Source organism: Oncorhynchus mykiss, unplaced genomic scaffold, assembly GCF_013265735.2.
Source record: "Oncorhynchus mykiss isolate Arlee unplaced genomic scaffold, USDA_OmykA_1.1 un_scaffold_258, whole genome shotgun sequence".
Lineage (NCBI taxonomy): Eukaryota > Metazoa > Chordata > Actinopteri > Salmoniformes > Salmonidae > Oncorhynchus > Oncorhynchus mykiss.
In genome coordinates, this window is record NW_023493714.1 from 15,121 (window position 1) to 156,266 (window position 141,146).

General features: G+C 45.4%; 4 protein-coding genes, 1 non-coding gene and 2 pseudogenes across 8 annotated transcripts; 5 read left to right on the forward strand and 2 right to left on the reverse strand.

Annotated features, from left to right (window-relative positions):
- Positions 1-26,290: 26,290 nt before the first annotated feature.
- LOC118948737 lies at positions 26,291-26,341 on the forward strand (annotated as a pseudogene).
- A 2,741-nt stretch (positions 26,342-29,082) lies between these two features.
- LOC110515237 (disintegrin and metalloproteinase domain-containing protein 9-like) lies at positions 29,083-68,191 on the forward strand. 3 transcript variants are annotated; one of them, XM_036973480.1, is made up of 22 exons: positions 29,083-29,237; positions 34,685-34,794; positions 35,626-35,702; positions 36,225-36,303; positions 37,447-37,523; positions 40,691-40,883; positions 41,046-41,108; positions 41,469-41,540; positions 41,897-42,066; positions 43,900-43,990; positions 48,320-48,450; positions 50,094-50,265; positions 54,902-54,991; positions 55,227-55,422; positions 56,275-56,383; positions 58,301-58,481; positions 58,956-59,045; positions 59,368-59,473; positions 60,757-60,898; positions 63,051-63,129; positions 67,584-67,624; positions 67,743-68,191. In XM_036973480.1, the coding sequence occupies exons 1-22, from the start codon at positions 29,168-29,170 to the stop codon at positions 67,840-67,842; spliced, it is 2,439 nt and encodes an 812-aa protein (XP_036829375.1). In that variant the 5' UTR covers positions 29,083-29,167; the 3' UTR covers positions 67,843-68,191. The 3 variants fall into 3 exon arrangements, with proteins under 3 accessions (XP_036829375.1, XP_036829376.1, XP_036829374.1); XM_036973481.1 differs by lacking the exons at positions 29,083-29,237; positions 34,685-34,794 and adding an exon at positions 35,066-35,116; XM_036973479.1 differs by lacking the exons at positions 29,083-29,237; positions 34,685-34,794 and adding an exon at positions 35,430-35,521.
- A 6,774-nt stretch (positions 68,192-74,965) lies between these two features.
- LOC118948736 lies at positions 74,966-81,765 on the forward strand (annotated as a pseudogene).
- Positions 81,766-84,489: 2,724 nt separating this feature from the next.
- LOC110522806 (zinc finger protein Pegasus) lies at positions 84,490-91,078 on the reverse strand. 2 transcript variants are annotated; one of them, XM_036973477.1, is made up of 4 exons: positions 90,781-91,078; positions 89,413-89,583; positions 88,398-88,574; positions 84,490-88,183 (listed from the first exon to the last, which is right to left on the reverse strand). In XM_036973477.1, the coding sequence occupies exons 2-4, from the start codon at positions 89,540-89,542 to the stop codon at positions 87,171-87,173; spliced, it is 1,320 nt and encodes a 439-aa protein (XP_036829372.1). In that variant the 5' UTR covers positions 89,543-89,583; positions 90,781-91,078; the 3' UTR covers positions 84,490-87,170. The 2 variants fall into 2 exon arrangements, with proteins under 2 accessions (XP_036829372.1, XP_036829371.1); XM_036973476.1 differs by having other exon boundaries at positions 88,398-88,577.
- Positions 91,079-91,152: 74 nt separating this feature from the next.
- LOC110511537 (short/branched chain specific acyl-CoA dehydrogenase, mitochondrial) lies at positions 91,153-115,389 on the forward strand. Its single transcript, XM_036973478.1, has 10 exons — positions 91,153-91,307; positions 92,537-92,696; positions 94,426-94,526; positions 97,174-97,380; positions 103,109-103,279; positions 106,825-106,950; positions 107,580-107,762; positions 108,700-108,837; positions 109,493-109,592; positions 114,941-115,389. Exons 1-10 carry the CDS (start codon positions 91,275-91,277, stop codon positions 115,015-115,017), a joined length of 1,296 nt encoding a protein of 431 aa, XP_036829373.1. The 5' UTR covers positions 91,153-91,274; the 3' UTR covers positions 115,018-115,389.
- trnaa-ugc lies at positions 108,017-108,091 on the reverse strand. Its single transcript has one exon. It is a non-coding gene; the product is annotated as a tRNA-Ala (tRNA).
- A 13,164-nt stretch (positions 115,390-128,553) lies between the features above and the next one.
- On the forward strand, positions 128,554-133,452 carry LOC110514052 (homeobox protein HMX3). The gene is made up of 3 exons (XM_036973487.1): positions 128,554-129,479; positions 130,074-132,859; positions 133,230-133,452. The coding sequence occupies exons 1-2, from the start codon at positions 129,167-129,169 to the stop codon at positions 130,676-130,678; spliced, it is 918 nt and encodes a 305-aa protein (XP_036829382.1). The 5' UTR covers positions 128,554-129,166; the 3' UTR covers positions 130,679-132,859; positions 133,230-133,452.
- Positions 133,453-141,146: the final 7,694 nt, after the last annotated feature.

Here is a 141,146-nt window from a genome sequence, read left to right on the forward strand (position 1 = left end):
CAATGTGCCTCCTTTGGGGGAGGACCAGGATTGGGAAACGATTTGCCTCCTTTGGGTTCCCAAGAGGACCAGGATTGGGAAACAATGTGCCTCCTTTGGGGGAGGACCAGGATTGGGAAACAATGTGCCTCCTTTGGGTTCTCAAGAGGACCAGGATTGGGAAACGATGTGCCCCCTTTGGATCCCCAAGAGGACCAGGATTGGGAAACGATGTGCCACCTTTGGGTCCCCAAGAGGACCAGGATTGGGAAACGATGTGCCCCCTTTGGGTCCCCAAGAGGACCAGGATTGGGAAACGATGTGCCCCCTTTGGGGGAGGACCAGGATTGGGAAACGATGTGCCCCCCTTTGGGTTCCCAAGAGGACCAGGATTGGGAAACAATGTGCCTCCTTTGGGGGAGGACCAGGATTGGGAAACGATTTGCCTCCTTTGGGTTCCCAAGAGGACCAGGATTGGGAAACAATGTGCCTCCTTTGGGGGAGGACCAGGATTGGGAAACAATGTGCCTCCTTTGGGTTCTCAAGAGGACCAGGATTGGGAAACGATGTGCCACCTTTGGGTCCCCAAGAGGACCAGGATTGGGAAACTATGTGCCCCCTTTGGGTCCCCAAGAGGACCAGGATTGGGAAACGATGTGCCCCCTTTGGGTCCCCAAGAGGACCAGGATTGGGAAACAATGTGCCTCCTTTGGGGGAGGACCAGGATTGGGAAAAAATGTGCCTCCGTTTGGGTCCCCAAGAGGACCAGGATTGGGAAACAATGTTCCTCCTTTGGGTTCCCAAGAGGACCAGGGTTGTGAAACAATGTGCCCCCTTTCGGTCCCCAAGAGGACCAGGATTGGGAAACAATGTGCCTACTTTGGGGGAGGACCAGGATTGTGAAACAATGTGCCTCCTTTGGGTTCTCAAGAGGACCAGGATTGGGAAACGATGTGCCCCCTTTGTATCCCCAAGAGGACCAGGATTGGGAAACGATGTGCCACCTTTGGGTCCCCAAGAGGACCAGGATTGGGAAACGATGTGCCCCCTTTGGGTCCCCAAGAGGACCAGGATTGGGAAACGATGTGCCCCCTTTGGGTCCCCAAGAGGACCAGGATTGGGAAACAATGTGCCTCCTTTGGGGGAGGACCAGGATTGGGAAAAAATGTGCATCCGTTTGGGTCCCCAAGAGGACCAGGATTGGGAAACAATGTTCCTCCTTTGGGTTCCCAAGAGGACCAGGGTTGTGAAACAATGTGCCCCCTTTCGGTCCCCAAGAGGACCAGGATTGGGAAAAGATGTGCCCCCCCAAGAGGACCAGGATTGGGAAACAATGTGCCCCCTTTGGGTCCCCAAGAGGACCAGGATTGGGAAACAATGTGCCTCCTTTGGGTGGAGGACCAGGATTGGGAAACAATGTGCCCCCTTTGGGTCCCCAAGAGGACCAGGATTGGGAAACAATGTGCCTCCTTTGGGTCCCCAAGAGGCCCAGGATTGGGAAACAATGTGCCTCCTTTGGGGGAGGACCAGGATTGGGAAACGATGTGCCCCCTTTGGGTCCCCAAGAGGACCAGGATTGGGAAACAATGTGCCTCCTTTGGGTTCCCAAGAGGACCAGGATTGGGAAACAATGTGCCTCCTTTGGGGGAAGACCAGGATTGGGAAACGATGTGCCTCCTTTGGGTTCTCAAGAGGACCAGGATTGGGAAACGATGTGCCCCCTTTGGGTCCCCAAGAGGACCAGGATTGGGAAACGATGTGCCCCCTTTGGGTCCCCAAGAGGACCAGGATTGGGAAACAATGTGCCTCATTTGGGGGAGGACCAGGATTGGGAAACAATGTGCCTCATTTGGGGGAGGACCAGGATTGGGAAACAATGTGCCTCCTTTGGGTCCCCAAGAGGACCAGGATTGGGAAACACTTTGCCCCCTTTGGGTCCCCAAGAGGACCAGGATTGGGAAACGATGTGCCCCCCAAGAGGACCAGGATTGGGAAACAATGTGCCCCCCTTTGGGTTCCCAAGAGGACCAGGATTGGGAAACAATGTGCCTGCCTCCTTTGGGGGAGGACCAGGATTGGGAAACAATGTGCCCCCTTTGGGTCCCCAAGAGGACCAGGATTGGGAAACAATGTGCCTCCTTTGGGGGAGGACCAGGATTGGGAAACAATGTGCCTCCTTTGTTTCCCCAAGAGGACCAGGATTGGGAAACGATGTGCCCCACTTTGGGTCCCCAAGAGGACCAGGATTGGGAAACGATGTGCCCCCCAAGAGGACCAGGATTGGGAAACAAAGTGCCCCCCTTTGGGTTCCCAAGAGGACCAGGATTGGGAAACAATGTGCCTGCCTCCTTTGGGGGAGGACCAGGATTGGGAAACAATGTGCCCCCTTTGGGTCCCCAAGAGGACCAGGATTGGGAAACAATGTGCCTCCTTTGGGGGAGGACCAGGATTGGGAAACAATGTGCCTCCTTTGTTTCCCCAAGAGGACCAGGATTGGGAAACGATGTGCCCCACTTTGGGTCCCCAAGAGGACCAGGATTGGGAAACGATGTGCCTCCTTTGGGTCCCCAAGAGGACCAGGATTGGGAAACGATGTGCCTCCCTTGGGTCCCCAAGAGGACCAGGATTGGGAAACGATGTGCCTCCTTTGGGTCACCAAGAGGACCAGGATTGGGAAACGACTTGCCTCCTTTGGGTCCCCAAGAGGACCAGGATTGGGAAACGATGTGCCTCCTTTGGGTTCTCAAGAGGACCAGGATTGGGAAACGATGTGCCCCCTTTGTATCCCCAAGAGGACCAGGATTGGGAAACGATGTGCCACCTTTGGGTCCCCAAGAGGACCAGGATTGGGAAACGATGTGCCCCCTTTGGGTCCCCAAGAGGACCAGGATTGGGAAACGATGTGCCCCCTTTGGGTCCCCAAGAGGACCAGGATTGGGAAACAATGTGCCCCCTTTGGGTCCCCAAGAGGACCAGGATTGGGAAACGATGTGCCCCCCAAAAGGACCAGGATTGGGAAACAATGTGCCCCCCTTTGGGTCCCCAAGAGGACCAGGATTGGGAAACAATGTGCCTCCTTTGGGGGAGGACCAGGATTGGGAAACAATGTGCCCCCTTTGGGTCCCCAAGAGGACCAGGGTTGGGAAACAATGTGCCCCCTTTGGGTCCCCAAGAGGACCAGGATTGGGAATCAATGTGCCTCCTTTGGTTCCCCAAGAGGACCAGGATTGGGAAACGATGTGCCCCCCTTTGGGTTCCCAAGAGGAACAGGATTGGGAAACGATGTGCCCCCTTTGGGGGAGGACCAGGATTGGGAAACGATGTGCCCCCCTTTGGGTTCCCAAGAGGACCAGGATTGGGAAACAATGTGCCTCCTTTGGGGGAGGACCAGGATTGGGAAACGATTTGCCTCCTTTGGGTTCCCAAGAGGACCAGGATTGGGAAACAATGTGCCTCCTTTGGGGGAGGACCAGGATTGGGAAACAATGTGCCTCCTTTGGGTTCTCAAGAGGACCAGGATTGGGAAACGATGTGCCCCCTTTGGATCCCCAAGAGGACCAGGATTGGGAAACGATGTGCCACCTTTGGGTCCCCAAGAGGACCAGGATTGGGAAACGATGTGCCCCCTTTGGGTCCCCAAGAGGACCAGGATTGGGAAACGATGTGCCCCCTTTGGGGGAGGACCAGGATTGGGAAACGATGTGCCCCCCTTTGGGTTCCCAAGAGGACCAGGATTGGGAAACAATGTGCCTCCTTTGGGGGAGGACCAGGATTGGGAAACGATTTGCCTCCTTTGGGTTCCCAAGAGGACCAGGATTGGGAAACAATGTGCCTCCTTTGGGGGAGGACCAGGATTGGGAAACAATGTGCCTCCTTTGGGTTCTCAAGAGGACCAGGATTGGGAAACGATGTGCCACCTTTGGGTCCCCAAGAGGACCAGGATTGGGAAACTATGTGCCCCCTTTAGGTCCCCAAGAGGACCAGGATTGGGAAACGATGTGCACCCTTTGGGTCCCCAAGAGGACCAGGATTGGGAAACAATGTGCCTCCTTTGGGGGAGGACCAGGATTGGGAAAAAATGTGCCTCCGTTTGGGTCCCCAAGAGGACCAGGATTGGGAAACAATGTTCCTCCTTTGGGTTCCCAAGAGGACCAGGGTTGTGAAACAATGTGCCCCCTTTCGGTCCCCAAGAGGACCAGGATTGGGAAACAATGTGCCTCCTTTGGGGGAGGACCAGGATTGGGAAACAATGTGCCTCCTTTGGGTTCTCAAGAGGACCAGGATTGGGAAACGATGTGCCCCCTTTGTATCCCCAAGAGGACCAGGGTTGTGAAACAATGTGCCCCCTTTCGGTCCCCAAGAGGACCAGGATTGGGAAAAGATGTGCCCCCCCAAGAGGACCAGGATTGGGAAACAATGTGCCCCCTTTGGGTCCCCAAGAGGACCAGGATTGGGAAACAATGTGCCTCCTTTGGGTGGAGGACCAGGATTGGGAAACAATGTGCCCCCTTTGGGTCCCCAAGAGGACCAGGATTGGGAAACAATGTGCCTCCTTTGGGTCCCCAAGAGGCCCAGGATTGGGAAACAATGTGCCTCCTTTGGGGGAGGACCAGGATTGGGAAACGATGTGCCCCCTTTGGGTCCCCAAGAGGACCAGGATTGGGAAACAATGTGCCTCCTTTGGGTTCCCAAGAGGACCAGGATTGGGAAACAATGTGCCTCCTTTGGGGGAAGACCAGGATTGGGAAACGATGTGCCTCCTTTGGGTTCTCAAGAGGACCAGGATTGGGAAACGATGTGCCCCCTTTGGGTCCCCAAGAGGACCAGGATTGGGAAACGATGTGCCCCCTTTGGGTCCCCAAGAGGACCAGGATTGGGAAACAATGTGCCTCATTTGGGGGAGGACCAGGATTGGGAAACAATGTGCCTCATTTGGGGGAGGACCAGGATTGGGAAACAATGTGCCTCCTTTGGGTCCCCAAGAGGACCAGGATTGGGAAACACTTTCCCCCTTTGGGTCCCCAAGAGGACCAGGATTGGGAAACGATGTGCCCCCCAAGAGGACCAGGATTGGGAAACAATGTGCCCCCCTTTGGGTTCCCAAGAGGACCAGGATTGGGAAACAATGTGCCTGCCTCCTTTGGGGGAGGACCAGGATTGGGAAACAATGTGCCCCCTTTGGGTCCCCAAGAGGACCAGGATTGGGAAACAATGTGCCTCCTTTGGGGGAGGACCAGGATTGGGAAACGATGTGCCCCCTTTGGGTCCCCAAGAGGACCAGGATTGGGAAACAATGTGCCTCATTTGGGGGAGGACCAGGATTGGGAAACAATGTGCCTCATTTGGGGGAGGACCAGGATTGGGAAACAATGTGCCTCCTTTGGGTCCCCAAGAGGACCAGGATTGGGAAACACTTTCCCCCTTTGGGTCCCCAAGAGGACCAGGATTGGGAAACGATGTGCCCCCCAAGAGGACCAGGATTGGGAAACAATGTGCCCCCCTTTGGGTTCCCAAGAGGACCAGGATTGGGAAACAATGTGCCTGCCTCCTTTGGGGGAGGACCAGGATTGGGAAACGATGTGCCCCCTTTGGATCCCCAAGAGGACCAGGATTGGGAAACGATGTGCCACCTTTGGGTCCCCAAGAGGACCAGGATTGGGAAACGATGTGCCCCCTTTGGGTCCCCAAGAGGACCAGGATTGGGAAACGATGTGCCCCCTTTGGGGGAGGACCAGGATTGGGAAACGATGTGCCCCCCTTTGGGTTCCCAAGAGGACCAGGATTGGGAAACAATGTGCCTCCTTTGGGGGAGGACCAGGATTGGGAAACGATTTGCCTCCTTTGGGTTCCCAAGAGGACCAGGATTGGGAAACAATGTGCCTCCTTTGGGGGAGGACCAGGATTGGGAAACAATGTGCCTCCTTTGGGTTCTCAAGAGGACCAGGATTGGGAAACGATGTGCCACCTTTGGGTCCCCAAGAGGACCAGGATTGGGAAACTATGTGCCCCCTTTAGGTCCCCAAGAGGACCAGGATTGGGAAACGATGTGCACCCTTTGGGTCCCCAAGAGGACCAGGATTGGGAAACAATGTGCCTCCTTTGGGGGAGGACCAGGATTGGGAAAAAATGTGCCTCCGTTTGGGTCCCCAAGAGGACCAGGATTGGGAAACAATATTCCTCCTTTGGGTTCCCAAGAGGACCAGGGTTGTGAAACAATGTGCCCCCTTTCGGTCCCCAAGAGGACCAGGATTGGGAAACAATGTGCCTCCTTTGGGGGAGGACCAGGATTGGGAAACAATGTGCCTCCTTTGGGTTCTCAAGAGGACCAGGATTGGGAAACGATGTGCCCCCTTTGTATCCCCAAGAGGACCAGGGTTGTGAAACAATGTGCCCCCTTTCGGTCCCCAAGAGGACCAGGATTGGGAAAAGATGTGCCCCCCCAAGAGGACCAGGATTGGGAAACAATGTGCCCCCTTTGGGTCCCCAAGAGGACCAGGATTGGGAAACAATGTGCCTCCTTTGGGTGGAGGACCAGGATTGGGAAACAATGTGCCCCCTTTGGGTCCCCAAGAGGACCAGGATTGGGAAACAATGTGCCTCCTTTGGGTCCCCAAGAGGCCCAGGATTGGGAAACAATGTGCCTCCTTTGGGGGAGGACCAGGATTGGGAAACGATGTGCCCCCTTTGGGTCCCCAAGAGGACCAGGATTGGGAAACAATGTGCCTCCTTTGGGTTCCCAAGAGGACCAGGATTGGGAAACAATGTGCCTCCTTTGGGGGAAGACCAGGATTGGGAAACGATGTGCCTCCTTTGGGTTCTCAAGAGGACCAGGATTGGGAAACGATGTGCCCCCTTTGGGTCCCCAAGAGGACCAGGATTGGGAAACGATGTGCCCCCTTTGGGTCCCCAAGAGGACCAGGATTGGGAAACAATGTGCCTCATTTGGGGGAGGACCAGGATTGGGAAACAATGTGCCTCATTTGGGGGAGGACCAGGATTGGGAAACAATGTGCCTCCTTTGGGTCCCCAAGAGGACCAGGATTGGGAAACACTTTCCCCCTTTGGGTCCCCAAGAGGACCAGGATTGGGAAACGATGTGCCCCCCAAGAGGACCAGGATTGGGAAACAATGTGCCCCCCTTTGGGTTCCCAAGAGGACCAGGATTGGGAAACAATGTGCCTGCCTCCTTTGGGGGAGGACCAGGATTGGGAAACAATGTGCCCCCTTTGGGTCCCCAAGAGGACCAGGATTGGGAAACAATGTGCCTCCTTTGGGGGAGGACCAGGATTGGGAAACAATGTGCCTCCTTTGTTTCCCCAAGAGGACCAGGATTGGGAAACGATGTGCCCCACTTTGGGTCCCCAAGAGGACCAGGATTGGGAAACGATGTGCCCCCCAAGAGGACCAGGATTGGGAAACAAAGTGCCCCCCTTTGGGTTCCCAAGAGGACCAGGATTGGGAAACAATGTGCCTGCCTCCTTTGGGGGAGGACCAGGATTGGGAAACAATGTGCCCCCTTTGGGTCCCCAAGAGGACCAGGATTGGGAAACAATGTGCCTCCTTTGGGGGAGGACCAGGATTGGGAAACAATGTGCCTCCTTTGTTTCCCCAAGAGGACCAGGATTGGGAAACGATGTGCCCCACTTTGGGTCCCCAAGAGGACCAGGATTGGGAAACGATGTGCCTCCTTTGGGTCCCCAAGAGGACCAGGATTGGGAAACGATGTGCCTCCCTTGGGTCCCCAAGAGGACCAGGATTGGGAAACGATGTGCCTCCTTTGGGTCACCAAGAGGACCAGGATTGGGAAACGACTTGCCTCCTTTGGGTCCCCAAGAGGACCAGGATTGGGAAACGATGTGCCTCCTTTGGGTCCCCAAGAGGACCAGGATTGGGAAACGATGTGCCCCACTTTGGGTCCCCAAGAGGACCAGGATTGGGAAACGATGTGCCTCCTTTGGGTCGCCAGGAGGACCAGGATTGGGAAACACTGTGCCCCCTTTGGGTCCCCAAGAGGACCAGGATTGGGAAACGATGTGCCTCCTTTGGGTTCCCAAGAGGACCAGGATTGGGAAACAATGTGCCTGCCTCCTTTGGGGGAGGACCAGGATTGGGAAACAATGTGCCCCCTTTGGGTCCCCAAGAGGACCAGGATTGGGAAACAATGTGCGTCCTTTGGGGGAGGACCAGGATTGGGAAACAATGTGCCTCCTTTGTTTCCCCAAGAGGACCAGGATTGGGAAACGATGTGTCTCCCTTGGGTCCCCAAGAGGACCAGGATTGGGAAACGATGTGCCTCCTTTGGGTCCCCAAGAGGACCAGGATTGGGAAACGACTTGCCTCCTTTGGGTCCCCAAGAGGACCAGGATTGGGAAACGATGTGCCTCCTTTGGGTCCCCAAGAGGACCAGGATTGGGAAACGATGTGCCCCACTTTGGGTCCCCAAGAGGACCAGGATTGGGAAACGATGTGCCTCCTTTGGGTCCCCAAGAGGACCAGGATTGGGAAACGATGTGCCTCCTTTGGGTCCCCAAGAGGACCAGGATTGGGAAACGATGTGCCTCCTTTGGGTCCCCAAGAGGACCAGGATTGGGAAACGACGTGCCTCCTTTGGGTCCCCAAGAGGACCAGGATTGGGAAACGATGTGCCTCCTTTGGGTTCCCAAGAGGACCAGGATTGGGAAACGATGTGCTGCCCCCCAAGAGGACCAGGATTGGGAAACGATGTGCTGCCCCCCAAGAGGACCAGGATTGGGAAACGATGTGCTGCCCCCCAAGAGGACCAGGATTGGGAAACAATGTGCGTCCTTTGGGGGAGGACCAGGATTGGGAAACAATGTGCCTCCTTTGTTTCCCCAAGAGGACCAGGATTGGGAAACGATGTGTCTCCCTTGGGTCCCCAAGAGGACCAGGATTGGGAAACGATGTGCCTCCTTTGGGTCCCCAAGAGGACCAGGATTGGGAAACGACTTGCCTCCTTTGGGTCCCCAAGAGGACCAGGATTGGGAAACGATGTGCCTCCTTTGGGTCCCCAAGAGGACCAGGATTGGGAAACGATGTGCCCCACTTTGGGTCCCCAAGAGGACCAGGATTTGGAAACGATGTGCCTCCTTTGGGTCCCCAAGAGGACCAGGATTGGGAAACGATGTGCCTCCTTTGGGTCCCCAAGAGGACCAGGATTGGGAAACGATGTGCCTCCTTTGGGTCCCCAAGAGGACCAGGATTGGGAAACGACGTGCCTCCTTTGGGTCCCAAAGAGGACCAGGATTGGGAAACGATGTGCCTCCTTTGGGTCCCCAAGAGGACCAGGATTGGGAAACGATGTGCCTCCTTTGGGTTCCCAAGAGGACCAGGATTGGGAAACGATGTGCTGCCCCCCAAGAGGACCAGGATTGGGAAACGATGTGCTGCCCCCCAAGAGGACCAGGATTGGGAAACGATGTGCTGCCCCCCAAGAGGACCAGGATTGGGAAACGATGTGCTGCCCCCCAAGAGGACCAGGATTGGGAAACGATGTGCTGCCCCCCAAGAGGACCAGGATTGGGAAACGATGTGCTGCCCCCCAAGAGGACCAGGATTGGGAAACGATGTGCTGCCCCCCAAGAGGACCAGGATTGGGAAACGATGCTCTAGGAACTGACGCCAGAGATGGAAGAAAAAGCGACACCTTTTTTCTGGTTCATATAGAGTCAATAATCAATTATGCTGAGCTGCTGGCACCGGTCTATGTATGGCCGTGACGTGAACGGCCAAAAGCCGGCTCCTCTCCCTCAACGTAATCAAGACAAAAGGAGATGATCATGGACTACAGGAAAAGGAGGGCCGATCACGCCCCCATTCTCGAGAGCCTCAAGTTCCTTGGTGTCCACATCACCAACTAACTAACATGGTCCAAGCACACTAAGACAGTCGTGAAGAGGGCACGACAAAACCTATTCCCCCTCAGGAGACTGAAAAGATTTGGCATGGGTCCTCAGATCATCAAAAAGTTCTACAGCTGCACCATCGAGAGCATCCTGACTGGTTGCATCACTGCCTGGTGTGGCAACTGCTCGGCCAACTGCAAGGAGCTACAGAGGGTAGTGCGTACGGCCCAGTACATCACTGGGGCCAAGCTTCCTGCCATCCAGCTTCTACCCCCAAGCCAGAAGACTCCTGAACATCTAATTAAATGGCCACCCAGACTATTTGCAATGATCCCCCAACACACAATTTTTTTTTCCCGCTGCTGCTACTCTCTGTTTATTATCAATGCATAGTCACTTTACCTACATGTACATGTTACCTCAATTACTTCGACTAACCTGTACCCCCGCACGTTGACTCGGTACCGGTACCCCCCTGTATAAAGCCTCCTCATTGTTATTTTGTTGTTGCTCTATGATTTTTTTACATGAGATAATTTAGTAAATATTTTTCTTAACACTTCTTTTTCTTAAAAGTGCATTGTTGGTAAAGGGCTTGTAAGTGCGCGTGTCATGGTAACGTCTACACCTGTTGTATTTCTTCGCATGTGACAAATACATTTAGATTTGATCAGTCTGACTCACGCGTATTTCGGTTTGTTGTCAGTTTGTCCACAAGATGGCGACACAATAACAGAGAACAAATAGCCTAGGACGTAGGCTCCCTGGGTCTGACGGGTTGCCTCCCGCATTTAAAATTCCAATGTTCGCTGAAAACGAACGAGTCTAAAAATGGATCCGTACTTTGTCCTCTTGAACTTCCCAGAAAACACCGGTGGAAGTGACGTCATACTGGCGTTGAGTCAGAGCAAATGTTTCTTCACACAAAGATTCCACATGAGTTCTTAGAAAGGTTGTGACATTCGTTGACTGCTAAGAAAAAAACATTAAATTATTTAGTGCATTGAAAAATACTATAAATAATATGGATTATTATGCTGTATCAAATAATGTATTATATATAGTATATTCTACTGGAATACACTGAAATGTAATGAATTAATAGCCTAAAAAAGAAGGTAGCCTAGGCTCTAAGGTGAGGTAGCCTAGGCCCTAAGGTGAGGTAGCCTAGGCCCTAAGGTGAGGTAGCCTAGGCTCTAAGGTGAGGTAGCCTAGGCTCTAAGGTGAGGTAGCCTAGGCCCTAAGGTGAGGTAGCCTAGGCTCTAAGGTGAGGTAGCCTAGGCTCTAAGGTGAGGTAGCCTAGGCCCTAAGGTGAGGTAGCCTAGGCTCTAAGGTGAGGTAGCCTAGGCTCTAAGGTGAGGTAGCCTAGGCCCTAAGGTGAGGTAGCCTAGGTCCTAAGGTGAGGTAGCCTAGGCTCTAAGGTGAGGTAGCCTAGGCCCTAAGGTGAGATAGCCTAGGCCCTAAGGTGAGGTAGCCTAGGCCTTAGGCCCTAAGGTGAGGTAGCCTAGGCTCTAAGGTGAGGTAGCCTAGGCTCTAAGGTGAGGTAGCCTAGACCCTAAGGTGAGGTAGCCTAGGCCCTAAGGTGAGGTAGCCTAGGCTCTAAGGTGAGGTAGCCTAGGCCCTAAGGTGAGGTAGCCTAGGCTCTAAGGTGAGGTAGCCTAGGCCCTAAGGTGAGGTATCCTAGGCTCTAAGGTGAGGTATCCTAGGCTCTAAGGTGAGGTAGCCTAGGCCCTAAGGTGAGGTAGCCTAGGCCCTAAGGTGAGGTAGCCTAGGTCCTAAGGTGAGGTAGCCTAGGCCCTAAGGTGAGGTAGCCTAGGCCCTAAGGTGAGGTAGCCTAGGCTCTAAGGTGAGGTAGCCTAGGCCCTAAGGTGAGGTAGCCTAGGCCCTAAGGTGAGATAGCCTAGGCCCTAAGGTGAGGTAGCCTAGGCCCTAAGGTGAGGTAGACTAGGCCCTAAGGTGAGGTAGCCTAGGCCCTAAGGTGAGGTAGACTAGGCCCTAAGGTGAGGTAGCCTAGGCCCTAAGGTGAGGTAGCCTAGGCCCTAAGGTGAGGTAGCCTAGGCCCTAAGGTGAGGTAGCCTAGGCCCTAAGGTGAGGTAGCCTAGGCCTTAAGGTGAGGTAGCCTAGGCCCTAAGGTGAGGTAGCCTAGGCCCTAAGGTGAGGTAGACTAGGCCCTAAGGTGAGGTAGCCTAGGCCCTAAGGTGAGGTAGACTAGGCCCTAAGGTGAGGTAGCCTAGGCCCTAAGGTGAGGTAGCCTAGGCCCTAAGGTGAGGTAGACTAGGCCCTAAGGTGAGGTAGCCTAGGCCCTAAGGTGAGGTAGCCTAGGCTCTAAGGTGAGGTAGCCTAGGCCCTAAGGTGAGGTAGCCTAGGCTCTAAGGTGAGGTAGCCTAGGCCCTAAGGTGAGGTAGCCTAGGCTCTAAGGTGAGGTAGCCTAGGCCCTAAGGTGAGGTATCCTATGCTCTAAGGTGAGGTAGCCTAGGCCCTAAGGTGAGATAGCCTAGGCCCTAAGGTGAGGTAGCCTAGGCCCTAAGGTGAGGTAGCCTAGGCCCTAAGGTGAGGTAGCCTAGGCTCTAAGGTGAGGTAGCCTAGGCCCTAAGGTGAGGTAACCTAGGCTCTAAGGTGAGGTAGCCTAGGCCCTAAGGTGAGGTAGCCTAGGCCCTAAGGTGAGGTAGCCTAGGCCCTAAGGTGAGGTAGCCTAGGTCCTAAGGTGAGGTAGCCTAGGCCCTAAGGTGAGGTAGCCTAGGCCCTAAGGTGAGGTAGCCTAGACCCTAAGGTGAGGTACTCTAGGCCCTAAGGTGAGGTAGCCTAGGCCCAAAGGTGAGGTAGCCTAGGCTCTAAGGTGAGGTAGCCTAGGCCCTAAGGTGAGGTAGCCTAGGCCCTAAGGTGAGGTAGCCTAGGCCCTAAGGTGAGGTAGCCTAGGCTCTAAGGTGAGGTAGCCTAGGCCCTAAGGTGAGGTAGCCTAGGCCCTAAGGTGAGGTAGCCTAGGCCCTAAGGTGAGGTAGCCTAGGCTCTAAGGTGAGGTAGCCTAGGCCCTAAGGTGAGGTAGCCTAGGCCCTAAGGTGAGGTAGCCTAGGCCTTAGGCCCTAAGGTGAGGTAGCCTAGGCCCTAAGGTGAGGTAGCCTAGGCCCTAAGGTGAGGTAGCCTAGGCCCTAAGGTGAGATAGCCTAGGCCCTAAGGTGAGGTAGCCTAGGCCCTAAGGTGAGGTAGCCTAGGCCCTAAGGTGAGGTAGCCTAGGTCCTAAGGTGAGGTAGCCTAGGCCCTAAGGTGAGGTAGCCTAGGCCCTAAGGTGAAGGATTTCATTAAACAACCTTAATATCATTGATCAGTTTCCTTGATGATCTTACCAAAAAACATGTCAACTTCTAACTCTTTGCATCACTTTGCTCCACCTGTCGAATGACTTCAGACAACAAAGAGGTGTGACAGGCATGTCGGGAACACGGACAGAATACAAGCTTAGGATGGGTGGGTAATACCCAGGCGAGGCAGATAGGACCGTATGGAAGGGAGTTCAGCCCCACCTGTCCCTGTGAATCCACCATGGCTCCTCCCACCTCCAGGAGCTGATCTACAAGTGATGGAGAGATTACAGAAAGACAAGGGGGGGGTTCACTACACAGCAGAGCTGATAGCTGCACTGTTGGCGTTACAGTGAGTGGAGGAAGACGAGCCAAACAGATGGAGTTATATACATTACAGTGGGTGGAGGAAGACGAGCCAAACAGATGGAGTTATATACGTTACAGTGGGTGGAGGAAGACGAGCCAAACAGATGGAGTTATATACGTTACAGTGGGTGGAGGAAGACGAGCCAAACAGATGGAGTTATATACGTTACAGTGGGTGGAGGAAGACGAGCCAAACAGATGGAGTTATATACATTACAGTGGGTGGAGGAAGACGAGCCAAACAGATGGAGTTATATACGTTACAGTGGGTGGAGGAAGACGAGCCAAACAGATGGAGTTATATACATTACAGTGGGTGGAGGAAGACGAGCCAAACAGATGGAGTTATATACATTACAGTGGGTGGAGGAAGACAAGCCAAACAGATGGAGTTATATACGTTACAGTGGGTGGAGGAAGACAAGCCAAACAGATGGAGTTATATTCACTGAGTTCTCAAAACATTAGGAACACCTTCCTAATATTGAGTCGCACCCTATTTTTCCACTCAGAACAGCCTCATTTTATCGGGGAATGAACTACAAGGTGTCAAGGTCCACAGGGATGCTGGTCCATGTTGACTCCAATGCTTCCCACAGTTGTGTCAAGTTTGGCTGGATTGTCCTGAACCATTGTTGAGACACACAGGAAACTGTTGAGCGTGACAAAACGCATAAGCGTTGCAGTTCTTCACACAAACCGGTGCGCCCGGTTCTTACGACCACACCCCCATTCAAAGGGCACTTAAATCTTTTGTCTTGCTCATTCCCCCTCTGAATGGCACACGTACACAATCCATGTCTCAGTTACCCGAGGGCTTAAAAAGATCCTTCTTGAATTGAAGTGGATTTAACAGGTGTCAATCAATAAAGAGCTCATAGCTTTCACCTGGATTCACCTGGTCAGTCTGTCCTGGAAATAGTTCCTAATGTTTTGGTACGCTCAGTGTACATTACAGTGGGGGGAGGAAGTCAAGCCGAACAGAGTAGTTAGTTATATGTTCTGACTCATATGCCATGTTGAGGAGTCTGAAAACATTTAACTCACTTCATATAGAGTCAATAATCAATTATGCTGAGCTGCTGGGCACCGGTCTATGTATGGCCCGTGACGTGAACGGCCAAAAGCCGGCTCCTCTCCCTCAACGTAATCAAGACAAAAGGAGATGATCGTCGACTACAGGAAAAGGAGGGCCGATCACGCCCCCATTCTCACCGACGGGGCTGTAGTGGAACAGGTTGAGAGCTTCAAGTTCCTTGGTGTCCACATCACCAACTAACTAACATGGTCCAAGCACACCAAGACAGTCGTGAAGAGGGCACGACAAAACCTATTCCCCCTCAGGAGACTGAAAAGATTTGGCATGGGTCCTCAGATCATCAAAAAGTTCTACAGCTGCACCATCGAGAGCATCCTGACTGGTTGCATCACTGCCTGGTATGGCAACTGCTCGGCCTCCGACCGCAAGGCGCTACAGAGGGTAGTGCGTACGGCCCAGTACATCACTGGGGCCAAGCTTCCTGCCATCCAGAACCTCTACAACAGGCGGTGTCAGAGGGAGGCCCTAGAAATTGTCAAAGACCCCAGCCACCCCAGTCCTAGACTGTTCTCTCTACTACCGCATGGCAAGCGGTACCAGAGCTCCAAGTCTAGGTCCAAGAGGCTTCTAAACAGCTTCTACCCCCAAGCCAGAAGACTCCTGAACATCTAATTAAATGGCTACCCAGACTATTTGCAATGATCCCCCCCCCCCCACACACACAATTTTTTTTCCCTCTGCTGCTACTCTCTGTTTATTATCAATGCATAGTCACTTTACCTCTACCTACATGTACATGTTACCTCAATTACTTCGACTAACCTGTACCCCCGCACGTTGACTCGGTACCGGTACCCCCCTGTAAATAGCCTCGTCATTGTTATTTTGTTATTCGCATGTGACAAATACATTTAGATTTGATCAGTCTGACTCGCGCGTATTTCGGTTTGTTGTCAGTTTGTCCACAAGATGGCGACACAATAACAGAGAACAAATAGCCTAGGACGTAGGCTCCCTGGGTCTGACGGGTTGCCTCCCGCATTTAAAATTCCAATGTTCGCTGAAAACGAACGTGTCTAAAAATGGATCCGTACTTTGTCCTCTTGAACTTCCCAGAAAACACCGGTGGAAGTGACGTCATACTGGCGTTGAGTCAGAGCAAATGTTTCTTCACGCAAAGATTCCACATGAGTTCTTAGAAAGGTTGTGACATTAAAACATTCAATCATTTAGTGCATTGAAAAATACTATAAATAATATGGATTATTATGCTGTATCAAATAATGTATTATATATAGTATATTCTACTGAAATACACTGAAATGTAATGAATTAATAGCCTAAAAAATAAGGTAGCCTAGGCCATAAGGTGAGGTAGCCTAGGCCCTAGGCCCTAAGGTGAGGTAGCCTAGGCCCTAAGGTGAGGTAGCCTAGGCCCTAAGGTGAGGTAGCCTAGGCCCTAAGGTGAGGTAGCCTAGGCCCTAAGGTGAGGTAGCCTAGGCCCTAAGGTGAGGTAGCCTAGGCCCTAAGGTGAAGTAGCCTAGGCCCTAAGGTGAGGTAGCCTAGGCCCTAAGGTGAGGTAGCCTAGGCCCTAAGGTGAGGTAGCCTAGGCCCTAAGGTGAGGTAGCCTAGGCCCTAAGGTGAGGTAGCCTAGGCCCTAAGGTGAGGTAGCCTAGGCCCTAAGGTGAGGTAACCTAGGCCCTAAGGTGAGGTAGCCTAGACCCTAAGGTGAGGTAGCCTAGGCCCTAAGGTGAGGTAGCCTAGGCCCTAAGGTGAGGTAGCCTAGGCCCTAAGGTGAGGTAGCCTAGGCCCTAAGGTGAGGTAGCCTAGGCCCTAAGGTGAGGTAGCCTAGGCCCTAAGGTGAGGTAGCCTAGGTCCTAAGGTGAGGTAGCCTAGGCCCTAAGGTGAGGTAGCCTAGGCCCTAAGGTGAGGTAGCCTAGGCCCTAAGGTGAAGGATTTCATTAAACAACCTTAATATCATTGATCAGTTGCCTTGATGATCTTACAAAAAAAACATGTCAACTTCTAACTCTTTGCATCACTTTGCTCCACCTGTCGAATGACAAAGAGGTGTGACAGGCATGTCGGGAACACGGACAGAATACAAGCTTAGGATGGGTGGGTAATACCCAGGCGAGGCAGATAGGACCGTATGGAAGGGAGTTCAGCCCCACCTGTCCCTGTGAATCCATCATGGCTCCTCCCACCTCCAGGAGCTGATCTACAAGTGATGGAGAGATTACAGAAAGACAAGGGGGGGGGGGGGGGTTCACTACACAGCAGAGCTGATAGCTGCACTGTTGGCGTTACAGTGGGTGGAGGAAGACGAGCCAAACAGATGGAGTTATATACATTACAGTGGGTGGAGGAAGACAAGCCAAACAGATGTAGTTATATACATTACAGTGGGTGGAGGAAGACGAGCCAAACAGATGGAGTTATATACATTACAGTGGGTGGAGGAAGACAAGCCAAACAGATGGAGTTATATACATTACAGTGGGTGGAGGAAGACAAGCCAAACAGATGGAGTTATATACATTACAGTGGGTGGAGGAAGACAAGCCAAACAGATGGAGTTATATACATTACAGTGGGTGGAGGAAGACAAGCCAAACAGATGGAGTTATATACATTGCAGTGGGTGGAGGAAGACAAGCCAAACAGATGGAGTTATATACATTACAGTGGGTGGAGGAAGACAAGCCAAACAGATGGAGTTATATACATTACAGTGGGTGGAGGAAGACAAGCCAAACAGATGGAGTTATATACATTACAGTGGGTGGAGGAAGACAAGCCAAACAGATGGAGTTATATACATTACAGTGGGTGGAGGAAGACGAGCCAAACAGATGGAGTTATATACATTACAGTGGGTGGAGGAAGACGAGCCAAACAGATGGAGTTATATACATTACAGTGGGTGGAGGAAGACAAGCCAAACAGATGGAGTTATATACATTACAGTGGGTGGAGGAAGACGAGCCAAACAGATGGAGTTATATACGTTACAGTGGGTGGAGGAAGACAAGCCAAACAGATGGAGTTATATACATTACAGTGGGTGGAGGAAGACAAGCCAAACAGATGGAGTTATATACATTACAGTGGGTGGAGGAAGACGAGCCAAACAGATGGAGTTATATACATTACAGTGGGTGGAGGAAGACGAGCCAAACAGATGTAGTTATATACATTACAGTGGGTGGAGGAAGACAAGCCAAACAGATGTAGTTATATACATTACAGTGGGTGGAGGAAGACAAGCCAAACAGATGGAGTTATATACATTACAGTGGGTGGAGGAAGACGAGCCAAACAGATGGAGTTATATACATTACAGTGGGTGGAGGAAGACGAGCCAAACAGATGTAGTTATATACATTACAGTGGGTGGAGGAAGACGAGCCAAACAGATGGAGTTATATACATTACAGTGGGTGGAGGAAGACGAGCCAAACAGATGGAGTTATATACATTACAGTGGGTGGAGGAAGACAAGCCAAACAGATGGAGTTATATACATTACAGTGGGTGGAGGAAGACAAGCCAAACAGATGGAGTTATATACATTACAGTGGGTGGAGGAAGACAAGCCAAACAGATGGAGTTATATACATTACAGTGGGTGGAGGAAGACGAGCCAAACAGATGGAGTTATATACATTACAGTGGGTGGAGGAAGACAAGCCAAACAGATGGAGTTATATACATTACAGTGGGTGGAGGAAGACAAGCCAAACAGATGGAGTTATATACATTACAGTGGGTGGAGGAAGACAAGCCAAACAGATGGAGTTATATACATTACAGTGGGTGGAGGAAGACAAGCCAAACAGATGGAGTTATATACATTACAGTGAGTGGAGGAAGACAAGCCAAACAGATGGAGTTATATACATTACAGTGGGTGGAGGAAGACGAGCCAAACAGATGGAGTTATATACATTACAGTGGGTGGAGGAAGACGAGCCAAACAGATGGAGTTATATACATTACAGTGGGTGGAGGAAGACGAGCCAAACAGATGGAGTTATATACATTACAGTGGGTGGAGGAAGACGAGCCAAACAGATGGAGTTATATACATTACAGTGAGTGGAGGAAGACGAGCCAAACAGATGGAGTTATATACATTACAGTGGGTGGAGGAAGACGAGCCAAACAGATGGAGTTATATACATTACAGTGGGTGGAGGAAGACGAGCCAAACAGATGGAGTTATATACATTACAGTGGGTGGAGGAAGACGAGCCAAACAGATGGAGTTATATACATTACAGTGGGTGGAGGAAGACGAGCCAAACAGATGGAGTTATATACATTACAGTGGGTGGAGGAAGACAAGCCAAACAGATGTAGTTATATACATTACAGTGGGTGGAGGAAGACGAGCCAAACAGATGGAGTTATATACATTACAGTGGGTGGAGGAAGACGAGCCAAACAGATGGAGTTACATACGTTACAGTGGGTGGAGGAAGACAAGCCAAACAGATGGAGTTATATACATTACAGTGGGTGGAGGAAGACAAGCCAAACAGATGGAGTTATATACATTACAGTGGGTGGAGGAAGACGAGCCAAACAGATGGAGTTATATACATTACAGTGGGTGGAGGAAGACGAGCCAAACAGATGGAGTTATATACATTACAGTGGGTGGAGGAAGACGAGCCAAACAGATGGAGTTATATACATTACAGTGGGTGGAGGAAGACAAGCCAAACAGATGGAGTTATATACATTACAGTGGGTGGAGGAAGACGAGCCAAACAGATGGAGTTATATACATTACAGTGGGTGGAGGAAGACGAGCCAAACAGATGGAGTTATATTCACTGAGTTCTCAAAACATTAGGAACACCTTTCTAATATTGAGTCGCACCCTATTTTTCCACTCAGAACAGCCTCATTTTATCGGGGAATGAACTACAAGGTGTCAAGGTCCACAGGGATGCTGGCCCACGTTGACTCCAATGCTTCCCACAGTTGTGTCAAGTTTGGCTGGATTGTCCTGAACCATTGTTGAGACACACAGGAAACTGTTGAGCGTGACAAAATGCGTGCAGTTCTTCACACAAACCGGTGCGCCCGGTTCTTACGACCACACCCCCATTCAAAGGGCACTTACATCTTTTGTCTTGCTCATTCCCCCTCTGAATGGCACACGTACACAATCCATGTCTCAGTTACCCGAGGGCTTAAAAATATTATTTTTTAATTGAAGTGGATTTAACAGGTGACAATCAATAAAGAGCTCATAGCTTTCACCTGGATTCACCTGGTCAGTCTGTCCTGGAAATAGTTCCTAATGTTTTGGTACGCTCAGTGTACATTACAGTGGGAGGAGGAAGCCAAGCCGAACAGAGTAGTTAGTTATATGTTCTGACTCATATGTCATGTTGAGGAATCTGCAAACATTTAACTCACATAGCAGGCAAGATCTGTTATATGAGCTACTCCTAACCTACGGTGGGGTTAGACAGATGGGTATACAGGCTAGATTTACTGGGGTCACAGCTCATGTGGCCTGTTATACGGAATACTCCTAACCCATGGTCGGGTACGACAGGGGAGGTAGACATTGAGGTTTCAGCCCTTGGAGGTGGGGAGGTGGACATTGAGGTTTCAGCCCTTGGAGGTGGGGAGGTAGACATTGAGGTTTCATTCCTTGGAGGTGGGGAGGTGGACATTGAGGTTTCAGCCCTTGGAGATGGACATTGAGGTTTCAGTCCTTGGAGGTGTGTAGGTGGACATTGAGGTTTCAGCCCTTGGAGGTGTGTAGGTGGACATTGAGGTTTCAGTCCTTGGAGGTGTGTAGGTGGACATTGAGGTTTCAGCCCTTGGAGGTGGGGAGGTGGACATTGAGGTTTCAGCCCTTGGAGGTGGGGAGGTGGACATTGAGGTTTCAGCCCTTAGAGGTGGGGAGGTGGACATTGAGGTTTCAGCCCTTAGAGGTAGGGAGGTGGACATTGAAGTTTCAGCCCTTGGAGATGGACATTGAGGTTTCAGCACTTGGAGGTGGACATTGAGGTTTCAGCCCTTGGAGGTAGACATTGAGGTTTCAGCCCTTGGAGGTGGAGAGGTGGACATTGAGGTCTCAGCCCTTGGATATGGGGAGGTGGACATTGAGGTTTCTGTTCTTAGAGATGGGGAGGTGGACATTGAGGTTTCAGCCCTTGGAGGTGGGGAGGTGGACATTGAGGTTTCAGCCCTTGGAGATGGACATTGAGGTTTCAGCACTTGGAGGTGGACATTGAGGTTTCAGCCCTTAGAGGTGGGGAGGTGGACATTGAGGTTTCAGCCCTTAGAGGTGGGGAGGTGGAAATTGAGGTTTCAGCCCTTGGAGGTGTGTAGGTGGACATTGAGGTTTCAGCCCTTGGAGGTGTGGAGGTGGACATTGAGGTTTCAGCGCTTGGAGGTGTGGAGGTGGACATTGAGGTTTCAGCCATTGGAGGTGGACATTGAGGTTTCAGCCCTTGGAGGTGGACATTGAGGTTTAGCCCTTAGAGGTGGACATTGAGGTTTCTGTTCTTAGAGGTGTGGAGGTGGACATTGAGGTTTCAGCCCTTGGAGGTAGGGAGATGGACATTGAGGTTTCAGCCCTTGGAGGTGGGGAGGTGGACATTGAGGTTTCAGCCCTTGGAGGTAGGGAGGTGGACATTGAGGTTTCAGCCCTTAGAGGTGGACATTGAGGTTTCTGTTCTTAGAGGTGTGGAGGTGGACATTGAGGTTTCAGCCCTTGGAGGTAGGGAGATGGACATTGAGGTTTCAGCCCTTAGAGGTGGACATTGAGGTTTCAGCCCTTGGAGGTGTGGAAGTGGACATTGAGGTTTCAGCCCTTAGAGGTGGACATTGAGGTTTCAGCCCTTAGAGGTAGACATTGAGGTTTCAGCCCTTGGAGGTAGGGAGATGGACATTGAGGTTTCAGCCCTTGGAGGTGGGGAGGTAGACATTGAGGTTTCAGCCCTTGGAGGTGGGGAGGTGGACATTGAGGTATCAGCCCTTGGAGGTAGGGAGGTGGACATTGAGGTTTCAGCCCTTAGAGGTGGACATTGAGGTTTCAGCCCTTAGAGGTGGACATTGGGGTTTCTGTTCTTAGAGGTGTGGATGTGGACATTGAGGTTTCAGCCCTTGGAGGTGTGTAGGTGGACATTGAGGTTTCAGCCCTTGGAGGTGGACATTGAGGTTTCAGCCATTGGAGGTGGACATTGAGGTTTCAGCCCTTGGAGGTGGACATTGAGGTTTCAGCCATTGGAGGTGGACATTGAGGTTTCAGCCCTTGGAGGTGGACATTGAGGTTTCAGCCCTTGGAGGTGTGGAGGTGGACATTGAGGTTTCAGCCCTTGGAGGTAGGGAGGTGGACATTGAGGTTTCAGCCCTTAGAGGTGGACATTGAGGTTTCTCTTCTTAGAGGTGTGGAGGTGGACATTGAGGTTTCAGCCCTTGGAGGTAGGGAGGTGGACATTGAGGTTTCAGCCCTTAGAGGTGGACATTGAGGTTTCAGCCCTTAGAGGTGGAAATTGAGGTTTCTCTTCTTAGAGGTGGGGAGATGGACATTGAGGTTTCAGCCCTTGGTGGTGTGGAAGTGGACATTGAGGTTTCAGCCCTTGGAGGTAGGGAGGTGGACATTGAGGTTTCAGCCCTTAGAGGTGGACATTGAGGTTTCAGCCCTTAGAGGTGGACATTGAGGTTTCAGCCCTTGGAGGTGGGGAGGTGGACATTGAGGTTTCAGCCCTTGGAGGTAGGGAGGTGGACATTGAGGTTTCAGCCCTTAGAGGTGGACATTGAGGTTTCAGCCCTTAGAGGTGGACATTGAGGTTTCTGTTCTTAGAGGTGTGGAGGTGGACATTGAGGTTTCAGCCCTTGGAGGTAGGGAGATGGACATTGAGGTTTCAGCCCTTGGAGGTAGGGAGGTAGACATTGAGGTTTCAGCCCTTGGAGGTGGGGAGGTGGACATTGAGGTATCAGCCCTTGGAGGTAGGGAGGTGGACATTGAGGTTTCAGCCCTTAGAGGTGGACATTGAGGTTTCAGCCCTTAGAGGTGGACATAGAGGTTTCTGTTCTTAGAGGTGTGGAGGTGGACATTGAGGTTTCAGCCCTTGAAGGTTTGGAGGTGGACATTGAGGTTTCAGCCCTTGGAGGTGGGGAGGTGGACATTGAGGTTTCAGCCCTTGGAGTTGGGGAGGTAGACATTGAGGTTTCAGCCCTTGGAGGTAGGGAGGTGGACATTGAGGTTTCAGCCCTTGGAGGTAGGGAGGTGGACATTGAGGTTTCAGCCCTCGGAGGTGGACATTGAAGTTTCAGCCCTTGGAGGTGTGGAGGTAGACATTGAGGTTTCAGCCCTTGGAGGTGGGGAGGTGGACATTGAGGTTTCAGCCCTTGGAGGTGTGGAGGTGGACATTGAGGTTTCAGCCCTTAGAGGTGGACATTGAGGTTTCAGTCCTTGGAGGTGGGGAGGTAGACATTGAGGTTTCAGCCCTTGGAGGTGGGGAGGTGGACATTGAGGTTTCGGCCCTTGGAGGTAGGGAGGTGGACATTGAGGTTTCAGCCCTCGGAGGTGGACATTGAAGTTTCAGCCCTTGGAGGTGTGGAGGTAGACATTGAGGTTTCAGCCCTTGGAGGTGGGGAGGTGGACATTGAGGTTTCAGCCCTTGGAGGTGTGGAGGTGGACATTGAGGTTTCAGCCCTTAGAGGTGGACATTGAGGTTTCAGTCCTTGGAGGTGGGGAGGTAGACATTGAGGTTTCAGCCCTTGGAGGTGGGGAGGTGGACATTGAGGTTTCAGCCCTTGGAATTGGCCATTGAGGTTTCAGAGAGAGAGAGAGAGAGAGAGACAGAGGAGAGAGAGAGAGAGAGAGAGAGAGAGAGAGAGAGAGAGAGAGAGAGAGAGAGAGAGAGAGAGAGAGAGAGACAGAGAAGAGAGAGAGAGAGAGAGAGAGAGAGAGAGAGAGAGAGAGAGAGAGATGCTATCCCAGCTAACAATTCTAGGGAGTAAGAACGTTTTTGTAACGAAAACTATACTACCTACTGTAGTAAACTGTAGAATACTATACTACACCTTAGAATACTATACTACACACTGTAGAATACGATACTACAAACTGTAGAATACTATACTACACCTTAGAATACTATACTACACACTGTAGAATACTATACTACACCTTAGAATACTATACTACACACTGTAGAATACTATACTACACACTGTAGAATACTATACTACACACTGTAGAATACTATACTACACCTTAGAATACTATACTACACACTGTAGAATACTATACTACACCTTAGAATACTATACTACACACTGTAGAATACTATACTACACACTGTAGAATACTATACTACACCTTAGAATACTATACTACACACTGTAGAATACTATACTACACACTGTAGAATACTATACTACACACTGTAGAATACTATACTACACACTGTAGAATACTATACTACACACTGTAGAATACTACCTACACACTGTAGAATACTATACTACACACTGTAGAATACTATACTACACACTGTAGAATACTATACTACACACTGTAGAATACTATACTACACACTGTAGAATACTATACTACACACTGTAGAATACTATACTACACACTGTAGAATACTATACTACACACTGTAGAATACTACCTACACACTGTAGAATACTATACTACACCTTAGAATACTATACTACACACTGTAGAATACTATTCTACACACTGTAGAATACTATACTACACACTGTAGAATACTATACTACACCTTAGAATACTATACTACACACTGTAGAATACTATACTACACACTGTAGAATACTATACTACACACTGTAGAATACTATACTACACCTTAGAATACTATACTACACACTGTAGAATACTATACTACACCTTAGAATACTATACTACACACTGTAGAATACTATAATACACCTTAGAATACTATACTAAACACTGTAGAATGCTATACTACACACTGTAGAATATTATACTACACCTTAGAATACTATACTACACACTGTAGAATACTATACTAAACACTGTAGAATACTATACTACACACTGTAGAATACTATACTACACACTGTAGAATACTATAATACACCTTAGAAAACTATACTAAACACTGTAGAATACTATAATACACCTTAGAATACTATACTACACACTGTAGAATACTATACTACACACTGTAGAATACGATACTACAAACTGTAGAGTACTATACTACACCTTAGAATACTATACTACACACTGTAGAATACTATACTACACACTGTAGAATACTATACTACACACTGTAGAATACTATACTACACACTGTAGAATACTATACTACACACTGTAGAATACTATACTACACACTGTAGAATACTATACTACACACTGTAGAATACTATACTACACACTGTAGAATACTATAATACACCTTAGAAAACTATACTAAACACTGTAGAATACTATAATACACCTTAGAATACTATACTACACACTGTAGAATACTATACTACACACTGTAGAATACGATACTACAAACTGTAGAGTACTATACTACACCTTAGAATACTATACTACACACTGTAGAATACTATACTACACACTGTAGAATACTATACTACACACTGTAGAATACTATACTACACACTGTAGAATACTATACTACACACTGTAGAATACTATACTACACACTGTAGAATACGATACTACAAACTGTAGAGTACTATACTACACCTTAGAATACTATACTACACACTGTAGAATACTATACTACACACTGTAGAATACTATACTACACACTGTAGAATACTATAATACACCTTAGAATACTATACTACACACTGTAGAATACTATACTACACACTGTAGAATACTATACTACACCTTAGAATACTATACTACACACTGTAGAATACTATACTACACCTTAGAATACTATACTACACACTGTAGAATACTATAATACACCTTAGAATACTATACTAAACACTGTAGAATGCTATACTACACACTGTAGAATATTATACTACACCTTAGAATACTATACTACACACTGTAGAATACTATACTAAACACTGTAGAATACTATACTACACACTGTAGAATACTATAATACACCTTAGAAAACTATACTAAACACTGTAGAATACTATAATACACCTTAGAATACTATACTAAACACTGTAGAATACTATAATACACCTTAGAATACTATACTACACACTGTAGAATACTATACTACACACTGTAGAATACTATACTACACACTGTAGAATACTATACTACACACTGTAGAATACTATACTACACACTGTAGAATACTATACTACACACTGTAGAATACTATACTACACACTGTAGAATACTATACTACACACTGTAGAATACTATACTACACACTGTAGAATACTATACTACACCTTAGAATACTATACTACACACTGTAGTACCCCTCGATCATGTGTAGTACGTACTATAGGATGTTGTAGTATACTGTAGAATACTATAGGAAATACTACAGTAATGTCCGCAAAAACACTTTTTTAAGTATAGTAAATACTACAGTATTTAATTTGCATATACCCTGCCCATTCTCCTCCCCCTTATCCCAATTTGTGCCACCCATAAGAGAGAAAGCTACATGCCCAGTATAGATCATACATTGTGTTCCCTACAGGTGATAGTCCAGAGCTTCTGGTCTTTTCTATCTGGTCAGACCCCCCCAGTCCTACTTAGGTGTTATTTTAGTATTTCTCCAGTAGGTTTCCTCAGGGAGAAAGCCCCCCACTTCTATGTTCCTCAGGGAGAAAGCCCCCCACTTCTATGTTCCTCAGGGAAAAGCCCCTCACTTCTATGTTCCTCAGCGAGAAAGCCTGCCCACTTCTATGTTCCTCAGAGAGAAAGCCCCCCCACTTCTATGTTCCTCAGGGAGAAAGCCCCCCACTTCTATGTTCCTCAGGGAGAAAGCCCCCCCCCACTTCTATGTTCCTCAGCGAGAAAGCCCCCCACTTCTATGTTCCTCAGGGAGAAAGCCCCTCACTTCTATGTTCCTCAGGGAGAAAGCCCTCCCACTTCTATGTTCCTCAGGGAGAAAGCCCCTCACTTCTATGTTCCTCAGGGAGAAAGCCCTCCCACTTCTATGTTCCTCAGGGAGAAAGCCCTCCCACTTCTATGTTCCTCAGGGAGAAAGCCCTCCCACTTCTATGTTCCTCAGGGAGAAAGCCCTCCCACTTCTATGTTCCTCAGGGAGAAAGCCCCCCCACTTCTATGTTCCTCAGGGAGAAAGCCCTCCCACTTCTATGTTCCTCAGGGAGAAAGCCCTCCCACTTCTATGTTCCTCAGGGAGAAAGCCCCCCACTTCTATGTTCCTCAGGGAGAAAGCCCCCCCACTTCTATGTTCCTCAGGGAGAAAGCCCTCCCACTTCTATGTTCCTCAGGGAGAAAGCCCCCCACTTCTATGTTCCTCACGGAGAAAGCCCCTCACTTCTATGTTCCTCAGGGAGAAAGCCCTCCCACTTCTATGTTCCTCAGGGAGAAAGCCCCTCACTTCTATGTTCCTCAGGGAGAAAGCCCTCCCACTTCTATGTTCCTCAGGGAAAAGCCCTCCCACTTCTATGTTCCTCAGGGAGAAAGCCCCTCACTTCTATGTTCCTCAGGGAGAAAGCCCCCCCCCACTTCTATGCTCCTTCTCTGGTTCAGGCTGTTGAAGAGCTCCACATTGTTATTCAGTCACTGCAGGCCTCCCTTTATGGACTCAAAATGTTCTTGAAAATCTGGTCTTGAATGTACAAAAAACTAAATTCATGACCTTTACCAGAGCTAGAACTCTGCCAGAGACTGTTAGCATGGTCACATCTGGTGGCTTATCCATTGACAAAGTGTCATCCTACAAATACCGAGATATCTGATTGGATGACAAGTTGAAGCTTGTTCAGGCCACTTTTCTCTCAGTAATTAATTATGGTGACTTGTTGTACTGTATATACATACAGCCTCCTCTGTCTAACAGAGACTGGACTTTGTTTATCATGCAGCCTCCTCTGTCTAACAGAGACTGGACTCTGTTTATCATGCAGCCTCCTCTGTCTGACAGAGACTGGACTCTGTTTATCATGCAGCCTCTGTTTATCATGCAGCCTCCTCTGTCTAACAGAGACTGGACTCTGTTTATCATGCAGCCTCCTCTGTCTGACAGAGACTGGACTCTGTTTGTCATGCAGCCTCTGTTTATCATGCAGCCTCCTCCGTCTTACAGAGACTGGACTCTGTTTATCATGCAGCCTCCTCTGTTTATCATGCAGCCTCCTCCGTCTTACAGAGACTGGACTCTGTTTATCATGCAGCCTCCTCTGTCTGACAGAGACTGGACTCTGTTTATCATGCAGCCTCCTCTGTCTGACAGAGACTGGACTCTGTTTATCATGCAGCTTCCTATGTCTTACAGAGACTGGACTCTGTTTATCATGCAGCCTCCTCTGTCTAACAGAGACTGGACTCTGTTTATCATGCAGCCTCCTCTGTCTGACAGAGACTGGACTCTGTTTATCATGCAGCCTCCTCTGTCTGACAGAGACTGGACTCTGTTTATCATGCAGCTTCCTATGTCTTACAGAGACTGGACTCTGTTTATCATGCAGCCTCCTCTGTCTAACAGAGACTGGACTCTGTTTATCATGCAGCCTCCTCTGTCTGACAGAGACTGGACTCTGTTTATCATGCAGCCTCCTCTGTTTATCATGTAGCCTCCTCTGGAATAGTCTACAATCCATGCTTCATCTAGATGTGTTAGTGCCACTGAATGGATTTAAAATATTGATGGGAGACTCTGTTACAGAGGAGTGTTGATGCTTTATTTAGGCTGGATCATGTTGTATTGTTCTATGTTTTAATTCTGTAATGTATTGATTGTTGCTGCCTTCTTGGTCAGGTCTCCCTTGAAAAGGAGACTCTGGGTCTCAATGGGCTTTTGATGGTTAAATAAAGGTGAAATTAAAAAATAAAAAAAAATGTTTGGTGGGACATTGATGGGATATTCTCCTAATTCACAGAAAACTGGACACATGAATGAGCTTGCAAGGTTCCCATGAAACTTGTTAAGAACATGAATGTCTTAAGTTCAGAGAACATGGTAAACACGTTCTGGGTTTAGATCTATTAGAAATGAAGGGAATGACCTCCAGGAAACGTTCCTCGCACATCACGGGAACGTTCCTATGAAAATGGTAACGACCTAAGGAGTTCCTGTGAAGGGAACGTCCTCTAAAGTTGTGGGAATGTTTTTATGTTAGCTGGGATGAGAGAAAATTAAAAAGTGAATATCAGTAGATATAGTTTGCAACGTTTCGTAAAAACATAAAAAATAACCGGGGCTGACAGGTAGAATTTAGTTTCGGTCCTCTCTGGCCCACACTCCTGTACAGTAGATGGCGGTAATGCACCCTAACGTTGGATTCCAAACGCCGATAAACCCCACAGAAGAAGAGTAACTTTAGGCACACCCCCTCTGGCTCACCGGCGCACCCCCCCCCCCCCCCCCCCCCCCCCTAGCCTTCTCACCTGCCCTGTCCGCCTCCACAGCTGTCGTCAATGGACAAATGCTGTAGCAAGGATCATGGTGGGGAAAAGTCTAGTGTCTTTACTGTTTCTAATTTGTTGCATCGTTGGAACCGAGAACAATAAAGGTGGGTGAGAGATTGAGGTGTATTTTTTATTGCCTAGGTGATAACCTTCTTCGTTACGCTTGGTACCTGTTGCGATTACAAAGCCTCGGGAATTTGATTGTGAAATGTAGCCTACCTGATAACAAGGCTACTTTGTCTATCATACCGTTTAACTCTACTTATTAACCACCAATAGAGGCTATTTCACAACTCTCCGCGACACGTTGTGCTTCCGCACAAAATAATTGCCTTTTGTTAGCGCTTGTTATAAATTCTGATTCTTATTCTTTTAGTCTTATTGTTTCTGATGTGCCTGAAGGTTTGGGCTGTGATGGTAAGAGCTGATCCTAAATCACTTTGTGATGCGTGGAACCGAATATGAAACGTCGGCTCAACAAATACAACATGGAATGTAGCACTCCACAAAAATATATATATTTTGAAAAATGTCATTTCACTTGTTTAGAGACTAACATTTTTTTATATTTTCTTTAGTTTTGCTATTTTTATTTAAGGTTAACAAATATAAAGTGGGAAGTTTACTTTAGTTTCTGTATTCTGGAAGCCAAGAGAACTAGCTACAGATTGTTACATCAGAAAATGTGAAGAGGACTGGCCACCCCTCAGAGCCTGGTTCCTCTCTAGGTTTCTAATCTCAACCTGGCACAGCCAGAAGAGGACTGGCCACCCCTCAGAGCCTGGTTCCTCTCTAGGTTTCTAATCTCAACCTGGCACAGCCAGAAGAGGACTGGCCACCCCTCAGAGCCTGGTTCCTCTCTAGGTTTCTAATCTCAACCTGGCACAGCCAGAAGAGGACTGGCCACCCCTCATGGCCTGGTTCCTCTCTAGGTTTCTAATCTCCACCTGGCACAGCCAGAAGAGGACTGGCCACCCCTCAGAGCCTGGTTCCTATCTAGGTTTCTAATCTCCACCTGGCACAGCCAGAAGTGGACTGGCCACCCCTCAGAGCCTGGTTCCTATCTAGGTTTCTAATCTCCACCTGGCACAGCCAGAAGAGGACTGGCCACCCCTCAGAGCCTGGTTCCTCTCTAGGTTTCTAATCTCCACCTGGCACAGCCAGAAGTGGACTGGCCACCCCTCAGAGCCTGGTTCCTATCTAGGTTTCTAATCTCCACCTGGCACAGCCAGAAGAGGACTGGCCACCCCTCAGAGCCTGGTTCCTCTCTAGGTTTCTAATCTCAACCTGGCACAGCCAGAAGAGGACTGGCCACCCCTCAGAGCCTGGTTCCTCTCTAGGTTTCTAATCTCCACCTGGCACAGCCAGAAGAGGACTGGCCACCCCTCAGAGCCTGGTTCCTATCTGGGTTTCTAATCTCCACCTGGCACAGCCAGAAGAGGACTGGCCACCCCTCAGAGCCTGATTCCTCTCTAGGTTTCTAATCTCAACCTGGCACAGCCAGAAGAGGACTGGCCACCGTGCTTCTACACCTGCATTGCTTGCTGTTTGGGGTTTTAGGCTGGGTTTCTGTACAGCACTTTGAGATATCAGCTGATGTAAGAAGGGCTATATAAATACATTTGATTTGATTTAAACAATTATTTTTGGTATCTGTTACTGGGAGTTACAGGTTAGATACTGTTTGGCACAGAGAAGTGTTATCTACTTCCTCAATTCATGGAAACAGGAAACCTTTAAAATGTCTGTGTTCAGTTGCAGACGGTCTATTATGAATGTAGAAGATTAATATATACTTTTTTTAGGAAATGTTTCTGGCTATGTTGTTGCTACGGTGGCTCAAGAGAGGCAGTGCTTCCCACTGGGCAGCTGTAGAATGGTGTTGTTGGTGGTAGTTAATGTGGCAATTATTTCCCCCTCACAGAAGTTTATTTCAATTAAGATAGCAGCCTAAACAAGGCATATATATGCCACAATTTCAATTATTTTACTTTGTAACAGTTCATATAAGGAAATCAGTCAATTGATATAAATGTATCAAGCCCTAATCTATGGATTTCACATGACTGGGCAGGGGCTCGGCCATGGGTGGGCCTAGGAGGGCATAGGCCCACCCTCGGGGGAGCCAAGCCCAGCCAATCGGAGAGAGTTTTTCCCCTTCAAAGGGGCTTTATTACAGACAGAAATACTCCTCAGTTTCATCAGCTGTCCGGGTGGCTGATCTCAGACAATCCCGCAGGTGAAGAAGCCGGCTGGTGTGGGTCCCGGGCTGGTGTGGGTCCCGGGCTGGTGTGGGTCCCGGGCTGGTGGGGGTCCCGGGCTGGTGGGGGTCCAGGGCTGGTGGAGGTCCAGGGCTAGTGTGGTAACACGTGGTCTGCAAGGAGGCCGGTTGAACGTAATGCAAATTTCTTTAAAACAATGTTGGAGGCATTTTGTTTGGTAGAGAAATTAACATAACATTCTCAGGCAACATCTCTGGTGGACATTCCTGCAGTCAGCATGCCAATTGCATCCCTCAGAACTTGAGACATCTGTGGCATTGTGTTGTGTGACAAACCTGCACATTTTAGTGGCCTTTTATTGTCCCCAGCACAAGGTGCACCTGTGTAATGACCGTGCTCTTTAATCAGCTTCTTGATATGCCACACCTGTCAGGTGGATGAATTATCTTGGCAAAGAAGAAATGCTCACAAACAGTGATGTAAAAACAATTGAGCATAGAATTAGAGAAATATGTTTTTTTGTGATGGGATGGGAGGGGGATTGCCTCCTTATTTTCAAGCATGGTGGTGGAGGCTGCATCATGTTATGGGTATGCTTGACATCGTTAAGGACTAGGGAGTTTTTCAGAATAAAAATAAATAAGATTGAGCTAAGCACAGGCAAATCTCCTAGAGGAAAACCTGCTTCAGTTTGCTTTACACCAGAGACTGGTAGAGGGATTCACCTTTCAGCAGGACAATCTAAAACACAAGGCCAAATCCACACTGGAGTTGCTTACCATGACGTCAGTGAACGTTGGCCACTCAGGTAACAGGTTTGACTTAAATCTACTTGAATATCAGTGGCAAGACTTGAAAACTGCTGTTTTGCTGTGATTCCCAACATCTTGACAGAGTTTAAATAATAATGGCTAATATTGCACAATACAGGTGTGGTAAAGCTTTTAGAGACTTACCCAGAAAGACTCGCAGCTGGAATCGCTCTTAGAGACTTACCCAGAAAGACTCACAGCTGGAATCTCTCTTAGACTTACACAGAAAGACTCACAGCTGTAATCACTCTTAGAGACTTACCCAGAAAGACTCACAGCTGAAAGATCTCTTAGAGACTTACCCAGAAAGACTCACAGCTGGAATCACTCTCAGAGACTTACCCAGAAAGACTCACAGCTGGAATCGCTCTTAGAGACTTACCCAGAAAGACTCACAGCTGAAAGATCTCTTAGAGACTTACCCAGAAAGACTCACAGCTGGAATCGCTCTTAGAGACTTACCCAGAAAGACTCGCAGCTGGAATCGCTCTTAGAGACTTACACAGAAAGACTCACAGCTGGAATCGCTCTTAGAGACTTACCCAGAAAGACTCACAGCTCTAATCACTCTTAGAGACTTACCCAGAAAGACTCGCAGCTGGAATCGCTCTTAGAGACTTACCCAGAAAGACTCACAGCTGGAATCGCTCTTAGAGACTTACCCAGAAAGACTCACAGCTGGAATTGCTCTTAGAGACTACCCAGAAAGACTCGCAGCTGGAATCGCTCTTAGAGACTTACCCAGAAAGACTCACAGCTGGAATCACTCTTAGAGACTTACCCAGAAAGACTCGCAGCTGGAATCGCTCTTAGAGACTTACCCAGAAAGACTCACAGCTGGAATCGCTCTTAGAGACTTACCCAGAAAGACTCACAGCTGGAATCGCTCTTAGAGACTTACCCAGAAAGACTCACAGCTGGAATCGCTCTTAGAGACTTACCCAGAAAGACTCACAGCTGGAATCGCTCTAAGAGACTTACCCAGAAAGACTTGCAGCTGGAATCGCTCTTAGAGACTTACCCAGAAAGACTTGCAGCTGGAATCGCTCTTAGAGACTTACCCAGAAAGACTTGCAGCTGGAATCGCTCTTAGAGACTTACCCAGAAAGACTTGCAGCTGGAATCGCTCTTAGAGACTTACCCAGAAAGACTTGCAGCTGGAATCGCTCTTAGAGACTTACCCAGAAAGACTCACAGCTGGAATCGCTCTTAGAGACTTACCCAGAAAGACTTGCAGCTGGAATCGCTCTTACAGACTTACCCAGAAAGACTTGCAGCTGGAATCGCTCTTAGAGACTTACCCAGAAAGACTCACAGCTGGAATCGCTCTTAGAGACTTACCCAGAAAGACTCACAGCTGGAATCGCTCTTAGAGACTTACCCAGAAAGACTCACAGCTGGAATCGCTCTAAGAGACTTACCCAGAAAGACTTGCAGCTGGAATCGCTCTTAGAGACTTACCCAGAAAGACTTGCAGCTGGAATCGCTCTTAGAGACTTACCCAGAAAGACTTGCAGCTGGAATCGCTCTTAGAGACTTACCCAGAAAGACTTGCAGCTGGAATCGCTCTTAGAGACTTACCCAGAAAGACTTGCAACTGGAATCGCTCTTAGAGACTTACCCAGAAAGACTTGCATCTGGAATCGCTCTTAGAGACTTACCCAGAAAGACTTGCAGCTGGAATCGCTCTTAGAGACTTACCCAGAAAGACTTGCAGCTGGAATCGCTCTTAGAGACTTACCCAGAAAGACTTGCAGCTGGAATCGCTCTTAGAGACTTACCCAGAAAGACTCTCAGCTGGAATCGCTCTTAGAGACTTACCCAGAAAGACTCTCAGCTGGAATCACTCTTAGAGACTTACCCAGAAAGACTTACAGCTGGAATCGCTGCCAAAGGTGTTTTTTAACGTGTATTGATTCAAGGAAGTCTTATGCAAAGACTTTATTTTCTATTAATCTTTTAAAAAATGTTTACAAAATAAACTTTGACATCAGAGTATTTTGTGTAGATTGTTTATATAAAAAAAAAGACAATTAACCATTTGAATGCCACGTTGTAACACAATAAAATGTGATGAAATCCAAGGAGACTTGCGAGGCCCGGTATTTATGATGCAAGGTGACTTGTAGATCAGTCCGTCTCCATTCACCTTTCAAGTTGGCTTCAATGTCGACGGCACCTCATGAGTCACCTATACTCAATGCATCAGGTTTTCCACTCATTTGTTTAACTTGGGACCATGCCAGTATGTCATCATTGACACATTTCAGTAGATTGATTGTTTTTTATTTGATGAATTAGCTGTTTTGTTTGATTGGCCGGTTAGACTTTGGCTGCGTGTGTCATCTTGGCCATTCAGGACATTGGCCATTGGAACACGAGTTGGCCGTTGGAACACGAGTTGGCCGTTGGAACACGAGTTGGCCGTTGGAACACGAGTTGGCCGTTGGAACACGAGTTGGCCGTTGGAACACGAGTTGGCCACTAGTTCATGGCTGTTCTTTCTACCCTTTTCAGATATTTTCAATGGACAAACATCTAAACTTTCCAGCTACACGGTTGTAAAGCCTCAGCTTGTTCACAGGAGATGGACAAGAAATGCAGACAGACGTCCTGACTCGGGAAAGGTAAGGTTACCTCTACAGGTCTCCCAACTCGTGGTTAGACACATGATGGTAAATGCCGACAGACGTCCTGACTCGGGAAAGGTAAGGTTACCTCTACAGGTCTCCCAACTCGTGGTTAGACACATGATGGTAAATGCCGACAGACGTCCTGACTCGGGAAAGGTAAGGTTACCTCTACAGGTCTCCCAACTCGTGGTTAGACACATGATGGTAAATGCCGACACATCCTGACTCGGGAAAGGTAAGGTTACCTCTACAGGTCTCCCAACTCGTGGTTAGACACATGATGGTAAATGCCGACAGACTTCCTGACTCGGGAAAGGTAAGGTTACCTCTACAGGTCTCCCAACTCGTGGTTAGACACATGATGGTAAATGCCGACAGACGTCCTGACTCGGGAAAGGTAAGGTTACCTCTACAGGTCTCCCAACTCGTGGTTTGACACATGATGGTAAATGCCGACAGACGTCCTGACTCGGGAAAGGTAAGGTTACCTCTACAGGTCTCCCAACTCGTGGTTAGACACATGATGGTAAATGCCGACAGACGTCCTGACTCGGGAAAGGTAAGGTTACCTCTACAGGTCTCCCAACTCGTGGTTAGACACATGATGGTAAATGCCGACAGACGTCCTGACTCGGGAAAGGTAAGGTTACCTCTACAGGTCTCCCAACTCGTGGTTAGACACATGATGGTAAATGCCGACAGACGTCCTGACTCGGGAAAGGTAAGGTTACCTCTACAGGTCTCCCAACTCGTGGTTTGACACATGATGGTAAATGACCACTGGTGTATTTTCATGCGACTGTGTTGTGTTGGAACTCATTTCAGACTGAAGAACCCGAGGAACGTTCTTATTCATTGATCATTGACAACAAGGAACATTTCCTACATCTACAAAAGAACACGTATGTCAGTTTATTTTCTATTACGTACTAGTGATGACCTTATGACCTTACGTACTAGTAATGACCTTATGACCTTACGTACTAGTGATGACCTTATGTACTAGTGGTGACCTTACGTACTAGTGATGACCTTACGTACTAGTAATGACCTTACGTACAAGTGATGACCTTATGACCTTACGTACTAGTGATGACCTTACGAACTAGTGATGACCTTACGAACTAGTGATGACCTTACGTACTAGTGATGACCTTACGAACTAGTGATGACCTTACGTACTAGTGATGACCTTACGTACTAGTGATGACCTTACGTACTGGTGATGACCTTACGTACTAGTAATGACCTTATGACCTTACGTACTAGTGATGACCTTACGTACTGGTAATGACCTTACGTACTGGTAATAACCTTATGACCTTACGTACTAGTGATGACCTTACGTACTGGTGATGACCTTACGTACTGGTAATTCTATTCTTGTGGAGTGATCGTTGTATTTTTTCTTCTTTCGTCATCAGAGAGTTTTTATCCAAAAGCTTTGTTCAGTTTTCCCATGATGCCGCTGGGAATCTGACGCCTGCATATCCTAAACCTGATGTAAGTAGACTATGTTACAGAATGACATTGGGTGGATTGTAAAGGGGAGACTCGGGTGGGAGGTGGACTGGCGAGCTGGGTGGGGTGGGGACTGACGAGCTGGGTGGGGTGGGAGGTGGACTGACGAGCTGGGTGGGGTGGGAGGTGGACTGACGAGCTGGGTGGGGTGGGAGGGGGACTGACGAGCTGGGTGGGGTGGGAGGGGGACTGACGAGCTGGGTGGGGTGGGAGGGGGACTGACGAGCTGGGTGGGGTGGGAGGGGGGCTGACGAGCTGGGTGGGGTGGGAGGGGGACTGACGAGCTGGGTGGGGTGGGGACTGACGAGCTGGGTGGGGTGGGGGGGGGGGGGGGGGTGATTGTGAAGGCCAGGTCATCTGATGCAGCACTCCATCACTCTCCTTCTTGGTCAAATAGTCCTTACACAGCCTGGAGGTGTGTTGGGTCATTGTCCTGTTGAAAAACAAATTATAGTCCCACTAAGCGCAACCTAGATGGGATAGTAAATCGCTGCAGAATTCTGTGGTAGCCATGCTTGTTAAATGTGCCTTGAATTCTAAATAAATCTCAGACACTGTCACCAGTAAAGCATCGTCACACCACCACCTCCATGCTTCATGGTGGGAACCACACATGCAGAGATCATCCGTTCACCTACACTGCGTCTCACAAAGACACGGCGGTTGGAACCAAAAATCTCAAATTTAGACTCATCAGACCAAAGGACAGATTTCCACCGGTCGAATGTCCCATTGCTTGTGTTTCTTGGCCCAAGCACACCTGTTAATTGAAATGCATTCCAGGTGACTACCTCATAAAGCTGGTTGAGATAATTCCAAGAGTGTGCAAAGCTGTCATCAAGGAAAAGACTGGCTACTTTGAAGAATCTTAAATATATTTTGATTTGTTTTGGTTACTACATGATTCCATATGTGTTATTTCATAGTTGTGATGTCTTCACTATTATTCTACAATGTAGAAAATAGTAAAAATACAGAAAAACCCTTGAATGAGTAGGTGTCCAAACTGTTGACTGGTACTTTACATGCATACGTTATGGCTGTATATTTCCACATGGTGTTTTTAAATGACATGCCTGTTTATAGCTGTGTGTGTGTGTGTGTGTGTGTGTGTGTGTTTTGCAGGTCCATTGTTATTACCATGGAGATGTGGAGGATCATGAAGAATCTTTGGTCGCCCTCAGCACCTGCTCAGGCCTCAGGTCTGACTCTCATTCACTTATATATAATAATACTAACTCTCAGTACCTACTGACCTCAGGTCTGTCTCTCATTCACTTATATATAATATAATAATACTAACTCTCAGTACCTACTGACCTCAGGTCTGTCTCTCATTCACTTATATATAATAATACTAACCATAAACTACAGAGGACCATGTTCTACTAACTACAGAGGACCGTGTTCTACTAACTGAACTATAGAGGACCGTGTTCTACTAACTACAGAGGACCGTGTTCTACTAACTGAACTACAGAGGACCATGTTCTACTAACTGAACTACAGAGGACCGTGTTCTACTAACTGAACTACAGAGGACCGTGTTCTACTAACTGAACTACAGAGGACCATGTTCTACTAACTGAACTACAGAGGACCATGTTCTACTAACTGAACTACAGAGGACCATGTTCTACTAACTGACCTACAGAGGACCATGTTCTACTAACTGAACTACAGAGGACCATGTTCTACTAACTGAACTACAGAGGACCACGTTCTACTAACTGAACTACAGAGGACCATGTTCTACTAACTGAACTACAGAGGACCATGTTCTACTAACTGAACTACAGAGGACCATGTTCTACTAACTGAACTACAGAGGACCATGTTCTACTAACTGAACTACAGAGGACCATGTTCTACTAACTGAACTACAGAGGACCATGTTCTACTAACTGAACTACAGAGGACCATGTTCTACTAACTGAACTACAGAGGACCATGTTCTACTAACTGAACTACAGAGGACCATGTTCTACTAACTGACCTACAGAGGACCATGTTCTACTAACTGAACTACAGAGGACAACGTTCTACTAACTGAACTACAGAGGACAACGTTCTACTAACTGAACTACAGAGGACCATGTTCTACTAACTGAACTACAGAGGACCATGTTCTACTAACTGAACTACAGGGGACCATGTTCTACTAACTGACCTACAGAGGACCATGTTCTACTAACTGAACTACAGAGGACCGTGTTCTACTAACTGAACTACAGAGGACCATGTTCTACTAACTGACCTACAGAGGACCATGTTCTACTAACTGAACTACAGAGGACCATGTTCTACTAACTGAACTACAGAGGACCATGTTCTACTAACTGAACTACAGGGGACCATGTTCTACTAACTGAACTACAGAGGACAACGTTCTACTAACTGAACTACAGAGGACAACGTTCTACTAACTGAACTACAGAGGACCATGTTCTACTAACTGAACTACAGAGGACCATGTTCTACTAACTGAACTACAGGGGACCATGTTCTACTAACTGACCTACAGAGGACCATGTTCTACTAACTGAACTACAGAGGACCGTGTTCTACTAACTGAACTACAGAGGACCATGTTCTACTAACTGACCTACAGAGGACCATGTTCTACTAACTGAACTACAGAGGACCATGTTCTACTAACTGAACTACAGAGGACCGTGTTCTACTAACTGAACTACAGAGGACCGTGTTCTACTAACTGAACTACAGAGGACCATGTTCTACTAACTGAACTACAGAGGACCATGTTATACTAACTGAACTACAGAGGACCATGTTCTACTAACTGAACTACAGAGGACCATGTTCTACTAACTGAACTACAGAGGACCATGTTCTACTAACTGAACTACAGAGGACCGTGTTCTACTAACTGAACTACAGAGGACCGTGTTCTACTAACTGAACTACAGAGGACCGTGTTCTACTAACTGAACTGCAGAGGACCATGTTCTACTAACTGAACTACAGAGGACCGTGTTCTACTAACTGAACTACAGAGGACCGTGTTCTACTAACTGAACTACAGAGGACCGTGTTCTACTAACTGACCTACAGAGGACCGTGTTCTACTAACTGACCTACAGAGGACCATGTTCTACTAACTGAACTACAGAGGACCGTGTTCTACTAACTGAACTACAGAGGACCGTGTTCTACTAACTGAACTGCAGAGGACCATGTTCTACTAACTGAACTACAGAGGACCATGTTCTACTAACTGAACTACAGAGGACCATGTTCTACTAACTGAACTACAGAGGACCGTGTTCTACTAACTGAACTACAGAGGACCATGTTCTACTAACTGAACTACAGAGGACCGTGTTCTACTAACTGAACTACAGAGGACCGTGTTCTACTAACTGAACTACAGAGGGCCGTGTTCTACTAACTGAACTACAGAGGGCCGTGTTCTACTAACTGAACTACAGAGGACCGTGTTCTACTAACTGAACTACAGAGGACCACGTTCTACTAACTGAACTACGGAAGACCATGTTCTACTAACTGAACTACAGAGGACCATGTTCTACTAACTGAACTACAGAGGACCATGTTCTACTAACTGAACTACAGAGGACCATGTTCTACTAACTGAACTACAGAGGACCATGTTCTACTAACTGAACTACAGAGGACCACATGTTTTTGTATTTGTAGACCTGTATATAGGGGTTGTGTTTTATTCCACATCCAGTGTTCCAATCAGAGGGCTTGAAGTGTCTCTTAACAAGGAAGTTCTCCAGTCCTTTCTGACTTTCTCTGTCCTCTAATAGTTTACTGGTTTGTCTAACCAGTTATCCTGACTTTCCCTGTCCTCCTAATAGTTTATTGGTTTGTCTAACCAGTTATCCTGACTTTCCCAGTCCTCTAATAGTTTACTGGTTTGTCTAACCAGTTATCCTGACTTTACCAGTCCTCTAATAGTTTGCTGGTTTGTCTAACCAGTTATCCTGACTTTCCCAGTCCTCTAATAGTTTACTGGTTTGTCTAACCAGTTATCCTGACTTTACCAGTCCTCTAATAGTTTACTGGTTTGTCTAACCAGTTATCCTGACTTTCTCTGTCCTCTAATAGTTTACTGGTTTGTCTAACCAGTTATCCTGACTTTCCCAGTCCTCTAATAGTTTATTGGTTTGTCTAACCAGTTATCCTGACTTTCCCAGTCCTCTAATAGTTTACTGGTTTGTCTAACCAGTTATCCTGACTTTCCCAGTCCTCTACTACTAATCGCTGACTTCAGCTTGATTCCAGGACGTGTTGTTTAACCATTGTGGTGATCTTGTGAATGAAAAGATATTTGTCAGCATTGATTTGTGAATCCGTCTGTTATACTTCTTCTTCGTAGGGGTGTCATTCTCCTTGGCAACCAGAGTTATGGGCTGGAACCAGTCAAGCAGTCGACAAACAACGAGCACCTCCTCTACCGCCTGGAGCACAGCCAATCGGAGCCCTTTGTCTGCGGAGTGACCAATGAGACGTCGCGCACTGAGAGTCACTCGTCTTTCGACCCATCCCTCTCGATGACGGCACTGTTACGGGTTGGGATGTTTCCATTACACAGCATGGCAGAATGTATCAGATATTAAAGTGTTTTCAGGGGGAATGTCCTGGATGTCTGTCACACTAAGCATGGAGGTGAATGGATGTACCAGTCTCACCTAGGACTTCCTGTCATTTCTTCTTCTTCTTCTTCTTAACAGAGAAAACGTAATCTACCTCAGACCAGATATGTAGAGTTGGTGTTGGTTGCTGACTTTCTCAGGGTAAAATACTTACTATTTTTCTAATTTTATAGATGATGTATAACTTGTGTAGGCGAACACAGAGGTTTTCTGACCTCTCCTCTTGGACGCCCAGCCGTTCCATGTATTTTAACTATTCCCCAGCTAAGATTCAACTGGTCAACTAATCATCAAGCCCTTTTCAGTAGGTAAATCAGGTGAGATAGTTCAGGGCTACAACAAAATTGTGAAATTGTCTGAAGGTTCCTCGAGGAGAGGTTTCAGAGCCACTTGCCTCATGTATAATCATAAGTTAATGCTACTCCAATGGGTTATATTAGAATGTATTCCTACATGATGATCAGCTGACTGAGTTCTGCCTCTTTCTGACCATGACCACAGTACACCTACAAGAAGAAGAACGAGACAGCGGTGCGAGAGGAGATGGTGGAACTAGCCAATCTGCTGGATGGGGTGACAAAACATCTTTCTCGCTCTCTCTGTCTCTGTCTCTGTCTCTCTCTGTCTCTCTCTGTCTCTCTCTGTCTCTCTCTGTCTCTCTCTGTCTCTGTCTGTCTCTCTCTCTCTCAAGCAAACAACAATGTTACACTGAAATGTACTTCCTTAATTCTCTTCATCCTCATTGAGACATACGGCTACAATGAGCTCTAATAATTACAGTAGTTTTATATAGGGTGCAACAGGTCAGCTACCGGGTCCAGATTTGAATTTGAAGGTGCTAGACTATGTGGCTGTATATCTGTTGTTGTCTGTAAATAATTAGCATGACGTGATATATTTACTCTGTATTGTTCTGTATTCGTCTCCAGTACTATAAGAGGCTGAATATCCGCGTGGTGCTGGTAGGCCTGGAGATCTTTAAGGAAGCCAACCCCTTCAGTGTGGAAGGCTCTGCGGGGGAAGTGTTGGGACTGTTCGTCAAGTGGAGGAAGACCGTACTGCTACCGCGGATCAGGCATGATGACGCACAGCTAATTGTGTGAGTGGAAGAGATGTAATGGTTCTGATTGGCTCAGTTGGTAAGAGAATGATGCCTGATAGGTTCGTGGGTTCAGTTCCCATAGTGATCACTTGTACACATATTACCAATGCATACAGTCACTCCAGTATGTACGTGGCTTTGGAAAAAAACTGTCTGCTAAGTGGTATATTCTGTTGTGTTAGATATTTGCATATGTCAGTATATTTTAATTACGTTTGTCTCCTTTAAAAATAAAATGGTTCCGTTTTAAAATTTGAATACCTCTGGTGTATATAGTCTGTTTTAATATTTGAATACCTCTGGTGTATATAGTCGTTAGTCAGGTCTGTGATTAACATCTGAAGACAGGCTATCATGTGTTCGTCTATAATACTGAGCAGGTTGTCTCCAGTCGCTGCATAACAATGACTAGTTGATAGATGTTTAAATTGTGTTCCCGATACCCGATCATCTTAAACCCTACGAGGTCCGGACCACTGCTGGTTTTCTCCTCTACCTGATAGTGAATATATCACCCACCTGGTGTCCCAGGTCTAAATCAGTCCCTGATTAGAGAGGGGAATCACCCACCTGGTGTCCCAGGTCTAAATCAGGCCCTGATCATTAATATCACCCCACCTGGTGTCCCAGGTCTAAATCAGGCCCTGATTAGAGGGGAATCGCCCACCTGGTGTTCCAGGTCTAAATCAGGCCCTGATTAGAGGGGAATCACCCACCTGGTGTTCCAGGTCTAAATCAGTCCCTGATTAAAAAGGGGAATCACCCACCTGGTGTCCCAGGTCTAAATCAGGCCCTGATCATTAATATCACCCCACCTGGTGTCCCAGGTCTAAATCAGGCCCTGATTAAAGAGGGGAATCACCCACCTGCTGTCTCAGGTCTAAATCAGGCCCTGATCATTATTATCACCCCACCTGGTGTCCCAGGTCTAAATCAGGCCCTGATTTGAGAGGGGAATCACCCACCTGGTGTCCCAGGTCTAAATCAGGCCCTGATTAGAGAGGGGGATCACCCACCTGCTGTCTCAGGTCTAAATCAGGCCCTGATCGTTAATATCACCCCACCTGGTGTCCCAGGTCTAAATCAGGCCCTGATCATTAATATCACCCCACCTGGTGTCCCAGGTCTAAATCAGGCCCTGATTTGAGAGGGGAATCACCCACCTGGTGTCCCAGGTCTAAATCAGGCCCTGATTAGAGAGGGGAATCACCCACCTGCTGTCTCAGGTCTAAATCAGGCCCTGATCGTTAATATCACCCCACCTGGTGTCCCAGGTCTAAATCAGGCCCTGATCATTAATATCACCCCACCTGGTGTCCCAGGTCTAAATCAGGCCCTGATTAGATGGGAATGACCCACCTGGTGTCCCAGGTCTAAATCAGGCCCTGATTAGAGGGGAATCACCCACCTGGTGTCCCAGGTCTAAATCAGGCCCTGATTAGAGGGGAATCACCCACCTGGTGTCCCAGGTCTAAATCAGGCCCTGATTAGAGGGGAATCACCCACCTGGTGTCCCAGGTCTAAATCAGGCCCTGATTAGAGGGGAATCACCCACCTGGTGTCCCAGGTCTAAATCAGGCCCTGATTAGAGGGGAATCACCCACCTGGTGTCCCAGGTCTAAATCAGGCCCTGATTAGAGGGGAATCACCCACCTGGTGTCCCAGGTCTAAATCAGGCCCTGATTAGAGGGGAATCACCCACCTGGTGTCCCAGGTCTAAATCAGGCCCTGATTAGAGGTGAATCCCCCACCTGGTGTCCCATGTTTCCCCAGTGGTCTGTTAGTTGATCATCTTTGTCCTGTAATGTTTTTCTCTCCCTGTTTCCCCAGTGGTCTGGCGGGAGCGTATGCAGGAGGGATCCTGGGCATGGCGTTCGTGGGCACAGTGTGTTCGATGGCCACAGCTGGAGGAATCAATGTGGTTAGTAGTGATAGGTTTGGGTCCTAAGCTTCATGTAGTATTCACCATTAGGTGTAGTATTCATCAGTAGGTATGTAGTATTCACCATTAGGTATGTAGTATTCACCATTAGGTATGTAGTATTCATCAGTAGGTATGTAGTATTCATCAGTAGGTATATAGTATTCATCAGTAGGTATGTAGTATTCATCAGTAGGTATGTAGTATTCATCAGTAGGTATGTAGTATTCATCAGTAGGTATGTAGTATTCATCAGTAGGTATGTAGTATTCATCAGTAGGTATGTAGTATTCATCAGTAGGTATGTAGTATTCATCAGTAGGTATGTAGTATTCATCAGTAGGTATGTAGTATTCACCATTAGGTGTAGTATTCATCAGTAGGTATGTAGTATTCATCAGTAGGTATGTAGTATTCATCAGTAGGTATGTAGTATTCATCAGTAGGTATGTAGTATTCATCAGTAGGTATGTAGTATTCACCATTAGGTGTAGTATTCACCATTAGGTGTAGTATTCATCAGTAGGTATGTAGTATTCACCATTAGGTATATAGTATTCATCAGTAGGTATGTAGTATTCATCAGTAGGTATGTAGTATTCATCAGTAGGTATGTAGTATTCATCAGTAGGTATATAGTATTCACCATTAGGTGTAGTATTCACCATTAGGTATATAGTATTCATCAGTAGGTATATAGTATTCACCATTAGGTGTAGTATTCACCATTAGGTATATAGTATTCATCAGTAGGTATATAGTATGCATCAGTAGGTATGTAGTATTCACCATTAGGTGTAGTATTCACCATTAGGTATGTAGTATTCACCATTAGGTGTAGTATTCACCGGTAGGTATGTAGTATTCATCAGTAGGTATGTAGTATTCATCAGTAGGTATGTAGTATTCATCAGTAGGTATGTAGTATTCATCAGTAGGTATGTAGTATTCATCAGTAGGTATGTAGTATTCATCAGTAGGTATGTAGTATTCATCGGTGGGTATGTAGTATTCATCAGTAGGTATGTAGTATTCATCGGTGGGTATGTAGTATTCACCAGTAGGTATGTAGTATTCACCGGTAGGTATGTAGTATCATTAGGTATGTAGCAGATTAATCATTGTAACCTAGCCAGGACCCTAACACCTAGCAGACTAATCATTGTAACCTAGCCAGAGACAGGACCCTAACACCTAGCAGACTAAGCATTGTAACCTAGACAGGACCCTAACACCTAGTAGACTAATCAGTGTAACCTAGACAGGACCCTAACACCTAGTAGACTAATCAGTGTAACCTAGACAGGACCCTAACACCTAGTAGACTAATCATTATAACCTAGACAGGACCCTAACACCTAGCAGACTAATCAGTGTAACCTAGACAGGACCCTAACACCTAGTAGACTAATCAGTGTAACCTAGACGGGACCCTAACACCTAGTAGTCTAATCATTGTAACCTAGACAGGACCCTAACACCTAGTAGACTAATCATTATAACCTAGACAGGACCCTAACACCTAGCAGACTAATCAGTGTAACCTAGACAGGACCCTAACACCTAGTAGACTAATCAGTGTAACCTAGACGGGACCCTAACACCTAGTAGACTAATCATTGTAACCTAGACAGGACCCTAACACCTAGTAGACTAATCATTGTAACCTAGACAGGACCCTAACACCTAGCAGACTAATCATTGTAACCTAGCCAGAGACAGGACCCTAACACCTAGTAGTCTAATCATTGTAACCTAGACAGGACCCTAACACCTAGTAGTCTAATCATTGTAACCTAGACAGGACCCTAACACCTAGCAGACTAATCATTGTAACCTAGCCAGGACCCTAACGCCTAGCAGACTAATCATTGTAACCTAGACAGGACCCTAACACCTAGTAGACTAATCATTGTAACCTAGCCAGAGACAGGACCCTAACACCTAGCAGACTAATCATTGTAACCTAGCCAGAGACAGGACCCTAACACCTAGTAGACTAATCATTGTAACCTAGACAGGACCCTAACACCTAGCAGACTAATCATTGTAACCTAGCCAGAGACAGGACCCTAACACCTAGTAGTCTAATCATTGTAACCTAGCCAGAGACAGGACCCTAACACCTAGTAGTCTAATCATTGTAACCTAGACAGGACCCTAACACCTAGTAGTCTAATCATTGTAACCTAGACAGGACCCTAACACCTAGCAGACTAATCATTGTAACCTAGCCAGGACCCTAACGCCTAGCAGACTAATCATTGTAACCTAGACAGGACCCTAACACCTAGTAGACTAATCATTGTAACCTAGCCAGGACCCTAACGCCTAGCAGACTAATCATTGTAACCTAGCCAGCTAGTACCGTCTGAGGCTGTGGGTGTTAGTGTTGTGAGGTTGTGTCAGCCACCTGATAGGTCTAGATTATTCATGAATCAGATAGTAACCTAGCCAGCTAGTACCGTCTGAGGCTGTGGTTGTTAGTGTTGTGAGGTTGTGTCAGCCACCTGATAGGTCTAGATTATTCATGAGTCAGATAGTAACCTAGCCAGCTAGTACCGTCTGAGGCTGTGGTTGTTAGTGTTGTGAGGTTGTGTCAGCCACCTGATAGGTCTAGATTATTCATGAGTCAGATAGTAACCTAGCCAGCTAGTACCGTCTGAGGCTGTGGTTGTTAGTGTTGTGAGGTTGTGTCAGCCACCTGATAGGTCTAGATTATTCATGAGTCAGATAGTAACCTAGCCAGCTAGTACCGTCTGAGGCTGTGGTTGTTAGTGTTGTGAGGTTGTGTCAGCCACCTGATAGGTCTAGATTATTCATGAGTCAGATAGTAACCTAGCCAGCTAGTACCGTCTGAGGCTGTGGTTGTTAGTGTTGTGAGGTTGTGTCAGCCACCTGATAGGTCTAGATTATTCATGAGTCAGATAGTAACCTAGCCAGCTAGTACCGTCTGAGGCTGTGGTTGTTAGTGTTGTGAGGTTGTGTCAGCCACCTGATAGGTCTAGATTTATTCATGAGTCAGATAGTAACCTAGCCAGCTAGTACCGTCTGAGGCTGTGGTTGTTAGTGTTGTGAGGTTGTGTCAGCCACCTGATAGGTCTAGATTATTCATGAGTCAGTCAGATGTAGAAGACAATAGTGCAGTTTGTTCTCAGACACACCATGACTTCCTCCCAAATGGCACCCTATTGGTCTGCTTCACAAATGGCACCCTATCGCACGGCACCCTATCGCACGGCACCCTATTCCCCTTTTAAACACTACTTTTTTACCCGGAGCCTTGATCAACAGTAGTGCACTATAAAATAAATAGGGTTCTATAGGGCCCTGGTCTAAAGTAGTGCACTATAAAATAAATAGGGTTCTATAGGGCCCTGGTCTAAAGTAGTGCACTATAAAATAAATAGGGTTCTATAGGGCTCTGGTCTAAAGTAGTGCACTATAAAATAAATAGGGTTCTATAGGGCCCTGGTCTAAAGTAGTGCACTATAAAATAAATAGGGTTCTATAGGGCCCTGGTCTAAAGTAGTGCACTATAAAATAAATAGGGTTCTATAGGGCCCTGGTCTAAAGTAGTGCACTATAAAATAAATAGGGTTCTATAGGGCCCTGGTCTAAAGTAGTGCACTATAAAATAAATAGGGTTCTATAGGGCCCTGGTCTAAAGTAGTGCACTATAAAAGAAATAGGGTTCTATAGGGCCCTGGTCTAAAGTAGTGCACTATAAAATAAATAGGGTTCTATAGGGCCCTGGTCTAAAGTAGTGCACTATAAAAGAAATAGGGTTCTATAGGGCCCTGGTCTAAAGTAGTGCACTATAAAATAAATAGGGTTCTATAGGGCCCTGGTCTAAAGTAGTGCACTATAAAAGAAATAGGGTTCTATAGGGCCCTGGTCTAAAGTAGTGCACTATAAAATAAATAGGGTTCTATAGGGCCCTGGTCTAAAGTAGTGCACTATATAGGGAATAGGGTTCTATAGGGCTCTGGTCTAAAGTAGTGCACTATATAGGGAATAGGGTGCCATTTGGGACACATCACAGGAGTTAATCTGCTATGCAAATGTAAACAGGTGAAACCAGTCCACGATGACGAAGCACAGTGTGTTTGTGTCATTCCACAGATTCTTCTTCGTGTGGTAATGTACCGTGTGTAACACCATGTTCCAAAGGCTCCTGCTAACATTTATAGTATTCAGAGGGGTTTTTTCCCAACTCCATTTGGGTTTTTGGTTTAAATCAATTGTCATTTTCTCCTTTAAACATATATATATATATATATTTAACCATTCCACATCTGAACAGCATGTGGTCTTCTATCTCCACAGTATAGTGGTGACGGTCTGGGCTACGTCTCTACTGTCGTGGCCCACGAGATGGGCCATAACCTGGGCATGAATCACGACGACAGCCGCTGTAGCTGTAATGGAGGGAGCTGTATCATGGCTGCCTCGGCAACGTAAGTAAAGTACTGGCCTCGACTGTCATCGCCACAAAAAACCCCTAAAGCAACATTCTCCTTTCCTGAGCGTTGTCTTTTTCAGAGGCCATCTGCTATTCAACCTGTTTGTTGAACTATAGTATATATATATAGTATATATATTAACTGTAAGGTTGCCACTGTATTGGTCAACATTATTTACACTCACCTGCTGAGTGAATTTTTTTATTTTATTTTAACCTTTATTTAACTCGGCAAGTCAGTTAAGAACAAATTCTTTATTTTCAATGACGGCCTAAGAACAGTGGGGTTAACTGCCTGTTCAGGGGCAGAACGACAGATTTGTACCTTGTCAGCTCGGGGGTTTGAACTTGCAACTTTCCGGTTACTAGTCCAACGCTCTAACCACTAGGCTACCCTGCCGCCCCACTATATATACAAAAGTATGTGGACGCCCCTTCAAATTAGTGGATCTGGTTCATTCGGGCCCACACCCATTGCTGACAAGTGTATAAAATCTAGCACACCGCCATGCAATCTCCATAGACAAACATTGGCAGTAGAATGGCCCCATACTGAAGAGCTCAGTGACTTTCAACGTGGCACCGTCATAGGATGCCACCTTTCCAACAAGACAGTTGGAAAGGTTTCTGCCCTGCTAGAGCTGCCCCCCGGTCAACTGTAAGTGCTGTTATTGTGAAGAGGAAACGTCTAGGAGCAACAACTGCTCAGCCACGAAGTGGTAGGCCATACAAGCTGCCAGAACGGGACCGCAGAGTCCTGGGACAAGTAGAGCGTAAATATAGTCTGTCCTCGTTTGCAACACTCACTACAGAGTTCCAAACTGCCTCTGGAAGCAACGTCAGCACAAGAACTGTTCATCAAGAGCTTCATGAAATGAGTTTCCGTGGCTGAGCAGCCGCACACAAGCCTAAGATCACCATGCACAATGCCAAGCGTCGGCTGGAGTGGTGTGGAGCTCACCACCGTTGGACTCTGGAGCAGTAGAAATGCGTTCTCTGAATCACGCTTTTCCATCTGGCAGTCTGACGGACAAATCTGGGTTTGGTGCCAGGAGAACGCTACCTGCCCCAATGCATAGTGCCAACTGTAAAGTTTGGTGGAGGAGGAATAATGGTCTGGGGCTGTTTTTCATGGTTCGGGCCCCTTAGTTCCAGTGAAGGGAAATCTTAACGCTACAGCATACAATGACATTCTAGATGATTCTGTACTTCCAACTTTGTGGCAACAGTTTGGGGAAGGCCCTTTCCTGTTTCAGCATGACAATGCCCTTTTGCACAAAGCGAGGTCCATACAGAAATTATTTGTCGAGATCTGTGTGGAAGAACTTGACTGGCCTGCACAAAGCCCTGACCTGAAGCCTTCCCAGAAGAGTGGAGGCTGTTATAGCAGCAATGTTCCAACATCTAGTGGAAAGCCTTCCCAGAAGAGTGGAGGCTGTTATAGCAGCAAAGGGGGACCAACTCCATATTAATGCCCATGATTTTGGAATGAGATGTTTGACGAGCAGAAATCCACATACTTTTGTCCATATTGATAAGTGTATGTCTCATAGAAATGGAGTCATTGATTGTGACTGATTTGATTGATTCCATCGGTGTGGTATTCATGTACAGCGTCGTCTGTCTTCCCCTCCCCAGTGGATCCACCCTCTTCAGTGACTGTAGTGCCTCTGACTTTGAGCGCCTGGTCCTGCGTGGAGGAGGGGTGTGTCTGTTGAACCAGCCCTCCCAGTCCAACATCGTCTCTGTGGGTAAATGTGGCAACGGAATGTTAGAGGAAGGAGAGGACTGTGACTGTGGAACACCCCAGGTACTGTCTGACTCACCTGTCTTCCTGTCTGTCCTTACCTGTCTTCCTGTCTGACTTACCTGTCTTCCTGTCTGACTCACCTATCTTCCTGTCTGTCCTTATCTGTCTTCCTGTCTGTCTTCCTGTCTGTCCTTATCTGTCTTCCTGTCTGTCCTTATCTGTCTTCCTGTCTGTCCTTACCTGTCTTCCTGTCGGACTTACCTGTCTTCCTGTCGGACTTACCTGTCTTCCTGTCTGACTTACCTGTCTTCCTGTCTGACTCACCTGTCTTCCTGTCTGACTCACCTGTCTTCCTGTCTGACTCACCTGTCTTCCTGTCTGACTCACCTGTCTTCCTGTCTGTCCTTACATTCGTTGATTCACTTGAATGGCTTTCTATTATGCTTGATTCGTTGATTCACTCACACATTGAATGGCTTTCTATTATGCTTGATTCGTTGATTCATTCACACATTGAATGGCTTTCTATTATGCTTGATTCGTTGATTCATTCACACATTGAATGGCTTTCTATTATGCTTAATTCGTTGATTCATTCACACATTGATTGATGATGTATAATTGATTCAGAATGATTTTTCTAATATATATAACATTTCTAATGTTACTTTGTGTTAATGGGAGCTTTGGCTGAGTGTTGTATTTTGGATTCAATAAGGATCCCCATTAGTTCTGTCAAGGCAGCAGCTACTCTTCCTGGGGTTTATTATGGATCCCCATTAGTTCCTGCCAAGGCAGCAGCTACTCTTCCTGGGGTTTATTATGGATCCCCATTAGTTCTGTCAAGGCAGCAGCTACTCTTCCTGGGGTTTATTAAGGATCCCCATTAGTTCCTGCCATGGCAGCAGCTACTCTTCCTGGGGTTTATTATGGATCCCCATTAGTTCTGTCAAGGCAGCAGCTACTCTTCCTGGGGTTTATTAAGGATCCCCATTAGTTCTGTCAAGGCAGCAGCTACTCTTCCTGGGGTTTATTAAGGATCCCCATTAGTTCTGTCAAGGCAGCAGCTACTCTTCCTGGGGTTTATTATGGATCCCCATTAGTTCCTGCCAAGGCAGCAGCTACTCTTCCTGGGGTTTATTATGGATCCCCATTAGTTCTGTCAAGGCAGCAGCTACTCTTCCTGGGGTTTATTATGGATCCCCATTAGTTCCTGCCAAGGCAGCAGCTACTCTTCCTGGGGTTTATTATGGATCCCCATTAGTTCTGTCAAGGCAGCAGCTACTCTTCCTGGGGTTTATTAAGGATCCCCATTAGTTCCTGCCATGGCAGCAGCTACTCTTCCTGGGGTTTATTATGGATCCCCATTAGTTCTGTCAAGGCAGCAGCTACTCTTCCTGGGGTTTATTAAGGATCCCCATTAGTTCTGTCAAGGCAGCAGCTACTCTTCCTGGGGTTTATTATGGATCCCCATTAGTTCCTGCCAAGGCAGCAGCTACTCTTCCTGGGGTTTATTATGGATCCCCATGAGTTCCTGCCAAGGCAGCAGCTACTCTTCCTGGGGTTTATTATGGATCCCCATTAGTTCTGTCAAGGCAGCAGCTACTCTTCCTGGGGTTTATTATGGATCCCCATTAGTTCTGTCAAGGCAGCAGCAACTCTTCCTGTGGTTTATTATGGATCCCCATTAATTCCTGCCAAGGCAGCAGCTACTCTTCCTGGGGTTCATTATGGATCCCCATTAGTTCCTGCCAAGGCAGCAGCTACTCTTCCTGGGGTTCATTATGGATCCCCATTAGTTCCTGCCAAGGCAGCAGCTACTCTTCCTGGGGTTTGTTATGGATCCCCATTAGTTCCTGCCAAGGCAGCAGCTACTCTTCCTGGAGTTTATTATGGATCCCCATTAGTTCCTGCCAAGGCAGCAGCTACTCTTCCTGGGGTTTATTATGGATCCCCATTAGTTCCTGCCAAGGCAGCAGCTACTCTTCCTGGGGTTCATTATGGATCCCCATTAGTTCCTGCCAAGGCAGCAGCTACTCTTCCTGGGGTTTATTATGGATCCCCATTAGTTCTGTCAAGGCAGCAGCTACTCTTCCTGGGGTTTATTATGGATCCCCATTAGTTCCTGCCAAGGCAGCAGCTACTCTTCCTGGGGTTTATTATGGATCCCCATTAGTTCTGTCAAGGCAGCAGCTACTCTTCCTGGGGTTTATTATGGATCCCCATTAGTTCCTGCCAAGGCAGCAGCTACTCTTCCTGGGGTTTATTATGGATCCCCATTAGTTCCTGCCAAGGCAGCAGCTACTCTTCCTGGGGTTTATTATGGATCTCCATTAGTTCCTGCCAAGGCAGCAGCTACCCTTCCTGGGGTTTATTATGGATCCCCATTAGTTCCTGTCAAGGCAGCAGCTACTCTTCCTGGGGTTTATTATGGATCCCCATTAGTTCCTGTCAAGGCAGCAGCTACTCTTCCTGGGGTTTATTATGGATCCCCATAGTTCCTGCCAAGGCAGCAGCTACCCTTCCTGGGGTTTATTATGGATCCCCATGAGTTCCTGCCAAGGCAGCAGCTACTCTTCCTGGGGTTTATTGTGGATCCCCGTTAGTTCCTGCCAAGGCAGCAGCTACTCTTCCTGGGGTTTATTATGGATCCCCATTAGTCCCAGCCAAGGCAGCAGCTACTGTACCTGAGGTCCAACAACATTAAGGCAGTTAAATATAATTAAACATTTACATTTCAACAGATTTCACAACACATTGTGTGTGTTCTCTAAGGCCACTACTTTACAGTACAAAGTGTGTGTGTCCTCCCAGTCCCACTGTTTCATAAGGTTTATTTTTGCCTGTTTAAAAACCAATCTGATTCTACTGCTGCATCAGTTACCTGATGTGGAATAGAGTTCCATGTAGTCATGGCTCTGTAGTACTGTGGAATAGAGTTCCATGTAGTCATGGCTCTATGTAGTACTGTGGAATAGAGTTCCATGTAGTCATGGCTCTATGTAGTACTGTGGAATAGAGTTCCATGTAGTCATGGCTCTATGTAGTACTGTGGAATAGAGTTCCATGTAGTCATGGCTCTATGTAGTACTGTGGAATAGAGTTTCATGTAGTCATGGCTCTATGTAGTACTGTGGAATAGAGTTCCATGTAGTCATGTCTCTATGTAGTACTGTGGAATAGAGTTCCATGTAGTCATGGCTCTATGTAGTACTGTGGAATAGAGTTCCATGTAGTCATGGCTCTATGTAGTACTGTGGAATAGAGCTCCATGTAGTCATGGCTCTATGTAGTACTGTGGAATAGAGTTCCATGTAGTCATGGCTCTATGTAGTACTGTGGAATAGAGTTCCATGTAGTCATGGCTCTGTGTAGTACTGTGGAATAGAGTTCCATGTAGTCATGGCTCTATGTAGTACTGTGGAATAGAGTTCCATGTAGTCATGGCTCTATGTAGTACTGTGGAATAGAGTTCCATGTAGTCATGGCTCTATGTAGTACTGTGCACCTCCCATAGTCTGTTCTGGACTTGGGGACTGTGAAGAGACCTCTGGTGGCATGTCTTGTGGGGTATGCGTGATGAAGTCAATCTCTCCTCTACATTGAGCCAGGACATATGATTAATGTTAGCTGTCCGTGTACATCCAAGGGCCAGCCGTGCTGTCTGTTCTGAGACAATTGTAATTTCCCATGTCCTTCTTTTGTGGCACGTGACCACAAGACTGGACAGTAGTCCAGGTGCCACAAAACTCAGGCCTGCAAGTGCTGTTAAGGCAGAGCAGTGCTTTATTATGGACAGACTTCTCCCCATCTTAGCTACTGTTGTATTACTGTGTTTTCACCATGACTGTTCACAATCTATGGTTACTACAAGCAGTTTAGTCACCTCAACTTGCTCAACTTCCACATTCATTACAAGATTTTGGTGAGGTAAGGGTTTAGTGAATGATTTGTCCCAAATACTTTCAGCTTATTTATATTGCCACCCATTCTTAAACTGACTGCAGCTCTTATTGCAGTGATTTCACTTGCTGTGGTAGCTGACGTGATGAGTCATAGACACAGTATTTTCTCAGTGCCAATTGCAGCTCATTAGTAAAGATTGAACAAAGCAAGGGGCCTAGACAGCTGCCCTGGGGAATGCCTGACTCTACCAGGATTATGTTGGCTTCCGTTAAAGAACACCCCCTGGGTTCTGTTAGACAGGTAACTCTTTATCCACAATATAGCAAGTGGTGTAAAGCCATAACACAGATGTTTTTCCAACAGCAGATTATGACCGATAATGTCAGAAGATGGACTGAAGTCTAAAAAAAAACATCCCCCACAATCTGTTAATTTAATCTGTTAACAGGCTGATTGGTTGGCTGTTTGATCCAGTAAAGGGTGCTTTGCTATTCTTGGGTAGCGGAATGACTTTTGCTTCCCTCCAGGCCTGGGGGCATACACTTTCCTGTAAGGCTTAGATTGAAGATATGGAAAATAGGAGTGGCAATATCGTTCAATATTATCCTCAGTCATTTTCCATCAAAAATGTCAGACCCAGGTAGCTTGTCATGATTGATAGACAACACTTTTTAAATAATTCAAAATTACAATGCATGTATTTTATAATTTGGTCAGTTATCCATGGATGTGTCGGTTCAGAATTTAGTTTTTGACATGCCTAAGTTTACTAATCTTGCCGATGTTGCAGGAATGTACCAATAAGTGCTGTGACGCGGCCACCTGTAAGTTGACCTGGGGATCGGCCTGCGCTCAGGGAGCCTGCTGCAAGGACTGCAAGGTTAGTCCAGCTGCTGTCGGTCTTCAAAACCGTATGGATTAGGGCGCTCCCCAAACCGGACAGCAAATCAATGATCTTCAATGAAAGCAGTTTGTTGGTGGGGGAGGGCCTAGGATTGTGTTGAGCTATTTCGTCAGAGGTTTCAACTTGGGAGGTGTCAACTTTTGATTTTAAATATGAAAACCGATTTTGAAAATTTATGTTTCTCCGGCCTAATTTCTCTCCAATTTTTCAGATCAGCGTGTCAGGGACACCGTGCAGGGGATCTGTCAACTCATGCGACCTCCCAGAATACTGCAACGGCTCCACCTCCTACTGTCCATCTGACTTCTATATCATGGATGGGCTTCTCTGTGAGAACAACGCGGCGTACTGTTATGAGGGCCGCTGCCAGACCTACGACTACCAATGCAAACATCTTTTTGAAACAGGTACAAAATAAACATATTTATATATTTTATTTTCTATATTTTATTTTTATTTTTTATATTTTATTTTTATTTTAAATATTGTATTTAATTTAAATTGTATATATTTTATATTTATTTTATACATTTTATTTTATATATTTTATTTTATTTTTATATTATATATTTTATTTTAATTTTATATATTTGATTTTAATTTTATATATTTTATTTTATTTTAATTTTATATATTTGATTTTATTTTAATTTTATATATTTGATTTTATTTTAATTTTATATATTTGATTTTATTTTTATATTATATATTTTATTTTAATTTTATATATTTTATTTTATTTTTATATTATATATTTTATTTTAATTTTATATATTTTATTTTAATTTTATATATTTGATTTTATTTTAATTTTATATATTTGATTTTATTTTAATTTTATATATTTGATTTTTATTTTATATATTTTATTTTATATATTTTATTTTCTATATTTGATTTTATTTTAATTTTATTTTCATTTTCTATATTTTATTTTTATTTTCTATATTTTATTTTATTTTCATTTTCTTTTTTATTTTAATTTTCTATATTTTATTTTATTTTCATTTTCTTTTTTATTTTAATTTTATACATTTAATTTTATTTTTATTTTATATATTTGATTAGATTTTTATTTTATATATTTTATTTTATATATTTTATTTTATATATTTTATTTTATATATTTGATTTTATTTTTATTTTCTATATTTGAATCAAGAAAGTAACTGTGACCTTGTGACCTGACTGTTAATATTTTCCTTCTTTTATTTCTTAAGTCTGAAATGTTAAATGTTTTGATTTATTTTTCTTCCCAGGTGCAAGCAAAGCAGCAGACATCTGCTTTCAGACGGCTAATCTAAAGGGGGATGCGTTTGGGAACTGTGGCATGACGTCGTCAGGGACCTATGTGAAATGTAGTTTGGCGTAAGTGATCTGAATTTGTCATCGGCATTCATAATTGATGAAAAAGTAAGATGAGAAATGTTTCATTACTGTTAAGTTTTACAACACCTACTCATTCCAGGGTTCTAGAACACCTACTCATTCTAGGGTTCTAGAACACCTACTCATTCCAGGGTTCTAGAACACCTACTCATTCCAGGGTTCTAGAACACCTACTCATTCTAGGGTTTTTCTTCATTTTTTATATGTTCTACATTGTAGAATAATAGTGAAGACATCAAAACTATGTAATAACACATATGGAATCATGTAGTAACCAAAAAAAGTGTTGGGAGGTTGAGAGAATGTCAAGGCAAAGGGTGGCTCTGTAAAATATATTTTGAATTGTTTGACACTTTTTTGTTTAACACATGATGGTAATAGAGCCCAGCCCCCCGGGGCGGAGTGTAGATCCCCAGCCCCCCGGGGCAGAGGGTAGAGCCCAGCCCCCCTGGGCGGAGGGTGGAGCCCCAGCCCCCCTGGGCGGAGGGTAGAGCCACTACTGACTCCCTCCCTGTCTCCACTGTGTTACTCCTGACTCCCTCCCTGTCTCCACTGTGTTACTACTGACTCCCTCCCTGTCTCCACTGTGTTACTCCTGACTCCCTCCCTGTCTCCACTGTGTTACTCCTGACTCCCTCCCTGTCTCCACTGTGTTACTACTGACTCCCTCCCTGTCTCTACTGTGTTACTCCTGACTCCCTCCCTGTCTCCACTGTGTTACTCCTGACTCCCTCCCTGTCTCCACTGTGTTACTCCTGACTCCCTCCCTGTCTCCACTGTGTTACTACTGACTCCCTCCCTGTCTCCACTGTGTTACTACTGACTCCCTCCCTGTCTCCACTGTGTTACTCCTGACTCCCTCCCTGTATAGAGTTACTCCTGACTCCCTCCCTGTATAGAGTTACTACTGACTCCCTCCCTATATGGAGTTACTACTGACTCCCCCCTGTCTCCACTGTGTACCTGTATAGAGTTACTACTGACTCCCTCCCTATATGGAGTTACTACTGACTCCCTCCCTGTCTCCACTGAGTTACTACTGACTCCCTCCCTGTCTCCACTGTGTTACTCCTGACTCCCTCCCTGTCTCCACTGTGTTACTACTGACTCCCTCCCTGTCTCCACTGAGTTACTACTGACTCCCTCCCTGTCTCCACTGTGTTACTACTGACTCCCTCCCTGTCTCCACTGAGTTACTACTGACTCCCTCCCTGTCTCCACTGTGTTACTACTGACTCCCTCCCTGTCTCCACTGTGTTACTACTGACTCCCTCCCTGTCTCCACTGTGTTACTCCTGACTCCCTCCCTGTCTCCACTGTGTTACTACTGACTCCCTCCCTGTCTCCACTGTGTTACTACTGACTCCCTCCCTGTCTCCACTGTGTTACTACTGACTCCCTCCCTGTCTCCACTGTGTTACTACTGACTCCCTCCCTGTCTCCACTGAGTTACTACTGACTCCCTCCCTGTCTCCACTGTGTTACTCCTGACTCCCTCCCTGTCTCTACTGTGTTCCTGTATAGAGTTACTACTGACTCCCTCCCTATATGGAGTTACTACTGACTCCCTCCCTGTCTCCACTGTGTTACTACTGACTCCCTCCCTGTCTCCACTGTGTTACTACTGACTCCCTCCCTGTCTCCACTGTGTTACTACTGACTCCCTCCCTGTCTCTACTGTGTTACTACTGACTCCCTCCCTGTCTCCACTGTGTTACTACTGACTCCCTCCCTGTCTCCACTGTGTTACTACTGACTCCCTCCCTGTCTCCACTGTGTTACTACTGACTCCCTCCCTGTCTCCACTGTGTTACTACTGACTCCCTCCCTGTCTCCACTGTGTTCCTGTATAGAGTTACTACTGACTCCCTCCCTGTCTCCACTGTGTTCCTGCAGTAATGCCATGTGTGGGAAGGTACAGTGCACTAACGTAAACACCAACAACCCTCCTCCTGGAGGCTCGGTCAGTAACCAGATCATCGATGGTTCTTCGTGTGTCAACGCAGACTTTAACCTGGGCTCTGATGTTCTGGACCCTGCCTATGTCAACCAGGGCAGCCCCTGCACCAAGGGGAAGGTAAGATTAGCATTTTTGGTTTCAGTGTCTTCAACTTTGTCCCTTTCTGTCTTTCTAAGATGATGTCACTTCCTCCACGGGGTGGGTGGTGTGTGTTGAGACATTTCTTTCACAGAGCGGGTGGTGTGTGTGTTGAGCCATTTCTTTCACAGGGTGGGTGGTGTGTGTTGAGCCATTTCTTTCACAGGGTGGGTGGTGTGTGTTGAGCCATTTCTTTCACAGCGTGGGTGGTGTGTTGAGCCATTTCTTCCACAGTGTGGGTGGTGTGTGTTGAGCCATTTCTTCCACAGTGTGGGTGGTGTGTGTTGAGCCATTTCTTCCACAGTGTGGGTGGTGTGTGTTGAGCCATTTCTTCCACAGTGTGGGTGGTGTGTACTGAGGCGGCAGGACAACCATAATGCCTTGTAGTCATTGCTATGGGAGGTTTGTTTGAATCCAGAGATAATATCCAGGACTCCTCTCTTTTTATTACAGGCCTGCCTTGACTTCCAGTGTGTGAATGCCTCAGCTCTACTGCCTGTTGACCTCCACTGTGATGCCAACAACACATGTAACAGCCGGGGGGTAAGAGAAGGTCTCATTCTACATTCTACGTACAGGCCATCTGATTGGCTCTTCTGAGAGATCTCACCCTCTAGAAGGGGTTTGGTACATCACGTGTTACAGGCCATCTGATTGGCTCTTCTGGGGAGAGGTCTCGCCCTCTAGAAGGGGTTTGGTACATCACGTGTTACAGGCCATCTGATTGGCTCTTCTGGGGAGTCAAGACCAGTGTCTATTGTATTGGCTGGTTGATTAGTTAATTGTTTGGCTCTACTTGGGAGAGAGACCAGTGTCTATTGTATTGGCTGGTTGATTAGTTAATTGATTGGTATATCTCCCCCAGGTGTGTAACAACCAGGGCCACTGCCACTGTAATGACGGCTGGGGACCTCCTAACTGTGCCAAGTCAGGGAGAGGGGGCAGTGTGGACAGCGGGCCTGCACAGATAGGTAATCTTCACTGCACACCTTAACTCCCTCTACCTGTCTGTCATTATAGACAGGTACTGTTCACTGCACATCTTTCCTGTCTCTACCTGCCTGTCATTATAGACGGGTACTGTTCACTGCACACCTTTCCTGTCTCTACCTGCCTGTCATTATAGACAGGTACTGTTCACTGCACACCTTTCCTCCCTCTACCTGCCTGTCATTATAGACGGGTACTGTTCACTGCACACCTTACCTGTCATTATAGACAGGTACTGTTCACTGCACACCTTTCCTGTCTCTACCTGCCTGTCATTATAGACAGGTACTGTTCACTGCACACCTTTCCTGTCTCTACCTGCCTGTCATTATAGACAGGTACTGTTCACTGCACACCTTTCCTGTCTCTACCTGCCTGTCATTATAGACAGGTACTGTTCACTGCACACCTTTCCTGTCATTATAGACAGGTACTGTTCACTGCACACCTTTCCTGTCTCTACCTGCCTGTCATTATAGACAGGTACTGTTCACTGCACACCTTTCCTGTCTCTACCTGCCTGTCATTATAGACAGGTACTGTTCACTGCACACCTTTCCTGTCTCTACCTGCCTGTCATTATAGACAGGTACTGTTCACTGCACACCTTTCCTGTCTCTACCTGCCTGTCATTATAGACAGGTACTGTTCACTGCACACCTTTCCTGTCTCTACCTGCCTGTCATTATAGACGGGTACTGTTCACTGCACACCTTTCCTGTCTCTACCTGCCTGTCATTATAGACAGGTACTGTTCACTGCACACCTTTCCTGTCTCTACCTGCCTGTCATTATAGACAGGTACTGTTCACTGCACACCTTTCCTGTCATTATAGACAGGTACTGTTCACTGCACACCTTTCCTGTCTCTACCTGCCTGTCATTATAGACAGGTACTGTTCACTGCACACCTTTCCTGTCTCTACCTGCCTGTCATTATAGACAGGTACTGTTCACTGCACACCTTTCCTGTCATTATAGACAGGTACTGTTCACTGCACACCTTTCCTGTCTCTACCTGCCTGTCATTATAGACAGGTACTGTTCACTGCACACCTTTCCTCCCTCTACCTGCCTATCATTATAGACAGGTGCTGTTCACTGCACACCTGTCCTCCCTCTGCCTGTCTGTCATTATAGACAGGTGCTGTTCACTGCACACCTTTCCTGTCTCTACCTGCCTGTCATTATAGACAGGTGCTGTTCACTCCCTGAGGGACGGCCTGCTGACCTTCACTAATAACTATCACTCTGCTGCTCCCAGATTATTCCCTGAGGGACGGCCTGCTGATCTTCTTCCTGCTGGTGGTTCCCATCCTGGTGCTGCTGGTGTTAGTACTGCTCTATGTGTTCAGAAGGGATACCCTGGAAAGATGCCTCAAAGGACCACGCTCCAGACGCTCTAGGTAAACACTGTCTATCACCACGCTCCAGACGCTCTAGGTAAACACTGTCTATCACCACGCTCCAGACACTCTAGGTAAACACTGTCTATCACCACGCTCCAGACACTCTAGGTAAACACTGTCTATCACCACGCTCCAGACACTCTAGGTAAACACTGTCTATCACCACGCTCCAGACACTCTAGGTAAACACTGTCTATCACCACGCTCCAGACCCTCTAGGTTAACACTGTCTATCACCACGCTCCAGACCCTCTAGGTAAACACTGTCTATCACCACGCTCCAGACGCTCTAGGTAAACACTGTCTATCACCACGCTCCAGACACTCTAGGTAAACACTGTCTATCACCACGCTCCAGACGCTCCGGGTAAACCCAGTCGTGGATATCAACAGTCTATCACCACGCTCCAGGTAAACCCAGTCGTGGATATCAACAGTCTATCACCACGCTCCGGGTAAACCCAGTCGTGGATATAAACAGTCTATCACCACGGTTTCATCCACAGTTTGTAAGTCATAAACATGTTTTTTAAATGATCCTGACGGCTGTGATGGAAACAAAACGTGGAAACATTGAAGTTGACATTTTTATTCGGTACACGAATACTTGAGCGAAGAAGTACATTTTGTGTACTCTGTCATCACGCACTGGTTTCTATCAGCAAAAAGTATATTATACATATATATATATATCTATCTATCTATCTATCTATCTATCTGGAAACACCACTGGTGGGGAAAATGCATATTTCCGTAATGCGGATTCTAGAGTATTCCTCTGAAATTCTATCGCTAATTGGATGGACACCTAGCTATGGATACTTACAGTTGAAGTTGGAAGTTTACATACACCTTTAGCCAAATTACATTTAAACTCAGTTTTTCACAATTCTTGACATTTAATCCTAGTAAAAATTCCCTGTTTTAGGTCAGTTAGGATCCCCACTTTATTTTAAGAATGTGAAATGTCAGAATAATAGGACAGAGAATGATTTATTTCAGCTTCTATTTCTTTCATCACAATCCCAGTGGGTCAGACGTTTACATTCACTCAATTAGTATTTGGTAGCATTGCCTTTAAATTGTTTAACTTCGGTCAAATGTTTCGGGTAGCCTTCCACAAGATTCCCACAATAAGTTGGGTGAATTTTGGCCCATTCCCCCTGACAGAGCTGGTGTAACTGAGTCAGGTTTGTAGGCCTCCTTGCTCGCACACGCTTTTTCAGTTCTGCCCACAATTTTTCTATGGGATTGAGGTCAGGGCTTTGTGATGGCCACTCCAATACCTTGACTTTTTTGTCCTTAAGCCGTTTTGTGACAACTTTGGAAGTATGCTTGGGGTCATTGTCCATTTGGAAGACCCATTTGCGACCAAGTTTTAACTTCCTGACTGATGTCTTGAAATGTTGCTTCAATATATCCACATAATTTCCCTCCCTCATGAAGCCATCTATTTTGTGAAGTGCACCAGTCCCTCCTGCAGCAAAGCACCCCCACAACATGATGCTGCCACCCCCGTGCTTCACGGTTGGGATGGTGTTCTTCGGCTTGCAAGACTCCCCCTTTTTCCTCCAAACATAACGATGGTCATTATGGCCAAACAGTTATATTTTCGTTTCATCAGACCAGAGTACATTTCTCCAAAAAGTACGATCTTTGTCCCCATGTGCAGTTGCAAACCGCAGTCTGGCTCTATGGCGGTTTTGGAGCAGCGGCTTCTTCCTTGCTGAGCGGCCTTTCAGGTTATGTTGATATAGGACTCATCAGAAGCTTCTAAAGCCGTGACATCATTTTCTGGAATTTCCCAAGCTGTTTCCCAAACTAAGAAATTAGTGGAGTGGTTGATAAATTAGTTTTAATGACTCCAACCCAAGTGTATGTAAACTTCACACTTCAACTGTAGCTTATGGACACCTAGATTATGAGTAAACCAACAAAATGTCAATAAATATTCTTGTCTCTGTAAATTGGGTTCATCTCATCACAAAACTGTACAAACCTAGATGGTGGCACTTCTTTGATTAGTTTAACAGGTTGTGTGACAGAAATAGAAATTGTATGAGATTAAAAGCATATAGTATGTAAAACTGGGTGACTTTCTCTGGGTCACAGCTGTTGCATTTCACATGATGATTTCTAATGTACGCAGGTCAGGAAACACAGCGAATGGCAATGCCCCGAAACAACCAACTACACAACCTCCAGCAACACAGGCCCCACCCCCTCAGGTAAACTGTTTTTTCCCCCAGCAACACAGGCCCCGCCCCCTCGAGTCAAACTGTTACCCCAGCAACACAGGCCCCACCCCCTCGGGTCAAACTGTTACCCCAGCAACACAGGCCCCGCCCCCTTGGGTCAAACTGTTACCCCAGCAACACAGGCCCCACCCCCTCGGGTCAAACTGTTACCCCAGCAACACAGGCCCCACCCCCTCGGGTCAAACTGTTCCCCCAGCAACACAGGCCCCACCCCCTCGGGTAAACAGTTCCACTACATGTACAGTGGGATCTGATATTGACACCCTTGATAAAAAATGAGAAAAAATTATTCAAATACTCATCTATTACAAAAATTGAAATTATATTATTTTATTCATCATTCTCAAAGGTACGTCTTAGACCATTCCTCCATACAGAACCCATACAGATCTTAGACCATTCCTCCATACAGAACCCTTACAGATCCTTCATATCCTTTGTCTGTGCTTGTGGACTGCCCTTCTCAATTCAAACCACAGGATTTCAATGGATTTCAAGTCCGGAGACTGAGATGGCCATTGATAAATGTAGATTATGAATGTTGCATTGGAACCGGTGCTTTGGTCAGATGAGAATACAGGCCACGTCCACCCAGTGGTGGTGTCTGAGAATACAGGCCACGTCCACCCAGTGGTGGTGTCTGAGAATACAGGCCACGTCCACCCAGTGGTGTCTGAGAATACAGGCCACGTACACCCAGTGGTGGGGTCTGAGAATACAGGCCACGTCCACCCAGTGGTGGTGTCTGAGAATACAGGCCACGTCCACCCAGTGGTGGTGTCTGAGAATACAGGCCACGTCCACCCAGTGGTGTCTGAGAATACAGGCCACGTCCACCCAGTGGTGGGGTCTGAGAATACAGGCCACGTCCACCCAGTGGTGTCTGAGAATACAGGCCACGTCCACCCAGTGGTGGGGTCTGAGAATACAGGCCACGTCCACCCAGTGGTGGTGTCTGAGAATACAGGCCACGTCCACCCAGTGGTGTCTGAGAATACAGGCCACGTCCACCCAGTGGTGGGGTCTGAGAATACAGGCCACGTCCACCCAGTGGTGGGGTCTGAGAATACAGGCCACGTCCACCCAGTGGTGGGGTCTGAGAATACAGGCCACGTCCACCCAGTGGTGGGGTCTGAGAATACAGGCCACGTCCACCCAGTGGTGGTGTCTGAGAATACAGGCCACGTACCCAGTGGTGGGGTCTGAGAATACAGGCCACGTACCCAGTGGTGAGGTCTGAGAATACAGGCCACGTACCCAGTGGTGGGGTCTGAGAATACAGGCCACGTCCACCCAGTGGTGGCTTCAGTGTGTCTGAGAATACAGGCCACGTCCACCCAGTGGTGGCTTCAGTGTGTCTGAGAATACAGGCCACGTCCACCCAGTGGTGGCTTCAGTGTGTCTGAGAATACAGGCCACGTCCACCCAGTGGGGTCTGAGAATACAGGCCACGTCCACCCAGTGGTGAGGTCTGAGAATACAGGCCACGTCCACCCAGTGGTGGGGTCTGAGAATACAGGCCACGTCCACCCAGTGGTGTCTGAGAATACAGGCCACGTCCACCCAGTGGTGGGGTCTGAGAATACAGGCCACGTCCACCCAGTGGTGGGGTCTGAGAATACAGGCCACGTCCACTCAGTGGTGTCTGAGAATACAGGCCACGTCCACTCAGTGGTGTCTGAGAATACAGGCCACGTCCACCCAGTGGTGTCTGAGAATACAGGCCACGTCCACCCAGTGGGGTCTGAGAATACAGGCCACGTCCACCCAGTGGTGTCTGAGAATACAGGCCACGTCCACCCAGTGGGGTCTGAGAATACAGGCCACGTCCACCCAGTGGTGTCTGAGAATACAGGCCACGTCCACCCAGTGGTGTCTGAGAATACAGGCCACGTCCACCCAGTGGTGGGGTCTGAGAATACAGGCCACGTCCACCCAGTGGTGGATTGGGTGTGTCTGAGAATACAGGCCACGTCCACCCAGTGGTGGCTTCAGTGTGTCTGAGAATACAGGCCACGTCCACCCAGTGGTGGCTTCAGTGTGTCTGAGAATACAGGCCACGTCCACCCAGTGGTGGCTTCAGTGTGTCTGAGAATACAGGCCACGTACACCCAGTGGTGGGGTCTGAGAATACAGGCCACGTCCACCCAGTGGGGTCTGAGAATACAGGCCACGTCCACCCAGTGGTGTCTGAGAATACAGGCCACGTCCACCCAGTGGTGGGGTCTGAGAATACAGGCCACGTCCACCCAGTGGTGGTGTCTGAGAATACAGGCCACGTCCACCCAGTGGTGTCTGAGAATACAGGCCACGTCCACCCAGTGGTGTCTGAGAATACAGGCCACGTACACCCAGTGGTGGGGTCTGAGAATACAGGCCACGTCCACTCAGTGGTGTCTGAGAATACAGGCCACGTCCACCCAGTGGTGTCTGAGAATACAGGCCACGTCCACCCAGTGGTGTCTGAGAATACAGGCCACGTACACCCAGTGGTGTCTGAGAATACAGGCCACGTACACCCAGTGGTGGGGTCTGAGAATACAGGCCACGTCCACCCAGTGGTGGGGTCTGAGAATACAGGCCACGTACACCCAGTGGTGTCTGAGAATACAGGCCACGTCCACCCAGTGGTGGTGTCTGAGAATACAGGCCACGTCCACCCAGTGGTGGGTTCAGTGTGTCTGAGAATACAGGCCACGTCCACCCAGTGGTGGCTTCAGTGTGTCTGAGAATACAGGCCACGTCCACCCAGTGGTGGGGTCTGAGAATACAGGCCACGTACCCAGTGGTGGTGTCTGAGAATACATGAGCAGAAAAGAACCCCCAACCTACTGTATAATATGGTGGTGAATCTTTAATGTTGTGGGGCTGTTCTACTTCTGCTGGTCCTGGAGGCCTTGTTAAGGTCAACGGACTTTAGGTTATGGACTTTACCCAGTTCCAGGACATTTTAGCCAACAACCTGGTTGACTCTGTGAGGAGGCTGAACTTTGACCACAAGTGGCTCTTCTAGCAATACAATAACCCCAAGCACACATCGAAATGGTTATTTTGCTACATAATCCACATTTTGCAATCGCCATCTGTCTCTGGTCTTGAAATCCATTGAAAACCTGTGGTTTGAATTGAGGAGGGTAGTATACAAGAGCAGACAGAGGATATCAATGATCTGTGGTTTGAATTGAGGAGGGTAGTATACAAGAGCAGACAGAGGATATCAAGGATCTGTGGTTTGAATTGAGGAGGGTAGTATACAAGAGCAGACAGAGGATATCAAGGATCTGTGGTTAGATCTGGTTGTATAGCCCACTCCCATGACCAGGCTAGATCTGGTTGTATAGCCCACTCCCATGACCAGGCTAGATCTGGTTGTATAGCCCACTCCCATGACCAGGCTAGATCTGGTTGTATAGCCCACTCCCATGACCAGGCTAGATCTGGTTGTATAGCCCACTCCCATGACCAGGCTAGATCTGGTTGTATAGCCCACTCCCATGACCAGGCTAGATCTGGTTGTATAGCCCACTCCCATGACCAGGCTAGATCTGGTTGTATAGCCCACTCCCATGACCAGGCTAGATCTGGTTGTATAGCCCACTCCCATGACCAGGCTAGATCTGGTTGTATAGCCCACTCCCATGACCAGGCTAGATCTGGTTGTATAGCCCACTCCCAGTGGTCATGGGAGTGGGCTATACAACCAGATCTAGCCTGGTCATGGGAGTGGGCTATACAACACAAACAGATCTAGCCTGGTCATGGGAGTGGGCTATACAACACAAACAGATCTAGCCTGGTCATGGGAGTGGGCTATACAACCAGATCTAGCCTGGTCATGGGAGTGGGCTATACAACACAAACAGATCTAGCCTGGTCATGGGAGTGGGCTATACAACACAAACAGATCTAGCCTGGTCATGGGAGTGGGCTATACAACACAAACAGACCTAGCCTGGTCATGGGAGTGGGCTATACAACCAGATCTAGCCTGGTCATGGGAGTGGGCTATACAACACAAACAGACCTAGCCTGGTCATGGGAGTGGGCTATATAACACAACCAGACCTAGCCTGGTCATGGGAGTGGGCTATACAACACAAACAGACCTAGCCTGGTCATGGGAGTGGGCTATATAACACAACCAGACCTAGCCTGGTCATGGGAGTGGGCTATATAACACAACCAGACCTAGCCTGGTCATGGGAGTGGGCTATACAACACAAACAGACCTAGCCTGGTCATGGGAGTGGGCTATATAACACAAACAGTTCTAGCCTGGTCATGGGAGTGGGCTATACAACCAGACCTAGCCTGGTCATGGGAGTGGGCTATACAACACAAACAGACCTAGGACCTTTTCCAGTATGTGACTTATTAATCAGTTTACATGTTGTAGTAATTCTGCTCTCTTCATCTGTTTCCAGCCAATGCCTACATATCCACCATCCTCTACCTCAGGACCCAGGTATTAATGCTTTATCGTAGCATATTGGGGGGGGGGGGGGAAGAGTGTCCATATTACAAACGCCTTAGTTGTATGTTTTATTTTTTAATGTTGATTTTAGTTTTAATATGCCACTTAGGTATGGAGAAAACAACAATTGGAACCAACCTCCTGCCTCCCAGCCACCTCTCCCCCAGCAAGGCCCAGGTGTTCCCAAACCCATCCCTCCCAAGCATTAACCCTGACAGAAACACCCCTTCGAACATAATGTGGGGCTCTTCCCTCATTCGTCATTGTAAATTTCATATTTGTATTTTACTCACATTTGTATGATCGTTTGTGGATATCTAAATAATAATAATAATTTAAAAAACATTTTATTGCAGGAACATGATTTGGTGACAGGGACTTTTTAAGATATTGCTTTTTACATTATTACTACGGAAATGAAGGTAACACATTTTGTAATAAAAATATACATATTGTTGATATTGTTCAGTTCCAGAAAGGCTCAATTTATTTTATGAGCGGTTTACAAGATCTTTTTTAATATTTAAATGTTACTCATAATAAAAATGTAATATAATATTTTCCTGCCTTATTTTCCATTGTTTTATTAGGCCAATCTTTCATTCCGAGGTACAGTAGAATATTACCAGAGTTTCTAAACCCAGAGGTACAGTAGAATATTACCAGAGTTTCTAAACCCAGAGGTACAGTAGAATATTACCAGAGTTTCTAAACCCAGAGGTACAGTAGAATATTACCAGAGTTTCTAAACCCAGAGGTACAGTAGAATATTACCAGAGTTTCTAAACCCAGAGGTACAGTAGAATATTACCAGAGTTTCTAAACCCAGAGGTACAGTAGAATATTACCAGAGTTTCTAAACCCAGAGGTACAGTAGAATATTACCAGAGTTTTTAAACCCAGAGGCGCAACATCGCGAGATTTCTAGTAACGCTTGTGAAACAGACCATGCCGGAGTTTGAAAAGTAAAATCAAATTATTGCTGACTTACTTTGTAGACAGCAGGTGTAGACTAACAGTGGAAATCAGTAGAAAATAACATGGCTGTGTATATATATATATATATATATATATATATATATATATATATATATATATATATATATATATATATATATACACACACACACACTGCATTTGGAAAGTATTCAGACCCCTTGACTTTCTCCACTTTTCTTTTACATTACAGCCTCATTCTAAAATAATTACTATAAAATCCTCAATCTACACACAACATCCCATAATGACAAAGCGAAAACAGGTTTAGAAGTTTTTGCTCATTTCTAAAAGATAAAAAAAAGATACTGTTTTCAGACCCTTTGCTATGAGACTACTATTGAGCTCAGGTGCATCCTGTTTCCATTGATCGTCTTTGAAATGTTTCTACAGCTTGACTGGAGTCCACCTGGAGTAAATTCAATGGATTGGAAAATATTTGGGAAGGTACACACCTGTCTATATAAAGGTCCCACAGTTGACATGTCAGAGCAAAAACCAAGCCATGAGGTTGAAGGAATTGTCAGTAGAGCTCCGAGACAGGATTGTGTCGAGGCACAGATCTGGGGAAGGGTACCCAACAATTTACCCAACCCACTTGTAGTTTGTCAAAAGGCACCTAAAGACTCTCAGACCATGAGAAACAAGATTCTCTAGTCGGATGAAACCAAGATTAAACTCGTTGGCCTGAATGCCAAGCGTCACGTCTGGTGGAAACCTGGCACCATCCCTACGGTGAAGCATGGTGGTAGCAGCATGCTGTGGGGATTTTTTTCAGTGGCAGGGACTGGGTGATGTGCCAAGCTTGTAGCGTCCTACCCAAGAAGACTCGAGGCTGTAATCACTGCCAAAGGTGTAGTAAAGGGTCTGAATACTTCTGTGGTATTCTAACCAGGGGTCAAAGTTCAATTCATTTCTTCCAGGTACAGGACATTCTATATGTTCACACTTACACCAACCTGTGTTATGGGCTGAGTCATAGCATTTCATATAGAACCCAGAGATCCTATTAATTCAATGGGATCTCTGTGGGCCGGGCGATTTTAAAGATTTGTCATTTAACTTTAAAAAAAATGTATGACCTTTTTTTTATTGTGGCATAAACACAACCAGTCATGTTGTTCTTTTCATCTGATTGTCAAACATTCTCTACAAGACGACCCACTGACGTTCGTTCTCTCACAAACACATTTCAAGCCTCCAAACAGTGGCGAATGGAAAGAGATATGGGTTACACAATCACCCAAAGAAGTAATGCCATTTGGCTGGGCTATTGTCATTAGGCCAGAATGTATGTGTCCACTGCTGTCCTCGCGCATCTCTGTATCTGCCACTCATCTCTGCCTTGGAAAATGTCTGTGTTCTCATTGAACCACATGGCATTTTGGAGCGTAGTCTACACCACCCGGTTTTCATTTCTCAGGCCTCTTACATGCGGTAATGATTGTTTTTTAAATGGAGCAATAGCCAACAACAACTGCCTGCCCTCCAGGACACCTACACCACCCGATGTCACAGGAAGGCCAAAAAGATCATCAAGGACAACAACCACCCGAGCCACTGCCTGTTCACCCCGCTATCATCCAGAAGGTGAGGTCAGTACAGGTGCATCAAAGCAGGGACTGAGATACTGAAAAACAGCTTCTATCTCAAGGTCATCAGACTGTTAAATAGCCATCACTAGCCAGCTTCCACCTGGTTACTCAACCCTGCACCGTAGAGACTGCACCACCCGGTTTTACTCAACCCTGCACCGTAGAGACTGCACCACCCGGTTTTACTCAACCCTGCACCGTAGAGACTGCACCACCCGGTTACTCAACCCTGCACCTTAGAGACTGCTGCCCCATATACATAGACATGGAATCACTGGTCACTTTAATAATGGAACACTGGTCACTTTAATAAAGGAACACTGGTCACTTTAATAATGGAACACTGGTCACTTTAATAAAGGAACACTGGTCACTTTAATAATAGAACACTGGTCACTTTAATAATGGAACACTGGTCACTTTAATAATGGAACACTGGTCACTTTAATAATGGAACACTGGTCCCTTTAATAATGGAACACTGGTCACTTTAATAATGGAACACTGGTCACTTTAATAATGGAACACTGGTCACTGTAATAATGGAACACTGGTCCCTTTAATAATGGAACACTGGTCCCTTTAATAATGGAACACTGGTCACTTTAATAATGGAAGACTGGTCACTTTAATAATGGAACACTGGTCACTATAATAATGGAACACTGGTCACTTTAATAATGGAACACTGGTCACTTTAATAATGGAACACTGGTCACTTTAATAATGGAACACTAGTCACTTTAATAATGGAACACTGGTCACTTTAATAATGGAACACTGGTCACTATAATAATGGAACACTGGTCACTTTAATAATGGAACACTGGTCACTTTAATAATGGAACACTGGTCACTTTAATAATGGAACACTGGTCACTATAATAATGGAACACTGGTCACTTTAATAATGGAACACTGGTCACTTTAATAATGGAACACTGGTCACTTTAATAATGGAACACTAGTCACTTTAATAATGGAACACTGGTCACTTTAATAATGGAACACTGGTCACTTTAATAATGGAACACTGGTCACTGTAATAATGGAACACTGGTCCCTTTAATAATGGAACACTGGTCACTTTAATAATGGAACACTGGTCACTTTAATAATGGAACACTGGTCACTTTAATAATGGAACACTGGTCACTTTAATAATGGAACACTGGTCACTTTAATAATGGAACACTGGTCACTTTAATAATGGAACACTGGTCACTTTAATAATGGAACACTGGTCACTGTAATAATGTTTACATACTGCTTTACTCATCTCATATGTATATACTGTATTCTATTCTACTGTATCTTAGTCTATGTATTTATCATCTCATATCTATACTACTGTATTCTATTATACTGTATCTTAGTCTATGTATTTCTCATCTCATATGTATGTACTGTATTCTATACTACTGTATTCTATTCTACTGTATCTTAGTCTATGTATTTCTCATCTCATATGTATATACTGTATTCTATACTACTGTATCTTAGTCTATGTATTTCTCATCTCATATGTATATACTGTATTCTATTCTACTGTATCTTAGTCTATGTATTTCTCATCTCATATGTATATACTGTATTCTATTCTACTGTATTCTATCCTACTGTATTCTATTCTACTGTATCTTAGTCTATGTATTTCTCATCTCATATGTATATACTGTATTCTATTCTACTGTATTCTATTCTACTGTATCTTAGTCTATGTATTTCTCATCTCATATGTATATACTGTATTCTATCCTACTGTATTCTATTCTACTGTATTCTATTCTACTGTATCTTAGTCTATGTATTACTCATCTCATATGTATATACTGTATTCTATCCTACTGTATCTTAGTCTATGTATTTATCATCTCATATCTATACTACTGTATTCTATTCTACTGTATCTTAGTCTATGTATTTCTCATCTCATATGTATGTACTGTATTCTATACTACTGTATCTTAGTCTATGTATTTCTCATCTCATATGTATGTACTGTATTCTATCCTACTGTATTCTATTCTACTGTATTCTATTCTACTGTATCTTAGTCTATGTATTACTCATCTCATATGTATATACTGTATTCTATTCTACTGTATCTTAGTCTATGTATTTCTCATCTCATATGTATATACTGTATTCTATTCTACTGTATCTTAGTCTATGTATTTCTCATCTCATATGTATGTACTGTATTCTATCCTACTGTATTCTATTCTACTGTATTCTATTCTACTGTATCTTAGTCTATGTATTACTCATCTCATATGTATATACTGTATTCTATTCTACTGTATCTTAGTCTATGTATTTCTCATCTCATATGTATATACTGTATTCTATTCTACTGTATCTTAGTCTATGTATTTCTCATCTCATATGTATATACTGTATTCTATTCTACTGTATTCTATTCTACTGTATCTTAGTCTATGCCACTCCAACATTGCTCGTCTTAATATTGATATATTTCTTAATTACATACATCTTACTTTTAGATGTGTGTTTTGTTGTGAATTGTTAGAGACTACTGCACTGTTGGAGTTAGAAACACAAGCATTTCGCTACACCCGCAATAACATCTGCTGAATATGTGTCTGTGACCAATAACATCTGCTAAATATGTGTCTGTGACCAATAACATCTGCTAAATATGTGTCTGTGACCAATAACATCTGCATGTGACCAATAACATCTGCTAAATATGTGTCTGTGACCAATAACATAGCTAAATATGTGTCTGTGACCAATAACATCTGCTAAATATGTGTCTGTGACCAATAACATCTGCTAAATATGTGTCTGTGACCAATAACATCTGCTAAATATGTGTCTGTGACCAATAACATCTGCTAAATATGTGTATGTGACCAATAACATCTGCTGAATATGTGTCTGTGACCAATAACATCTGCTAAATATGTGTCTGTGACCAATAACATCTGCTGAATATGTGTCTGTGACCAATAACATCTGCATGTGACCAATAACATCTGCTAAATATGTGTATGTGACCAATAACATCTGCTAAATATGTGTATGTGACCAATAACATCTGCTAAATATGTGTCTGTGACCAATAACATCTGCTAAATATGTGTCTGTGACCAATAACATCTGCTAAATATGTGTATGTGACCAATAACATCTGCTAAATATGTGTATGTGACCAATAACATCTGCTAAATATGTGTCTGTGACCAATAACATCTGCTAAATATGTGTATGTGACCAATAACATCTGCTAAATATGTGTATGTGACCAATAACATCTGCTAAATATGTGTCTGTGACCAATAACATCTGCTAAATATGTGTATGTGACCAATAACATCTGCATGTGACCAATAACATCTGCTAAATATGTGTCTGTGACCAATAACATCTGCTAAATATGTGTCTGTGACCAATAACATCTGCTAAATATGTGTATGTGACCAATAACATCTGCTGAATATGTGTATGTGACCAATAACATCTGCATGTGACCAATAACATCTGCTGAATATGTGTATGTGACCAATAACATCTGCATGTGACCAATAACATCTGCTGAATATGTGACCAATAACATCTGCTGAATATGTGTCTGTGACCAATAACATCTGCTAAATATGTGTATGTGACCAATAACATCTGCTAAATATGTGTCTGTGACCAATAACATCTGCTAAATATGTGTCTGTGACCAATAACATCTGCTAAATATGTGTATGTGACCAATAACATCTGCTAAATATGTGTCTGTGACCAATAACATCTGCTGAATATGTGACCAATAACATCTGCTGAATATGTGTATGTGACCAATAACATCTGCTAAATATGTGACCAATAACATCTGCTGAATATGTGACCAATAACATCTGCTGAATATGTGACCAATAGCATCTGCTGAATATGTGACCAATAACATCTGCTAAATATGTGTCTGTGACCAATAACATCTGCTAAATATGTGACCAATAACATCTGCTGAATATGTGACCAATAACATCTGCTGAATATGTGTCTGTGACCAATAACATCTGCTAAATATGTGACCAATAACATCTGCTGAATATGTGTATGTGACCAATAACATCTGCTGAATATGTGACCAATAACATCTGCTGAATATGTGTATGTGACCAATAACATCTGCTGAATATGTGTCTGTGACCAATAACATCTGCTGAATATGTGACCAATAACATCTGCTGAATATGTGTCTGTGACCAATAACATCTGCTAAATATGTGACCAATAACATCTGCTGAATATGTGTATGTGACCAATAACATCTGCTGAATATGTGACCAATAACATCTGCTGAATATGTGTATGTGACCAATAACATCTGCTAAATATGTGTATGTGACCAATAACATCTGCTGAATATGTGTATGTGACCAATAACATCTGCTGAATATGTGACCAATAACATCTGCTGAATATGTGACCAATAGCATCTACTAAATATGTGACCAATAACATCTGCTGAATATGTGACCAATAACATCTGCTGAATATGTGACCAATGGCATCTACTAAATATGTGACCAATAACATCTGCTGAATATGTGACCAATAGCATTTGATTTGATTTTTTAAACTTTTGTCGAAAGAGTGGCTTTGAGACGGCGTGCACATGCGCAGTTCGACACGAGAGGACCCTTAGACCCGATGACGTGTTTGTACGCGTGAGTTTACCTAGTATGAACGGGGACTTCCGTTGGAGAATCAGTTTGAGCCGGTCTTTGATACTGTCCTGTCTTTGGTATTACTCTGAACATGCCATTGGTTTTGGTAGAACCTCCAGCACCGTTAGGTGGCAGCACCGGGCCATAAACTAGTACACTTACCAAAACAAAACCACCATAGAAGTACTGGATTATGACGTGGACTTGTTATGGGTCAGGAAGAGGCCATTCCTCAACAAATAATAGTTTAATAACGTTGCAAAGGTGACACATCGTTCCGTCGATGGATCTAAAGGAAGATAGTGTTAATTTGCGATGTGCACCCGGATATGCTTGTGTGTTCTCTGCGGTTTACCTGCAGCCGGAAAGTCGACGCTTGCACAGGCGGTCAACTCTCACTCTGTCCAACGAGGATGGAGGTCCGCTGTCATTTCTTACGACGACCTGATTCCCGGTGACGCTTTCAATGTGAAGGAAGTCGAGGATGAGGAGGATATTCCGCGATCGCAGACGGTACATTACAAGTATAAATCCTGTTTATATCAATGTAGACTACTGAGAACTGTACATTCTCAACTACCCACCTGGGATTTTTTTGTGCCGAAATTCAATCAAATCTGCATTATTGAATTACACTGCCTGTAAAGCAACTGCAATTAGACAACAAAAGCATGCTCGATTTCCAGCGCTAATAAACCCAGGGTCATTACAATATGATATACTATTTGAAATAGGCAACAGAGTTTGTCATGAATGTATTCCTCGTGTCACTGTGCCACAACCCCCATGTCTTTCAGCAGACTGAATGGAAATGAAAGAACAGGGTTTGTCATGAATGTATTCCTCATGTCACTGTGCCACAACCCCCATGTCTTTCAGCAGAGTAAATGGAAATGAAAGAACAGGGTTTGTCACATGTATTCCTCATGTCACTGTGCCACAACCCCCATGTCTTTCAGCAGACTAAATGGTAATGAGAGAACAGGGTTTGTCATGAATGTATTCCTCGTGTCACTGTGCCACAACCCCCATGTCTTTCAGCAGACTGAATGGAAATGTCACAGACAAGCGGTGCTGCGGTGTGTTGAACAGTTCCTACAGAGTCCCACAGAGCAGCTACCACCAATCATCTACCAGATCAACAGGGATGCCCGGAGTCGTCTCCTTCACGCCGCTCAGGTCTGCGGGACACCGGTGGGCTCTTCTCAGGTCTGCGGGACACCGGCGGGCTCTTCTCAGGCTTACCCATCACCTTCAGATCGACCACCGCCGCCACTCGTCATTCTGCTGGACGACAACTTCTACTATCCAAGCATGAGATACGAGGTGTACCAACTGGCCAGAAAACGTATGTTAAATCTGAAACCCCGTCGTAGAGAGTTACTGCACCGTCTGAAACCCCGTCGTAGAGAGTTACTGCACCGTCTGAAACCCCGTGGTAGAGAGTTACTGCACCGTCTGAAACCCCGTGGTAGAGAGTTACTGCACCGTCTGAAACCCCGTGGTAGAGAGTTACTGCACCGTCTGAAACCCCGTGGTAGAGAGTTACTGCACCGTCTGAAACCCCGTGGTAGAGAGTTACTGCACCGTCTGAAACCCCGTGGTAGAGAGTTACTGCACCGTCTGAAACCCCGTGGTAGAGAGTTACTGCACCATCTGAAACCCCGTGGTAGAGAGTTACTGCACCGTCTAAAACCCCGTGGTAGAGAGTTACTGCACCGTCTGAAACCCCGTTGTAGAGAGTTACTGCACCGTCTGAAACCCCGTCGTAGAGAGTTACTGCACCGTCTGAAACCCCGTCGTAGAGAGTTACTGCACCGTCTGAAACCCCGTGGTAGAGAGTTACTGCACCGTCTGAAACCCCGTGGTAGAGAGTTACTGCACCGTCTGAAACCCCGTGGTAGAGAGTTACTGCACCGTCTGAAACCCCGTTGTAGAGAGTTACTGCACCGTCTGAAACCCCGTGGTAGAGAGTTACTGCACCGTCTGAAACCCCGTGGTAGAGAGTTACTGCACCGTCTGAAACCCCGTGGTAGAGAGTTACTGCACCGTCTGAAACCCCGTGGTAGAGAGTTACTGCACCGTCTGAAACCCCGTCGTAGAGAGTTACTGCACCGTCTGAAACCCCGTGGTAGAGAGTTACTGCACCGTCTGAAACCCCGTGGTAGAGAGTTACTGCACCGTCTGAAACCCCGTGGTAGAGAGTTACTGCACCGTCTGAAACCCCGTCGTAGAGAGTTACTGCACCGTCTGAAACCCCGTGGTAGAGAGTTACTGCACCGTCTGAAACCCCGTGGTAGAGAGTTACTGCACCGTCTGAAACCCCGTGGTAGAGAGTTACTGCACCGTCTAAAACCCCGTTGTAGAGAGTTACTGCACCGTCTAAAACCCCGTAACGTAGAGAGTTACTGCACCGTCTGAAACCCCGTAACGTAGAGAGTTACTGCACCGTCTGAAACCCCGTGGTAGAGAGTTACTGCACCGTCTGAAACCCCGTGGTAGAGAGTTACTGCACCGTCTGAAACCCCGTCGTAGAGAGTTACTGCACCGTCTGAAACCCCGTGGTAGAGAGTTACTGCACCGTCTAAAACCCCGTGGTAGAGAGTTACTGCACCGTCTGAAACCCCGTGGTAGAGAGTTACTGCACCGTCTGAAACCCCGTGGTAGAGAGTTACTGCACCGTCTGAAACCCCGTCGTAGAGAGTTACTGCACCGTCTGAAACCCCGTCGTAGAGAGTTACTGCACCGTCTGAAACCCCGTCGTAGAGAGTTACTGCACCGTCTGAAACCCCGTCGTAGAGAGTTACTGCACCGTCTGAAACCCCGTGGTAGAGAGTTACTGCACCATCTGAAACCCCGTGGTAGAGAGTTACTGCACCGTCTGAAACCCCGTCGTAGAGAGTTACTGCACCGTCTGAAACCCCGTCGTAGAGAGTTACTGCACCGTCTGAAACCCCGTAACGTAGAGAGTTACTGCACCGTCTGAAACCCCGTAACGTAGAGAGTTACTGCACCGTCTGAAACCCCGTCGTAGAGAGTTACTGCACCGTCTGAAACCCTGTGAAATGTCTTGATAATATTTTATTTAAAGCTGTTTGAAGCCCGGTGTACAAAACTGAAAGTACAATATGCAAAAATAAGTATGGGAAGCATAGAAATTGCACACCTAGAACAGACCTACCGCTTTCTAAGACTCGCTTTCAATGAAAATGACAGATCTATAAGTCACATTTCTATGTGCATTTGGTCTGGTCGCCCAAAAAGTTACAAATTACCAAACGAATGTACCAAACGAAACAAGGACGACTTTTAAATATGTCCACAGAAAAAAAAACACATTTACAGGAACAACTGTGCAGATAAAGTTTGTTTAACAGAATAAAACTGAGGGAGATTTGACCATAATTCTGTTACCAAACTTTTGCATCTGCACAGTTTTTCCAGTAAATGTTTTTTTTTTTTAAATTTATTTTAATTTATTTACTATGTAAATTGTTAAAACAAGTTGTTGTGCATAGAATTGTATGTTTGGTTTGTTAAACTTTGAAATCAATTTTTTTTTTTTTTTTTTGGTTTAGCATAAGTCTTCGTGTTAAATCAGAGTCTCGGCAGTAATTCCGTTTCCGTGGAAACAGTTAGTAAATCATAGATATCGTTTGACATTTTTCTCTTTGTAAACAGACTCTGTGGGATTCTGTCAGGTGTACGTCCACTGTCCCGTGGAGTCGTGTGTCAGGAGAAACCAGCTGAGGCCCCAGCCGTTACCCAGTGATGTTATAGTAGAGATGGCCAAGCGCATGGAGCCTCCAAACTCTCAGAGAAACCCATGGGAGCAGAACAGTGTCACTCTGGACAGCGAACACCACTTCACCATAGGATGCATGTGAGTGAGTCTAGGGAAGTGTCCCCTTACACCAGCAATCAAATCAAATGTATTTATATAGCCCTTCGTACATCAGCTGATATCTCAAAGTGCTGTACAGAAACCCAGCCTAAAACCCCAAACAGCAAGCAATGCAGGTGAAGAAGCACGGTGGCTAGGAAAAACTCCCATGAAAGGCCAAAACCTAGGAAGAAACCTAGAGAGGAACCAGGCTATGTGGGGTGGCCAGTCCTCTTCTGGCTCTGCCGGGTGGAGATTATAACAGAACATGGTCAAGATGTTCAAACGTTCATAAATGACCAGCATGGTCGAATAATAATAATAAGGCAGAACAGTTGAAACTGGAGCAGCAGCACGGCCAGGTGGACTGGGGACAGCAAGGAGTCATCATGTCAGGTAGTCCTGGGGCATGGTCCTAGGGCTCAAGTCAGTTGAAACTGGAGCAGCAGCACAGCCAGGTTGACTGGGGACAGCAAGGAGTCATCATGTCAGGTAGTCCTGAGGCATGGTCCTAGGGCTCAAGTCAGTTGAAACTGGAGCAGCAGCACGGCCAGGTGGACTGGGGACAGCAAGGAGTCATCATGTCAGGTAGTCCTGAGGCATGGTCCTAGGGCTCAGGTCCTCCGAGAGAAAGAAAGAGAGAAAGAGAGAATTAGAGAGAGCACACTTAAATTCACACAGGACACCGGAAAGGACAGGAGAAGTACTCCAGATATAACAGACTGACCCTAGCCCCCCGACACAAACTACTGCAGCATAAATACTGGAGGCTGAGACAGGAGGGGTCAGGAGACACTGGGGCCCCATCCGATCCAAGCAATCAGACAGGAAATGGGACGTTAATCAAATGTTACTGTTTATGTATATTAACCTTGTGTTTCACCGTCTCCTTCAGCCAAAGGTTGGTGAAGGTGATCTCTACTGCGTTGGAGAACCCACTGAGTCCAGTCCAGGACAACGCTGAGCAGAAGGTATGTTCTGTTAGTTCATGGAACCCACTGAGTCCAGTCCAGGACAACGCTGAGCAGAAGGTATGTTCTGTTAGTTCACGGAACCCACTGAGTCCAGTCCAGGACAACACTGAGCAGAAGGTATGTTCTGTTAGTTCATGGAACCCACTGAGTCCAGTCCAGGACAACGCTGAGCAGAAGGTATGTTCTGTTAGTTCATGGAACCCACTGAGTCCAGTCCAGGACAACGCTGAGCAGAAGGCATGTTCTGTTAGTTCATGGAACCCACTGAGTCCAGTCCAGGACAACGCTGAGCAGAAGGCATGTTCTGTCAGTTCATGGAACCCACTGAGTCCAGTCCAGGACAACGCTGAGCAGAAGGCATGTTCTGTTAGTTCATGGAACCCACTGAGTCCAGTCCAGGACAACGCTGAGCAGAAGGTATGTTCTGTTAGTTCATGGAACCCACTGAGTCCAGTCCAGGACAACGCTGAGCAGAAGGTATGTTCTGTTAGTTCATGGGACCCACTGAGTCTAGTAGGAGCCAGAGCAGCTTACAGTATGGTGATGAGCATTTTGACCATGTTAACGTGACCTCTGCTGTATTCTATATTCTGTAGGAGGCTGACCCTCAGAGCTGTGGTGTATTCTATATTCTGTAGGAGGCTGACCCTCAGAGCTGTGGTGTATTCTATATTCTGTAGGAGGCTGACCGTCAGAGCTGTGGTGTATTCTATATTCTGTAGGAGGCAGACCCTCAGAGCTGTGGTGTATTCTATATTCTGTAGGAGGCTGACCCTCAGAGCTGTGGTGTATTCTGTAGGAGGCTGACCCTCAGAGCTGTGGTGTATTCTATATTCTGTAGGAGGCTGACCGTCAGAGCTGTGTGTCCAGTGTGGTCCACCAGGCTGACCAGGCCTGCAGACGCCTGGTCTCACAGGCCATGCAGGAGGCCAGAGGTCAGTATTCATCCTTACTGTGATCCTTAAAGCCCCCCCACACACACACACACACACACTGATAGAGTTTGCCGGCTGAGAGTACTTAGCGACTCTGAACGGAATGCCAGGCGTAATTTGCAAGCGGAAAATGTTGTCAGCCGTACGCCCCACCGGCAGTCGGTCCCTAAAACCCGCCGTGCCGAACGAACGCCAAACAAAGGGGAATATGAACATGGAGCACGTGGACATTCTGAGGTGTTTACTCTCCCCTTTGAAAGGTAGACTCAGTGAGATGACGTTGCCCGCACCACAACAACTAAAAGAGGTGTTGAAGCACGAGACGACTAAACTTCTCTGTTTTTTTTTTTTGGGGGGGGGGGGGGGACCCGTACCAACCACGTCGTGGTAGTGTGAAGCTCCCCTCGTAACACGTGTCAGATACTCTTGACTGTGTGAGAACATGGCAGTAACGTCTTGCCTCGCGCTCATCTCAAAATCTTGTTTCAACGTCGTCTGGAGTAGAAGGCTATGGATAAATGTTGTCTGCACCACCAATACCACCAGAACTTAAAAAAATAGTGGCAAGGCATGTTTCACAGAGAGAATGAATGATTGTGTGGTTTATATTGTAGGTTTCTAAGTAGAACGTTTCTTGACTCACTACCTCCACCTTCCTTCTTTATACGCTCACCAGTAAATCACAACTCTTCATCCTCCTATGTTCAGAACATCAACTTCCCCCCGAGAGGATGAGGTCTCTGGCAGCCGACTTCAATGAATCCAAAACCAGATTTCTCCAGGACCTGCGGAGACAAGTTCTCCACGGCCTTCCCTTAATAACCCAGGGAGAGGGCGTGGAGGTGGAACGGGTTGTGAACAGAGCCGTGGACGTCTTCAACAGAGAGAAACAGGAAATCATCGCAAGATACCTTCCTCCTTATGACAGAATAAAATGACACAGAAAATGAGATGATCGCCGTTATGTAACTTTCATTGATTCTATGTAAATAGTCATACATATTGACGTTAGTAATTACATTTATATATTTTTCTGACAAAATGTCCAACCTGTTATATACCTAGCGAGGTGGAACGTAACAGGGTGGAAATGTGGAGGCTAACTTAGCCGTAGCACTGGGTGGAACATAGCAAGGTGGAAATGTGGAGGCTAACTTAGCCGTAGCATTTGGTGGAACATAGCAAGGTGGAAATGTGGAGGCTTAACTTAGCCGTAGCACTGTGAGTGATCTAGCTGGCATGGTGAACACTTGAAGATCATTTTTTTTACTGTTCTGTAAAAAAATGTTCGGACATTTTAAGAGCGAGACCGTACTGACTGACATCACGAAACATTAAAATGTAGATGTGTTTAAACCGAGTGTTGATAATTCATGTGGCATTGCGCTGTCATGGGACACTTCCTGATTGTGATGTCATCATCCAATGAAAAACAAAATGGTCAAAAAATGCAAATAAAATTCCCATTGATATCGATATATTTTGTGTTTTTATGGGAAAGGACACCTACCTTTCTATTTAAAGCTCTTTGGAAACCACATTCTACAGTGAAATAAGAGATGATATTTCCTGAGGACAGAAAAGGCACTGTATAACAGGAATGAATGACCCGGTCTGTGAGAGCCAGAAATATTGCTTGTTTGTAGGTGACCAAATACTTATTTTCCACCATAATTTGCAAATAAATTCATAAAAAATCCTACAATGTGATTTTCTGGATTTTTTTTCTCATTTTGTCTTGTCATAGTTGAAGTGTACCTACGATGAAAATTACAGGCCTCTCTCATCTTTTTAAGTGGGAGAACTTACTTTTTTTGCCCCACTGTATATGGTTTTATAGAGGGCTGTTTGACAACATGTAGTAAGTGCAATGTCCATGTATATGGTTTTTGCATGATGGTCTCAAATTAGGCGAAGGGAGGGAGGCCTCCTTAACGCTCAACAAGATAAATCCTCTTCAGCACCACGGACAGCTCCAGCAAATATTCACCTATTTCATGATTTCTGTTTTGTTGAAATATAAACTATAGAAGAGTCCCTGTCAATTTGAATATTTCACTTCCTGGAAAGGCAACCTTCCCTTCAGGAAACATATCACACAACTATACCATGTCATCAAATAGTCTCTACGTGACCTCTATACCCCTCTCTATGTGACCTCTATACCCCTCTCTACGTGACCTCTATACCCCTCTCTACGTGACCTCTATACCCCTCTCTATGTGACCTCTATACCCCTCTCTACGTGACCTCTATACCCCTCTCTATGTGACCTCTATACCCCTCTCTACGTGACCTCTATACCCCTCTCTACGTGACCTCTATAACCCTCTCTACGTGACCTCTATACCCCTCTGAAATCAGAAAGTCCGTTGTTCTATCTTCTTTTAATAACCGAATAATAAAAAGTCCTGTATTTACAACAGGCCTATATGATATAAATAATAAACTCAGTATTCTTAGTAATGGTAATAATGTAATATATTACAGGCCTATATGATATAAATAATAAACTCAGTCTTCTTAGTAATGGTAATAATGTAATATATTACAGGCCTATATGATATAAATAATAAACTCAGTCTTCTTAGTAATGGTAATAATGTAATATATTACAGTTACTGTAACAAATTACAATAACACAAAAGGCCTTTTCAAGGTGTTAACATTTGACTAAAATTATACACTGAACAAAAATATAAACACAATATGTAAAGTGAAGGTCCCATGTTTCATGAGCTGAAATAAAGGAACCCCCCCCCCCCCCCCCCCCCAAAGAAATCATTAAAAAACCAAAATCCCAGAAATGTTCCATACACACAAAAAACATATTTATCTCAAATGTTGTGCCCAAATTTGTTTACATCCCTGTTAGTGAGCTTTTCCCCTTTGCCAAGATAATCCATCCACCTGACACAGATGTGGCATTAGAGAATTTGACAGTAGGTCCAACCAGCCTCACAACCCCAGTGTGTAACCACGCCAGCCCAGGACCTCCACATCCAGCTTCTTCCCCTGTGGGATCTGAGACCAGCCACCTGGACTGCTGATTAAACTGTGGGTTTGCACAACCATAGATATTTTACACAGGCTGTTAGAAACCGTCTCAGGGAAGCTCATCTGCTCGTTGTCCTCACCAAGTTCTTGACCTGACTTCAGTGGGCAAATGCTCACCTTCGATGGCCACTGGCATGCTGGAGAAGTGTGCTCTTCACAGATGAATCCCTGGTTTCAACTGTACGGGGCAGATGGCAGACCGTGTGTTTGGCATCGTGTGGGCAAGCGGTTTGCTGATGTCAACGTTGTAAACAGAGTGCCCCATGGTGGCGGTGGTGGGGTTATGGTATGGGCAGGCATAAGCTACGGACAACGAACACAATTACATTTTATCGATGGCAATTTGAATGCACAGAGATACTGTGACGAGATCCTGAGGCTCATTGTCGTGCCGTTCATCCATCGCCATCACCTCATGTTTCAGCATGATAATGAACAGCCCCACGTCACAAGGATCTGGACACAATTCCTGGAAGCTGAAAATGTCCCAGTTCTTCCATGGCCTGCAAACTCACCAGACATGTCACTCAATGAGCATGTTTGGGATGCTCTGGATCGACGTGTACGACAGCGTGGTTCCAGGTCCCGCCAATATCCAGCAACTTCACACAGCCATTTGAAGAGGAGTGGGACAACATTCCACAGGCCACAATCAGCAGCCTGATCAACTCTATGTGAAGGAGATGTGTCACGCTGCATGAGGCAAATGGTTTGTCACACCAGATACTGACTGGTTTTCTGATTCACTCCCCTGTTCTGGTTGTTTGTTTGTATGTCTGTATTCCCAGTCATGTGAAATCCATAGATTAGGGCCTAATGAATGTATTTACATTGACTGATTTCCTTTATATGAACTGGAACTCTTTGAATCTTTTAAAATTTTGCATTTGAAATTTATATTTTTCTTCAGTGTAAATCAGAATCTACATATTTCCATGTTTCATATCATAACATGACTTTCTCCATAGTCCAATATAGATCATTGATTGGGAGCCAATCCTACACATCCTAGATCACTGCATAGAAAACACCACTCCAATACGGGGACCATTAGACACTGCTACATCAATCTATGTTTCCAGAAAACAAACAGGAAATCCTTTTTAACATACAATATGAAAAACAAACTCCAGGCTCTGATCTGTGCAAATCATTTCAATACTCAGGGAGGGGTGGTGTTACGTTACTGTCTGTAAGGACCACAGTCATTTCAATACTCAGGGAGGGGTGGTGTTACGTTACTGTCTGTAAGGACCACAGTCATTTCAATACTCAGGAAGGGGTGGTGTTACGTTACTGTCTGTAAGGACCACAGTCATTTCAATACTCAGGAAGGGGTGGTGTTACGTTACTGTCTGTAAGGACCACAGTCATTTCCAACACTGCTACAACTGTTATGTGAAATACTTTGAAATACTTTTTAAAAACAGGTTCAGAGGAATACTTTGGCCTTCTGATGAAGTACGATTTATCCAAGTCCGAATGATTTGTCTCCAACGCAAATTGCATGTAAGCTACAGATCATTGTTAATTTAGGAGGTGTTAGCTAAAGAGCACCAGTTAATATGAATCAGTAAGGCTAGCTGAAGGTAAGACATTATGTGATTGGCAGCAACAGAGGATGTCTGAATGTGGAACAGAGAACACATGGAATCAACCGGAATGTGGAACAGAGAACACATGGAATCAATCTGAATGTGGAACAGAGAACACATGGAATCAATCGGAATGTGGACCAGAGAACACATGGAATCAATCTGAATGTGGAACAGAGAACACATGGAATCAATCTGAATGTGTAGCAGAGAACACATGGAATCAATCTGAATGAGGAACAGAGAACACATGGAATCAACCGGAATGTGGAACAGAGAACACATGGAATCAATCTGAATGTGGAACAGAGAACACATGGAATCAACCTGAATGTGGAACAGAGAACACATGGAATCAATCTGAATGTGGAACAGAGAACACATGGAATCAATCTGAATGTGTAGCAGAGAACACATGGAATCAATCTGAATGAGGAACAGAGAACACATGGAATCAACCGGAATGTGGAACAGAGAACACATGGAATCAATCTGAATGTGGAACAGAGAACACATGGAATCAATCTGAATGTGGAACAGAGAACACATGGAATCAATCTGAATGTGGAACAGAGAACACATGGAATCAATCTGAATGTGGAACAGAGAACACATGGAATCAATCTGAATGTGGAACAGAGAACACATGGAATCAACCGAAATGTGGAACAGAGAACACATGGAATCAATCTGAATGTGGAACAGAGAACACATGGAATCAACCGGAATGTGGAACCGAGCAGAGTAAATTACAGAGTGAAATGATGTCTAAGCTGAAAGCATCAATATGCACAGATGTCATTCACTTCAAGCCGTTGATATAATGTTACGTTTTTACACTCACCACAAAGTGAGACACTACTATACACAATGTATAATAAAGCCTGTCTGTTTGTCATTGTTGAGCACCTATTTGGACCAATGGGCTTGTTCATGCTTCTTGCTTCATGCCTTACCTCCTCACACCAGTTACACAACACTGTATATAGACTTTTTCTATTGTGTTATTGACTGTGCGTTTGTTTATTCCGTGTGTAACTCTGTGTTGTTGTTTGTGTCGCACTGCTTTATCTTGGCCAGGTCGCCAGTTGTAAATGAGAACTTGTTCTCAACTGGTCTACCTGGTTAAATAAAAGATAAGGCCAAAACTGTTTAAACTCTAGTCACAGCAACCAGATACCTTGCTAATCGCTATTTAAACTATAAGTTTAGTCACATCACCAATATTTATGTAACTAATTCAGAGTCGGGCTCTCGTGTGGCGCAGCGGTCTAAGGCACTGCATCTCAGTGCAAGTGACGTCAACAGTCCCTGGTTCAAATCCAGGCTGTATAACATCCGGCCATGATTGGGAGTCCCATAGGGAGGCACACAATTGGCTCTGCGTCGTCAAGGTTTGGCCCTGGGGGTAGGCTGTCATTGTAAATAAGAATTTGTTCTTAACTGACTTGCCTCGTTAAATAAAAGGAAACATTTAAATAATAAGAAGTTGACTTTCTTTAAATTCTCAGACGGCACCGAGGAGGACACGTGATAAATGTCTCCAACCTCCAGATTGCTTTCTTTAAATTCTCAGACGGCACCAAGGAGGACACGTGATAAATGTCTCCATTTATAGAAACACCAATTCCTAATTTCAAAGTAACACTCACTCTCTAAGTTATATCATAAAAATAAAAAAAACTATACAATAAAATCTAGATCAGAATCGCTGTGATCCCTGATTATCATAAACACGGGAATAAGTTAATGTTCTCTGTGAGGCGCCAAACATCGTTCAAATTCATCTCTCGGGTTACTGTGGAAGTCAGTCACAGCGTGTGCTGCCCGCGAGCGAAGTGGCAGGCAAAGTCATACTTGTTCCTGCACTTACAGCCGCAGATATTACACTGCAAGGGGTTCTCGTAGCCGTGGCAACCCATGTGAATGGTATACATGATGTTGTCTGAGAAGTAGGTGTCGCAGTGCTGGCAGCTGTGCAGCATTTGTGGGTCTGGGTGCTGTGTGCTACCGAGCAGGGCAGGGGTACTGGGCTGGCTGTTACTAATGCTAGCTGAGCTGGTGCGTGTGTGTGCACTGTGCTCACTGCTGGGTTCTGGGTCCACAGGGCTGGGGCTGTAGTTCCTGCTATGGCCTGCAGGCGGTTGGAGGTCCTCGGGGCTGGTTGGGGAGGAGGTTTGGTGGTGGTGGTGGTGGTAGTGGTGGTGGTGGGCACCACTTTGACTGGTGGACAAAGATACTGACACTGCAATCGGTGCACCAGAGGCCTGCTGGATGAGGAACGGCTTGACGTCGTTACAGGACAGTCTGTCAGGAGACACAGGGGTCTGGTCCACTGGGGGGAGGTTGGACAACTGGCCTGCCAGCGTAGACAGCTGGTTCAGAGGATTATTGTCCACCATCATGTCACTGTTGACATCCCTGCTGGCTCCTCCTCCTCCTCCAGTCCCATGGTCCTTCACATCGCTCTCGTACACCTCGTGGTTCAGGTAGTCTGGTTTCCCCACCACCATGGAGGGAGGGCTGAAGTTGATGAGGAGGTGTCTGCTGTAGCCTCCCAGGCCCAGGGAGCTGCCACTCTTCTTCTGTAGGACGTTCAGCATCTTCTTGTTGGACAGGAAGGCGGGCAGCCCCGCCCCCTTCATGGGTAAAAGCTTGTGGCGGCGCCGGCGGTGGTGGGACAGGTTACTGCGGTCGCTGCAACGGAAGGAGCAGAGGTCACACTTGTAGGGCTTCTCTCCCGTGTGGGAGCGCATGTGGGCCTCAAGGTGGCGCTCGTAGGCAGAGGCGAAGGGGCACAGCTGGCAGCGGTGAGGCTTCTCTCCTGTTAAATCAACAAAGAGGGAATGTTTAGGTTTATTTGAACATCTTGGCACAACTCCAACACCCATTAAAATGTAACGTCACACAATATAAATACAAGTTTAAACATTTTTTTTTTTTTTTTTTAAAGATCCTAACTATAGGGGCGGTGCAAAAGGGGCGGACTGACCATCTGGCATGTTGGGCAAATGCCAGATGGGCTGGTCCATTTTTACCTGTGTGAATTCTGATGTGCTCTATCAAGCGAGCGGTGCCTTTACTGGCGTAGCTGCAGTAGCTACACTTGAGCTTGCCGTCGAAGGTCCTCTGAAAGCCGTCCACCAGCAGCCCAGAGCTGTCGTCCAGAGAGACTTCCACCGACCCATTGTGATGATCACTGTCTGGGAGAGCTGCTACTACCGGGAGAGGAGACGACAACACACAGAATTAAATAGATACTTTACAGTCACATTTTTTTTCACCTGGAAATTGATACCTCTAAACAATAGCTAAGCCTCACTGACACACAAAAAAAGCCTAGGTCTGTAGCTCAAATCACATCTAGAATTTATTCGGAAGCAGGATTTGTAAAATCACATTTTTACATTGATCTATTTTCCGGTGACAAAATATATATTCTGGCAAGATAATCTAGTCAGAAACCATTTGTGGCGCAGCCCTGTTTATGTCTGGTGCTCGAAAGATATGAGAGGATCACTTGATCTTTGTTACGTTAATATCTCCACAATATGGTATGTAAATGTAACAGTATAACTTCAGACAAACCCCTCGCCCCATACCCGGGCGCGAACCAGGGACCCTCTGCACACATCGACAACAGTCACCCACGAAGCATCGTTACCCATCGCTCCACAAAAGCCGCGGCCCTTGCAGAGCAAAGGGGGAACCACTACTTCAAGGTCTCTGAGCGAGTGACGTCACCGATCGAACCACTATTTAGCGCGAACCACCACTGCTAACGAAGCTAGCCGTTTCACATCCGTTACATAAACAGAAGAACCACTCATTGCTCCTCCAGAGGACCCCTTTCAGATGACGGCCCATCGCCACTAAATAAACACGTTCAAACCCACCTATTAGGTTTTCCCCCGTAGCGCTGGGAACCTGTTCCACTGGTTTCACTTCCCAAAGAAAAATTAGGGATATGGCTTATTTTTTGGGGCAATTAAAAAAATATATACATCATAAGTTAAAAGTAAATTACTCTGATAGTGTTCATAACAGTCTCACCAGCTTGGAGGTGGTCGGGCTCTATCTCCCCACCGACAGAGCCTGAGATCATGTTGACATGGTGCGTTTGCTGTGTCAGGTACTCTTGAAAGTCCTTTATGAAATCCAGAGGTTTTAGATCATCATCCATTTGGCAAGATGGGGTGTTTTATGATGACTTCCCCCCGAAACCTGTAAAATAAGGCAATAATATATGTTTTTACCTTTATTTAACTAAGCAAGCTAGTTAAAGAACAAATTCTTATTTACAATGATGGCCTACCGGGGAACAGTGGGGTTAACAAGTGCCTTGTTCAGGTGCAGAACGACAGATTTGTACCTTGTCAGCTCGGGGATTTGATCTTGCAACCTTTCGGTTACTGGCACAACGCTCCAACCACTAGGCTACCTGCTTGAAGATTTAACATAATGAACCACATGATCATCACATTGTTACAATACCACTGCATGTATGCCATAATCTATAGCCCGATATTGGACTAAATGAGCCTAACATTACTCCATAGTCCAAAGAACTTAGATGTTCTGTTAAAGGGGCGGCAGGGTAGCCTAGTGCGTTGGGCTTATAACCGGAAGGTTGCAAGTTCAAATCCCCTAACTGACTGTCGTGCTGCCCCTGAACAGACAGTTAACCGACTGTTCCTAGGCTGTCATTGAAAATACGTTTTTTTTTCTTAAAGGTTTAATTAAAATAAGGGCGAAATGGCTCTGGATGCCAAAACAGCCAAAGACTCCCATCTAAACGTGAATCGATTGCGGTACGGTTCTTGAAATATAAATTGCTCGACTTTTGATAACACAACAAAATGATTTCACAAATGCTAAATAAACATTGTATGTAGTGTACAGTGTTTTAACCGCTGCTTTCAGTGAAAACAGTTTGTGGCATCGGTCTTCCGTTTAGACAGTAACGTGTAAATAGATGCAGTAGATGCAGTAACGTGTAAATATGGCCGTGTGGGATACTAACCCAATAAAGGCGTGTCAGTTTAACAACTAATTTATTTTTTCGCCTGATATGAAAGATACGGTTATTATGATTCCAGCAAGCTATGCGGTTAATGTTCAGACCGGCCGTCGCGGCTCTTATTAATAAACGCCCCCCCTTTTACAGAAAACGCCTTCATCCAATGACTCTTTCAATGTAATGGAACTGAGAGTCATGATCAAAGACGAGCCATAACCATGATCCATTATGTGGGCAGTCAGTCACGATGATAAGTATGTTGTCACCCCAAAACATCTCATAACAGTGGCAACATGACACGCAGCATGTTGATACACCGCCCATAACTCCACTACTACCGGCGTGGCTCGTTAACGTTAGTTAATATCACGTTAATAATGTGAGCTAGACATTTTACTTACCCGCTGGTCGTCAATCACAGCACCGTTTAAAAATATATATATACACGACAACTTACGCTTTCCCATCCGTTCTTATGTTAATTCTAAGACCGATGTCAAGATGGACATTTCAAACACGATCTAGACAATCAAAATATATGTGATGACAAGTTAATGTTATCTGGTTGTGCTAAAACAAAGAGAGAGAGAGAGAGAGCAGGGAGCTCTATGTGTTATAGTAGCTATGCAACAGTAAAATGACTCCCATTTCAGAAGCACAGAGCTGGCTGTCAGTGAAAAGCTCCTAGTTGGAAATACAACAGCAGAAAGAGAAAGGGTTTGCCTAGAGAAACATGTTTATTTGATTAAAGATACCCTGAGTATACACAATTGATGACATGAGTAAAAGCTGATCACGTTCTACCAAAGTGAAAGATGCGAAAACCGTTCCACTGTCGCTGTTTTACCCGGTCAATAGGAAAGTGAACACACTCAGATGTAAACAAGAGAAAAACATGGCTTCGCCCTTGATCAGGTGCTTCTCAAAGGTGAGACGAATAAGTAATGCAAAAGCGGTTTCTTCGTTCACATTGTTGTTTTTAGGATATGTTGTCATACTTCATTAGAAATACGAACTTAGATAGTCAGTGTTTTTTTGTAACTTTAAATTACCCCATTTCGTAACCTGCTATCACACAACGCGTTGGCTAGTTAGCTGCATGATAATACAAATGACATAACGTTAGCTAGTTAGTTACCGCCTGCGTCAGTTACACCACAAGTTACTCATGAAGAAATGTCCTGCCTGTGTCACTGCTTTTTATCTTGCCGTATATAGCCACTCTCTCATATTCATTCATGCTGGACTATGGATATACTGTTTGTTGCCTGACGACTCAAACTGAATTGTTCCACTGCTCTATTGTCGCTTGCTACGTTCACTATTTGCCCATTTTAGAAGTGCTCAGAAAGTGACTTTTATGTTTTTACCTGAGTGCCAAAACATTCAAGAGCTAAAGGAGCTCAAAGTTGACCTATTCTGCATACCCCACTTTACCATGAGACATCCGTGTCTTCACTACTGGAAACAAATAAACGGTTGAGTTTGATATCATAAAAGCTTACAAACAGGGTTGTCAAACGTTCTCTGATGTCTGGACCTCCAACTATATTCGTATATGTTGTAAGCCCTACTTGTGCCCACCATTGTTTGAGACAACATGATCTTGAGTACAGGGTGGGTATAATGTTTTGGCGGATAAATGTACTACAATGGGAATCAAATTGGAAAAATACTACTTAAAAATGAATGAATGCTTTTGCAGATTATTTATATTTAAGGTAAATAAATAAATAAAAACATGTAAATTTTTATTTTATTTTTTATTGACAACCCTGTTTTTAAGCTTTTATGAAATCAAACTCAACTGTTTTTATTTTTTCTGGTGATGAAGACATGGATGTCTTGTGGTATGGTGGGGTATGCAAAATAGGTCACATTTCTCTTGAATGTTTTTTGCATTCATGTGCAAAAAGTCCCTTTCTGAGCACTTCTACGACGGGCAAATATGTGTGAAAGGTTTGGTACAAATCACAAGGGGTGCTGTCAAAAAGGGATTGAATTCAAATGGATTTAATCAAATGGATGGCTGACCGAACAAGGAGTTTGGATAGCCGGGCAAATCATTTTTGGGGGGATTGAGTAGAGTGACAACTTTTTGCCTAGACAGTTGTTGTATCGTGTCATCCATCAGCGAAAATGTAACTGTTATTTCAGGTTGGTAGGCAGGTGTCCCGACCATGGAGTGTGTGCCAACATGGGCTGCGGAACAGATCCACCCAACCAGACATGTCTGCAGAGCAGGCTGCTGCTCTGGGGGTCACCTACCCTCCACTACAGACATATTCTGAGGAGGAGGGGATGATGAGGGATGCTGGTGAGTTGGAGCATGCCGGATATACAGTAGGCAGAGCAACAAAGTGTATATATATATATATATATCACATACAATACCAGTCAAAAGTTGACACCTACTCATTCAAGTTTTTAAAAGTTTTTTTAAAACTATTTTCTACATTGCAGAATAATAGTGAAGACATCCGAACTATGAAATAACACATATGGAATCATGTAGTAAGCAAAAAAGTGTTAAACAAATCAAATGATGTTATATTTTACATTCTTAAGTATCCACCCTTTGCCTTGACAGCTTTACACACTCATGGCATTCTCTCAACCAGCTTCACGAGGAATGCTTTTCCAACAGTCTTGAAGGAGTTCCCACCAATGCTGACTTCTTGTTGGCTACTTTTCCTTCACTCTGTGGTCCAACTCAACCCAAACCATCTCAATTGAGTTGAGTTGAGGTTGGGTGATTATGGAGGCCAGGTCATCTGATGGTCAAATAGCTCTTACGCCGCCTAGAGGTGTGTTGGGTCATTGTCCTGTTGAAAAACAAATGATAGTCCCACTAAGCCCAGACCAGATGGGATAGCATATCAATGCAGAATGCTGTGGTAGCCATGCTGGCTAAGACTGCCAAGAATTCTAAATAAATCACAGACCGTGTCACCAGCAATGCACCCCACACCATAACACCACCTCCTCCATGCTTCATGGTGGGAACCACACGTGCTGAGATAATCCGTTCACCTACTCTGCATTTCAAAAAGACGGCGGTTGGAACCAAAAATCTAAAGTTTGCACTCTACAGACAAAAAGGACAGATTTCCACCAGTCTAATATCCATTGCTCGTGTTTCTTGCCCCAAGCAAGTCTCTTTTTACTGGTGTCCTTTAGTGGATTTTTTTGCAGCAATTCGACCATGAAGGCCTGATTCACGCAGTCTCTGAACAGTTGATGTTGAGATGTGTCTGTTACTTGAATTCTGAAGCATTTATTTGGGCTGCAATCTGAGGCTGGTAACTCTAATGAACTTATCCTCTGCAGCAGAGGTAACTCTGGGTCTTCCTTTCCTGTGGCGGTCTTCATGAGAGCCAGTTTCATCATAGCACTTGATGTTTTTTTGCGACTGCACTTGAAGAAACTTTCAAAGTTCTTGAAATTTTCCAGATTGACTGGCCTTCATGTCTTAAAGTAATGATGGACTGTCATTTATCTTTGCTTATTTGAGTTGTTCTTGCCATAATATGGACTTGGTCTTTTACCAAATAGGGCTATATTCTGTATACCACCCCTACCTTGTCACAATACAACTGATTGGCCCAAACTTATTAAGAAGGAAAGAAATTCCACAAATAAACTTTTAACAAGGCACACCTGTTAATTGAAATGCATTCCAGGTGACTACCTCATCAAGCTGGTTGAGAGAATGCCAAGAGTGTGCAAAGCTGTCATCAAGGTAAAGGTTGGCTACTAAAATCTAAAATATATTTATCATTATTTCATAGTTGTGATGTCTTCACTATTATTCTATAATGTAGAAAATAGTTAAAATAAAGAAAAACCCTGGAATGAGTAGGTGTGTCCAAACTTTTGACTGGTATTGTGTGTGTGATTATATAGCACTAAAACCAACCAATAAGATTTAATAAACAGACTGGACCATGCTATGGATTGGTCTAATTTGTCATGAATTTGGTTTTATGTAAGTTCAATAAATTAAGTCACATTGCATTTCATTTTAATGTCCCACATTTGAACAGTGAACAAGTTTGCACAGGAGCGTCTTGCCCCGTTTGTGTCGAAGATGGACGAAAACTCTCTCATGGACCCGGAAGTGATAAAGTCCCTCTTTGAACAGGGGGTATGTGTTTCTCTGCTTTACATCCTATGGTCATTAGGCTCAGGGCATTTCCATGTAAAAGGACCCATTTAGAACCACTATGAAGCTCATAGGGGCATTTCCATGTAAAAGGACCCATTTAGAACCAACGTGAAGCTCATAGGGGCATTTCCATGTAAAAGGACCCATTTAGAACCAATGTGAAGCTCATAGGGGCATTTCCATGTACAAGGACCCATTTAGAACCAATGTGAAGCTCATAGGGGCATTTCCATGTAAAAGGCCCCATTTAGAACCAATGTGAAGCTCATAGGGGCATTTCCATGTAAAAGGACCCATTTAGAACCAACGTGAAGCTCATAGGGGCATTTCCATGTAAAAGGACCCATTTAGAACCAACGTGAAGCTCATAGGGGCATTTCCATGTAAAAGGACCCATTTAGAACCAACGTGAAGCTCATAGGGTCATTTCCATGTAAAAGGACCCATTTAGAACCAACGTGAAGCTCATAGGGGCATTTCCATGTAAAAGGACCCATTTAGAACCAACGTGAAGCTCATAGGGGCATTTCCATGTAAAAGGACCCATTTAGAACCAACGTGAAGCTCATAAGGACCCATTTAGAACCAACGTGAAGCTCATAGGGGCATTTCCATGTAAAAGGACCCATTTAGAACCAACGTGAAGCTCATAGGGGCATTTCCATGTAAAAGGACCCATTTAGAACCAACGTGAAGCTCATAGGGGCATTTCCATGTAAAAAGGACCCATGAGAACCAACGTGAAGTGGGGGTGAAATTTAAAGGTACGTGCAGTTATCCTCTCAAGGTGAGGTCATTTTGACCCCTACCTTTAAAAATAATAATAATCAACTATTGCTAGTTAAAAAATAGCATTTTCAATTAGTAGAAACTAATATAATTGACGCTGTTTTATTTTTTTAGCATACAGCTCAGTGTTTGAATGATTTATTTTATACAGTCATTTAAGCTCCTCTTTATCAAGGGTGTCAATCATTTCGGACCCTACTGTGTGTTTTAAGATATTTTCTCTCTTCATGAGGATAATGAATTTGTTTGGGGGCGGAGCTCATTAGAATACTAGCCAGTGTGTAGAATAATACCCAAATATGTAAAGCAGGATATTACCCAGGATACATCACCATGAAGATAATTATATTCATATCCATAATTATGCATTTCTGTAGAATACTGATCAGGGACCCATGATGTAGTTCCGTTACCGTAATTCTGTTACCTGATGGAAATCAACTTCGTGTACTTCAATAACCTAAATAATTTTGGGGGGAGTCGAGGTGTCATGTCTGCAGAAAGGATGGGATATCAGCAGACATCTTGGAATCTTCATTCTCAAGACACTGAGTGTACAAAATGTGCAATGACAGACTAATCAGGTGAAAGCTATGATCGCTTATTGATGTCACTTGTTAAATCCACTTCAATCAATGTAGATGAAGGGGGAGGAGACGGGTTAAAGAAGGATTTTAAGCCTTGAGACATTGATTGTGTATGTGTGACCATTCAGAGGGTGAATGTGCAAGACTAAAGATTGAAGTGCCTTTGAACAGGGTATGGTAGTAGGTGCCAGGCGCACCGGTTTGTGTCAAGAACTGCAACGCTGCAGGGTTTTTCCACACTCAACAGTTTCTTGTGTGTATCAAGAATGGTCCACCACCCAAAGGACATCCAGCCAACTTGACACAACTGTGGGAAGCATTGGAGTCAACATGGGCCAGCATCCCTGTGGAACGCTTTCAATACCTTAGAGTCCCTGCCCTGATGAATTGAGGCTGTTCTGAGGGGCAAAAGGGGGTGCAACTCAATATTAGGAAGGTGTTCCTAATGTTTTGTACACTCAGTGTATATTTAGAGTTTTTGTAAAGCGTTCTCACATAAGAAACTGAGGGAGATTTTAACCGAAATTCTGTTACCAAACTTTGCATCGGCGCAGTTCTTCTAGGGAATGTATTTTTGTCAAATGTTCAAAGGGAAATTGTTAAAATTAGTCCTTGTGCATGGAGTTGGTTTGTTAAACTTCTTAAATAAATGTTTTTTTTGTTTAGTAATATTTGGAAGTCCTGGAAGCATAATTCCGTTACCGTGGAATAGACCTCCGCCATGTTCATTAGACACTGCCCTGTTGTCAAAAAGGACACTGCCCTGTTGTCAAAAAGGACACTGCCCTGTTGTCCAAAAAGGACACTGCCCTGTTGTCAAAAAGGACACTGCCCTGTTGTCAAACACTGCCTTGTTGTCAAAAAGGACACTGCCCTGTTGTCAAAATGGACACTGCCCTGTTGTCAAAATGGACACTGCCCTGTTGTCAAACACTGCCTTGTTGTCAAAATGGACACCGCCCTGTTGTCCAAAAGGACACTACCCTGTTGTCAAAAAGGACACTGCCCTGTTGTCCAAAAGGACACTGCCCTGTTGTCCAAAAGGACACTGCCCTGTTGTCAAAAAGGGCACTACCCTGTTGTCAAAATGGACACTGCCCTGTTGTCAAAAAGGACACCGCCCTGTTGTCAAAAAGGACACTGCCCTGTTGTCCAAAAGAACACGTTAAAGTATGTCCTGAACACCACCCTGTTGTATGTACCTGAGTATTCCCCATTAATTTGTCAGATGATTCATTGTCACTTCCCAGCTGATGGGCATAGAGATCGACCCAGAGTACGGAGGCACCGGCTCCACGTTCTTCTCCTCCATCCTGGTCATTGAGGAGCTGGCCAAAGTGGACGCCTCCGTGGCCGTGCTGTGTGACATCCAGAACACCCTCATCAACACGCTGTTCACCAAGCTGGGGACCGCAGCCCAGAAAGAGCGCTATCTCAGCCGGCTGTCAACAGACATGGTGAGTGATTTAACAGGTCGCGTGTCGTATTGATTTTATTCAACAGGTTTCTAGCCTGAGAGGAAATATGTGGCCTATGTGTTTTGATTTAAGGATAGTGAGAGGTAGTGTGTTTAGATTTAAGGGTAGTGAGAGGTAGTGTGTTTTGATTTAAGGATAGTGAGAGGTAGTGCATCTGTGTTTTGATTTAAGGGTAGTGAGAAGTAGTGTGTATCTATGTGTTTTGATTTAAGGGTAGTGAGAGGTAGTGTGTATCTATGTGTTTTGATTTAAGGGTAGTGAGAGGTAGTGTGTTTTGATTTAAGGGTAGTGAGAGGTAGTGTGTTTTGATTTAAGGGTTGTGAGAGGTAGTGTGTTTTGATTTAAGGGTAGTGAGAGGTAGTGTGTTTTGATTTAAGGGTAGTGAGAAGTAGTGTGTTTTGATTTAAGGGTAGTGAGAGGTAGTGTGTATCTATGTGTTTTGATTTAAGGGTAGTGAGAGGTAGTGTGTTTTGATTTAAGGGTAGTGAGAGGTAGTGTGGTTTGATTTAAGGGTAGTGAGAGGTAGTGTGTTTTGATTTAAGGGTAGTGAGAGGTAGTGTGTTTTGATTTAAGGGTAGAGAGAGGTAGTGTGTTTTGATTTAAGGGTAGTGAGAGGTAGTGTGTGTTGATTTAAGGGTAGTGAGAGGTAGTGTGTTTTGATTTAAGGGTAGTGAGAGGTAGTGTGTTTTGATTTAAGGGTAGTGAGAGGTAGTGTGTTTTGATTTAAGGGTAGTGAGAGGTAGTGTGTTTTGATTTAAGGGTAGTGAGAGGTAGTGCATCTGTGTTTTGATTTAAGGGTAGTGAGAGGTAGTGTGTTTTGATTTAAGGGTTGTGAGAGGTAGTGTGTTTTGATTTAAGGGTAGTGAGAGGTAGTGTGTTTTGATTTAAGGGTAGAGAGAGGTAGTGTGTTTTGATTTAAGGGTAGTGAGAGGTAGTGTGTTTTGATTTAAGGGTAGAGAGAGGTAGTGTGTTTTGATTTAAGGGTAGTGAGAGGTAGTGTGTGTTGATTTAAGGGTAGTGAGAGGTAGTGTGTTTTGATTTAAGGGTAGTGAGAGGTAGTGTGTTTTGATTTAAGGGTAGAGAGAGGTAGTGTGTTTTGATTTAAGGGTAGTGAGAGGTAGTGTGTGTTGATTTAAGGGTAGTGAGAGGTAGTGTGTTTTGATTTAAGGGTAGTGAGAGGTAGTGTGTTTTGATTTAAGGGTAGTGAGAGGTAGTGTGTTTTGATTTAAGGGTAGTGAGAGGTAGTGTGTTTTGATTTAAGGGTAGTGAGAGGTAGTGCATCTGTGTTTTGATTTAAGGGTAGTGAGAGGTAGTGTGTTTTGATTTAAGGGTTGTGAGAGGTAGTGTGTTTTGATTTAAGGGTAGTGAGAGGTAGTGTGTTTTGATTTAAGGGTAGTGAGAAGTAGTGTGTTTTGATTTAAGGGTAGTGAGAAGTAGTGTGTTTTGATTTAAGGGTAGTGAGAGGTAGTGTGTTTTGATTTAAGGGTAGTGAGAGGTAGTGTGTTTTGATTTAAGGGTTGTGAGAGGTAGTGTGTTTTGATTTAAGGGTAGTGAGAGGTAGTGTGTTTTGATTTAAGGGTAGTGAGAAGTAGTGTGTTTTGATTTAAGGGTAGTGAGAGGTAGTGTGTTTTGATTTAAGGGTAGTGAGAGGTAGTGCATCTGCGTTTTGATTTAAGGCTGTACTAGTAAGTTTAAATAAAGCTTCTGATCATGTAGCTAACGTCTCTTGATTATAGCCAGTAGAGGGAGCTACTGGTTCACAAGACATTTAACAGACCTACAACGCCTTCAGAAAATATCCACTTCACTTTACAGCCTGAATTTAAAATGGATTCAATTTTGGATTTTTTTTAATGCATCATGTTATGGGTATGCTTGTAATCGTTAAGTACTGGGGAGTTTTTCAGGATAAAAAAATAAATAAACTGAATAGAGCTAAGTACAGGTAAAGTCCTAGAGGAAAACCTGCTTCATTCTTCACTCTGTTGTTTCTTCTTCGTGTTGTATCTCGGTCCATATTTTACAGCTGTTTCTTCTTCGTGTTGTATCTTGGACCATATTTTACAGCTGTTTCTTCTTCGTGTTGTATCTTGGACCATATTTTACAGCTGTTTCTTCTTCGTGTTGTATATTGGACCATATTTTACAGCTGTTTCTTCTTCGTGTTGTATCTTGGACCATATTTTACAGCTGTTTCTTCTTCGTGTTGTATCTTGGACCATATTTTACAGCTGTTTCTTCTTCGTGTTGTATCTTGGACCATATTTTACAGCTGTTTCTTCTTCTTCGTGTTGTATCTTGGACCATATTTTACAGCTGAGGTTTCTATATTGTGCCTACGATTGGTTGAGACACAACAGGATCTTGAATACAGGGTGGATATAATGTTTTGGCTGATAAATGGTACTAATATCTGTAGTTTTAACATTTTACTGTCAATCCTCCATAGGAAACCTATTGAAATCATAGAAATATACATCATAGAATAGACATTACCATTTTAAGTTGTCATTCAATGGCAGCCATATTTGGCGTAGTAATTAGAAGTTAATATTTCAATTACATTTAAATGTCAATGGTGTACCAGCGAAATTGCAGTGGTCTGAAGGATATGTATATTCTATAATTTATTGTCCTGTAGTTCCAGACCTGTCCATGTAATGATGCTGACACCTTGTTGTCCTGTAGGTTGGTAGTTCCAGATCTGTCCATGTAATGATGCTGATACCTTGTTGTCCTGTACTGTAGTTCCAGACCTGTCCATGTAATGATGCTGATACCTTGTTGTCCTGTAGTTCCAGACCTGTCCATGTAATGATGCTGATACCTTGTTGTTCTGTACTGTAGTTCCAGACCTGTCCATGTAATGATGCTGATACCTTGTTGTCCTGTAGTTCCAGACCTGTCCATGTAATGATGCTGATACCTTGTTGTCCTGTAGGTTGGTAGTTCCAGATCTGTCCATGTAATGATGCTGATACCTTGTTGTCCTGTACTGTAGTTCCAGACCTGTCCATGTAATGATGCTGATACCTTGTTGTCCTGTAGTTCCAGACCTGTCCATGTAATGATGCTGATACCTTGTTGTCCTGTACTGTAGTTCCAGACCTGTCCATGTAATGATGCTGATACCTTGTTGTCCTGTACTGTAGTTCCAGACCTGTCCATGTAATGATGCTGATACCTTGTTGTCCTGTCCTGTACTGTAGTTCCAGACCTGGTCATGTAATGATGCTGATACCTTGTTGTCCTGTACTGTAGTTCCAGACCTGGTCATGTAATGATGCTGATACCTTGTTGTCCTGTACTGTAGTTCCAGACCTGGTCATGTAATGATGCTGATACCTTGTTGTCCTGTACTGTAGTTCCAGACCTGGTCATGTAATGATGCTGATACCTTGTTGTCCTGTACTGTAGTTCCAGACCTGGTCATGTAATGATGCTGATACCTTGTTGTCCTGTACTGTAGTTCCAGACCTGGTCATGTAATGATGCTGATACCTTGTTGTCCTGTCCTGTACTGTAGTTCCAGACCTGTCCATGTAATGATGCTAACACCTTGTTGTCCTGTAGTCCCAGACCTGGTCATGTAATGATGCTGACACCTTGTTGTCCTGTACTGTAGTTCCAGACCTGGTCATGTAATGATGCTGATACCTTGTTGTCCTGTCCTGTACTGTAGTTCCAGACCTGTCCATGTAATGATGCTGATACCTTGTTGTCCTGTAGTTCCAGACCTGTCCATGTAATGATGCTGATACCTTGTTGTCCTGTAGTTCCAGACCTGTCCATGTAATGATGCTGACACCTTGTTGTCCTGTACTGTAGTTCCAGACCTGTCCATGTAATGATGCTGATACCTTGTTGTCCTGTAGGTTGGTAGTTCCAGACCTGTACATGTAATGATGCTGATACCTTGTTGTCCTGTAGGTTGGTAGTTCCAGACCTGTCCATGTAATGATGCTGATACCTTGTTGTCATGTAGTTCCAGACCTGTCCATGTAATGATGCTGACACCTTGTTGTCCTGTACTGTAGTTCCAGACCTGTCCATGTAATGATGCTGATACCTTGTTGTCCTGTACTGTAGTTCCAGACCTGTCCATGTAATGATGCTGATACCTTGTTGTCCTGTAGTTCCAGACCTGTCCATGTAATGATGCTGATACCTTGTTGTCCTGTAGGTTGGTAGTTCCAGATCTGTCCATGTAATGATGCTGATACCTTGTTGTCCTGTACTGTAGTTCCAGACCTGTCCATGTAATGATGCTGATACCTTGTTGTCCTGTAGTTCCAGACCTGTCCATGTAATGATGCTGATACCTTGTTGTCCTGTACTGTAGTCCCAGACCTGGTCATGTAATGATGCTGACACCTTGTTGTCCTGTACTGTAGTTCCAGACCTGGTCATGTAATGATGCTGATACCTTGTTGTCCTGTCCTGTACTGTAGTTCCAGACCTGTCCATGTAATGATGCTGATACCTTGTTGTCCTGTAGTTCCAGACCTGTCCATGTAATGATGCTGATACCTTGTTGTCCTGTAGTTCCAGACCTGTCCATGTAATGATGCTGACACCTTGTTGTCCTGTACTGTAGTTCCAGACCTGTCCATGTAATGATGCTGATACCTTGTTGTCCTGTAGGTTGGTAGTTCCAGACCTGTACATGTAATGATGCTGATACCTTGTTGTCCTGTAGGTTGGTAGTTCCAGACCTGTCCATGTAATGATGCTGATACCTTGTTGTCCTGTAGTTCCAGACCTGTCCATGTAATGATGCTGACACCTTGTTGTCCTGTACTGTAGTTCCAGACCTGTCCATGTAATGATGCTGATACCTTGTTGTCCTGTAGTTCCAGACCTGTCCATGTAATGATGCTGACACCTTGCTGTCCTGTACTGTAGTTCCAGACCTGTCCATGTAATGATGCTGATACCTTGTTGTCCTGTAGTTCCAGACCTGTCCATGTAATGATGCTGACACCTTGTCCTGTACTGTAGTTCCAGACCTGTCCATGTAATGATGCTGATACCTTGTTGTCCTGTAGTTCCAGACCTGTCCATGTAATGATGCTGATACCTTGTTGTCCTGTAGTTCCAGACCTGTGCATGTAATGATGCTGATACCTTGTTGTCCTGTAGTTCCAGACCTGTCCATGTAATGATGCTGATACCTTGTTGTTCTGTACTGTAGTTCCAGACCTGTCCATGTAATGATGCTGATACCTTGTTGTCCTGTAGTTCCAGACCTGTCCATGTAATGATGCTGATACCTTGTTGTCCTGTACTGTAGTTCCAGACCTGGTCATGTAATGATGCTAACACCTTGTTGTCCTGTACTGTAGTTCCAGACCTGTCCATGTAATGATGCTGACACCTTGTTGTCCTGTACTGTAGTTCCAGACCTGGTCATGTAATGATGCTGACACCTTGTTGTCCTGTACGGTAGTTCCAGACCTGTCCATGTAATGATATCTTGTTGTCCTGTACTGTAGTTCCAGACCTGGTCATGTAATGATGCTGATACCTTGTTGTCCTGTACTGTAGTTCCAGACCTGTCCATGTAATGATGCTGATACCTTGTTGTCCTGTCCTGTAGGTTGGTAGTTCCAGACCTGTCCATGTAATGATACCTTGTTGTCCTGTCCTGTAGGTTGGTAGTTCCAGACCTGTCCATGTAATGATACCTTGTTGTCCTGTACTGTAGGTTGGTAGTTTCTGCCTGTCAGAAGCAGAGTCGGGTAGTGATGCCTTCTCTCTGAAGACGCGTGCTGACAAACATGGAGACTATTACGTCATCAACGGTTCCAAGATGTGGATCAGCAACGCAGAGCAAGCCGGGGTGTTTCTGGTGATGGCCAACGTGGACCCGTCTGCTGTGAGTTCAACCCCACGCAGTCACCGACCCACGCAGTCACCAAACAAACCCACGCAGTCACCAAACAAACCCACGCAGTCACCAACCCAACCCACGCAGTCACCAACCCAACCCACGCAGTCACCAACCCAACTCACGCAGTCACCAACCCACGCTGTCACCAACCCAACTCACGCTGTCACCAACCCAACCCACGCAGTCACCAACCCAACTCACGCAGTCACCAAACCAACCCACGCAGTCACCGAACCACGCAGTCACCAACTCACGCAGTCACCAACCCACGCTGTCACCAACCCAACCCACGCAGTCACCAACCCAACCCACGCAGTCACCAACCCAACCCACGCAGTCACCAACCCAACCCACGCAGTCACCAACCCACGCAGTCACCAACCCACGCAGTCACCGAACCACGCAGTCACCAACCCACGCAGTCACCAAACAAACCCACGCAGTCACCAACCCAACCCACGCAGTCACCAACCCAACCAACGCAGTCACCAAACAAACCCACGCAGTCACCAACCCAACCCACGCAGTCACCAACCCAACCCACGCAGTCACCAACCCACGCAGTCACAAAACAAACACACGCAGTCACCGACCCACGCAGTCACCGACCCACGCAGTCACCAGCCCACGCAGTCACCAGCCCATGCAGTCACCAGCCCACGCAGTCACCAACCCACGCAGTCACCAACCCAACCCATGCAGTCACCAACCCAACCCATGCAGTCACCAACCCAACCCACGCAGTCACCAACCCACGCAGTCACCAACCCAAACCCACGCAGTCACCAACCCACGTAGTCACCAACCCAAACCCACGCAGTCACCAACCCACGCAGTCACCGAACAAACCCACACAGTCACCAACCCAAACCCACGCAGTCACCGACCACACAGTCACCAACCCACACAGTCATCAACCAAACCCATGCAGCCACCACCCACGCAGTCACCAACTAAACCCACGCAGTCACCAACTAAACCCACGCAGTCACCAACTAAACCCACGCAGTCACTAACCAAACCCACGCAGTCACCAACCCACACAGTCACCAAACAAACGCACGCAGGTACCAACCCACGCAGGTACCAACCCACGCAGTCACCGACCCACGCAGTCACCGACCAAACCCACACAGTCACCAACCAAACCCACGCAGTCACCAACCAAACCCACGCAGTCACCAACCAAACCCACGCAGTCACCAACCAAACCCACGCAGTCACCAACCAAACCCACGCAGTCACCAACCAAACCCACGCAGTCACCGAACAAACCCACGCAGTCACCAAACAAACCCACGCAGTCCCCAACGAAACCCACGCAGTCCCCAACCAAACCCACGCAGTCCCCAACCAAACCCACGCAGTCCCCAACCAAACCCACGCAGTCACCAAACAAACCCACGCAGTCACCAAACAAACCCACGCAGTCACCAAACAAACCCACGCAGTCACCAAACAAACCCACGCAGTCACCAAACAAACCCACGCAGTCACCAAATCAACCCACACAGTCACCAAACAAACCCACGCAGTCACCAAACAAACCCACGCAGTCACCAACCCACGCAGTCACCGATAAACCCACGCAGTCACCAACCCACGCAGTCACCAAACAAACCCACGCAGTCACCAAACAAACCCACGCAGTCACCAAATAAACCCACGCAGTCACCAAACAAACCCACGCAGTCACCAAACAAACCCACGCAGTCACCAACCAAACCCACGCAGTCACCAACCAAACCCACGCAGTCACCAAACAAACCCACGCAGTCCCCAACCAAACCCACGCAGTCACCAACCAAACCCACGCAGTCACCAACCAAACCCACGCAGTCACCAACCATACCCACGCAGTCACCAACCAAACCCACGCAGTCACCAACCAAACCCACGCAGTCACCAAACAAACCCACGCAGTCACCAAATCAACCCACGCAGTCACCAAACAAACCCGCGCAGTCACCAACCCGCGCAGTCACCAACCCACGCAGTCACCAAACAAACCCACGCAGTCACCAACCCACGCAGTCACCAAACAAACCCACGCATTCACCAAACAAACCCACGCAGTCACCAAACAAACCCACGCAGTCACCAAACAAACCCACGCAGTCACCAACCAAACCCACGCAGTCACCAACCAAACCCACGCAGTCACCAAATAAACCCACGCAGTCACCAAACAAACCCACGCAGTCACCAACCCACGCAGTCACCAACCAAACCCACGCAGTCACCATCCAAACCCACGCAGTCACCAACCAAACCCACACAGTCACCAGCCAAACCCACGCAGTCACCAACCAAACCCACGCAGTCACCAAACAAACCCACGCAGTCACCAACCAAACCCACACAGTCACCAGCCAAACCCACGCAGTCACCAACCAAACCCACGCAGTCACCAACCAAACCCACGCAGTCACCAAACAAACCCACGCAGTCACCAAACAAACCCACGCAGTCACCAACCAAACCCACGCAGTCACCAAACAAACCCACGCAGTCACCAAACAAACCCACGCAGTCACCAACCAAACCCACGCAGTCACCAACCAAACCCACGCAGTCACCAACCAAACCCACGCAGTCACCAACCAAACCCACGCAGTCACCAAACAAACCCACGCAGTCACCAAACAAACCCACGCAGTCACCAAACAAACCCACGCAGTCACCAAACAAACCCACGCAGTCACCAAACAAACCCACGCAGTCACCAAACAAACCCACGCAGTCACCAACCAAACCCACGCAGTCACCAACCAAACTCACGCTGTCACCAAACAACAGGGTCTAGTTCATTCGGGTCTTGTCTTAGTGTTTGTCTTCAGACTGTAGAGGAGTTTCTCCTTAGTGTTTGTCTTCAGACTGTAGAGGAGTTTCTCCTTAGTGTTTGTCTTGTCTTCAGACTGTAGAGGAGTTTCTCCTTAGTGTTTGTCTTGTCTTCAGGCTGTAGAGGAGTTTCTCCTTAGTGTTTGTCTTGTCTTCAGACTGTGGAGGAGTTTCTCCTTAGTGTTTGTCTTGTCTTCAGACTGTAAAGGAGTTTCTCCTTAGTGTTTGTCTTGTCTTCAGACTGTAGAGGAGTTTCTCCTTAGTGTTTGTCTTGTCTTCAGACTGTGGAGGAGTTTCTCCTTAGTGTTTGTCTTGTCTTCAGGCTGTAGAGGAGTTTCTCCTTAGTGTTTGTCTTGTCTTCAGGCTGTAGAGGAGTTTCTCCTTAGTGTTTGTCTTGTCTTCAGACTGTAGAGGAGTTTCTCCTTAGTGTTTGTCTTGTCTTCAGACTGTAGAGGAGTTTCTCCTTAGTGTTTGTCTTGTCTTCAGACTGTAGATGAGTTTCTCCTTAGTGTTTGTCTTCAGACTGTAGAGGAGTTTCTCCTTAGTGTTTGATATGTCCTGTTGAGTGGTAGCGCCTAGGAAACAGCTACTTCCTGGTTTACACGCTGTTGGAACCTGTGTATGTGACCAATAAAGTTTGATTTTGTTTCCAGCAGTAAATGACAGTAAACTTCCTCTTTTGTCCACAGGGTCACCGAGGTATCACCTGCTTCATCGTGGACAGAGACACCGAGGGGCTTCAGATCGGCAAGAAGGAGAACAAACTGGGTCTGAGAGCTTCTTCAACCTGTCCTCTCAACCTGGACAACATCAAGGTAGGTAGGATCTTCAACCTGTCCTCTTAACCTGGACAACATCAAGGTAGGTAGGCTCTTCAACCTGTCCTCTTAACCTGGACAACATCAAGGTAGGTAGGCTCTTCAACCTGTCCTCTCAACCTGGACAACATCAAGGTAGGTAGGCTCTTCAACCTGGACAACATCAAGGTAGGTAGGCTCTTCAACCTGGACAACATCAAGGTGGGTAGGCTCTTCAACCTGGACAACATCAAGGTAGGTAGGCTCTTCAACCTGGACAACATCAAGGCACACATTCTATATATGAACAAATATAGACCGTAACAACAACCAACAATGAAAAGGTGAATCTGATATGCATCAACCTGTCCATCAGATCAGAAGCATGTTGACTGAATGGTAATGTAATGTGTGTGTATAATAATGAATAATAATAATAATAATAATAATAATAATAATAATAATAATGAACCTTCTAGCTGCGTATATGAAATGTGTCTGTACTCTCTAGAAGTGGCCATTTTTAGAGTATCCGTATTTTAGATTCTGTCTATATATTTTGTCGGGCTGACCCCATTTAGTCGACTGGTCCATTGATTGGTCCATAGGCTGTTGGTCGACCAGAGATTTCTTTGGTTTTGTTGAAGGTTCCTGAGAAGAACGTCTTGGGTCAGATCGGCCACGGATACAAGTACGCCATCGGCATGCTGAACGAAGGCAGGATTGGGATCGCCGCTCAGATGCTGGGCCTGGCTCAGGGTTGCTTCGACCAGGCCGTTCCCTACACCAGACAGAGGGTTCAGTTTGGCAAACGCATCTTCGACTTCCAGGTTAAAAAACATATTCATTTAAAAAATATATATACATTTCCTGGTCATGGAATGAATGTTTCTCCACTTGTAGGTGTTGCTGCTGTGACCAGTGTGTGGCTTGCTGACTTCTATCAAACTCATCTTTTGTGATTTATTTTAAAAACCTCCATTATTCTCCATCTTGAACAATAATCGAGGTCATTTAGCAGAAACTTTTAAAAAATTAATAATCCAAAGCGACTCAGTCATGGCTGCATACGTTTTAGCCTGGTTGGCCCCAGCGGGAATCGAACCCACAGCCCTGGCATTGCAAGCGCCATGCTCTACCACCTGAGCCACACAGAACCAGTGTTGTATTGGAAGGAAACTCCAGCACACTAGTGATCATGATGCTTATATAATGTGTTTACAGCACCACATCTAAAGGGTGTTCTGTAATGTGTTACAGCACCACATCTAAAGGGTGTTCTGTAATGTGTTACAGCACCACATCTAAAGTGTGTTCTGTAATGTGTTACAGCACCACATCTAAAGTGTGTTCTGTAATGTGTTACAGCACCACATCTAAAGGGTGTTCTGTAATGTGTTTACAGCACCACATCTAAAGGGTGTTCTGTAATGTGTTACAGCACCACATCTAAAGGGTGTTCTGTAATGTGTTACAGCACCACATCTAAAGGGTGTTCTGTAATGTGTTTACAGCACCACATCTAAAGGGTGTTCTGTAATGTGTTTACAGCACCACATCTAAAGGGTGTTCTGTAATGTGTTACAGCACCACATCTAAAGGGTGTTCTGTAATGTGTTACAGCACCACATCTAAAGGGTGTTCTGTAATGTGTTACAGCACCACATCTAAAGGGTGTTCTGTAATGTGTTACAGCACCACATCTAAAGGGTGTTCTGTAATGTGTTACAGCACCACATCTAAAGGGTGTTCTGTAATGTGTAACAGGCCATGCAGCACCAGATCGCCCATGTAGCCACCCAGATAGAGGCTGCCAGGCTGCTTACCTACAACGCTGCCCGGCTGAAGGAGGCAGGAAGACCTTTCATCAAGGAGGCCTGCATGGCCAAGTACTTCACCTCAGAGGTGAGCTGAATGTAGAGACCAGGGCGGGACCATCGGAGAGGGGTCCCGCCCTGCTCGGAGAGGGTCCCCGCCCTGCTCGGAGAGGGGTCCCCACCCTGCTCGGAGAGGGGTCCCCACCCTGCTCGGAGAGGGGTCCCCGCCCTGCTCCGAGAGGGGTCCCCACCCTGCTCGGAGAGGGGTCCCCACCCTGCTCGGAGAGGGGTCCCCACCCTGCTCGGAGAGGGGTCCCCGCCCTGCTCCGAGAGGGGTCCCCGCCCTGCTCCGAGAGGGGTCCCCGCCCTGCTCCGAGAGGGGTCCCCGCCCTGCTCCGAGAGCGGTCCCCGCCCTGCTCCGAGAGCGGTCCCCGCCCTGCTCGGAGAGGGGTCCCGCCCTGCTCGGAGAGGGGTCCCCGCCCTGCTCGGAGAGGGGTCCCGCCCTGCTCGGAGAGGGGTCCCCACCCTGCTCGGAGAGGGGTCCCCACCCTGCTCGGAGAGGGGTCCCCACCCTGCTCCGAGAGGGTCCCGCCCTGCTCCGAGAGGGGTCCCGCCCTGCTCGGAGAGGGGTCCCTTCCTGCTCTTCTAATAGAGGGAATGAACAGTGCAAATCCAAACTACTTCATTCAACAGCATCACAGTATTTGTGTTGATTGTTCCTTGTTCTTTTCTGCATAAATTAGGTGGCAACGTTGACCACTTCAAAATGCATCGAGTGGATGGGAGGGGTAGGCTTCACCAAAGACTACCCTGTTGAGAAGTACTACAGAGATTGTAAAATAGGTAAGTTTCTATGGCTAGTTCCAAAGCTTTTCCTGTACTGTTGCTATGCAACCCGGTGGGTAGCATGACTCTGTGGGCTGGTGTTTAGGAACGTCATAACTACAGTTAGCAAGCTAGTTATTGGGCCACAGCAAGGTGGAGTGGGGAGGGGGAGGGGGTGGTGTTTAGGAACGTCATGACTACAGTTAGCTAGCTAGTTATTGGGCCACAGCAAGGTGGAGTGGGGAGGGGGGGGGGGGGTGTTTAGGAACGTCATAACTACAGTTAGCTAGCTAGTTATTGGGCCACAGCAAGGTGGAGTGGGGAGGGGGGGGTGGTGTTTAGGAACGTCATAACTACAGTTAGCTAGCTAGTTATTGGGCCACAGCAAGGTGGAGTGGGGAGGGGGGGGGGGGTGGTGTTTAGGAACGTCATAACTACAGTTAGCTAGCTAGTTATTGGGCCACAGCAAGGTGGAGTGGGGAGGGGGGGGGGGGGGGTGGTGTTTAGGAACGTCATAACTACAGTTCGCTAGCTAGTTATTGGGCCACAGCAAGGTGGAGTGGGGAGGGGGGGGGGTGGTGTTTAGGAACGTCATAACTACAGTTAGCTAGCTAGTTATTGGGCCACAGCAAGGTGGAGTGGGGAGGGGAGGGGGGGGGATGGTGTTTAGGAACGTCATAACTACAGTTAGCTAGCTAGTTATTGGGCCACAGCAAGGTGGAGTGGGGAGGGGAGGGGGGGGGGGTGTTTAGGAACGTCATAACTACAGTTAGCTAGCTAGTTATTGGGCCACAGCAAGGTGGAGTGGGGAGGGGGGTGGTGGTGTTTAGGAACGTCATAACTACAGTTCGCTAGCTAGTTATTGGGCCACAGCAAGGTGGAGTGGGGAGGGGGGGGGGTGGTGTTTAGGAACGTCATAACTACAGTTCGCTAGCTAGTTATTGGGCCACAGCAAGGTGGAGTGGGGAGGGGGGGGGGGGTGTTTAGGAACGTCATAACTACAGTTAGCTAGCTAGTTATTGGGCCACAGCAAGGTGGGAGTGGGGAGGGGAGGGGGGGGGTGTTTAGGAACGTCATAACTACAGTTAGCTAGCTAGTTATTGGGCCACAGCAAGGTGGAGTGGGGAGGGGGGTGGTGGTGTTTAGGAACGTCATAACTACAGTTCGCTAGCTAGTTATTGGGCCACAGCAAGGTGGAGTGGGGAGGGGGGGGGTGGTGTTTAGGAACGTCATAACTACAGTTCGCTAGCTAGTTATTGGGCCACAGCAAGGTGGAGTGGGGGGGGGGGGGGGGGGGTGTTTAGGAACGTCATAACTACAGTTAGCTAGCTAGTTATTGGGCCACAGCAAGGTGGGAGTGGGGAGGGGGGGGGGTGGTGTTTAGGAACGTCATAACTACAGTTAGCTAGCTAGTTATTGGGCCACAGCAAGTTGGGAGTGGGGAGGGGGGGGGGTGGTGTTTAGGAACGTCATAACTACAGTTAGCTAGCTAGTTATTGGGCCACAGCAAGGTGGAGTGGGGAGGGGGGGGGTGGTGTTTAGGAACGTCATAACTACAGTTAGCTAGCTAGTTATTGGGCCACAGCAAGGTGGAGTGGGGAGGGGGGGGGTGGTGTTTAGGAACGTCATAACTACAGTTAGCTAGCTAGTTATTGGGCCACAGCAAGGTGGAGTGGGGAGGGGGGGGGGTGGTGTTTAGGAACGTCATAACTACAGTTCGCTAGCTAGTTATTGGGCCACAGCAAGGTGGAGTGGGGAGGGGGGGGGATGGTGTTTAGGAACGTCATAACTACAGTTAGCTAGCTAGTTATTGGGCCACAGCAAGGTGGGAGTGGGCAGGGGGGGGGGGGGGTGGTGTTTAGGAACGTCATAACTACAGTTAGCTAGCTAGTTATTGGGCCACAGCAAGGTGGAGTGGGGAGGGGGGGGGTGGTGTTTAGGAACGTCATAACTACAGTTAGCTAGCTAGTTATTGGGCCACAGCAAGGTGGAGTGGGGAGGGGGGGGGGGGTGTTTAGGAACGTCATAACTACAGTTAGCTAGCTAGTTATTGGGCCACAGCAAGGTGGAGTGGGGAGGGGGGGGGGTGGTGTTTAGGAACGTCATAACTACAGTTAGCTAGCTAGTTATTGGGCCACAGCAAGTTGGGAGTGGGGAGGGGGGGGGGGTGGTGTTTAGGAACGTCATAACTACAGTTAGCTAGCTAGTTATTGGGCCACAGCAAGGTGGAGTGGGGAGGGGGGGGGTGGTGTTTAGGAACGTCATAACTACAGTTAGCTAGCTAGTTATTGGGCCACAGCAAGGTGGAGTGGGGAGGGGGGGGGTGGTGTTTAGGAACGTCATAACTACAGTTAGCTAGCTAGTTATTGGGCCACAGCAAGGTGGAGTGGGGAGGGGGGGGGGTGGTGTTTAGGAACGTCATAACTACAGTTCGCTAGCTAGTTATTGGGCCACAGCAAGGTGGAGTGGGGAGGGGGGGGGTGGTGTTTAGGAACGTCATAACTACAGTTAGCTAGCTAGTTATTGGGCCACAGCAAGGTGGGAGTGGGCAGGGGGGGGGGGGGTGGTGTTTAGGAACGTCATAACTACAGTTAGCTAGCTAGTTATTGGGCCACAGCAAGGTGGAGTGGGGAGGGGGGGGGTGGTGTTTAGGAACGTCATAACTACAGTTAGCTAGCTAGTTATTGGGCCACAGCAAGGTGGAGTGGGGAGGGGGGGGGTGGTGTTTAGGAACGTCATAACTACAGTTAGCTAGCTAGTTATTGGGCCACAGCAAGGTGGAGTGGGGAGGGGGGGGGTGGTGTTTAGGAACGTCATAACTACAGTTAGCTAGCTAGTTATTGGGCCACAGCAAGGTGGAGTGGGGAGGGGGGGGGGTGGTGTTTAGGAACGTCATAACTACAGTTCGCTAGCTAGTTATTGGGCCACAGCAAGGTGGAGTGGGGAGGGGGGGGGATGGTGTTTAGGAACGTCATAACTACAGTTAGCTAGCTAGTTATTGGGCCACAGCAAGGTGGGAGTGGGCAGGGGGGGGGGGGGGGGTGGTGTTTAGGAACGTCATAACTACAGTTAGCTAGCTAGTTATTGGGCCACAGCAAGGTGGAGTGGGGAGGGGGGGGGTGGTGTTTAGGAACGTCATAACTACAGTTAGCTAGCTAGTTATTGGGCCACAGCAAGGTGGAGTGGGGAGGGGGGGGGGGTGTTTAGGAACGTCATAACTACAGTTAGCTAGCTAGTTATTGGGCCACAGCAAGGTGGAGTGGGGAGGGGGGGGGGTGGTGTTTAGGAACGTCATAACTACAGTTAGCTAGCTAGTTATTGGGCCACAGCAAGTTGGGAGTGGGGAGGGGGGGGGGGGTGGTGTTTAGGAACGTCATAACTACAGTTAGCTAGCTAGTTATTGGGCCACAGCAAGGTGGAGTGGGGAGGGGGGGGGTGGTGTTTAGGAACGTCATAACTACAGTTAGCTAGCTAGTTATTGGGCCACAGCAAGGTGGAGTGGGGAGGGGGGGGGTGGTGTTTAGGAACGTCATAACTACAGTTAGCTAGCTAGTTATTGGGCCACAGCAAGGTGGAGTGGGGAGGGGGGGGGGTGGTGTTTAGGAACGTCATAACTACAGTTCGCTAGCTAGTTATTGGGCCACAGCAAGGTGGAGTGGGGAGGGGGGGGGGTGGTGTTTAGGAACGTCATAACTACAGTTAGCTAGCTAGTTATTGGGCCACAGCAAGGTGGGAGTGGGCAGGGGGGGGGGGGGTGGTGTTTAGGAACGTCATAACTACAGTTAGCTAGCTAGTTATTGGGCCACAGCAAGGTGGAGTGGGGAGGGGGGGGGTGGTGTTTAGGAACGTCATAACTACAGTTAGCTAGCTAGTTATTGGGCCACAGCAAGGTGGAGTGGGGAGGGGGGGGGGGGGTGCTGGGCTACACAGAAGGCAATCTGATCCTCGAGGAATTCCTCTGTCTGGTCTGACCTTGGTGTGCTAGGAGAGAGAGGGGGGTGCTAGGAGAGGGAGGGTGTGTGCTAGGAGAGAGGGGGTGGGTGCTAGGAGAGAGGGGGGTGCTAGGAGTGGGAGGGTGCTAGGAGAGAGGGGGGTGCTAGGAGAGAGGGGGGGTGCTAGGAGAGAGGGGGTGGGTGCTAGGAGAGAGGGGGGTGCTAGGAGAGAGGGGGGTGCTAGGAGAGAGGGGGGGTGCTAGGAGAGAGGGGGTGGGTGCTAGGAGAGAGGGGGGTGCTAGGAGAGAGGGGGTGGGTGCTAGGAGAGAGGGGGTGGGTGCTAGGAGAGAGGGGGGTGCTAGGAGAGGGAGGGTGTGTGCTAGGAGAGGGGGGGTGTGTGCTAGGAGAGGGGGGGTGCTAGGATAGGGGGTATGTGCTAGGAAAGAGGGGGTGGGTGCTAGGAGAGAGGGGGTGGGTGCTAGGAGAGAGGGGGTGGGTGCTAGGAGAGAGGGGGGTGGGTGCTAGGAGAGAGGGGGTGGGTGCTAGGAGAGAGGGGGGTGGGTGCTAGGAGAGAGGGGGTGGGTGCTAGGAGAGAGGGGGTTTGTCCAAAATAAGAGGACGGGCCCTGTGTGGCGTCCTAGGTAAGAGGACGGGGCCCTGTGTGGCGTCCTAGGTAAGAGGACGGGGCCCTGTGTGGCGTCCTAGGTAAGAGGACGGGGCCCTGTGTGGCGTCCTAGGTAAGAGGACGGGGCCCTGTGTGGCGTCCTAGGTAATAGGACGGGGCCCTGTGTGGCGTCCTAGGTAAGAGGACGGGGCCCTGTGTGGCGTCCTAGGTAAGAGGACGGGGCCCTGTGGCGTCCTAGGTAAGAGGACGGGGCCCTGTGTGGCGTCCTAGGTAAGAGGACGGGGCCCTGTGGCGTCCTAGGTAAGAGGACGGGGCCCTGTGTGGCGTCCTAGGTAAGAGGACGGGGCCCTGTGGCGTCCTAGGTAGAGGACGGGGCCCTGTGGCGTCCTAGGTAGAGGACGGGGCCCTGTGGCGTCCTAGGTAAGAGGACGGGGCCCTGTGTGGCGTCCTAGGTAAGAGGACGGGGCCCTGTGTGGCGTCCTAGGTAAGAGGACGGGGCGCTATTTCAGACACACCCACTCAACCAGGGTACGGGTTGGGAAGCTCTTACGACACAGTGACACTTTGCTTTCATCGGTTGGTTCTACTTTGACTGTTGATGGCAGACATTTTGGCAGATCCAGGCGCAGTTCGACAGACTGAGTGAACTGTTTCTCTTTGGTCCAGTACTGATTTAAGGAAAACTCTCTCTTTTAATTCTTGGTGGAAGTTATGGACATAACTTGTGATAACATGTCGTCTGTAATGTTCTATTCCTGTATTGGTGTAATGGTCATTAAAGCTGTTCCTCCGTCTCTGTATCTACACAGGTACCATTTATGAGGGCACAACCAACATCCAGCTGTCCACCATGGCCAAGTTTATAGACAAGGAGTATGATCACTGACCTCCTGACCTGGTCTGGCTGTTTCCTCATCGTGTAGACTGATCTCCTGACCTGGTCTCCTGCCCTGGTCTGGCTGTTTCCTCATCGTGTAGACTGACCTCCTGACCTGGTCTCCTGCCCTGGTCTGGCTGTTTCCTCATCGTGTAGACTGATCTCCTGACCTGGTCTCCTGCCCTGGTTTGGCTGTTTCCTCATCGTGTAGACTGACCACCTGACCTGGTCTCCTGACCTGATCTGGCTGTTTCCTCATCGTGTAGACTGACCTCCTGACCTGGTCTCCTGACCTGATCTGGCTGTTTCCTCGTCGTGTAGACTGATCTCCTGACCTGGTCTCCTGACCTGGTCTCCTGACCGTATCCTCAGCATGGAGCCTGACCTGGTCTCCTGACCTGGTCTCCTGATCTGACCTCCTGACCTGGTCTCCTGACCGTATCCTCAGCATGGAGCCTGACCTCCTGACCTGGTCTCCTGACCGTATCCTCAGCATGGAGCCTGACCTCCTGACCTGGTCTCCTGACCGTATCCTCAGCATGGAGACTGACCCGACCTCCTGACCTGATCTCCTGACCTGATCTCCTGACCGTCATACACTCCTCTTTGTGACCAACTGGATTTTATCACTCGTTGTTGAACTGTTGTGGGATTTAGGGCTCTATTCAATCGGAATGGTTGGAAGTTCAGCGTTTTACAGCATGATATGAACATTTTAAAGGCAATGTTCCCGGGTTAGTGGAGACCGTATACATGGTCAACAATCTGTACCACTTCAGCCAGCCAGACTGAATAGAGCCCTTAGTGTCAGACATTACTGTAGAGGTCATGTGTGAACCACTGCTGACTATATAGTACTAGAGGATGCTCCATAATCATGTTCACTTCGTCAATGTATCTGATGCTTTCCACTATGGATGGATTAATGGTTACTGGTTCCAGACCTGTAGATAGATAGTGTAAAGTAGCTCACTTTACACTATCTCCAGGTCTGGAAACAGTTGAAAACACCAGAGATATGTTACACTATCTATCAACAGGTCTGGAAACAGTTGTACCAACACACCAGAGATATGTTACACTATCTATCAACAGGTCTGGAAACAGTTGTACCAACACACCAGAGATATGTTACACTATCTATCAACAGGTCTGGAAACAGTTGTACCAACACACCAGAGATATGTTACACCATCTATCAACAGGTCTGGAAACAGTTGTACCAACACACCAGAGATATGTTACACTATCTATCAACAGGTTTGGAAACAGTTGTACCAACATACCAGAGATATGTTACACCATCTATCTACAGGTCTGGAAACAGTTGAACACACAACAGAGATATGTTACACTATCTATCAACAGGTCTGGAAACAGTTGAACACACAACAGAGATATGTTACACTATCTATCTCCAGGTCTGGAAACAGTTGGAAACACCATGGTGTGTTGGAACAACTGTTTCCAGACCTGGAGATAGATAGTGTAACATATCTCTGTTGTGTGTTCAACTGTTTCCAGACCTGTAGATAGATAGTGTAACATAGCTCTGGTGTGTTGGTACAACTGTTTCCAGACCTGTTGATAGATAGTGTAACATATCTCTAGTGTGTTGGTATTGTTAAGTGTGTTCACCTGTTTTCCCCTACTTCCATGGCTCTTCCAGAATGTTCCACCTCAGTACCTTGTGTTTTTTATAAACTAATAAGAATACATCAGTATTGGTATGACTATTTACTCATCTGACTTTAAATAGTCTCGTATCAAATCAGTGCCTTTCATCCCAGCATAGTTTGTTGTTTATTTTGTAACGCCATAACATATAATATAATACCTCCGTTAGATGTCGTCTGTTGGGTGGTTTTGGCTCTACTGTTGTCACGGTAACCATGTTTACTTCGGTGGAGTAGATCCATCCTGTCTTTCAGCACCTTTATTTTAAAGATATATCTGGGGGGAATTAGTTTCACACAACTAGAAGAGATTGTCTACGTTTTTGTACTATTCATCAACTTCTTTGACAATACTAATAAATATTGAATAAGTGTTTTTAAGGATCTTGTCTCCTCTTATTTCAGCTAAGGTATTCTTGCGAAGCTATCCTTCTAAATCTCGTTTAGCTATAGCTAAAGTACCAAAGCCCAACTCCTAGCACGTCTGTTTTTCAGCCACTAGATGGCAGACATTTCCTTGTTTTTCTGAGTCTGAGAGGTGAGGTTTGTTACAGTAAAAGCCACAGACCGTAACCTCCAAAGAGCAGTAAATTAAAACAACTTCTAATAGCCTTGTCAGCTCTAATGTTATTTTATTGCAATTGAATTACGCTCAGGTTTCAGACTGAAGAGAACTCATTAAATAATTCACTCTCTCAGGAGCAGTTTGTCAGATAGATAAGATTGATTAGATTTCCGTACGAGACCCGGTCTTGTCCATACAATACAAGGGATATTGTTCTCTCCCCAGACAGCATAGTTAGTACACACACAACATGGTGGACCTATATCAGCTGTCTGCCAGTAATTATATCTGTTCGACGGAGCAAATTAACATTCATCACTGACTAAGTTGATTCTGTAAGATTCAGTCGAGCTACTTGACTTTGTCTTCAGTCTAGCGTCTCCTGTCAAGCTACATGACTTGGGGGCGTCTCCTGTCTAGCTACATGACTTGGGGGGTGTCTCCTGTCTAGCTACATTACTTGGGGGCGTCTCCTGTCTAGCTACATGACTTGGGGGCGTCTCCTGTCTAGCTACATGACTTGGGGGCGTCTCCTGTCTAGCTACATGACTTGGGGGCGTCTCCTGTCAAGCTACATGACTTGGGGTCTCCTGTCTAGCTACATGACTTGGGGGCGTCTCCAGTCTAGCTACATGACTTGGCTGCGTCTCCTCCTGTCTAGCTACATGACTTGGCTGCGTCTCCAGTCTAGCTACATGACTTGGCTGTGTCTCCAGTCTAGCTACATGACTTGGTGTCTCCTGTCTAGCTACATAACTTGGGGGCGTCTCCTGTCTAGCTACATGACTTGGGGGCGTCTCCTGTCTAGCTACATGACTTGGGGGCGTCTCCTGTCTAGCTACATGACTTGGGGGCGTCTCCTGTCTAGCTACATGACTTGGGGGCATCTCCTGTCTAGCTACATGACTTGGCGTCTCCTGTCTAGCTACATGACTTGGGGTCTCCTGTCTAGCTACATGACTTGGGGGCGTCTCCAGTCTAGCTACATGACTTGGTGTCTCCTCCTGTCTAGCTACATGACTTGGCTGCGTCTCCAGTCTAGCTACATGACTTGGCTGTGTCTCCAGTCTAGCTACATGACGGTGTCTCCTGTCTAGCTACATGACTTGGCTGTGTCTCCAGTCTAGCTACATGACTTGGTGTCTCCTGTCTAGCTACATGACTTGGCGGCATCTCCAGTCTAGCTACATGACTTGGCGGCATCTCCAGTCTAGCTACATGACTTGGCTGCGTCTCCAGTCTAGCTACATGACTTGGCTGTGTCTCCAGTCTAGCTACATGACGGTGTCTCCTGTCTAGCTACATGACTTGGCTGCGTCTCCAGTCTAGCTACATGACTTGGCTGTGTCTCCAGTCTAGCTACATGACGGTGTCTCCTGTCTAGCTACATGACTTGGCTGTGTCTCCAGTCTAGCTACATGACTTGGTGTCTCCTGTCTAGCTACATGACTTGGCGGCATCTCCAGTCTAGCTACATGACTTGGTGTCTCCAGTCTAGCTACATGACTTGGCGGTGTCTCCAGTCTAGCTACATGACTTGGCGGCCTCTCCAGTCTAGCTACATGACTTGGGATCGGGTAAAGGTAGAGGGAGATAATATAGTTTTCGATTTAATGTAATGGCCATAAACTAAGATAAATACGTTTGTGTAATGTATTAATGAATTCATTATAAATCTCCACCTCAGAGGGACACAAATCTTCCCGTGCAGCGTCATACCAGCGAGGATGGAGACCTACTGGGTATATATATACACCTACTGGGTATATAAACCTACTGGGTATATATAAACCTACTGGGTATATTTATACACCTACTGGGTATATAAACCTACTGGGTATATACACCTACTGGGTATATAAACCTACTGGGTATATATAAACCTACTGGGTATATATATATACACCTACTGGGTATATAAACCTACTGGGTATATATAAACCTACTGGGTATATATAAACCTACTGGGTATATATAAACCTACTGGGTATATATAAACCTACTGGGTATATATATACACCTACTGGGTATATAAACCTACTGTGTATATATAAACCTACTGGGTATATATAAACCTACTGGGTATATAAACCTACTGGGTATATAAACCTACTGGGTATATATATACACCTACTGTGTATATATAAACCTACTGTGTATATATAAACCTACTGTGTATATATAAACCTACTGTGTATATATAAACCTACTGTGTGTATATATAAACCTACTGTATATATAAACCTACTGTGTGTATATATAAACCTACTGGGTATATAAACCTACTGGGTATATATAAACCTACTGGGTATATATAAACCTACTGGGTATATATAAACCTACTGTGTATATATAAACCTACTGTGTATATATATAAACCTACTGTGTATATATAAACCTACTGGGTATATAAACCTACTGGGTATATATAAACCTACTGGGTATATATAAACCTACTGGGTATATAAACCTACTGTATATATAAACCTACTGTGTATATATAAACCTACTGTGTATATATAAACCTACTGTATATATATATAAACCTACTGTATATATAAACCTACTGTGTATATATAAACCTACTGTGTGTATATATAAACCTACTGTGTATATATAAACCTACTGTGTGTATATATAAACCTACTGTGTGTATATATAAACCTACTGTGTGTATATATAAACCTACTGGGTATATAAACCTACTGGGTATATATAAACCTACTGTATATATAAACCTACTGGGTATATATAAACCTACTGTGTATATATAAACCTACTGTGTATATATAAACCTACTGTGTATATATAAACCTACTGTGTGTATATATAAACCTACTGTATATATAAACCTACTGTGTATATATAAACCTACTGTGTGTGTATATATAAACCTACTGGGTATATAAACCTACTGGGTATATATAAACCTACTGGGTATATATAAACCTACTGGGTATATATAAACCTACTGTGTATATATATATATAAACCTACTGTGTATATATATAAACCTACTGTGTATATATAAACCTACTGGGTATATATAAACCTACTGGGTATATATAAACCTACTGGGTATATATAAACCTACTGGGTATATAGTATATATAAACCTACTGTATATATATATAAACCTACTGTGTATATATAAACCTACTGTGTATATATAAACCTACTGTGTATATATATAAACCTACTGGGTATATATAAACCTACTGGGTATATAAACCTACTGGGTATATAAACCTACTGGGTATATAAACCTACTGTGTGTATATATAAACCTACTGTGTGTATATAAACCTACTGGGTATATAAACCTACTGGGTATATATAAACCTACTGGGTATATATAAACCTACTGGGTATATATAAACCTACTGTGTATATATATATATATAAACCTACTGTGTATATATATAAACCTACTGTGTATATATAAACCTACTGGGTATATAAACCTACTGGGTATATATAAACCTACTGGGTATATATAAACCTACTGGGTATATAGTATATATAAACCTACTGTATATATAAACCTACTGTGTATATATAAACCTACTGTGTATTTATATAAACCTACTGGGTATATATAAACCTACTGGGTATATAAACCTACTGGGTATATAAACCTACTGGGTATATAAACCTACTGTGTGTATATATAAACCTACTGTGTGTATATAAACCTACTGGGTATATAAACCTACTGGGTATATATAAACCTACTGGGTATATATAAACCTACTGGGTATATATAAACCTACTGTGTATATATATATATAAACCTACTGTGTATATATATAAACCTACTGTGTATATATAAACCTACTGGGTATATATAAACCTACTGGGTATATATAAACCTACTGGGTATATATAAACCTACTGGGTATATAGTATATATAAACCTACTGTATATATATATAAACCTACTGTATATATAAACCTACTGTGTATATATAAACCTACTGTGTATATATATAAACCTACTGTGTATATATATAAACCTACTGGGTATATATAAACCTACTGGGTATATATAAACCTACTGGGTATATATAAACCTACTGGGTATATAGTATATATAAACCTACTGTATATATATATAAACCTACTGTATATATAAACCTACTGTGTATATATAAACCTACTGGGTATATAAACCTACTGTGTATATATATAAACCTACTGTGTATATATATAAACCTACTGTGTATATATAAACCTACTGTGTATATATATATATATAAACCTACTGTGTATATATATACATCTACTGTGTATATATATAAACCTACTGTGTATATATAAACCTACTGTGTATATATATAAACCTACTGTGTATATATATATAAACCTACTGTGTATATATATAAACCTACTGTATATATATAAACCTACTGTGTATATATAAACCTACTGTGTATATATATAAACCTACTGTATATATATAAACCTACTGTGTATATATATATAAACCTACTGTATATATAAACCTACTGTGTATATATAAACCTACTGTGTATATATATAAACCTACTGTGTATATATATAAACCTACTGTGTATATATATAAACCTACTGTGTATATATAAACCTACTGTGTATATATATATATAAACCTACTGTGTATATATATAAATCTACTGTGTATATATATAAACCTACTGTGTATATATAAACCTACTGTGTATATATATAAATCTACTGTGTATATATATAAACCTACTGTGTATATATAAACCTACTGTGTATATATAAACCTACTGTGTATATATATAAATCTACTGTGTATATATATAAACCTACTGTGTATATATAAACCTACTGTGTATATATATAAACCTACTGTGTATATATAAACCTACTGTGTATATATATAAACCTACTGTATATATATAAACCTACTGTGTATATATATAAACCTACTGTATATATATAAACCTACTGGGTATATATATATAAACCTACTGTGTATATATATAAACCTACTGTGTATATATAAACCTACTGTGTATATATATAAACCTACTGTATATATATAAACCTACTGTGTATATATATAAACCTACTGTATATATATAAACCTACTGTGTATATATATAAACCTACTGTATATACACTGCTCAAAAAAATCAAGGGAACACTTAAACAACACAATGTAACTCCAAGTCAATGATTGACAATAAATTCCATTTGCTGTTGTGCAAATGGAATAGACAATAGGTGGAAATTATAGGCAGTTAGCAAGACACCCCCAATAAAGGAGTGGTTCTGCAGGTGGTGACCACAGACCACTTCTCAGTTCCTAAGCTTCCTGGCTGATGTTTCTGTCACTTTTGAATGCTGGCGGTGCTTTCACTCTAGTGGTAGCATGAGACGGAGTCTACAACACACACAAGTGGCTCAGGTAGTGCAGCTCATCCAGGATGGCACATCAATGCGAGCTGTGGCAAGAAGGTTTGCTGTGTCTGCGTAGTGTCCAGAGCATGGAGGCGCTACCAGGAGACAGGCCAGTACATCAGGAGACGTGGAGGAGGCCGTAGGAGGGCAACAACCCAGCAGCAGGACTGCTACCTCCGCCTTTGTGCAAGGAGGAGCAGGAGAAGCACTGCCAGAGCCCTACAAAATGACCTCCAGCAGACCACAAATGTGCATGTGTCTGCTCAGACTCCATGAGGGTGGTATGAGGGCCCGACGTCCACAGGTGGGGGTTGTGCTTACAGCCCAACACCGTGCAGGACGTTTGGCATTTGCCAGAGAACACCAGGATTGGCAAATTCGCCACTGGTGCCCTGTGCTCTTCACAGATGAAAGCAAGTTCACACTGAGCACATGTGACAGACGTGACCGAGTCTGGAGACGCCGTGGAGAACGTTCTGCTGCCTGCAACATCCTCCAGCATGACCGGTTTGGCGGTGGGTCAGTCATGGTGTGGGGTGGGATTTCTTCGGGGGGCCGCACAGACCTTCATGTGCTCGCCAGAGGTAGCCTGACTGCCATTAGGTAACGAGATGAGATCCTCACGCCCAATTTTTCAGTTTTTGATTTGTTAAAAACGTTTGAAATATCCAATAAATGTCGTTCCACTTCATGATTGTGTCCCACTTGTTGTTGATTCTTCACAAAAAAATACAGTTTTATATCTTTATGTTTGAAGCCTGAAATGTGGCAAAAGGTCGCAAAGTTCAAGGGGGCCGAATACTTTCGCAAGGCACTGTATATAAACCTACTGTATATATATATATATATAAACCTACTGTGTGTATATATATATGTCTCCTGACCCCTCCTGTCTCAGCCTCCAGTAGTTTGTGTCGGGGGGCTAGGGTCAGTTTGTTATATCTGGAGTACTTCTCCTGTCCTATTCGGTGTCCTGTGTGAATCTAAGTGTGCGTTCTCTAATTCTCTCCTTCTCTCTTTCTTTCTCTCTCTCGGAGGACCTGAGCCCTAGGACCATGCCCCAGGACTACCTGACATGATGACTCCTTGCTGTCCCCAGTCCACCTGACTGTGCTGCTGCTCCAGTTTCAACTATTCTGCCTTATTATTATTCGACCATGCTGGTCATCTATGAACATTTGAACATCTTGACCATGTTTTGTTATAATCTCCACCCGGCACAGCCAGAAGAGGACTGGCCACCCCACATAGCCTGGTTCCTCTCTAGGTTTCTTCCTAGGTTTTGGCCTTTCTAGGGAGTTTTTCCTAGCCACCGTGCTTCTACACCTGCATTGCTTGCTGTTTGGGGTTTTAGGCTGGGTTTCTGTACAGCACTTTGAGATATCAGCTGATGTACGAAGGGCTATATAAATTAAATTTGATTTGATCTATACAGTCTCTCTGAGGATCTTCTCCTAATGACTTCCTCCGGATGTCAGGAACATGATCCACTTCGTCTAATTGAGATGTGAAGATGCTGAATTAAAAAGCTTGAGTCTACAAACTGATTAGTAGAAGATGTTTTGTATTATTTTAGCAACGTGCACAAATCATCATTATTACCATTTATTTCAAAGGGTGTAAACAAATGTCCTTTTAAGATGCTTGACATCTTTAAAACCCTACAATTTGAGAAGGGAGCATCTCCTGTATCACCAGAAGGTACTGTACAACGGCTCTTCAGAGAAGGGAGGGGGTCATTCCACTTCCTGGATAAATGTTGCTATAGTAACAGTCTGTCTTCACAACCCTCTTTACTATGTAGAGGTGGTGAGGAAGGACTCTGGGATGTATCATTTTAGTTCTGTCTGCCCTATATTTGCCTTGAGATCCCATCTTAACAAAACAGGGGATTAGAATGAGAGAGAAATTACCATATTATTATTTTAATGAAAATAAATTAGCATATTGTTCTTTTCATTCTCACCACCATTCGTTTCCTAGTTACTGTTGCCTGCCAGTCCTCTAATGAATGTAATTGCTGCCTTTTGATGAAAGTACTATTATCTGGATCACAGTTTCCATGAACAAACAGCTCTTCCCATCCTCTTCTCCCACCCCCCCTTCCTCTCTAACAGGACTATGAGATCTGTCATTACGCAGGGGGGGGGGGGGGACGGACACGTAGCTGTTCACAACAAGTGTCGTCCTTGAGACCGGGAGCCAACCTCTCAAGGTCAACGGACAGATGATGTATCCTGTGTAGGTTGTACAAAAATCCACTTCTGTTGATTTTAGGTCTACATGCACGTCTGTATATGTTTGTTTTTATATCACCCCTACGTGGACAAGACCAAGTTCAAATCCTTTTGATGTTAAAACTCGTTCAGATCCTCTTAACATTGTCACATTAAAAACCATCTCACCAAACTATTTGTTTGGGAACTTAACAAATATATATATATATATATCTACTAAACATACCTTCAGATATCAGCAGGTCCCAGTACATGTTAAGTTAATGAGAAGAATTTGTTTGGCCACCTGCACAGATGGAGGGGATGTATGGCTGACCTTTTGACCTCACAGATTAGCGCGTGACGGTCTCTTCCAGATGTGTTGTCACTGGTTAAAACAGACACTGGAGCCTTGATTGGCCCGATGGTAACACACTGGAGCAGTGATTGGCCCGATGGTAACACACTGGAGCAGTGATTGGCTGATTGGCCCGATGGTAACACACTGGAGCAGTGATTGGCTGATTGGCCCGATGGTAACACACTGGAGCAGTGAGTGGCCCGATGGTAACACACTGGAGCAGTGATTGGCTGATTGGCCCGATGGTAACACACTGGAGCAGTGAGTGGCCCGATGGTAACACACTGGAGCAGTGATTGGCTGATTGACCCGATGGTAACACACTGGAGCAGTGAGTGGCCCGATGGTAACACACTGGAGCAGTGATTGGCTGATTGGCCCGATGGTAACACACTGGAGCAGTGAGTGGCCCGATGGTAACACACTGGAGCAGTGATTGGCTGATTGGCCCGATGGTAACACACTGGAACAGTGAGCGGCCCAATGGTAACACACTGGAGCAGTGATTGGCTGATTGGCCAGATGGTAACACACTGGAGCAGTGATTGGCTGATTGGCCAGATGGTAACACACTGGCTTATTCTATCAGTTAAAGTTGCTTATGATTCACCAATCCTATAATAGATGTAATTTCAAATGCTTCCCACTGTGTTCCAACAGCATCATTGACTCCACCCTCTTTTAACCCTTTCCTTTCTTGTACCTCACCTTGCAACCCCCTATCCTTCTCCCTGCTTGTATCAGCACTTGTAAACCAGTGTCCCCATGGAAACCCAATTTCTCCTTGCTTCCCTCTCCTTCCTGCTATATGATTGTGACTAACATGTCGGTCCTCTCACACGGACCAATAAACTATTGTGTAATATGAGGTTTTGAATTCAATTAGATTTTAATGTTTGAAAAAGATGGTTCACAGGGCAGAGTGTTGTCCCCCTGACACATGGTTCACAGGGCAGAGTGTTGTCCCCCTGACACATGGTTCACAGGGCAGAGTGTTGTCCCCCTGACACATGGTTCACAGGGCAGAGTGTTGTCCCCCTGACACATGGTTCACAGGGCAGAGTGTTGTCCCCCTAACACATGGTTCATAGGGCAGAGTGTTGTCCCCCTGACACATGGTTCACAGGGCAGAGTGTTGTCCCCCTGACACATGGTTCACAGGGCAGAGTGTTGTCCCCCTAACACATGGTTCACAGGGCAGAGTGTTGTCCCCCTAACACATGGTTCACAGGGCAGAGTGTTGTCCCCCTAACACATGGTTCACAGGGCAGAGTGTTGTCCCCCTAACACATGGTTCATAGGGCAGAGTGTTGTCCCCCTGACACATGGTTCACAGGGCAGAGTGTTGTCCCCCTGACACATGGGTCATAGGGCAGAGTGTTGTCCCCCTGACACATGGTTCACAGGGCAGAGTGTTGTCCCCCTGACACATGGTTCATAGGGCAGAGTGTTGTCCCCCTGACACATGGTTCACAGGGCAGAGTGTTGTCCCCCTGACAAGGCAGAGTGTTGTCCCCCTGACAGGGCAGAGTGTTGTCCCCCTGACACATGGTTCACATGGCAGAGTGTTGTCCCCCTGACAGGGCAGAGTGTTGTCCCCCTGACAAGGCAGAGTGTTGTCCCCCTATCAAGGCAGAGTGTTGTCCCCCTGACAAGGCAGAGTGTTGTCCCCCTGACAGGGCAGAGTGTTGTCCCCCTGACACATGGTTCACAGGGCAGAGTGTTGTCCCCCTGACACATGGTTCACAGGGCAGAGTGTTGTCCCCCTGACACATGGTTCACAGGGCAGAGTGTTGTCCCCCTGACACATGGTTCACAGGGCAGAGTGTTGTCCCCCTGACACATGGTTCACAGGGCAGAGTGTTGTCCCCCTGACACATGGTTCACAGGGCAGAGTGTTGTCCCCCTGACACATGGTTCACAGGGCAGAGTGTTGTCCCCCTGCCACATGGTTCACAGGGCAGAGTGTTGTCCCCCTGACAGGGCAGAGTGTTGTCCCCCTGCCACATGGTTCATAGGGCAGAGTGTTGTCCCCCTGACAGGGCAGAGTGTTGTCCCCCTGACACATGGTTCACAGGACAGAGTGTTGTCCCCCTGCCACATGGTTCACAGGGCAGAGTGTTGTCCCCTTGACAGGGCAGAGTGTTGTCCCCCTGCCACATGGTTCATAGGGCAGAGTGTTGTCCCCCTGACAAGGCAGAGTGTTGTCCCCCTGACAGGGCAGAGTGTTGTCCCCCTGACAGGGCAGAGTGTTGTCCCCCTGACAGTGCAGAGTGTTGTCCTCCCCCTGACAGGGCAGAGTGCAGTCCCCCTATCAAGGCAGAGTGTTGTCCCCCTGACAAGGCAGAGTGTTGTCCCCCTGACAGGGCAGAGCGTTGTCCCCCTGACACATGGTTCACAGGGCAGAGTGTTGTCCCCCTGACACATGGTTCACAGGGCAGAGTGTTGTCCCCCTGCCACATGGTTCACAGGGCAGAGTGTTGTCCCCCTGACAGGGCAGAGTGTTGTCCCCCTGACAGTGCAGAGTGTTGTCCTCCCCCTGACAGGGCAGAGTGCTGTCCCCCTGACAGGGCAGAGTGCTGTCCCCCTGACATGGCAGAGTGCTGTCCCCCTGACACATGGTTCACAGGGCAGAGTGTTGGCTAATGATTGGGCTAATGATTGGGCTAATGATTGCCTACAGGACTTCCTCTCTGCAAATCAGATTATATTCTGAGTGAAACGTCTGTTGTTGGATGACGTAGTATACACAAGTATTTCAGTCTGTTTGTTCATACCAGACGTTTGGCTTCATTAAAGTGGGATAAAACTCACTAAACAAATCACTGGTTCATAAATGTATTTCCATATCTGATATAAATCATTTATATTTGACTTGAAAGATAAATAAAAAACGTTTTTTTTTTTTGCTGGAATATAAAAATGTGAACCTCATTGTCATCATTCAGACAGCATGTGGCACCAACAGGTGATAATGCAGGTAAAAGCACCCCATTTAGTGTTTAATTCACTGTCAGCATCTAGTAAAACAGCCCCCCATTCACCCATCAACAATGACTTAACAGTTTCACCCTATTCATGTTGTACATGCACTGCTAATGAGTAGACATGTCATTACAACCAATTAGGAAATGTGTTTACTTATTAAATGCCTGTTTGACAGTAAGTAATTGTTAGTAACGTCTGAGTGCATTACCCATCTACTTCCATTTTGCTTTCTAATTGGACTTCATGGCCGAAAACACGCCCATCCCATTCAGCCTGGAGGGGGGGGTCACACAGTCTGGGTGGACTTGTCGGTCAGTGCAAAAATAGATCCTTGGGACGTTCCTACCCTCAACCCTATACTTAAGCCCAACCCTAACCATTTTAAATGTCAATGGGGGATGTCCCAAGGATCCCGCCTAGCAGGCCTACCCTACCTACTACCCTGCTCCTGTCCCCTCCCTCCCTTCCTCTGCACTTCTCTTCTCCCCCGTAGGCCTACCCTACCTATTATTGTCCTCCTGTCCCCTCCCTTCCACTGCTCTCCAGTTTCATCTCAAATCCCATTTGCCATTGTAGCCTACATGCCCAATCGCCCAGGACTGCGCGCATTTAACCGTTTTATGTAATCGTTAGTAGAATGCGGTGCAAGTCTGACGCATTGATCATTGTGCCATTTATCATTGCTGCGATCATTCCAGGACAGACCTGCCTCAAGATTTATGCTACATTTTACATTTAAATTCGAGTCATTTAGCAGATGCTCTTATCCAGAGATATTTACAATTTCGCACTTTTTAAAAAATATATATTTTTCTTTATTCTCAAAGCATTAAAAAAAATAGGCCTATGTTTTACTGAAACGCCACGTTTGGGTAACCGGAATAAAGCAACAATATCTTCACCTATTTCTCTTGACGTTTGTTTACTGTGAGTCATTCAAATGGACAATAAACATTCACAAGCGAAGGCAGAGACGGCACAGGAGACCCGTCCGCCCGCTAAAGACTCACCTTTCTCTATCAAGAACCTGCTCAACTTCGACAGTAAACCTTCCAACACGAAGACGCTGCTTGCCACCACCAAAGGACTATTGGAAGGAGGTTTCTCTCTCTCCCGGATCGGTGATTTAACTTTTCCTAGTTTTGACATCCCAGCCCAGAGATTTGGATTACCGGCGCACTATTTGGAACGACCGGCGTGGTGGTATCCCTACGCGCTTGGCACATCGGGACACCATCTCTACAGGACCGGAGGTAGATTACCACCATACATTCAATCGGTTCTGATGATACATTTAGCTCATTAGAATACCTCAAATAACGTTTCGGTTATAACGGATTAAATAAGACTACAACATATTTTTAAATCAATTATGATGCTATAATACTTGCTATTCGTAATACTCCTCAGTTGGAATAATAGTCAGACTAATGATTAGTAAATGTTTAAAAATATATATATATATATTTCACCTTTACTTAACCAGGTAGGTTAGTTGAGAACAAGTTCTCATTTACAACTGCGACCTGGCCAAGATAAAGCAAAGCAGTTCGACACATACAACAACACAGAGTTACACATGGATGTATAGGTGAACTATGTCTAAAGTAACGTTCATATTGTCATGAATCTTCAGTCCTATATTGCAAAATGTCCCACAACAATTAAGCCTACTGCCTCAATTTGACTCACCAGGCGATTCGGGTCCTTTTAAGAAAATGTACTTGGATGAGTATAATCAAATTGTTAACTATAGTGGTTTTAAAAAAAAAAAGTAATTTATGTTTATTTTATGGTTGCATTAATGTTTTCCCTGATTGATAAACATTGTCGTTTATTTCGTTTAGGGTTTGAGAAGGCCATCGTGAGAGACACACCGTCAACAGGCGGGGACCGAGACACACCGGAGCTGCTGCGAAAATCACCCGACCAAGAGGACGACAAAAACATAAGTACTGATGATGTCGTTCTGGAGGAGAGTGATGGGGATGAACCAAAGAAGGAAGTAGAGTTGGTGGATGACTGGAGGAAAATTAAAGACGAGAACTCGGATAAAAAAACGTGTCGGAAAAAGAAAACGCGGACAGTCTTTTCAAGGAGTCAGGTATTTCGGTTGGAGTCAACGTTCGATATGAAACGGTACCTCAGTAGCTCGGAACGGGCAGGCCTGGCGGCATCCCTACACCTCACAGAGACCCAGGTGAAAATCTGGTTCCAGAACAGAAGGAACAAGTGGAAACGACAGTTGGCCGCGGAACTCGAAGCGGCCAATCTGAGCCACGCCGCGGCCCAGAGGACAGTCCGCGTTCCCATATTGTACCACGAGAACACCGGCTCAGAAACGGGCCGCGCTGGGAACGTGTCAGTCAGTCAGTCCCTACTAACATTCCCTCATCAAATGTACTATTCACATCCACTAGTCACATCCGTGCCGCTGCTGAGACCAGTTTGAGAGACTCGTTTATTGTGTTGATATTTCTGTATTGTAATTTATGTATTACAAACATTATTAGGCCTATTTGTATTTATTTTTAATCTATGATAATAGTTGGTGTTGGTTAAAAGGCTTTGTATATTGTACAGGTCTATTATGACAAATGTTGTATTTATTATAATTATTATTATAATTATTTGTATTCCCGTGTCCAAAACTGAAATATTTCCTCCTAATCAAATAATTTCATATTAAATTGTTGTGCGTCCAAAGTACTCTGAACATTTGGTATTGATATTGCTTTGATTTAACTGATGAGTTTTTATATATGTTTTTAAACAGGGTGGAAACGTATAGGTCTGTGTCTCCCATGTAGCCTACGACATTTTACAATGAATTACATCGATGTTTTGTGTGAGATTAGAACAAATCCTAAGTAAAGTTAATATTTCATCATGTATAGCCGTTTATGTGTAATAGTTATATAGTTCTACTGTTCGCTTCACGTACACGGTATAATGGCTCACAGCTGAAAAATAACTACTACTTTGACCTATATCGTTTTATAGCGCAAGACAGAGAGGACAAATCATATGTTCTTAAGTATGGAAAATCATGGGCTATACGTCTCACAATGTTATCGCAAACTTTTACTTGCTGTTAACGCGAAATGTAATTTTTTTCTTTTAATTCCGTGATAAGAGTTTCACATAAATGGCCAAAACATGGAGATTTTTTTTTTTTTTTTTTTACATTGCTGAATAAATCGTGAAATACGTTCCCGACTACACCGAGTGTATTTAGAAACATACATGTTTTCATCTATACCTTTAATAAAACGTGGGACTTTGGATGTATGTTTCGTATCAAACACAGTCCTTGCATCAGATTATATAGCGCTCCTTTGGCGAAACATTTTATTCATTCATTTTAAGGGATTTGGAATTCATCAAGACAATTTGAAGGCTTTAACTTACAGACAACAAAAGCATAGCACGCATTTAATGAATAAAATAATATCATATAATAGATTTTTAGCTAATTATATTTTTCGATTGTCAGTGGATGACTCGTCCCAGAGATATCCTACTGGGCACATACGTCTATTCCTCGTTGGTTCAACGTAATTTCGTTGAAATGGCGTGGAAACAACGTTGATTCAGCCAGTGTGCTCAGTGGGATATGACTCTGGACCAAACAATAAATGATTTCAACATTACTGATATCAAAACACATATTTCAATCATTTCTTGAATTTGGCCCATAGGCTATATATAGATAAGACTAAAGATGAAGAGATGTCTTCACAAAATAAATTCTATTTAATTTATTGTGGTATTTTCAAGAACAGAATGGTAAAATCGCCAAAGGCCAATTTTCAGACAGAAAATAGGCGCACATTGGCCTTTCCGAATCCGTCAGAGGATTAAGGCTTGGATTCACATCTCTGTAAGGAATAAGTACAACGAAATCAGCTCACTAATTTGTAACAAACAATAATTAATCTCCAATTAGTGGCTATAATACAGCACGGAATAGTGGAAATTCAAAATAGAGCTATATGTCTACAACATTTGATCTTGAAGGGCATTTTCATTTGTAATATTCAAATATTGACTGTGGAACTTTAGGTAAACGTCAGGTGTGCATAGCATTCATTTGTTGCAGACTGAGTTGGGTTGGGGAGCGCTTTGGTGCGTGTGTCTCTCTCCAGCACGGTTTAAAATGGCCGGGTCTCTTCCCAGCTTGTGATTGGTCCATGAGAATCCTACCTACGCGCAAACAAAGTAACTGAACGTTGTATGGGAGTGATGGTACTCGGGGAATTCAGACATAACTTTGCAGAAGGAGAACAAACCCGCTTCTGAAAAAATATCCAACGGGTTCCACATTTATTGCCTGAATGTTAAAGGTTCTAAATGTTTATCAGAATGAAGAAATCTGAAGACAGTGGCAGTAAAGTATCATTTACCTCAGTTTCCAATTTTACTATTCAGTCAATTCTTGGAACTGTGTCCGAGGACGCGCACAAGGACAGTTGCGATTCTAGTTCCGACGCGGGGCTGCTGCAGAGACAACGCATGCGCTCCGTGTCTTCAGAAGGATTCAGCGGCGGGGAGGATTCTACAGATTTCTACCCTTTACCCGGAGGAAAGAAACCACGCAATGACCTCAACGATCTCACACTTTCTTGTCTAAGTAAGTGAAAATGCTTTCTCAATTGTGTTTTATTTTTTGGGCTAGCCTACTTGATTGTTATTCTGATAACAATGACACATTATATTAAACCTATAACCATTATTATTACTATTGCACGATGTAAGATATGATGATAAAGAATGACAGGCTACAGCAATTGTTTTATGTCTTTGTTTAGTAGAAGTCTAATTCGAGATTTTTCGGCTACTGATGAAAAAAATATTATTTTAAACTTCTTGATCGAAGAAGAAAAAAGTGACTTGATTGATTTTTAAATGATGCTGTGTTTTTAACACAATAACAAGATAGCCACGTTTTTTTTTTTTTTAAATAAACATTTGGATTGATTACCGTGTTTGCATTATTTTAGGTGACAAAAACAGACTTATTCTGGGGCAAGAGATGGTGAAGAGACATCAACTTTTTCATGATTATAAAGAAGGTGACCAGAGATACTACAACCGAACATCACCTGCTATTTCAGAAGAAAAGGGTCATATTGACGACGACGTAACATCCAACTCGTCCAGAAAGAAGTCTCGGACCGTATTCTCGCGGAGTCAGGTTTACCAACTAGAATTGACGTTTGACCTGAAACGTTACCTTAGCAGTACAGAACGAGCTAGTCTCGCCTCCAGTCTCCAGTTGACAGAGATACAGGTGAAAACTTGGTTCCAGAATCGGAGGAACAAGTGGAAACGTCTGCTCTCTGCGGAGATAGAAGCGGCGAACATGGCTCACGCGTCAACCGCAAAAACTCTGGTTGGGATGCCGTTCTTCTTCAAAGAGAATTTCCGGCTACGGATTCCTGTCCCTGGATCAATGACTTTCCCTACACCTCTATGTTATCCCGGGAGCAACATGCAAGCTTTACCTTTGTACAATTTTTATAATAAAATTGAATAGAATGATTGCCAGATAGCCTTTTTGTAGTCTAATTTATTAAATTACAAACTATTTATATGGCCATTATTAGGCTGTGCCATAGGCCTATTTTATTACAACACACCGAATCATAAATAACCTTTCAAAACAATGTCTACATATCCTTCCGCTGCCTCCCAGTGTATTTTCTTATCTTTATTCTTAGAAAAAAAAACGTTCTGGATCGAAACAAAAAGGGTTATTATATTGCTTGCTTCATATACTGTATGGCACCCCCGCAGGGGTTCTTCTTCACTTACCCAAAATTGGTTCTATATAGAGAACCCTTGGGTTCCATATAATGTTCTATATGGGATTCCATACAGGGTTCTGTAACCAATTTCGGTTCTATATAGAACCTTAAGCGGTGCCATATATGAAGCAAGCATATATCCCTTTATGGTTCTATCCACAACCTATTTTCCTCAAATAAGGTTATACCGGAAGGTCACGTCATTCAGTCCCGTCCTATCAGGAAACAATACAGTTTTTATGAGTTACACATTTCATAACAAAAGTCGCAAACGTGAGAAAATGTTACATTGAAAATGTGCGTGTGGGCCATTTCATGCTGAATGATTTACCTGACGCACGAAAAATGTCACGAGCGGGCTGACGCAAACATGAAATGCCGGTAAATGTGTATAAATGCCGACAGAAAATGTGTTCATTCGACATGGTGGGATCTTTTTGTGTCGGTAAAATTAATTAATTATTATGAGAAATAGCGGTGGAAATGCCTTTAATGCGCAAATATTGATATAATAAACATTATATCGATGTGAACTTGCAGTGTGGTCCTCCCATTTTGACTCAGGAAAGCATGCAGTTTATTAGGCTGCAGATTAAATAAATGATGATGAACTTCACAGGATGGTGAATGTGCAAGGTGATTCGCTTGATGCTCCTTTACATTAAATATCCTCAGGCAAAAAGTCAGTTTGATGGAAACACTTCTCTGATGAGAAAATGCGCATATAGTTCGTTTTAAATAAAACGTCACAATACGTTCGATTTGGCTGTTGGGGGGCAAGGCCCCCCCCCCCCCCCCCCATCACCGCTAAAATCATTGACAACCACGTGCCATTTCCAAGGGATTGTGAAATACATGTTATAACTATTTGGTTTTAATATCATCACCTATTGAGGATAGTCAGAACTGCACACTTCCCGATTATTCCATACAAAACAATTGCGCACATTTAGCTCTATTATACAACAAGTATAGCATGTTTTTCGTGATCAGTAAACATCAATGATCGTGTCATTTAAGATAGGTGAAGACACATCCATTTGACATGTAACGAGCAAACAACATCATTCAACTTTCTTCATCAGAGATTAGGCTTTTGGAAAAAACTTAACATCGGCAAGTCCTCGTCCTGGTAAAGTTGTCGGACTACTGTCATTACCAATATAGATGGAAAGCAAATCAAACAATATTAGGATATAGCTATCTAGTTTATTCCCTGAAAGTTCGCTTGTTAACTCCCGTTCTGCCAGTCATTCTATTAAAGGTCCCCAAAGCACACACATCCCTGGGTCGCTCCTCTATTCAGTTCGCTGCAGCTCGCGACTGGAACGGGCTGCAACCAACACTCAAACTGGACAGTTTTATCTCCATCTCTTCATTCAAAGACTCAATCATGAACACTCTTACTGACAGTTGTGGCTGCTTCCCGTGATGTATTGTTGTCTCCACCTTCTTGCCCTTTGTGCTGTTGTCTGTGCCCAATAATGTTTGTACCATGCCTCTACCATGTTGTGTTGCTACCATGTTGTGTTGCTACCATGCTGTTGTCATGTGTTGCTGCCATGCTCTGGTGTCATGTGTTGCTGCCATGCTAAGTTGTTGTCTTAGGTCTCTCTTTATGTAGTGTTGTGGTGTCTCTCTTGTCATGATGTGTGTTTTGTCCTATATTTTTATTTAATTTATTTTTAATCCCAGGCCGGTCCTGCAGGAGGCCTTTTGTCTTTTGGTAGGTCTTCATTGTAAATAAGAATTTGTTCTTAACTGACTTTCCTAGTTAAATAAAGATTAAATTAAATAAAACAAATTGACATGATCTGTTATTAGCTAGCTAGCCAATTTGACGTGATCCATCAATCAATCAATGCAGCCTGTCTGTCAGCAGAAATCCTAATGAAACACTAAACAATATTGAATTGGGGATCCTGTTAGCTGACTTCGCTAGGTAGACCTACATTGGGGATCATGTTAGCTGACTTCGCTAGGTTGGTCTACATTGGGGATCATGTTAGCTGACTTCGCTAGGTTGGCCTACATTGGGGATCATGTTAGCTGACTTCGCTAGGTTGGCCTACATTGGGGATCATGTTAGCTGACTTCGCTAGGTTGGTCTACATTGGGGATCATGTTAGCTGACTTCGCTAGGTTGGCCTATATTGGGGATCATGTTAGCTGACTTCGCTAGGTAGACCTACATTGGTTGGAGAAAAAATGACACATGGTTTACTTACCACTATATGTTTAGCCAACTGTACAAAGTAAACATAATCAGTTAATACGGCTCTTTTTCACTAGCAAGTGGTACATTACCTTGTTCTGGCTAGGCAGTACATTACCGTGTTCTGGCTAGGCCGCAGAGAGAGGCTCGCTTGTTGGTGTGCTGGCAGCATATAGCAGCACGGTTTGATAGTGGGTCAAGAATCCAGCACAGCTAGTTTGTATGAAGGTCTAGATATTACATTTGTAAATAGTAGTATCCTCTAAACCGCTCTGGTGACAAAACAAACTTTGCTGCCCTGTTTCCAATCGTCCACATGGCCGGGAGAACCTATTCAAGTAGGTAAATATATTTAGAAAATGTACAAACAAAACAGTGTATTATTAGCTAACTAGCTACAGTGCAGGCTTACTCAAACGAGCTGCTAACATGGCTAGCTAACTATCTAGCCAACTTTACATACTGTATAGATAGCTAGCTAAGTGAATTAAATATCACCAGCTACCTAACTTCATATTCGCTAGCTATCTTGATGCATTTGTCACTGTAAAAAAAAAAATATCTCTAAATGCATTTGTAGGTAGCTAGCTAACAGCTATAGAGGAGGATGACAGGATAGCAGCCCCAAATGTCAAAGTGAGAGAGGAGGCTATTCTGGATAGGGCAGGTACTTTAGTCTAGTTCCTGTCCCTTGGAAGTGAGGACGGAGATAATAGTAACATAATATTAAAGTGCGGTCTAATTTGAGTATAATGAAGTCTGTATCTCGTGAGGTTTTCTGTCCTCAGATAACAGAGAGCTGAGTGAAGGCTACCTGTGTCCTGCGTAACTTCATGAGGATGGACACGAGGACCAGGAGGGGATCTGCAGCTCGCCGTCGTGTGCCAGAGGAGAAGTCTGCTGCTCTGCAGGATGTTTCAAGGATGGGGGTCCAACAACGCAGCAAGAGAGGCAATCCATGTGTGGGAGATTTTCAATCTCCTACTTCTTCGAAGAGGGTGGTGTTCCCTGGCAACACAATAGACTACACTATGCACAACCAAAGGCTCTTTAAAGAGACATTCACATTGCAATAAGAGTATTCTTCCATTTACTTAACTATGTCAAATGCAGTTATTCAATTCCCAGTTTCTCTCCCTTTGATTTCTACTTCTCAGGTAAGGTTGTGATGTCTGTAAAACAGAACAGGCTATTTTAAGTCACCCATATTGAAACTATGTAGAACAATTAGACCCCCTATAACCCACACACTCATGTATCAATCTGATGGAATGATCTGATGGACTGATGGATTGTGTTGAGCAGTGAGCAGGCTCAGGTGTATAACTGTGGCTCCTTCCACCTTCAAAGAACATACAAGAGGGCCAACCATGGAGAATAGGAAGACACTTCATTATTTCTATAACTACACTATATTGTTTGTCCTTGTGTGTGTCTGTACATGTTTTGAAGTACTCTGCAGCCCCTTCGTGTGGTGTGGACACCAGGTGAGGCCACACACACAGATTACTGTTGAACACTGTCGCTTTAACTACCTTGTTTTCTCAATCTCTCTCCTTCACTTCATCCTTCTTTTCCTTAAATCATCTAGGTTATATCAGCTGTGTCGGTGAACCCCTCGCGCATCTGAACTGGCTGACAGAGAGGGCACAGCATGATCAGAGGTGAGAGGACACTTGGTCAGGCCAACAGGGAAGTATTATGAAAGAGATGCTTTTACATTGAAATACAGATAGAGATGCAGTAGTCCCAGAGTTAATGATCCCAGGTCAGTTTATATTATACAGGAAGTATTATTAAAGATATGTAGTCCCAGAGTTAATGATCCCAGGTCAGTTTATATTATACAGGAAGTATTACTAAAGATATGTAGTCCCAGAGTTAATGATCCCAGGTCAGTTTATATTATACAGGAAGTATTACTAAAGAGATGTAGTAGTCCCAGAGTTAATGATCCCAGGTCAGTTTATATTATACAGGAAGTATTACTAAAGAGATGCAGTAGTCCCAGAGTTAATGATCCCAGGTCAGTTTATATTATACAGGAAGTATTATTAAAGAGATGCAGTAGTCCCAGAGTTAATGATCCCAGGTCAGTTTATATTATACAGGAAGTATTATTAAAGAGATGCAGTAGTCCCAGAGTTAATGATCCCAGGTCAGTTTATATTATACAGGAAGTATTATTAAAGAGATGCAGTAGTCCCAGAGTTAATGATCCCAGGTCAGTTTATATTATACAGGAAGTATTATTAAAGAGATGCAGTAGTCCCAGAGTTAATGATCCCAGGTCAGTTTATATTATACAGGAAGTATTATTAAAGAGATGCAGTAGTCCCAGAGTTAATGATCCCAGGTCAGTTTATATTATACAGGAAGTATTATTAAAGAGATGCATGTATGTATTTCATCTCCTGATGATTATGATGACTGACCGTGTCAGAATAAAAAATATATATAAAAGGAAAAAAGGCTGAAACATGCTAATTCCATCTGTCTCTCGTCTGCAGGTATGATTTGATGTGAGAGAGGATGCCAACCCCCAGTCCCGTCATCGCCATCTCTCCCGCTCTTAAGATAACCTCCGGGCCGACGAGAGACACTATTATGTCACTGTGATGAACTGAGAGAATATTAGGGTAGCACCGTGATTTATTAATCATGTGCTGCCTTCCCTGCTCCTATGTTCTTACCTCTTTCCCTTTCTGTCTTTTACACCTCTCTCGACACCTTTTTCTTCCTCTGTTCTTACCTCTTTCCCTTCCTGTCTTTTACACCTCTCTCTCCACCTCTTTATTCCTCTGTTCTTACCTCTTTCCCTTCCTGTCTTTTACACCTCTCTCTCCACCTCTTTATTCCTCTGTTCTTACCTCTTTCCCTTCCTGTCTTTTACACCTCTCTCTCCACCTCTTTATTCCTCTGTTCTTACCTCTTTCCCTTTCTGTCTTTTACACTTCTCTCTCCACCTCTTTATTCCTCTGTTCTTACCTCTTTCCCTTCCTGTCTTTTACACCTCTCTCTCCACCTCTTTATTCCTCTGTTCTTACCTCTTTCCCTTCCTGTCTTTTACACCTCTCTCTCCACCTCTTTATTCCTCTGTTCTTACCTCTTTCCCTTTCTGTCTTTTACACCTCTCTCGACACCTCCTCTTTCTTCCTCTGTTTTTATAACGCACAACAGATGTGCATTGAAGTAAAGATTGAACTTATATTTATGATATAATATTCCAATTATAATATTTATAATGCATGTATTTATACCACTTGGATAATGAACTTCTTTCAATAAAGCGTTTCACATTCTCTACTGGTTGAAATTAAGTCTCGTTTGATGAAATAGTCCACCTGTCCTGTGTTTATCAGATCAATGCAGATGAAGGGAATTAGATAAGGAGATGAACTGGTTTTAGAGTATTTACATAACGCATAAGAAGTGTAGTGTTCTGTTTTAAAAAATATATATTTTTGTATATATGAATTACAAATCAGCCTTTAACTAGTTAAATCCTGTTTCTAGTCCATTAGTTACAATGTGTAACCACTGATGTCCCAGGACCAGGAGAGGTAAACACTGTTGAAGTGTATAATTGTAATACATACATGCAGACACAGCGTCATTCAAAGACTGGAATTTGATACTCCTGGTATTGGATATGACTGAAAAACCATCTCAAAGACATTCATACCTGAACTGCACATTTATTTGCCAAGGTAGAGTACATGATCAGTGAATATATTAAATGTACAGGCCGCAATGTGGGGATCTCATGCACGGTAATAATGACATGTATATACGACTTGCATCCTTGGCGCAAAGTTATTATATTCTACTCAATCTATAGGCTTCATTAATGTCATTCAGACTGTTTTGAAGATGATACAACTGGCTATGATAGCTGAGGTTCATAGCTAGGTTCTGAACTAATATGTATACCAAACATTTTAAGGTCCATTTGTGGCCGATGTGAAATGGCTAGCTAGTTAGCGGTGGTGCGCGCTAATAGTGTTTCAGTTGGTGACGTCACTCGCTCTGAGATTTTGTGGCGCTATGGGTAACAATGCTTTGTGACTGTGGTTGATGTGTGCAGAGGGTCCCTGGTTCGAGCCCAGGTTGAGGAGAAGGACGGAAGCTATACTGTTACACAGATCGGCTACACATCCAGGTATTGTTATCCTCCACTGCACAATAAGCAAGAAAATAGTTAGCTAGCTACGTTATTTCATCTATCTGCATTGCATGGCAAAAGTAAGCAAGGCAAGCTTACAAAATTGTACACTCAATTTGCAGTAAATTCTTCAGCTAGCTAGATTCTTTACATCCACTGTTTCACAAGACGACAGCCTGGTTTACTGGTTGTTTCAGGTGTCCCTAAAACATGAAACAACCAGAATTATAATTTCATACTCTTGTCACAACACCCATAAAGCTAGCTAGCTAATGTTAGCTAGTCAGCTAGCTTGCTAAATCACGATTTTTGTAAATTAAATTAACTAACATATTCCTCTCAACTGGACATTTTTTTGCATGATTCTTTATGACATTATAATCACATTTACTTCCATCTTAGTATTTTTGTCAGCCATCTTTGCTGAAGAAAGTCTCCAGCCTTGGGCATAGCTTCAAATTTGTCATGGGAGCCACTCGATATGATTGGTCATTGCCCAGCGGTCACGCTGGTGATTTGCATACATGTTCGCACCGCCCGAAGAACCCCGCCCCCTTCCATTGAAAATGAATGGGAAGCGGTGTTTCACCGCGCCGCGTCTTGTGCTAGTGTACACGGGGCATGAAGTACCATGGCAAATGCGCCATTCTGCTGCTAGACAGACAGAGCCCACAAAACATGGGAAATTAACCAAAACCACTCACACTTGTCATATTTGTTCAGGTTCATT

Excerpts from the sequence above, each read along its gene's own strand:
- LOC110515237 (XM_036973480.1), top strand. The coding sequence starts at position 29,168 with ATGGTGGGGAAAAGTCTAGTGTCTTTACTGTTTCTAATTTGTTGCATC. Across the intron at positions 58,482-58,955 it reads GCCCCTGCACCAAGGGGAAG|GCCTGCCTTGACTTCCAGTG; the intron begins GTAAGATTAGCA and ends TTTTTATTACAG. Across the intron at positions 59,474-60,756 it reads CAGCGGGCCTGCACAGATAG|ATTATTCCCTGAGGGACGGC; the intron begins GTAATCTTCACT and ends TGCTGCTCCCAG.
- LOC110522806 (XM_036973476.1), bottom strand. The coding sequence starts at position 89,542 with ATGGATGATGATCTAAAACCTCTGGATTTCATAAAGGACTTTCAAGAG. Across the intron at positions 88,578-89,412 it reads GCCCGACCACCTCCAAGCTG|TAGCAGCTCTCCCAGACAGT; the intron begins GTGAGACTGTTA and ends CTCTCCCGGTAG. Across the intron at positions 88,184-88,397 it reads GCACATCAGAATTCACACAG|GAGAGAAGCCTCACCGCTGC; the intron begins GTAAAAATGGAC and ends TTGATTTAACAG.
- LOC110511537 (XM_036973478.1), top strand. The coding sequence starts at position 91,275 with ATGGCTTCGCCCTTGATCAGGTGCTTCTCAAAG. Across the intron at positions 94,527-97,173 it reads AGTCCCTCTTTGAACAGGGG|CTGATGGGCATAGAGATCGA; the intron begins GTATGTGTTTCT and ends GTCACTTCCCAG. Across the intron at positions 109,593-114,940 it reads CTACAGAGATTGTAAAATAG|GTACCATTTATGAGGGCACA; the intron begins GTAAGTTTCTAT and ends GTATCTACACAG.
- LOC110514052 (XM_036973487.1), top strand. The coding sequence starts at position 129,167 with ATGGACAATAAACATTCACAAGCGAAGGCAGAGACGGCACAGGAGACC. Across the intron at positions 129,480-130,073 it reads CCATCTCTACAGGACCGGAG|GGTTTGAGAAGGCCATCGTG; the intron begins GTAGATTACCAC and ends TATTTCGTTTAG.